The following is a 144179-nucleotide window of genomic DNA, read 5'->3' on the forward strand; positions in this document are numbered from 1 at the left end:
CCGGGGGCGAGGCAGGCAGAACCAAACATGGCAAACATTCTCCCCGCGGATCACCAGAAGCAAGGGATACAAGCAACTCCAGTTCTAACAACACAGGACAACAATATTGTTGTCAATTTGTCGGACTATTCATTAACCCCCTCAGAACTTGATGCCCTTAATAAAGGATTAGGATTCGTGCCCACCCCTATACATGACAGCTTCAGATGTCGAAGCGAAATGTATGAGGTCTTCAGAAAAGTCAAACGTAAAAATTTTTTTGCAGACAAGCCACAGGACCCTCCTTCAATGTTTAACACAAATCTCCATCGTCCCTCCATGTTCTGCCCAGTAATGAGTGCCGTGGGACCAGAAGTAGCTGTCTTTGAAGACAAAGTCCTGACCGACATTGAACAACTAGAGCGGGATGAACCAAAAAGGAAATACTCCAACATGAGCAAAACAGAGTGGTTAGCAGTTAAATCCTTGGAAAGCAACACCTCCATTACCATCAAGCCAGCCGATAAAGGCGGGGCAGTCGTGGTTCTTAATACCACCAACTATGAAATTGAAATCAACCGCCTGCTAGGGGCATGCCACAATTACCAACCATTGATGCGGGACCCCACAACGGAACTGTTATCAACAATTACAGCCTTGGTGACAGAGGCCAAAGAAAAAAGTGGATCACTGCTAAGGAGATGGACTTTCTTATCAATCCAAAGTCGAGGATCCCTGCATTCTACATTGTCCCAAAAATTCATAAGGCCCAAACTCCACCGCCAGGCTGCCCCATAGTATCGGGCATCCAGTCAATACTGGAGCCACTATCTCAATTTGCAGATTTTTTCCTCAGGGAGTGTGTCATTTCGCAAGCTGCATACATACAGGACACTACTGATGTACTGAATATACTGACTGGTATGGAATATGATCAGAACCAGCAATTCCTAGTAACGATTGATATAGAATCACTATATACGAGCATACCCTAGGACGCCACGCTGGTGGCAGCAGCACGGGCCCTGGAGGAGAGAGAGTGGTTCTATGACACACCCCCATGCTTCGTTCTACAGTGCATTGAGATAGCGCTTACCAGAAACTTTTTCCAGTACAAGGATCAATTGTACTTACAAAAATCTGGTACCTCGATGGGGGCTACATTTGCCCCCAGTCTAGCGTGTATCTATGTGGGACAATTTGAGGCTCATAACATCCATCATCAATCGAACCCATACCAGAGGAACATCTGTCTCTGGAAACGATTCATTGATGATGTCCTCTGTGTCTGGACTGGACTTGAGGTGACATTACAAGAGTTCCTCACGTGGCTGAACAACTTAGACCCATGTTTGAAGTTCACGTGGCATTATAACAGGGAAGCAGCAGTATATCTGGATCTGGACATACTAGCCCAGGGGAACCAAATCATCACGCAGGTTCACAAGAAACCAACGTATAAGAATTCACTGCTCCACTACAACTCATACCACCCGCGTGCACTGCGTGATAACTTACCGGTAGGACAGTTCCTCCGATATAGACGGAATTGCAGCACTAGACAAAAATATGTGGAAGAAGCAAGTGAGCTGATGGTGAAGTTGGAGAAACGTGCGTATCCCAAGAAAATAGTGAAATCTGCATGGAAGCGAGCCCTGAATACTCCGCGTGAGAGCCTACTCGAACGAACCTCTAAGGAGACGGGAGATTGCCTTCCAGTAGTTACCACCTTTGACCCCATGTCTTCTAAGATACGCTTGATCTTGAAGAAACATTGGCATCTGTTGAGTACTAGATGCCACCACCAAGATTCGCCTTCCGGAGATCGCAAAACTTGAAGGATAGATTGGTGCATTCTCGACCCAGACAGGAAGGCACAGCACCACCAGCAGTTACGGGGCATCACCCCTGCGGAGGTTGTTCAGTCTGTGGACTCACTGAGAAAACAAAAAGTGTCCAACTAATCAATGGGAGAATATGGCATTTAAATAATTTAATCAACTGCAACACAGCCAATGTCATTTATCGACTCACGTGTCCCTGTGGACTTCACTACATTGGGCTCACAACAAGAAAGGCTAAGGTCCGCATTCAGGAACACCTCAGCACCATGAGAACAGGACGACTTACCACCAAATTGGTGCAGCATTTTAAACTGACACCACATCAACCTAAGGATATACGCTGGGTGATCCTTGAAAAAATCTTGGGAGATCCCAAAACCATCGAAACCAGACTAACGACAAAGGAGGCGCGATGGATCTACCAGGAGAGGGCAGATAAAGATGGACTCAATGATTTTATTGAGTGGAACAAAGTATCTGTAAGATAATACAGCATTGACAGGAGGGTCCATTGGCAGCTGTCTGTAAAACCATGGCCTTTATGGGACTAGGGAACACACTAAATAGAAACTGTCATTTTCGACTGTACCAGTAGGGTCCGAAATCGCAAATAATGATGTATATGCATTTGAGTACTGAATATGTAATGTCTCTGATACACATTGAATATAAAAAGAATATAAAAAGAATGAAATAATTAGCTGCACATTTCTCACTATAATGTGTCAAAATCAGGTTTATAACGAATGGAGGCAGAAATAGAATTAAACACTATGATCCTTATCGACATCGGACAGTAAAAAAAAAACCGTTTTTTTCCCCACTCCAAGATGGCCGCCAAGTAGGTACAGGTCACGTGACGTGGTACGTCACACGGCGACACTGTAAACTTCCCGGCGAGGCTGCAGTGCGAGCCAGCGGGAACGGGAGCCCTGACAAGAAGCAATTCCTACAGAATCAAATGGTAAGGAGCGGGAACGGGACCCCTTACAGACGGAATAACACGCGCAGTTATGAGCATATAACGGGGGTTACCAAGCGCTGCTTCGATCTTGTTACTACATAAAGGAATATGTGGGACAATTTGGAACCGGCAATGGAATGCTGTGTACGTTACATGCAGCACTACCAGCAGATACATCTGTTACATAAAGGAACATGTGGGATAATCTGGAATCGGTAATGCAGTGCTTTGCGTGTCATAGGCAGCATTAACAGCAGGCACGTCTGTTTCTACGATTAACTACCCACTGCCTGATGAAATAATTAGGTGACAATAAGATACTGCAGAGACACTTATTGGGCATTTTTTATGCTTGCAGGTCGACGAATAGCGACCTATGAATCTTCGGCAGGTGGAACAATACCACGCCTTTTTTCAAAAATAAAAATAAGAAAATTATAACCTAAGGTATTTGAGCCACATAAGAGACACAGGTAATGAATGTGGACATATCCATGGGACAGGTGGGCATTATTCCATCAAAATGATGGGGGCATCCAACTAATGTGTGTCACTCTTTGTTGTTTTTCCACATGTCATGTGTTGTTGTGTCTCTCTGGTGATGCCATATATGTCTACAGATTTTGTCGTCGGCGGTGACCGGCGTTATGTGATAGAAACACCCGCAGCCCTGACGAAATTGCCGACGATATGCACACAGGCAATGAAACATGTTGGCTTCATATAATATAAAACGAAGCACAACGGTAGAGTGTTGGTTTTAGTGGGAGTAGAGACTCAGCGCAGAATAAAGGTGTCTAAGAAGCGAGAGATTTCTAACTCCATTTTTACAAGTAGGATCACACTGAATAGCGGTGTTGATGTCTATGGGGGTATAGGCACATGGTTAGGGTAGGGAAATCCACGTTTGAACTAAAAATTTCCTTTTTTCCTACTTTGCATTTTGTTTATTTCTGATGGGAAGGAGCCAGTGATGAGAAGTGGAACATACTGACGAGAACCTGTCAGCAGTTCCCTGGTGGTTGCTCCCGTGAGGTACCTTCCTATCGTCCACACATTTTTTCTGATCTTGTATTATTTTTACTTAACTGGACCTTTCCCTCTCAGCACTCACACACGGGGTTGCACAAGCATAGCTTGAATAGAGGGAGTGTAGACATATGGTGTATGACACGCAGAGATTTTATGAGGACATTTTAAATATAGGCATACCCTGTTGTAGACTCGTTGACTGAATACGAGGCTAAGAATAGCCACACCAGTGAGCCAACTGGAGATACTGTGAATGTAATTGCCGAAAGTATAGTAGGACCAGGTTTGTGTGTTTAAAAACCTTCAACGAAGTGACAGTTCATCACTGCCAGGAAAAACTTGTTGGTGAGAGATAGAAAGAAATGAACCCCCTTACATGGGAAGAAAACTCCCAGTATGTATGGGTCAGTAGTTATTTTTGTTTTTTAATAACAAACTAGATGTTACAGAAATCACAGCTAGGCTTGCAGTGTGCTATACATTTTGCACATTGTAGTCCGTCATGGTGGCAGACATAATGTCATCTTCAACCCTGATAGCTGGAGTACCACAAGAACAAGAGACAACCCACCAAGAGACTCCAGATGGTGTTAAGCATGGAACATTGACAAGGCAGCCCAAAAAAGGATACAAGGGGCATGGTAAACTGGTAACTAAGTGGGAGTGCCCTGATCCTACCCTGCAAGGGCTGACTAACTTTACAGATGAAAGACAAACCCAAGGTGATCCGCTATTGAACACTCTCAAGAGTAGGCTGAGGCTCAGAATTTGAGATCACAGTGACCTGTACAGAGCCTACTGAGTGGATGGTGTCCTCTACTTTGAGCCAGAGACCTCAAACGTGGGTCTCTAGAAGTTTGTGGTGCTCCAATGCTAATAAGGGCTAATTGGCAACCCTTTAGTTGAGCACCATGGTATGACTATGACCACGACAGGGTGGTGAAGTATTTCTACTGGCCCCAAATTGGAACAGAGAATAAATGAGTACTGTCACTCCTGCATGACCTAGCAAGGCAGTGGCACATTTGGAAGAGAGAGTAAAATCCCCTTACTCTACTGCCGGTGGGGGGGCTCTTGTATTATAAAGAACCTATGACTTCCTCAGGGGACAGGTTCATCTTAGCGATAGTGGATCATGCCTATTGGAATCCTAGGATGGTAAAAATTTCAACTTCTGAAAAAGTGACTAAGTTTTTTTATGCAAGTTTTGTAAAAGGGTCAGAAGGTCCCAAGCAACAATAAGACCTCAGTGGCAACAATTTATCAAACCTGCGGCAATGTGAGATTTTGTCATAAAATCTCAGTCTTAGCAGGACTAACCCTGGGTGCAGTATGCAAAGTAGTTCTACGTGTAGCTACTCAAAGTGCAGTTCGCGAGGTGCGCGTAGCACTACGTGAACTGCTTAGTACGCTGTTCGCGATGATTGCACAGTGCCGGATCCTTGTCCGCATTGTGCAATCATTGAAAACGGCATCTTGCCCAGTGTGAGCTGTCATTTTCGGCCACTGGAGTACATTTTTACTCGAGCTTCAGCTTTCTCAACGCGGACTGGTAGTTTCTCATCGCGAGCGGTCTCGAGCCTACGCGACCACTTGCAATGAAAACCGGACCCCACGTTGAGAATCGCGCCTGGAGGTTTATTTTCCACGCTCGCGATCGCCAACTTGATGTTGCTGTTTGCGAACGAGGAAAAAGTCTTGCCAGGATGTCATTTTGCTCGCTCACGGTCGCCAACTTTATGTTGAGGACCGCGAGCAAAAAATGACCGCTACACTACACTATGCTATCCATGTTTGCACTGTGCTACGTGCAATTCGCATAGTGCGTAGTAGCGCAAACTTCGCAAATTATACGGGCGTAGCGTAGTTTTCCACCCAGAGTTAAGCAGGACCAGGAAATCAATAGCCCTGAGCTGAAGCCCTTCTTAGACACTGGGCCGACCCTCTGTTTTTTTAAATTTCATAGTGAAAACTAAGGGCCTAGATTTACAAATTGTGTGGAGCAGAGTTCTCATGTGAACTGATTCTCTGTAGAGTTATTCACGTGGTGGAGCACTGAACCACAGTTTAACAGCTGGGCAATCCAGCCATTAAAATTGCAAATCAGTATCAAAAGGTCTGGCCACTTAGAACCTGGAAACAAAATTCCTAATTACTGGTTTTTATGTCTAAATCAGGAGGTAAGAATGTTTGTTTTGGCTTTATCTGATCTTTGCTCCAGTGTGACTGGGTTGAAAAGATACCTCAGTTACTGTCACCCTGTCCCCATAGGATAACACAACTTTTAGAATTCCTCTTTGATTTGCATGACTCTTCGAACTACTTCTTCAAAAATTAATTTTGCATGATCCTGTTACTAGGAGGGAAATTCCATGTGACCTGAAGGGTGCTGAAAGCACTCCCTCATAGGAGACGGTGGACGTCTGTCATTGTCATGGTTATAGCATGTAAAACTGCAGAGGTAGTGTAATGCATTTTGAGACTATTTAGTGTGACCAGACCTTTTTATCAGTGCCAGTGAGAGTGATCCCTACTGACTCTCTTGTGTAAAGGTCCACTGTGATATGAAACCACAGACCTTGTGCTGACAACCTGTGTGTACATCAAGTGCCTATGCATATGTGGTATAAATATAGCATACATGTTTTTGTAGGACTGTGCGTGAGCGAGTCTGCGTACTGAAGCCAGGAGGATCCATTTTAAATGTCCCTGGTTGTAGCATGGCACAACATGGAATAGAGAATATTTTCATGAAGACTTTGTTAACAAAGGGCAGCTGACTAGCTGTTCCCCATCATCTCCATATTGTAGATGGAAGGTAGGGGCTGCAGGTTTTGTTGCTCAAGTTGAAGGGGTTTCTAGACCAGCCTTACCTGTATGTTTGTCCCTGGGTACTGCTTTAGAAGGTACGACTACAGCCAGCTGCAGAGACATGTATTGTGCCCATATGCAGGTGCTTCTGTTTGGAGACCACTCCAGTGCTACCGGTTGTGAGTAGCATTACTTTACACAAAGGCTGTGTCTGGTTTGGTTCCCATGAAGAACACAATGGGGCCGATTCACAGAACTAATCTGAGATAAAATCCTAAACGTACTACTTTTGGTGTTCACATAAGGCATTTAGTAGTAGTAAAGTTAGAACTCCTAACTTTACTACTACTACATCCGTGTCGGAACCCATTTATCTGACTGACTCGAAATTCTGACCGACCAATTACGATGCAATTTAACCGTTCGATCTTTCCGATTCAGTTCTAATTGGCATTTGGAGAAACTGAGTCGGTCGGAGACTAATCTTACAGGTCTATGGACTGCGTTCCCAACTGATGTATTGTGATGTCGGATTCGGACAGTCTTTCCAACTCAGTCTGTCTGACACAGAACAGCTGTCAGAAACCGATTTAGGGGGCGCGTAGCAGGCCCCCTTTCACCTGGACTAAGCAAACAACACCGGTGCCAGCGCTGAGAACATCAACTTATCCTACTATTTTTTAGGGGAAGAAAATGGTTGTTATGAACATAACATAATAACCTGCTTTTAAATTTGCAAAAATACAATTTTATTACTCTTTTTTACACATCACTGAATTTTTACACATAATTATTTGTGCATGGAAATACCATGGCAGCAGTTTACAGATTGAGGAAAGCGTATCGGGTCACACTGAAGGACTAGAACCGAATTATTACGATTGTCAAGAAATAGACGGAGCGGCCGTAACTAGGATAGCCTGCCCACTGACGGTAGGCGATGTTCCCCGGTGCTTAACATGTTTTAAAATTAACTGCGGCGGCAAACCATCTAATATTGGTCTCGTATTTCAGGATTGGAAGCGGCTCCCTTGAGCAGGAACCCGCACATTAAGCGGCTCCTTCTGGTATGAATTTGGAAATACAATCTTTGTGGCATACAGGTGGTGAACTTGGACCCAAGATTAAAGCAAAACTATTGGTCCTGAGGAGAACCCTTGAGTCACTGGGGTTCGAAACGCATCGACCGATCTGGTTCTGGTTCATATATAATATAAGATTGGACTGTAAATAGCAAAAGGATGTTTTCCTTTATCAGATTATTGGAATAATTTGTAATGTAGTGAAAAACGTTGTCTTTATTCATTACTTTTTGTAGTAGTTTTTGACACTGGGACCTTCATGTGTGTGAGTGTGGATAGTGGTAGTGTGTTATGAATGTTTGGCCAAGAATGTGTGAAATGTATAGCGTGTCGTAAATAATTCTCTTGTTTAGTTACAATTGCATTTTCTGATGTATGTATATATATGTATATAATCTGTTTGTTTCATTGGTATTTCCATGCACAAATAATTATGTGTAAAAATTCAGTGATGTTTAAAAAAGAGTAATAAAATTGGATTTTGGCAAATTTAAAAGCAGGTTATTATGTTATGTTCATAACAACCATTTTCTTCCCCTAAAAAATAGTAGGATAAGTTGATGTTCTCAGCGCTGGCACCGGTGTTGTTTGTTTAATTTAGGCTGACTCAGCCTCGCTGTGTAGAGTCAAGACCCTTAGTGCTGTCTCCCTTTCACTTGGAGGCTTCCGTTTGGGGATCATCAGGGTACCCATGGGACCCCACTTTACAGCTATGCACAGTGTGGTAGGCACCAATGGGAGCCTGTGTTGTCATTCGGAACACAGGCTCCCATTGAAGTCAATGAGAGTCCGACCGAACGATGTTCGGAAACATTGTACTCGGTTGGTCTTTCTCTGCAGAGCCAAGTCTTTCGGAAACTATTCCGATAAGGAGTCGGTCGGAATGCTTTCCAACCGACATCTTAATGGAGCCCATAGTTGTGATTTATTTGTCACCTGACTTCTGGCTTGGATGTATTGTTTGCCCTTTGAAGACAGATTTTTCTTCTGTATACTCCAGTCACACTGTGTAGATTTCCTGGGACTCAATGCTAAGTTTCCAGTCATGCATTCTTGTGGCAGGTCTAACACATTCCACACTATTGCCGCCTTATCCTGCCTGTAGACCCTTTCATCTCTATTTGAATTTGTTTTTGGACAAGTAATGACGGTTTATAAATGGAATTCTTGACCACTTCTATATATATTTGAATGATTCAAGACGTATAATTGTCCATAACTCATCTGACCTATATTTCTTATGAATGTGGAAGATGTATCATTAATTGTCCGCCGAAACATGCTGCAACCTTTTTAAATGTCCACTGTTGCCTAAAAAACCGAACTAAAGATCTGTTGGAATTCCAATTTGCTTCTAGGACTCAGGGTTTCCAACAGAGACCTTGCTTTTAATTATTTTGGAGTGCATTGATTCATTAATGTGGAATTGTGGTGTGGCATTTGGATTTAGGTGCAATTGGTGTATTGAATGAATTTGAGGTTATAGAACATATTAATTATATTGATTAAACTATTTATTTGCAGGATTATCATGCAGTAAGAGTTGGCTAATTAAATATATTTCTCTACGAAAGAAGGGCAGGGAAGATTCTATGTTGTGGGTGACAGTTTGTTTAAATATTCCTTTTCCATTATTTTCCCACATTGTATAAAGTTTTCACTTGAGAGGGTGACTACGTACAATGCTTGCTCAGGACAGCTGAAGTGTGCAGTAAACCACATGATATGGACCTGAGCATAATCCTTACTAATCCAAAACAAAAGTATGAAAGGTAATAGCAAGCACTGTAACACTAGTGAGAGAAAGTCAGTTTCCTCTAAGGCAAAAGGTGAAAATGCTTTATTGATAGAAGGCAGCATTTTGAAACCCTGTTATGACACACATTGAATGGCACAGAACTTGGGGGCTCATTATGATGGTGTAACGATCACCACTGCCGAGCCGGCGGTGGCAACTGTTACGCCATTGTAACGAGAAATACCCCCGCCATATTACGATGGTGTTGGGTATCGTGGCGGACGCAAAGTCCGTCTGCTGCTTTTCTGCCTGTTGGCAATCATTACGATTGCCGTCCGGGCAGAGCTGGGCCATTAGTATGGTGGCGGTGCCGAGCAAGTGCCGCCAGCCATATAATGATGGGGGTGGGGCACAGGCCTTTCCATGGCGGAGGAACGGCCATGCAAAAAAGGCTGGCGGGATTGGCTTAGGGGCCCGTTGTGGGCCTCCGGCAGGGTGGACAGGTGCACTTGGGGTGTACCCATGCTGCCACGTGGTGCCTGCCATGTGGTGCAGGGAAATACTGTCCATACCCTTTTACCATTGCGGACGGTGCTGCAGCCAGCTGCCCCGTCCACAATGGTAAAAGGCCAGGATGCACCCGCCAATATGGCGGGCACATCCTAATTGGGCCAGTGGGACTGCCGCACATCAGGCAGTCGTCCCATCGCCGTTATGATGGCGGGTGGACATCATCATAATGAGCCCCTTAGTTTTGATGTGAGCTTAAAAAGTACCTTATTTTCCATAAAGATAAGCACTTTCTGTTTTATAGTGGAATTCTGAGCCTACCTGAGTGCAACCCTTTCCGCACTCAGGTAGGTAGTGTGAGGTACCTACCTGAGTGCGGAAAGGGTTGCACTTGGTCCAGTTTGCAGATTTGTAGTTGGATTGTCTCCAGGGCACCAGCGATAAACAACTTCAACCACTACGTTTGAGGCCCAGTAGTACCTGTCTACCCCGTGGCCTCTGCAACACGGTCTTTAAATTCTTAAATTATGCTCTTGCTAATTAAATTGGTTTGAGAATTTTATATGGTTTAATTCTTGAATAGTCACGTTCTGGTGCCACTAAATAATGCACACACTTCCTCTAAGTGAAGCCTTTTCTTTGTACCAAACTACCAAGTCCAGGATTCCTCACAGATACTTGCTTGTACAACAAGTTGTGCAGAAAAACTAGTTTTTTGAAATATATGGATTCAGCACGAGTTGCCAACATAGGATTCTTAAATAATCTAATCTAGACTGAAGTAATGACCTGCGCTCTGTGGACTCGCGGTGGCATTTTTGAACTGGTCTTTGCTTCTTGCCTTGCCTTGCCGCTGGTCGTCTGGTCTCCCTCCCGCCGCCGTAACCCCACATCCTCACTGCTTCAGTGCGGAGGGGGACTACATCCCCTAGGCTCCTTTGCAGCGGAAGACGCCACCGCCATTTCCGCGCACAGGGGCGCTTTAAACAGAGGGCAGTCCCGGTGGAGCAGGCGCTCTCTGGACTCGCGGGGGCTCATTAAAGTGAAGGTGCTGGGGTGGACCATGGGGTTCAATCTGTTCAGGTCCATTCAGCCAATAGTGATTCCGTTCACTCATGCTCCACCCAAGGTAACTTGCCGGATGTACGATCTGATTGTACAAAATGCAGCATCTTCCGTAAGGACCGCACCCACCAAACAGGAGGAGGCATCGCTATCGTCCATAAGAATTCCATCCGCATCTCAACCAGCTCAGACGTCAACCTCGCTAGCGCCGAACACCTTCACTTCCAGATCCACACCGACCCCAAAACCACACTCAGAGGCACCCTCCTCTACAGACAACCAGGACCCCGTGCACAATTCAGCGAAGACATCAATGACTTCATCAGCCCACACGCCCTCCCCTCCGAGGACTACATTCTATTGGGAGACCTCAATTTCCACCTGGAAAAGAGTTTCAACAGCAACGCCACCACCCTTCTGGACAATCTCGCCAACCTCGGACTCAAACAACTTGTTAATACCCCCACTCACTACGCAGGTCACACACTCGACCCTATCTTCACCTCCAGCAAACATATCTCCTTCAGTCACACCACAGTTCTCCATTGGACGGACCACAGCTGCGTTCACTTTGTCTACAAAAAGACCAAGAGCCACAACCATCCTCAACCTACTCTGCGAAGAAATTGGAACAAAATGACCATCGACCAGATCTCCTCATCACTTCTTCAAAACCCCCCTGCCCACTCCTCAAACCCCAACCAAGCAGCCATTAACTTCACTCAATGGCTAACCAACAGCGCTGACAACCTAGCACCTCTGAAAAGACGTCAAATCAAACTAGGCAGCAAAAATGCCCCCTGGTTCAACGATGATCGTAAGAAATCCAAGAAACTCTGTCGATCCCTTGAGAAGGCCTGGAAAAAAGACCGAAACACCAGCACCAGGGACGCCTTCAAAAACGCCCCCCGCACACACCACCAACTGATCCGGACTGCCAAGAAAGCCGCATTCAAAGACCGACTAGACAACAACGCCCACAACAGCAAGGAATTATTCAACATCGTCAAAGAGTTCACCAACCCCACTGCCAACTCCAACGACATCACTCCCTCTCAAACCCTTTGCAACTCCCTAGCTTTGTTCTTCCATGACAAAATCGCAGACATCCACAACAGCTTCAGCAACCAACCCGGAGTCCAACCCACCCAACCTTCTGCCGTACCTTCACCCCCCTTGAACATCCTTAATGACTGGAACCCAATCTCCACCGAGGACACCATCCGCCTGATGAACTCCATCCACTCAGGATCCCCCACAGACCCATGTCCCCACCACATCTTCAACAAAGCAGACTCCATCATAGCATCACACCTCCGAGACGTTATCAACTGCTCCCTCAACTCCGCCACCTTCCCGGAAAGCTGGAAACACGCCGAACTCAGCGCCCTTCTGAAAAAACCCACAGCTGACCCCACCGAACTCAAAAACTACCGCCCCATCTCGCTCCTTCCATTCCCGGCCAAAGTCATCGAGAAAGCTGTCAACAACCAGCTCGCCGCCTTCCTCGAAACAAACAAATCCCTCGACTCCTCACAGTCCGGCTTCCGAGCCAAACACAGCACTGAGACCGCACTCATCGCTGCAACAGACGACATTCGAACTCTACTGGACAATGGAGACACAGTCGCCCTCATCCTCCTCGACCTCTCCGCAGCTTCGACACAGTCTGTCATAGCACCCTGTTACAATGCCTCAGAAACATCGGAATCCAAGGAAAAGCACTGGAATGGATCACCTCATTCCTTGCCGGAAGAACTCAGAGAGTCCGCCTCCCACCATTCAAGTCAGAGGCCACTGAAGTCATTTGCGGCGTGCCACAAGGATCTTCACTCAGCCCCACCCTCTTCAACGTATACATGAGCCCCCTCAGGGCCATTGCACGCCAACACAACCTCAACATCATCTCCTACGCTGATGACACTCAACTGATCCTCTCACTCACCAAAGACCCTAACACCGCCAAAACCAACCTACATGAAGGAATAAAAGAAGTAGCCGAATGGATGAAGCACAGCCGTCTGAAACTGAATTCAGACAAAACAGAAGTCCTTATCTTAGGTACCTCCCCCTCTGCCTGGGACGACTCTTGGTGGCCTGAGGCCCTTGGAAAAGCACCCATCCCGACGGACCACGCACAGAACCTAGGCGTCATCCTGGACTCCTCACTCTCGATGACCAGACAAGTCTACGCCGTTTCTTCGTCTTGCTTAAACATTCTTCGCATGCTCAAAAAAACATTTCGCTGGATCCCCACCGAAACTAGAAAAACGATCACCCACGCACTGATTACAAGCCGCCTGGACTACGGAAACACCCTATACGCCGGTACCACTGCAAAACTTCAGAATAAACTCCAACGCATCCAGAACGCATCAGCCAGACTCATTCTAGACATCCCGCGTAAAGACCACATTTCTGGTCACCTGAAAGACCTCCACTGGCTCCCCATCAATAAGAGGATAACATTCCGCCTCCTAACCCACGCACACAAAGCACTTTACGATCTTGGACCCGAATGCCTCAACACACGACTTTCCTTCTACACCCCCCTCCCCGCCAGCTACGCTCTTCCAATCAAGCCCTTGCTGCTGTACCTCGCATCAACAAAACCACCATGGGAGGAAGATCCTTCTCCTACCTGGCGGCTAAAACCTGGAACTCACTTCCCATTCACCTTCGCCTCACTCAGAACCACCTAGCATTCAGAAAGCAACTTAAAACATGGATATTCGACAAGTAATTCCCCACCCTTCTTCAAGCGCCTTGAGACCCTCTGGGTATGTAGCGCGCTACATAAATTCTTTGACTTTGGCTTTTTTTTTTACTTTGACCCACTGGAGAGCACTACAAGGGTCTGTCCCACCCGTGGTGTAAAATCTGGGCAACCAGTATTGGTTACCAAAAGGAAGGGTGGGGGTGCAGCCCATAAGGCAGAAAAGCTAAAATTAAGAAGCTGAATGCTTTCATTGAAACACCAGGGGTTACATCGATATCACCAATTAATAGTGCAGAGGCCCTGACTCCGACGGTGGCTGTGTTAGACCCAGTGATGCCACGTAGGATGGACACCACACTGGAATGGACACAAGAAATGTGGGACAAATTTGAGCAGCTCTTCTATAGGTCCTGTATCCCCCTCTATAACAGATTAGACACTATTGAAAGAAACTCACAATCCTTAAATCTGCAGGGGCCACGGCCAACGACATTAGTAGGCCAAGGTCTGTGGATGGGTCAAGGAGTGGGCATGTGGCTGTGGGTGTCCCCGTGGCCAGTCTAAGTCCTAACCCTCCTACCCGGAAAATACAGGTGGCGGCACCTAATAATAATCCCACCCGATTGTTAGTGATTCCATCCCCCAGAGTAACATGTGTGGTGATAACGGAGTGAGGCCACCGTGTGGTAAGGGAGAAGGGGTGGGTGGGTTTAATCTAGGAACTCCGTACCCAGGTTGTAGAAATAGGGCGCCCAATGATCTACCATCAGACCGTTTACTATGTATAGATCTTCCCCCGGCCTCCGCACCATATGTGTGTATCTTAACGGGAGTTCCTCCATTGAGACCAGGCCAACGAGAGAATTATACAGACTTGAAAAATAAGTGTATTCACTGGCTCAATGTGAATCGGTCTTTACCTCCTAGGGTGTCGGCTGAAATCTTATTCGCAAGAAGCGTGGATTGGGTTGGGTCTAGACACAAAACTACAAAGGGTGATAGTATTATAATCAATTTCAGGGATTCTAGAGCTGTTGAGCACATACGTGGCTGGGAATATCAAGGTACGGATTCTCTGATTAAATCACTACCTCTAACATAATTTTACCCAGCTATTTCCCTAGGTCCTTCGAATGACCAGGTAGGAAGGAGTGGGCTTGTCCACAGGCCTTGGGGAGGTCTTGGTGTCTGCACAGGGAATAAGTATGATGTATTATCAGGCCTTGAGGAGTGCGATTGACATCAAATCACTCCTAGCCATCAGGTTCCCGTATGTGCCCGAAAGCTGAGAACCCCCTGGATGATCTGGTATCTGGTGATCCTAGTTCAAACAATCTCCCGCCCGGCAGGACCATATCCTGTATAGTGAATGCAGATAAAGTCCCTGTTGATGGTAGTTTAATATCTCCTGGTAGAATTGGCGCTAATGAACTGTTACCGATCATGGAGTTGACTTTGAGCCCTGGACTGCCCCCTACCCAGGAAGGCTGTCCTTTGATAGTGGATTTCTATACCCAAAGGTCTAACACAGTGTCACTCTTATCCTGGAATATCGCAGGGCTGGGCTCTAAACTAGTACTTCCTGAATGGCTAAGCTTCATCGAAACTTACGACATATGTCTCTTTCAAGAGACATGGGCGGTGGAGCCCGTGTTTCACCCAGGGTACCTTACCTTCCAGGTTCCAGCGGTAAAACAAGCAAAGGGCCGTGCAATGGGGGGTTTGGGGATTTGGGTACGGCAGGCTCTGCCGTGTAAAGTATCCCAAATTCCCACTACCAATATTGATATTTTGTGATTAGAATTATCCCAGAGCAGGGTCCTAGTTTGTATATCTTTAATGTCTATGCAAGAGGCCTCATTGGCGGGTGACGTTCGAAAGTTGTAGCTGACGTGGAGAGGTTGTTGGATGGTATGCCGAGGAACATTGGTCCGATAGTCGTGGGGGACTTCAACACTACGTTTGAACCACTAGGGCTCGAGGGTCAGTGTTTCATGGAGGATGAAGATGTAAAATGGGGTATACCTATCCTCATGATTGAGCCTATAAAAAAATGGTCAAAGGCGGCCATTCAAATGAAGGGGATGTGTATAGGTCACCAGATGAGGGTCGCAAATGGGCGAACATTGTCCGATAGGATGGGGGCTGACACCTTTAATAACGGCCGCAGGTCTAGCCGTATTGATTATGTGCTAGTGAGTCTATCATTGTGGCAGTTTTTGGGGGATATGGAAGTTAGTGATATGGTTGTTAGTGGAGAAGTGTGGCTCAATGGTTAGAGCGGCAGACCCTGATGCAGAGGTCTGGCCCAGGACCAGGGTTCAATTCCCGCCTCGGCGGGTCTTGGGCTCAGTTTCCTCAGACCTGATAATTCTCGCCTCGGTGCCTGTTCTAATCATGGGTCCCACTCTGCAACTCTGGGTAATAGCTTGCTTAATCTCCATAATGGCCCCAACAGCACTGGGATGCCTGGTTTCCACTTGGGGGTGCCCAGGAGTGGACATTTCACAGGGAAAAGCCAGGAAGGGTTCCACAGTGGTATGCGTTACAGCGCCAGGACACCCCAGTTGGGGTATTAGTGTGATTTACAAGTACAAATTACAATTACATTATCACTCGTGTGGAAAGCGATCACAACCCACGTATTGTTACAATGGTTGGGTTGTTTGGAGAAGCCCCATCTAACAGGGTAGAGGCAGGGGACAGTGATTTGGTACTGTCAAATGACTCTCGCCATCTGAAATGGAGTAATATTTTAGAAAATCCGGAAACTTTGCTAGCTATGAATAATAGGGGAAGACAAGGTAGTAGAAGCATGGGGAAGTAGTGAGGGTAGCCAGGCCCCGTTGTCCTATATAACCAAGATGCATACCACGCTCTTTGACCGATTAAAGTTATTCTTTTGTAATCCTGCTAATTCTAGGAAAGGCAGAAACAAGAAAGCTGAAGGGTGGTTTAACGTGAAATGTCGGCACTCACGGAGGGCATTGGGGGAAGCCTTAGTGCTGGGGATCCAGTAAGTGTAAGGTTGGAGTGGGACTCATATAGAAAAGCAGTCAAGGAAGCCAAAAAACTCTATACCAGTCAAGATGGCAGAAGCTTAAGTACGCATGCAAGTCTTGCAACCCTAAATTTTTCTGGGATATGTATAAGTGGGATAGTGGGGTGCCCAGAACCCCCGCAGAATAATGTTGCTCACCACTTATGGGTTGAATACTTCAAACCCCAGTATGCTTCCCTGGATGATGAGCGGAACACTAATCCGCTCGAACATACATTTTTTACCAGTGGGATATTTTCACTAGTGGATGTGGATAGGGCGCTAGATACCATCACACCAGGACGTGCCCCTGGAACTGATAGCATCCCTGCAGATGTTTTCCGAAACCATAAGCCATCTTGGCGTTTGTATATTAGACATATAGCGAATGCAATTGCTTGTGATGCTCCAATCCCGGCCTCCTGGAAAGGAGCTGAGATAATTCCAGTTTTTAAGAAGGGTGACAAATCTGTAGCAGCAAATTATAGGCCAATTAGCCTTATAGACTCCATTCAAAAGATTATAGGTAAACTGATTTTACAAAAACTTCAGTCATGGATGGAAGATGAGCATATCCTTACCCCACTGCAGGCGGGTTTCCGACACCTCACAAGCACTATCGACCAGGTCTTCTGTTTTATTAATATCTACTGGAAGACAGTCGTACTGGGGAAAGGAGCCCTGTATGCGGTATTTGTGGACCTGAAGGCAGCCTTCGACCTAGTGCCACGATGCAGGCTGTGGCGTGTCCTAAGTGAGATGGGGATGTCTCCCGATTTGTTATCCTTGATCATCCGCCTACATGAGGGTAACCATGCAAGTGTTCGGTGGGGGGCCAGGGGTTAGGTTACCGATTAATTTGCCGTGAACAGGAGAGTGCACCAGGGATGCGTGCTTGCACCTACCCTGTTCTCACTCTTCGTAAATGAGGTGGCCGATTTCCTCTCGGTGGTCCCCTCCTATGCCCCTTTGCTGGCGGAAGAACATATACCGATCCTCATGTTTGCGGACGACACTTTGATAATTGCCAAAACTCCCAGTGGTCTGCAAAAAGCCTTAAGCAGGTTTGAGGAATTTTGTTCCAATAGGGGCCTAGTAATTAACATGGGGAAGACAAAGTTCATGTCTTTTAATGAGCATAGATCATTTCGGGGTAAGGCATACATGAATAATGCTCCTCTCGAAAAAGTTGATGCCTTCACCTACCTGGGAGTTACGTTACAGGCAGACATAAGGTGGTCAAACCAAATTGATGTGGCCACATTAAAGCATAAACAACAGTCTGGGATCCTTGCAGCTAATTTTAAATCCTCCCTCTCCAAACCGATTAGCCCATTGATGGAGATCTATGGCATGAAGGTTTTAAGCTCCACTCTGTACGGAGCCGAGCTATGGGGGTTTACGAACTTATCCACCCTAAGTGCAGCTGAAAACTCTTTTTTGTGGAAGGTTACAAGTGTTCCAAAAAGTACACCAATGGGCCCATTACTGCTAGACCTGGGTAGGAAAGCAGTAAAGGATTTAGCGAAACTTCGCCTCCTTTTATATTGGCGAAGACTGTGGTGTACGGCTGAACTCTCACACTATGCTAAGGGCATCAAAGATGCAATGCATGCAGATAGCTTCCATAAGGTTAAATGGCTGAGAGAGATTAGGTCGTTGTTGGTGAACCTGGGCCTGAGAGAACTATGGAATGAGCCCCTTAATGCTCCTTTTCCCTCAAAGAAGATTTTGAAGGAGATGTACTGGGATTTGATAATGGTTACAGCATGTTCTAGTGGTTCAGTAAAGCATTTGACAGGCCAGTTTCTAGAATTTAAGGCAAGGCTGGCATTAGAACAGTACTGGGATGCCATTGAGAAACCTTTTGACAGGAAGCTGTATTTCCAGTTGAGGGTTGGTACCCTTCCTGTTAGGGCATTCACTAGCAAATGGCCAGGGGCCGCCGAGAATGTATGCCCAAGGTGTCAAGATAGACAAGAAACGATCAGTCACCTGTTGTTTTTTTGCCCATCATACAAGAAATCGTGTGGTATGTGGGTTATACCCATTTGCAAACTGTTAGGTTTTAGGAGGCATGAAGAGGCGCTGAGAGTCCTTACAACGGATCCAACACTACCAATTTCAATCTCAATGGCCAAGTTTTTAGGTTGGGCCTGGTTTATCCGATCTAGGGCGTTTCCCCAGGGCCATCCAAATGATTATCAGTAATGTTACCCTGTATCAAAAGTAATGAACTGGAGTTAAGAAATTCTGGTGGCTCAATGTTGATTTTTATGGAACTGTATATTTTAAACAAAAATATTGTTGTAAGATTCTTTTTATTCGGCAGTTATCAAATGTTTAATACTTTTTTTAAATGTTTTAGGTCTGGAATATTTATGTATTTTAATCTGTATGATTGTAATGTCTATGTTGTGCTTTTATGACACACCTGTCGAATAAAGCTATTGAATTGATGACCTGCAGCCCACAGCGCCATTATTGCTGGTCAAATGCCCATACACAGGGTCAAAAACTGGAATGTGTTGCTGACTTATGCTAACATCTCCCCTATCATCAGTTCAAAACAGCACTAAATAGAGTGGTACATACAGCATCCTTTAGGATGGGCCGGCCTTGCTTAAAGAGAAGGAAGCATGCCTGCCTCATCATTGACAATTATGAGCGACGAGGGCTTCACAGGGTACCTCACGGAAGCATTAACTGTTCATTCCAAAAGGAGATGTTGCCAGATTCTGATGCAATGCTTATCATCAATGGACCTATAGCCATCATGGGTGACCCAACCAGCCTCCAATAAGTGTCACCTATGTTGTTTGCATCAGGAAACATTAGATTGTCTAATCAGCAATCATAGATCATACTTTCAAAGGCCCCTTATTCACCAGGGGGACGGTTGGTTCAGGCGGCCATTGACTTCTTCCAAAAAGAAAACCATCTACAAGCCATAATGCACTGAGGTTTTACAATCAGTGCCATCTGTTAGCACAGACCACTTATTTACTCATTCCATCCCTCTGACCTGACCCAAAACATTTTGAAGCAAACGCACTTTGAAACCTCACATGTTTTCAATCTATAATGACACTGGAGGACTAAGCATTGGAACATATTTTGATTTGTGGCCATCATAATTTAAGTTTTAATCTTTTAACTGTCTCTTCTTTGGAAAAGATAATTGTTTTTTTTAAATGTTTGCTTGTATCCTCTGATTTGCGCTAGACTTAGCACCTTATTGGGCAAAGAGCATAGCACCTTGTAAATTAATGCAGTACTGTAAACAACAGTGTTCCCCTATGTATTGTTGTAGGCATTGATAGACGAAATTAACCTTAAGCCACCAACTAACTCAGCTTTACAAATTCCGGGCCCCTATTGCGGACCTGCTGGGATTTTTTGGTGTTAAATAACTCCTTGATCATTAAGTAACTGTTATTATGCACATTCGTATTTTCAATTGGAAATTGAAACCATTCTTATATGTGCTTTTTGCACTTTGTAATGAGAAAAATGTGCCTGGTTTATATATATATTTTTTACTTGTCTGTCCTTTAGTGGACTTGATTTTCTAAATAAAGTAAAGTCAATTGTAAAAATTGTAGTACATTTTAGGCACTGATTTGTTATCTTTGTGGCCTCTCGGCTACATCTCGTTTGAAGACTTATGCCATTCTACCTCTGTGAATCTAATTCTCTGCCGTCCCTTTCTGTACATATATCTTTCTGTTCTAAATTGAGTAGAGGGGGAACTGCACAGAGGGTTTGGATTGGTTCTAGATATATTGTAGAGGGCAGTGCACATCTATCAACAATGTAGCAGACACAATGGCACCAGGACCCATGGGTGTGTTGGGAAAAGTGCACCAAAATATGGTTGTTTACTACACAAGCAAGAGGCTAGGCGACCGGTTTTACTTGTTTGCATTAGGGCCAATCCTTCCACGTTATATACTATCTAAAGGGCATTAGTAAACGTGCTTATTTTGTTTGGGGATGTGATAGATAAATGGGCAACTAGTGTGTGGACAGAGGCTGGACTGGCCATTCTGCCACTTTGGCAATTTGGGTAACCTGTAGGTTACAAGAGTAATTTCTTTACTGGATGGACTGACATGATCAAGGCAAGAAAACCCACTTACTTCATGGGCCTGGATTGCCCATTTTGCCAGGGCTGATTTAGGGTTCCAGTGCTGTGGACATTGTATATAATACTATCGGCTGAAGGATGGCTGTTCTTTATCAAACAATGCATGGTCTGGTGGTAGCAAGCATGAATTTTATGCTTGTTAGTTGTTATAAATCTTGAGTACATTTAAAATACCTGTGGATTAAAAATGTGCATTTCTCTGTGGATAGCAAATCCAATTTATATCAGTATGCGCGATTTTCTATGCGAAATGTATTAAATACTATTCACTATTTGTATATCTTATTCATTAGAGCTCAAGTGTTATTGATTTTTTCTTTACTTAATTCATTAGTCACTGAAAAATGAAGGCCCGAGTAAGCCCTGTCGGGGTTTGAACTTTTAAATTAACAGCTAATTTACAAGCGGAATAACCACAATAACTGATTGCTGCCGGTTGATTAGCTTATTTCCAGTCAGCCTGCCTTTGCAAAAACAGTGTGTCCATTTTTTACACACCAAATTACTTTGCTTCAGAACTAGAATGGCAATAAATTAAAGCACTGAAACAGTCACATTGAGTACGGTACATCTGAAAAAATGACACTTATCTTGTTTTAATCTTTTAAATGATGTGAGACAGACAGAAAAGGACATGCTGTGTCTGGTGGCTTTTTTTAAATGTGTTTCCGCAGCCCTGCTCGCGCCTTTGGTCACAGGGATTACAGATGAAGAGCAGTGGGCTAGATCTGAAATTCAGCATATCCTTGTGCTTCATTGCCCTGAAGTCTGCTAGCATAGTTCCATAAGAGAACAGAGCATTCACTGAACTATTTAATCGCATGCAATGCACACAGTTATTATCCATTGTACAATAATTGCCCGAGACCAAGGCATTGTTTATCTAGTCTTTGAAATCATTGGCATGGAAATAGTTTCTCCCATAGGGGAAGGGAAAATGAAAAGGTTTTTGATTCCAAATGGCACCACATTTCATATGAGGGGGTATGTGAAACCAAAAGTGAGCTTGTGTTCGCCCACATTAAATAGCACAGGTGGACACATGGCTAAACCTCTAACTGTCCTTAATATGTTGGGTCATCTGAAGTGTATGTGAGACAGAGTATTGTCTGCCGGCTACATAAAGAAGTTCCACCTTGTAGCATCCTACCTAGCCCGGGCACTTGCCAATGACTACGCCACACACAGAGAGTGGTTACACACGTCTTTTTTCTCCAGTGTGCAAGCACGAATTCCCTGTTCTAAACCTGCATTCACTTCATTACCCTACAACGCTGAAGTCAAAGGTCTACAGAGTCCATCAGTATCCAAAAGAGTTCTGTGTATTTTTTCTAGACAACACCACAACTTTTTACAATAAACAAATGAATAAATAAGTGCATAAAATATTGCAAATGTATATGCACTTATAACTCTTCAATGAGCCTTCATGGTGCTTAAATCAAATGTCTTGATCTGGTCATCTGAAACAGGGAGCTGGCAGTCGAAGTGCCAGTTATCTGCATAGGTGAGGAGGGAACAACATCAGTCACACGATCATTTCCTGTCTGTCTCTAGGGTGACATTGATGCTTGGTGAGTGATGAGCCACATGTTTGAATTGAGATAAATCTATAGTAAGGGACCTCCTGGACGTTGGGCATTCAGCATGTGTCCTTTGGTGAATGTGACATTAAGGGGCTCATCCTCAAAAGGAGTATCAGGTTTTCACTCTCTGAATTGTTGAACTAGTACTCAATCTCCTCTCTTGAAAGTGAAATCTTTTACATGACGTCACTTGTCAGCATAGATTTTCATTTTTTGTTTGCCACCAGAATATTCTGTGCAAATGCCTTTCTCAGTCTTTTACCGGAGGTTGGCCAATTGAGGTAACTTGGCCATCATGGCTCTCCAAATCATTAAGATTACACGGCTTTCCCCTGTATTTGGGTGAGGGGTCAACAGGTTAGCTCAAAGAGTTGTATTCAAAACAACCTTTAGGTCAAGGTCCTCTAATACATCATGCTCCACAACTTTCATTGGAGTATTCATGAATCGTTCCACAAGGCCAATGGCCTCAGGTCAACAAAGGATGCTTTTCTGATGCTTTGCATTGAGATGGCTGAGACAGTCTCTGAACTCTCGACTATTGAAGGGTGTGCCGTTGTCAGATTTCAGGATCACAGGGTCACCCCATGTTGCAAAGGCACCATCTAATCTCATCTAATTTCAATAAACTTTTCATAAGTGATGGACGAAAGATCTTCTAGCACTGAAAAATGGGAGTATTCATCAACAATGACCATTAGATGATGTCCATTCTCAAGAGGATTTCAGAAATCAAAAGCATATCTCTCTTAGGCAATTCTGACATGTTTAAATAGTGCTGACTAATATGTGATGAGATACAGTTGCATAAGTGACAGGCCTTTAACTCTCTTTTAACGCTTTTGTTGAGATGAGGAAACCAGACTGTCTCGAAGAGCTCTCTTTGTGGCAACTCTTCCTCTGTGTTCCTCGTGGGCTACTTCAATTACTTGTTGTCATAGACTGTTCGGAATGACAATTTGTGTACCAAGCAAGATGAGGCCTTCTTGAGTTACAGGCAGTTTATCTCTGAGCAATACTGTCTTTCGATTTCAGCATGTCATTATCTTGGCCTGTACCAGGGTCAATTTGTTCTAATAACATGGCAGCTGATGGGCTGTATTTCATGATCAAATCTATGTATGCTTCAACCATCTTAGATGGGGTACGAGGGCATTGTAATGGCAATCTTGAAAAATAATCGTCAGGATTTTTATCTGTCCCTCGATGGTGAACAAGTGTGAAATTGTATTCTTGCAATCTCAGACCCTAACATTCAAAACGAGAAGGCATCTCAGCTTTAGGATTGCCAAGTGTTGTCAATAGTGCTTGATGATCGTGCAGTACTGTGAAAGGCTTTCCATAAAAGAACAGATGGAAATATTCACAAGCCAACACCACTGTCAAGCTTTCTTTCTCAGGTTGTGCCTAAGCATGTTCCGTTTGTGATAAGCTTTTGCTGACATAAGCCACAATATGCCTTCAGGCATTTGGCTGTTCATTGTGCAGTGGAAGGGCTAGAATCAACTACAACCTCGGTATTAAGCTTGGGCTCAAAGTAGGCCATTTCAGTGGCATTTGTGATGGCTTGTTTGTTTCTCTTGAAACTCGCGTGACTACTGAAACACCACACTATTTTGTCAGTGCTCGTGATGGTCTTCTGTGAATCTACAACAGTAACTGGCTATTCCAAGGAATGAGAGAAACATAGAAATGTCCTCTGTGGAAAGCATGGGCGAATTTTGCGAATCTCGCGTTCGCGAATTTTGCGGATTTGCGAACTCGCAATCCGCAAAATCCGCGAATTCTCGCGAATTTGCCGATTTTTTTTTTGTGTTCGCGCGGGTTTCTGCCAGTTCGCGAGGGTTTTGTACAAATCCGCAAAACGCGAACTTACCTGTCGGGTCGCAAGTTTCGCGAACTTGTTGTTTCTACGTGTCCAGCCTGTTTGGGACACTCTTCTTCATCACTGCCACTCTCTGTCACCACTGCCACTCTCTGACTACTCATGCCACCCTCTGGCCCACCCATGCCACCCTCTGTTTCATCACAGCACCCTCTGGTTGTCCAGTCAGTGTACATTATTGTGGCAACGCAAGCACACCTTCCCTGCCTCAAGTGACCTGAATTAATTTGGGGCTGATTAATGTGTCACAGAATATTTTTTTAGCTGGCACCTGCTTCCTTAGTGCTTCCTGATTAGTGATCTTTTGCACTTGCTAAGTGCTTTCATTGTTGCAAAATTAGTTACAACACCTGCCCTGCCCCAACTGACAATAATGAATTAGGGGCTGATTAATGGATTTGAACCTCCAGCCTGGCTCCTGCTTGTCTCCCTTAGCTGTAATTCAGGACCTTTGTGGCATATGTGTAACTATTCTGAGGTTCAGAGCAGGGTCACATAATAGTTGCAACTGGCAACTGAACTCTGGAGGGGCCCCTCAGGAAGCACTACAGGAAATGGCTACTAATGATGAGCCTGAACTTTTGAACCTGGTAAGTAGTTTCAGTTTTGCTAAGATCGTATTTCTGCAATTTTGCGCTTATTCGCGGGGCGCGAAGTTGTACTGGGAAGCCGCGAACTCACGCGAACAGTGCGAGCAAGCCATGAAATCCGCTGCTCGCGGATTTGCGGATTTTGCGGGAGATTCGCGAATCTCGCGGATTGCGAATTTACCGAAAATCCGCAAAATCCGCGAGCGAAACGGATTTTCCGCCCATGCTTACTCTGTGGCATTATAAGTAGGTGGTGTTTGCACTTTAGCTGGATCAGGTGTCATATCCCCATAAGGAAAGATACAGCAAAAACATTTCAATTTTATCTTATGGAATTCACATTTGTCAGCTTTCAAAGTTAGACCAGCATCATTTAGCAAACGACCTATTTACATGAAAGCTTTGTCATGCTCTTTCTGAGTAGCTCAAAAGACTAATATGTTATCACTATTGTTGAAGGCATATACAACAGGCTGTATGATATGTTGAATGACATTTTGGAAAAGGTCTGCAGCAGAGGATACAACAAAACCCAGTCACTTATAGAGAAACTGACCAAGGTGTATAGAAAAGGCTGTAAAGTACTTGCAATTCTCTTCAAGTTCTAATTGGTGATATCCTTTGTTTAAGTTGAGTAACAAGAAAAACTTTGCACGTTCAATTGAGTTATCGTATCAGCAATGTGCGGCCATAGATGTCGTTCTTGCTTGATTGCCTTGTTGGCCGCAGGCATGTCAACGCAAATGCTTAAAGCTCCTTCACTGTATCTTATAGGTACTATCACTGTGGGTAAAACCCATGGCGTTGGATGAGTTTAGCTTTCAATTAAGCATGGGCCAAAAATCAGTTCCGCTCGCGAAATTTATAGATTTTCAGCAATTTCACAATCCGCGAATCTCGTGAAATTGCCGTGAAATTGCCTATAGCTAGGATCGTTTCTTCCATCGTTGCTGGAGTCTTGTCTGCGTTTTGGCTTGCCATATCGGAGCAGAAGAGTCAAAAATAAAATTCCTGCTACGAGTCCCAAAAGTAGTGGTAGGCCGCCAAAGACAGAATGGACAAAATTGGGAAAGATGCCCAGAACTGCTTCGAAGGGTGTTAACAGTCCCGAAAAAAATTGTCTTAAATACATGTGCGATGCGACTGGTATCTGACATATTTAGAATTTGGCTTAGCATTTCTACGAAATGCACGGGGCAATTAGTTGATAAAAGTGTATGTATCTCTGCTGTTGTCCTTGCAACTTGAAGATCATACGTTTCTTTTGCTGACGTTAAAAGCACAGTTGTCTGTAAAAGAACAGACTTCATTCTGCTTAAAGTATCAATTCGTATAGAAGAGATATTCAAGGACGGCCAAATCGTCGCCTCTGTATCAGGAGGGCCGTTTGGATACAATACTTGCATACAGCAAGTGACCATGGAACTAACGCTTACGAGATATGCTTTCCCTGGCACCATGCCACAACAGCTGTGGTCCGTTATTAGAACGTACCTCCCGTTAGAAAGTTGTCTAAAGAATGGCTCTATCTGTGTTGCAGGTGTGCCGGGCTGGTGGCATGAAAGGTTATTTGAAGTCCCCTCACAGGCCCCATGCAAATTAATACCTTGGCACAGAAGTATACCGCTTAGTGATCATTTACAATTGTTACCACTAAGAAATACATTCTGGTTCTTGTCACTAAAACATGTGTGTGTGTAAGGTAATTTCCATGATGGCTTAATGTACCCTTTACCCAACCTTTCATACTGGCCTGCTTGTATATACTCTTGGCAATTTTTAAATTGGAAAATTGTTATCGGAATTGTGATTATCCCATGTATTATCCATTCAATGACAGGTCTTTCTGACATTGTCAATGGTAATCTCTCAAGTTTTTCAATGCTCAGAATCGTATAGTCTGCTCCTTTTTGTGCCAAACTGATTTTTTTATCAGTAAGGTTAAAGATAGAGAATAATGATGTTTTGTTTATCAGACACCATGGCACGTAGCTTGAATGCAGATTTTGCAACGTCCAGCCTAGCTGTACAATAGAATGTAATTGGAACTGACCGTGTTGTAACATTAGCAAGTCCTGATCTATTATATTGATAGCAGATGATACAATACTGTCCAGTGAATATATTCTGGAGGACAGAGTCATTAACCCATTGTCCACAACAGAAAATGGTTTTTCCAAATTATTACGATCAATTTCTCGTATTTTCTCTACTGTCTCAATTTGAGTTACTTTCCAAGCTTCGTTGTACACAGCGTATATACTGGCCACTATGAAACGTTTTTGACGCTGTTTGCGTGGTCCCATTATGAAATTGCACAAGTCAGCACCATCCTTAAGTAAAGTCAAGTGTTGCTTAATTTCTGCCAGTGTGGATGTCTGTATCCATTCAAGGCATAGTTCCCTACACTGTATGTTGTTACTATCCCTGGATGTTGTCTCTGGGAGTATCTAGGGTCTGGTCTGGTCATTTTGAACCCCTGTATTTTGTTCAGGAATCTATCTTGACAGTTATTTGTGTCTTTTGGCCAGATTAACCACTTTTTCCAATCAGGATGTATTCTGTTTTGGTGTAAAATATGAGATACGTCTATCTCAATATCTGTGGTCGTATTATCAGGTATTGGCTTTGGAATAGACGGTTTGTTTAGGTCTTTAATCTTAGCTAGGCCAAGACAAGTAGTCTGTGAATGGTGTCGTTCAAGAACATTATTTGTTCTGGGATCATGCAGGCTCGAAATAATGCTTCTAAACCTTGGACTAACCCTGGGCGGAGTTCGCGGAGTGGGGCTTCGCGGAGCTACGCGAAGTGGGCGAGAAACTACGCCCACCTCCGCACTCCGCGTAGCCCCACTCCGCAAAACCACTGGCCGCCAGCCCCGCCACCCGCCACCCTCCCGCCCTCCCTAAATACTTTAAAATAAAGGAATGCTATATTTAAAAAGCACTTACCTTGCCGCCGCTGGCCGCCGCGTTCCCCGGGGCTCGTTATCTTCCGTCTTCCGTCTTTATCAGTAATGCGCATGCGCGCGCGGCCGCGCATGCGCATTTTCTCGTGAAAATGCGCATGCGCGGCCGCCCGCGCATGCGCATTACTGATAAAGACGGAAGACGGAAGATAACAAGCCCCGGGGAACGCGGCGGCCAGCGGCGGCAAGGTAAGTGCTTTTTAAATATAGCATTCCTTTATTTTAAAGTATTTAGAGAGGGCGGGAGGGAGGCGGGTGGCGGCCAGCTACGCTCCGTCTGCGGAGCGTGCGTAGTGCCGCCTGGCTCCGCCAGCTCCGCAAAATGCGGAGTGGGCGGCACTACGCACACTCCGTGCACGGAGCGTAGCTGGCCGCCCACCCCTACCTTGGACCCGCCATTCTTTTGTACCCCAGATGGTTTTTGTTTCAATGTTGTTTTTCCAGAAATCAAAACCAAATGTAATCATTTTTTCATAAAATGTTTCCGAATGGAACCCTCCGAAATCAGGTTTCGGGGGAAACTCAAAACTTTCCTATTCGCTCGCACTTAATTATTATTTCCTCCCTTGCCCTGTTTGGATCTACCTGTGTTCTTTCCTCTGAGCTCTTATTGCAGTTTTAAGCGCGGGGACACTCTGTTTTTGAGTAACCAGGGGCTTTAAAAATGGCTTCTATTCTATTCTATTCTATTAAATCAATTAAGTATTTGTCAACATAGTTTTTATCCCTGTTTTATCTAACAGTTTATAATAAAATGTTTCTGCATCACTTGTGTTGAACCCTGAGAAGTATGGGAATTTCTCATAAAATGTTTTCAAACTGCTTTTAGGTGGAGTTGCACAATGTTTCCATTGATTATACTTAAAAACATTTCTAGGATGAGCAGATTTATGCAAATAGTGGTGTGCAAAGTGGTTATAGCAGTACACTTGTTCATAGTTCGATGAACCCTGTAAATAATCATGTTCTGTAAATTTTGCTGACATTACTAAATCTGACATCATATTATTTATGCTTTCAAAGTCCCAATCATCAGAGAATGTACTTGGTTTTACAAAGTCACTTAATGAAACTTTGAATTGATGTGGATATTTCAACAGTTCAACCGGGCCATAGATTTTGTAATCCGTTTTGTCCCAAACTACTTGGAATGGCTGTGACATTCACTGATGATAGTTCTCTTTTCTCAATGTGAGATGACTTGTGTGGCTTTAGGACCAAGTTGATGTTCTGACTTGCTGTGTCCATTGTACTGTATTTTCCCTCAATGAATTTTCCCAAACAAAGTACCATGATGAGCCAAAGCAGGAGGAAAAGTACACCTAACACAATCCAAAATTCAATCCATGGAGAAAACAGATAGGTTTCTTTGAGTTGATGACAGAGTTCCGTTACTTTGTCTTTAAAAGTTTTTTGTTGCTGGCGTTTCTTCTTGTTCGCTTGCATCTTCAGAAAAGTTATCGAAATTGATGAAGTAGCCAGATGCAGTTCTGTCAATTGTTGGAAATGCTTCTGAATTTTCTTTTGTTTTTTTCAATTTTTCTTTCATTAGCATAGTCTGAGGCTACATCGTTGTAGACTGGTGTTTCTTGATGAACTGTTTCGATTTGGGTTTCAAGAGGCACAAGTTCCATGGCATTGTTGCATAGTCCTTTTTTATTCACTGCAGGTTTATCAAATGTGATTAGTCTCTCAGTTTGAACCTCTTGGATTGTAGCAAGTTTGGAATTCTGCTAATTCTTGGAAGTCCACTGGGCCTACTACTTATTATTGGCCACATGATTGTGTTTTTACCAGGTCGATGGATACAACTCGGTTCTCCTTTTTACCAGCAAGTGGTGGCAGCACAACTGATCTTGTTCCGCTGACAGCTAAGACAGGTACTGCTTTTCTGTAAGAAGGCCCAAATTCCTTCTTCACCGCGATCTTCTCTCTGGCCAGATCCCCAATCTTTGGAATCCAGACAGGCCTTGCTGGGACAGGTGGTTTATCTTCAGTGGCTGTTGGCTGCTGTTTTAACTTTATGTTGCTCAGGGCTTTTCTTGTTTTGTTTAAGTCCTGTAAAACAGCCAAACGATCTTTGATGTCAAAGCATTTTTTCTTATCTTCTACCACTGAAGTCTGACTATCTAAATCCTGAATATACATTCTAGTTCCGAACAATAGTTCGGTACGGGCTGAAACCTTTTAGAGAATTTCTTGGCAGATTGTTAAGACTACGTTGGACACTTGTTAAATGTTGGACCCACCCATCACCCGAACCTAATACCTTTGCCGTTATAGATTGCTTTATGTCTCGGTTTTTTCTTTCCACAATCCCATTTCCATCAGGATGGAAGGGACAAGAGTACCGCAATGCAATGCCCATGCTGGTCATGGCCTCCTTATAAGCTCGAGAGCTAAAAGCAGGACCCCGGTCAGAATGTAGCATGCCAATTGCGTATGTGCTGATAAAGACTCGCAAATCTTTTATAACAGTTCGGGCGTCAGCCGAGCGCTGGTGTCTGTATTTTTAAGTGAATCTAGTCTTAAAAGGAAATTAATGCGACGCTGGAATTTACGTATAGATAGCCTTATGCTAACTACAGATATGGCCATGGCAATACTCCGGTCGGTTTGCTACTGCGATCTCTGTTGCAGTTTGGACAGCTCTTTGCAAATTTATAATGTTGCAGGCTCATCCCCGGCCACCAGTATTCTGATTGTAATTCTTTCAGAGATTCCTTGATCTGTTTGTGCCTCGGACCTTCACTCATGTGTGCGTCTGCTATAAATAAGACTCTCCTGTTCGTGTTTGGAATTACTCTATCCCCCACTCCAGGGATTCGAGCAAAAGGAACGGAGTTTGCGTCAATTATGTATGTATAATTGAGTGGATAGTTCACGGGAAGTGCTGCACAGTCGCCTTTTGAAGACGTTTTTATCCCCAGCATGGTTTCCCCGTCTATGTGTTTTTCTGAACGCTTTTTTGTGGCTTTTCTATGAATTGGAATATGATTTGAGAAGGCAGGTATAATCATTTCTTCACCATGAGGGCACTCCCTGACAAACTCTGGTGGCCAGTCTTTCTCAGCTAATAGGAAATCATAGCCTTTTGAGAGGTTATCCCAAAACAGACCCCTTACCTTCCTAGTCTTATCTCCCTCTATACACAATGTTATTTCGTATATTTTATGAGGTTCGCTAACTCTGGTATCTGCAGTTTCCACCTGTATGTATTCATTCGTGTCCACTGTCTCCAGATGATTCATCAGGATCTTGCGAGCTATGGTCACTTCTGCTGCGCTGTCTAGCATTGTCTGGGCCCACTCTCCATTTTTCAGCCGTGTCCTCAGTATCCTCGGCATGTTTGATTATTTTAATACTGGCTACCTTCTTTCTTGGAAATTGTAATTTTTTACTTTGAGCAGGTTCCTTGTCTTTGGACTTGAAGTGCTCTTCCCTGTGTTCTGACCGTCCTCTTCTTTCCGATTTCTGCAGGAAGTCTGAAAATATCGAGAGGGACGTGTATCAATATCTTGATATCTATCAGGCTTTTCCAAATTATCCCTATTTCTAAGGTTGTATCTTTTTTCAGAGGGCTCCCTTTGGTGGAGACTTGTGTTCTCGGTTCGGAGATCTTTCTCTCCGCCTAGGCGACCTTCCTCTGGACTGGAATCTTTTTTCTTTGAGGGTGGATTGTTTATTTCCATCCCAGCTCTTTTTTGGAGTGTTTAGATTATGTTTAATAAATATATTTTCAGGATTTTCAAGTAGTTGGGATTTTACAGGTTTCCCACCCAAACTATCTCTACCTACTCCTTCATAGGATTTTTCTATGATTCTGGCAAGTTCAATTGGTTGGTCTGCTATATCTGTTTCTTTCAATTTTTGGAGGTAAGTTATATCCTCCATTGCCAATTGAACTAACTCTCTATATGCCTTTGTTAATTCTTTTATTTTAACTAAGAGTTCTTCGCTTGTCATTTTATCAATGTCTGTATCTGGTGTGTAATCTTTTAAGTAATACAAGGGAACCCAGGACACAGTAACCTAAGGACCATGGGTAGAAACTTATTTTCAAAAGACAACGGTCCTTAGAAAAGGAAGGGAATTAAGACAATAAATATAGACTTAATAGAACTATATTGTTAGGAATGCCCAGCCGGACACTTTAATTTCTTGATGAAAGTAATATAAAACAAGGGAATGAAGCACAAAGTGCGATGGAAGTGGGACACCAGCCGATGTCGAACCAACACACTTGGGGAACAAACAGAAGGGAGGGAATATTCAGGCAACAATAGGTTATCAAACAATTGAAATTGCAAAATGATAATCCACATTATACACATATGCATGTTCAAATAATATGTTAACTCTGCATTTAGTGTACTTATTGTCGACGACTTTTCGAACCACACATATTATTGGTTCATCCTCAGGACAAAAAATAATTGCCTAAAGAATTAATAATTATGCTTGAACCCCATTCCGGATAAGCTAAGGGTCGCTTTGGAGAGAGTATAGATCCTGGCAGCTTTCTAGGTATATAGTCTGCCCAGTTACTAGGGAGTCGGGGGAAAAAAGATGCCCCGGTCCAAGAGTCGGGAAACCGGAGATTGCAGGTCCACAATGGGGGTCCTTGCACAACGTGAGGATATCTTCACGTTGTGCAAGGACCCCCATTGTGGACCTGCAATCTCCGGTTTCCAGACTCTTGGACCAGGGCATCTTTTTTCCCCCGACTCCCTAGTAACTGGGCAGACTATATACCTAGAAAGCTGCCAGGATCTATACTCTCTCCAAAGCGACCCTTAGCTTATCCGGATTGGGGTTCAAGCATAATTATTAATTCTTTAGGCAATTATTTTTTGTCCTGTGGATGAACCAATAATATGTGTGGTTCGAAACGTCGTCGACAATAAGTACACTAAATGCAGAGTTAACATATTATTTGAACATGCATATGTGTATAATGTGGATTATCATTTTGCAATTTTAATTGTTTGATAACCTATTGTTGCCTGAATATTCCCTCCCTTCTGTTTGTTCCCCAAGTGTGTTGGTTCGACATCGGCTGGTGTCCCACTTCCATCGCACTTTGTGCTTCATTCCCTTGTTTTATATTACTTTCATCAAGAAATTAAAGTGTCCGGCTGGGCATTCCTAACAATATAGTTCTATTAAGTCTATATTTATTGTCTTAATTCCCTTCCTTTTCTAAGGACCGTTGTCTTTTGAAAATATGTATCTGGTGTGTAGCTGACTAGAACCGGCCATGTTGCTCCTGGTCTACCTAGTGGACCGAGCCTGGTGATGTGATCATTATGTTTTAGGGCGCCTTTAAACCAGAGCAGGTGCTCTTGGTAATTTAATGGGATCTCAATCTCCTCAAAAGCAGTGTATTCATCCGGAGGTTCCTCTATTTTGTAATAGCGGAATTCGTGTGTTACAGCGTTTGCTGCTGGAAAGTTTATCCATGAATAGAATACCTCTGTCTGCCGATATTCGTGTGCCTCTATCACGAATATGACTGTACCAATTCGTAATGTCAGTCCGTTTTCTATAAGTTTAAAAGTTATAGTTTTCCTTATGTTGACCGGAATGAGTATAGCATTCGGGTCATTCTGTAGCAGACTCATGTTCTCCTCTAGGAGTTGAGCTGCTATTCTAGCTGCCTCCCTATCGTCTTCACTTTCCACCATTTTTACTGGCATAAAGGTTTTTGTTGCAGATCAAGTTTCAAGGAAACAAAGATTAGGTGCACAATATTTTAGAACACTGTATCCTTCAACGTTGACTAAACCAAAACTCTACATAGGAATCTCTTCCTACTAAGTTCTGGCAGATTTTAGCCTTTCACCCACTCCAGACGTCTATTGGAGTATTTACGGGAAAAAGGGTCTGTGTGAAAAAGCACTACTGAGTTACTCTAACGTCTTGCGTTAGTTTTATCGCCTTACCAAATGTTGGGCGCCATGTAGTGTAGTTCCTATATTCCCAATAGGCTCTGCGCATTGGAATGAAATATTCAGCAGTGTAGATGTAGGACTGAGGTCGACTGGGTCTCTACTGACTATATTAGACTTAAGGTTTGCCAGCTAGCTCAGAGGTCACTAGAAACTTTCTCGAATAAACGAGGAGGAGTTTAACCTCCCTGGATAGACAAGAAGGGATTAGCTTCCGACAACCATATAACATGACAACTTTGCTCCCTCAGAAAAGGAGTAAATCTCTAGAGTTGTGTGAAAACAATTGACAGCTATTTCACTCAGTCAATTGTGCGTTCTTAGTTTCCCCAGAGTGCAGAGAAGAGAGAGACGGGTGTTTTCAATAAAAGGTATTATTTATTGAGCAGTATTCCTTCTCATGCAAGAGAAATGAATTGCCATAATTGCAATACTTAATGTAAAGTAAAGTACGTACAGTAAAAGGAGTATTAGGAAATAATACTGTAAAAGCATTGATATGGTTTCTTAGCCATAAGATACTTTAAAATGGATAAAATATATACATACATATATACATTGACTAACGTGCTCAACTGGTGCTTCTAAAATACGCCTACCCCGGTTTACCTAACCTAAGCCTAATACGTGGGAAGGAGTAAGTAAGTAGCAGTTTAAGTTAAGTAGGTTTTGCCAAGAATCTGATTCAAGAATTCTCTTTAAGGGTTTAGTCAGCACCGTACCTTGGGAATAGAATGTAGGAGTTCTGGTATCTCTTTCCTCAGGACTCGATATCCCAGCAACCCACAAGGGTAGGCTGGAAACGCCGGAGCTGGATTTTCTCGGCAGGAGAAAAGACAGCGTCTTTCTCAGCGCGTCAAAGAGGAGGGGCAGCGTCCGTGGGCTCTCGTATCAGCTGGGCTCTTGGGCAAGTGGATAGCTGCTTTGCTCCAAAACCCCCACCGTGTGTTTGCTTAAGGCAACGTTGGTATATTTATACCTGAAAGGTGCCGAGTTTGACGTAAGGTTTGGACATAAGACGTCAATAAAGATGTCACTAAGAACTGGCCGTTCTTACAGTGCTCGCAGGAGTTCTATTACAAATCAAAACAAAGGAAATGGGGATTTCCCAGGTTGCTGGAGGTTTGGTGTGTCGAAAGAACTCGTTGTGCTTTCTAGGAATTCAAGGAAGTAGCTTTTTGCCGTGAATTGGACTGCAAGGGCTATTTACTTAAATATGGAAACACTGTCCTGTGCGGTTGCTCCCCTCGCCCTCTGCCTCCCCCAGACGCTGCATTCACTGCTGGCTGCAATCGCTCCTGCCTACCTGCCTGCCTGCCTGCTGTTTAAGAGCACTCAGCGCTCGGTATCGTTTTTGTGCAGATTTAATTTATTTATTTAATTGTCTTTCTCTGTATTGTACTCGGCGCTCAGTAGTATTTGCCTGCTTATACTATATTGAGGTCCTTCTGCGCACTACTGCTGATTTATCAGAAAAGAGACGATTGTGTAGAGTGCATTTTCAGTGTTTACCTCCATTGTAGCTGTGTTTACCCTCGGCAGCCCGTGGCTCCTCCCAGATCCCGCCTCCCAGCTGCCCCTCCCACCCACAAGCACAGCTAACGCGTCACGGCCTCCCACCATTTGTGACCGAGTGGACACTGTCCTGTGCGGTTGCTCCCCTCGCCCTCTGCCTCCCCCAGACGCTGCATTCACTGCTGGCTGCAATCGCTCCTGCCTACCTGCCTGCCTGCCTGCTGTTTAAGCGCACTCAGCGTTCGGTATCGTTTTTGTGCAGATTTAATTTATTTATTTAATTGTCTTTCTCTGTATTGTACTCGGCGCTCGGTAGTATTTGCCTGCTTATACTATATTGAGGTCCTTCTGCGCACTACTGCTGATTTATCAGAAAAGAGACGATTGTGTAGAGTGCATTTTCAGTGTTTACCTCCATTGTAGCTGTGTTTACCCTCGGCAGCCCGTGGCTCCTCCCAGATCCCGCCTCCCAGCTGCCCCTCCCACGCTCCACCCCCTCCACCATCCATTTATGGCCAATGCCCCCACGCGCAGCGTCCACGCGCTTCGGCCACGCCGAAGGTGCGCCAAAGGTAAGCCCGTCTACGCCCGTCCGCGCCTGGACCGCGCCCAGCGCCAGAGCCCCTGGTCCTCGTAATGTCCACCCCTCCCGCATTACTTACAATGCCGCCACCCTCCTAGCCTTCAACTCCGGCCGCTCCCTCAACTGCGTCCAAGCCGCCCCTGGACACACCCATGGACCCTTTTCCTGCAACACCTGCAAGTTCGACGGCACCAAGAACAACTCCTCATCCACGAACACACAACAGATATCCGACCCCAACCACCTACAATGCATCCTGCTCAACACCCGATCGGTCCACAGGCACGCCATTGACCTCTGGAATCTACTAGACACCATCTCTCCGGACGTCGCCCTCCTAACAGAAACATGGATGAACGCCACATCAGCCCCAGACATCACCATTGCCATCCCGGAAGGCTATAAGATCATCCGCAAGGACCGTACCGGCCACACAGGAGGTGGTATCGCTATCGTCCATAAGAAATCCATCCGCATCTCAACCAGCTCAGACGTCAATCTTGCCAACTCTGAACACCTTCACTTCCAGATCCACATCGACTCCAAAACCACACTCAGAGGCACCCTCCTCTACAGGCCACCAGGACCCCGCGCACAGTTTAGTGAAGACATCACGGACTTCATCACTCCACACGCGCTCCCCTCCAAGGATTACATCCTTTTGGGAGACCTCAACTTTCACCTTGAAAAGAACCACGACCCCAACACCACCACCCTTTTGGACAACCTCGCCAACCTCGGACTTAAACAACTTGTCACCACCTCCACCCACATCGCAGGTCACACACTCGACCCTATCTTCACCTCCAGCAAACATGTCTCCTTCAGCCACACCACAGCTCTCCTTTGGACTGACCACAGCTGCGTTCACTTCACCTACAACAAGCCCACTTCCAACAACCACCCCCAACCCACTCTGCAAAGAAACTGGAACAAAATCACCATCGACCAGATCTCCTCATCGCTTCTTCAAAACCCCCCAGCCCACTCCTCAAACCCAGACCAAGCAGCCACCAACCTCACCCAATGGCTATCCAAGAGCGCCGACATCTTAGCACCACTGAAAAAACGACAAATGAAACTAGGCAGCAAGAAGGCCTCCTGGTTCAACGATGACCTTAAGAAATCCAAGAAACTCTGCCGCTCCCTTGAAAAGGCCTGGAAAAAAGACCCAACCACCAGCACCAAGGACGCCTTCAAAAACACCACCCACATACACCACCAACTGATCCGGAATGCCAAGAAAGCCGCTTTCAAGGACCGACTAGATAACAACGCCCACAACAGCAAGGAATTATTCAACATCGTCAAGGAATTTACCAACCCCTCGGCCAACTCCAACGACATCACCCCCTCTCAAGCCCTCTGCGACTCCCTAGCCTCATTCATCCACAACAAAATTGCAGACATCCACAACAGCTTCGACAACCGACCCGAAGACCAACCCACCCAACCCCCTGCAGGACCCCCACCTCCCCTGAACATCCTCAATGACTGGAAGCCAATCTCCACTGGGGACACCATCCGTCTAATGAACTCTATCCACTCAGGATCCCCCACAGACCCATGCCCTCACCACATCTTAAACAAAGCAAACTCCATCATAGCACCGCACCTCCGAGACGTCATCAACTGCTCCCTCAACTCCGCAACCTTCCCGGAAAGCTGGAAACATGCCGAACTCAGCGCCCTCCTGAAGAAACCCACAGCTGACCCCACCGAACTCAAAAACTACCGCCCTATCTCACTCCTTCCATTCCCGGCCAAAGTCATCGAGAAAGCGGTCAACCACCAGCTCGCCGCATTCCTCGAAACCAACAAATCCCTCGACTCCTCACAATCCGGCTTCCGAGCCAAGCACAGCACTGAAACCGCCCTCATCGCAGCAACAGACGACATTCGAACTCTACTGGACAATGGAGACACAGTCGCCCTCATCCTCCTCGACCTCTCCGCAGCCTTCGACACGGTCTGTCATAGCACCCTATTACAACGCCTCAGAAACATCGGAATCCAAGGAAAAGCACTGGAATGGATCACCTCGTTCCTTGCCGGAAGAACTCAGAGAGTCCGGCTCCCTCCATTCAAGTCAGAGGCCTCTGAAGTCATCTGCGGCGTACCCCAAGGGTCCTCACTCAGCCCCACCCTCTTCAACGTATACATGAGCCCCCTCGCGGCCATCGCACGCCAACACAACCTCAACATCATCTCCTACGCCGACGACACTCAACTGATCCTATCACTCACCAAAGACCCGTACACGGCCAAAACCAACCTGCATGAGGGAATGAAAGAAGTAGCCGAATGGATGAAGCACAGCCGTCTGAAACTGAATTCAGACAAAACAGAAGTCCTCATCCTAGGCACCTCCCCCTCCGCCTGGGATGACTCTTGGTGGCCAGAGGCCCTTGGAAAAGCACCTATCCCGACGGACCACGCACGAAACCTGGGCGTCATCCTGGATTCCTCACTCTCGATGAACAGACAAGTCAACGCCGTTTCTTCATCTTGCTACAACATTCTTCGCATGCTCAAAAAAACATTTCGCTGGATCCCCACCGAAACTAGAAAAACAGTCACTCACGCTCTGGTCACGAGCCGACTGGACTACGGAAACACCCTCTACGCCGGTACCACCGCAAAAAACCAGAAAAAACTCCAACGCATCCAGAACGCTTCAGCCAGGCTCATATTAGACATACCGCGTAAAGAACACATCTCTGGCCACCTGAAAAACCTCCACTGGCTCCCCGTCAATAAGAGGATTACTTTCCGGCTCCTAACCTACGCACACAAAGCACTCTACGAAATCAGACCCGAATGCCTCAACACACGACTGTCCTTCTACACCCCCTCCCGCCAGCTACGATCCTCCAACCAAGCCCTTGCCACTGTACCTCGCATCAACAAAACCACCATGGGAGGTAGATCCTTCTCCTACCTGGCAGCTAAAACCTGGAACTCACTTCCCACTCATCTTCGCCTTACTCAGAACCATCTAGCATTCAGAAAGCAACTTAAAACTTGGATATTTGACAAGTAACTCCCCACCCTTCCTCAAGCGCCTTGAGACCCTCTGGGTATGTAGCGCGCTATACAAATTTATTGACTTGACTTGACTTGACATTCATATGCCATTATAGGGATATTATTGATTATAGCTGTACAAGGGAATAAAATAGCAATATTGATTCAGGTTCCTAGATAAAAACACAATAAGTAGAGGTATCGCACAAAACGATGGTGTCTTCTTGGATAAAGGGCAGGGTTCATTCTGGAACGATGCTCCTGTCACAAAAATTAAACCTCTACTGGAAGCACTTACAGATATAAATGAAGCAGGTGCCCGAGTTGAAGCTCAAATTCAGTAACGCATTCATCAACACAAAAAAACTTTGTCGAGGCTGGCAGGTGTGCTTTCTCCCCACATCTACCGTGTGTGGGCGGGAACAAACGGGGGGGCTTCTATATGAGTTTGCATGCCTCTTGTGTGTATAAAAGGTCAGAGACCGATCAGAGCAGCAGACGAGGAGCAAGAAGCTCCTGGTCACAGGAACTGCACAGGGGTTGCGCTCGTGAAAGTGAAGGATGCAAAGGCACTATACATTTACCCAACGAGGTAGCACTTACTGGATTAGCCAGTAGAAAGTACTCCAGTAATATTTTCTGCAAATCCCAAAAAAATCTGCGAGATTCTTTTGCGATTTTGCACGAATTCGCGGACCGCATATCCACAAAATTCACCCATACTTACTTTCAATGATATCATGTTTGAGCAACCAATTAAGTCCTCTTTAAACAGCAAGTGAAATGCAATTTGTCTGTGTCTTTGGGCAATAGGATGAACATCCTCATTTATATGTAACTGTGCTTTCATAGCCTGGAGCTTTCCTAACCCGCAAAATAATGAAGGAATGTGACTTACTTTTTCATGATGAACATTCATATTGTAGTTCACTGATATCAGTCCCATATCAGCAGCTTCATTCAAATTGAGCAGACAGGCACTTGAAGCTGTACCCTGAAGTATATGAATAGGTGCTTGTACAACTATTTTCTTGTGTTCCATCACAGACTCAAATGAACTTTGGCCTTTTGAAGGTATTGACCCGGCCCATGTATATACTTTAGTTTTCAATTGCATAAGTTGTAGTAATGGAGAAAATTCACTATATTTATCCTCAGACACAATGTCGATTGATGCACCGCTATCAATAAAAAAAGGTATCAAACACCCATTTATCTTCAGGGTAAACTTCAGACAATGGGGCTGATTATGATGGCGGATTTCCCGCATCCACCGGGCCGGCGGAAGCCACCGCCGGCCCAGAGGATGCGGGAAATCCGCCACGGAGGCTACAAAGACCCACCTCCAAATTAGGATGGCTGGTGGGTCTGAGAATCTGTCCTCCGCTTTTCCGCCACGGTCGCCTTCCGACCACGGCGGAAAAGCATTAACATGGCTCGTGGTGTCTATCAGACACCGCCAGCCACATTAGGATGGAGTAAAAAGTATGCTTTACCACGGCGGCTTTTCCGCCGTGGAAAAGCATACGGACCTTCACTTCGGGGGCCCGTTGCGGGCTCCCTGGGTGAAGGAGGGGTGGTGGGTGCACATGGGGGGTACCTATGGTACCCCCCTGCATTTGCGTGGACAAAGCGGCTGGCACCGCGTGGTGCCTGCTGCTTTGTGCACGCAAATGCTGTGCATGCATTTTTAACATTGCGGCGGGTGCAGCTTGAAGCTGCACCCGCCGCAATGTTAAATATTGAGGATGTGACCGCCACCCTGGCGGTCACATCCTAATCTGCACGGAGGGACCGCCGCAGCCCCTGCGGACGGTCCCTCCTACTCTATGGTGGCGGACGGACTCAGGTCCGTCCGCCATCATAATCGGCCCCATAGTTTGTGGATCTCTGGTGCCTTTTCATGTCGATCTTTCTTTCGGCTGTGTTTTTTTTTCGCATTCAACTAGTCCCATGTTGGATTGCCTCTCTGAAGTAAACAGTTATCGTTGTCACTTTTACTTGAAACCACCAATGAGGAACTAGTTGGCAATAATTTTAATGATGATCGACTACATTTGATGTTGATTTGCCTCAGTTGGTGTGACCACTGGGCCATGTGGGAGTGCGTCAAACATCGTTGATGCAATGCTCGGATGGCCATTTTGTCTTCATGCTGTGAAGCACTAACTTTTCCATTTTTTATTGCAAACCATCACAGAATGTTAGGCTCCAATCAGCAAAGCTGAGCCCAATTTAAGCAAGAAACAACAAGATGCCAATGCTGATAAACAAATCACACTTACTTTATCCAGTCGCATTGACTTGAAACAATGTCACCACACACCTCTTTTTCCGAATGATTTAATCACAATTTATTCAAAACCATTCACAAATGAAAATAAGAACTAAACGTTTTTTCATTATAAACCTTTTTATATACCACTAAACTACCTTCTCCCAAAAGCCTACCCAATTCAATAAATCCTAAAAAACTACAGAAATTCTCTTCCACCCAACACAACTTTACACTCTCTACCATTCTTCTCAGGCAAAACTATTATCACTCAACAAGCACTCCAGCAGTCTACCAAGCAATCCAACATCCAATTAGTCAAAGATAAATCTAAACAAAAAACAAAATAATACACAAATGGGCCAAACAAAAGTACATTTCCGAGTTGAAAAGTTTCTACTTTCTAAAACAGTAATTTGTGCACTTGGTTTGGTCACCACATGGTGGACGCGTTTCAAACCCCCCAGATTCCGGGGTTCTCCTCAGGACCAGAAATCTGGAAAACTGAAAAACTAAATCTTAGGTTTTTGCCATACTAGCATGTGTGCCCCCTTGCTCTAGGAAACCTCCTCTCTAGGAGTGAGCTTACCTTAGTTCCTGTGGCGATATCAGCCAAACTCTGCTGCACTATATACAACCAATTTAACCAACCATTCTATGCGTAAGAATAAAACTGCAATCAACAAACACGATCCCAAAATACAAAAAATAGTCACAGTCAAAAAGTCAGAACTGAAAACGTGAGAGTCTCTTAAATGTTTTGTGGCGGTCGGTCCACGGCCGAGACCCAATGTATCTCCGGCCTCTATGTCAGTGGCTCGTCGATTAGCACATTCCTCAGCTCAGGCAGCCATGAGGTCTTGCTCTAAGGTCATAGTTCTCTTCAGCATTCGTCATTGAAAGGAATCTAACAGACATCCACTATGAGGCACTATGAGGCATGTAGCTTCCTCATTACAGTGCTTTATGAGGAGATTCAGTCCTTCAACAAGTTCATTGATGGTTTCGTCAACTCTCTGAGGTTCTTGACTGAAGATGTATGATTCTTAATCTACATTTGACACTGGATCGAATTTAACATTCAGAGCTGCTTTGATGTGATTTTATATCACTTAACCATCCTTTTTTTATGGCCTCTTCAACACATTCACCAGCCATGTTCTTCAGATGCTTGATAATCTTTTTGTAATCTGCTTCATTGATTGCGTCTATGAATTCCTCAAAAGTCTCTATCCAAGCAGTTCATCTAATGTTAATATTGTGTTTTTTGGCAGTATCAAATGATGGTGGTGGTTTTAAGAAAGCAGCAGCAGTATAACCTTTTGTAAACAGCAGTGGTCTCTAACGATTCTTGACGAACGTGCTCATGTGAGCCATCTCTAGAGCCTTCTAACATGCTAGTTTCAGGGTCTACCTTGTCAGCTGGAGGAGCTTTGTCCTTGCCATTGCTCCCCATTGGAGCTCTTTATTTGGAAGGAGATCAGCAGAGCTGTTCTGAGCCCCCACTCAGTAGCTTTTGTTGGTCGGCCACTTCATTTATGGACAGCTCCGAACGCACAAACTCAGCCCTCTCTCTGGGGCTACTCCACAGGAGGCTGTGGTATGATGACTCTCTTTAGTTGTTTCAGTAAGAAGAAAAGTCTTTTTTTATTCTAAGGATTTGATAAGCAGATAACGTTGCGATATTCAATTGGCTTTGTGCTTAATAATGCCTCTTCGCAACCACCTGGTTGATCTCTGTTTCACAGCACATCAGGGGCCAGATTAACGACCATTCCAAATTGTGACACGCAATTTGCACTCAATAGCGAGTCACAATTTGGAACGTACACCAGTGTCAGAGACACAAATTGTGATTCCGAATGGGGTCGCAAGTTCGCAACATGCAAGACTCATGAATATTATTGAGCCACTCGTAATTTGCAACCCCATTGGGAATGGCTGGCCCTCCCAGGGATGGTAGCCTGCTGGGCTCAGCAGACCTCCATTTCTGGGACTGCTTGTCAATAAAGGAGTTTTTTTTTTAAACGGGATGCATTTAAACAAAAAAAAGAAACATTTTCTTTTAATTTTTTTAAGGGCAGGTAGTGGTCCCTGTATTGTCTTTGCTTGCCTCCAACAACTATAAAGATTTCCTATATCAGGCGCAACCCTGCCATTTTTCCCATGTGCATGTGTGATGGCTGCTACCTCTCAAACTTTATGGCAGTTCCTGGACAAAATGGTGGACAAGACAGAGCAGTCCAATGGGGTTTCAATAAAGTATACTCTAAATTATTAGCATAATGTCCCTACAAATTTTGATGATGAAGATGGTTAGCCTCATAAAAAAATCATGCTACTCTTACTTGGTCTCCTATAACTCCTGTGGCATGCTTATTTCAATAGTCACAATGCCACTGCCGAATTTATGGATTACTGATTCTTGCCAGCAAACAGATTGGTGATTATGGATCCCTCCCTGACTCACTGCTGGAAGTCATTGCTTATAGACACATACCAGCTCAAGCAATGTTTTGGACATGTAGCTTTAAAGAAGATCCTGATCTGCAGAGCTCTGTTTACCACACACTACATGCCACCTCCAATTCACTGTACCTTTATGATTTTAGGCGTTCATTTTTGACTGAGTGTCTACCCTAAAAACATGTGCTGCCTGCACAAACATTTTCTTTACCCCTCAACAACCTTTCATGACCACTTCTGGTGATGCTCCCCTAAAATGGCAAGAACGGAAAGAATATTTTATAAACTGCACTAAGAATAATTATGATGAAGAACTCACACATGAAAAAACACGAACATGTTTCTACATTCTTTAGCCCTGCAGGATCTTAAAAAATAACAGCAGAATGGAAACAATCAGACCACCATAAGAGCCTAATATATTTATTATTGCACTTCCAGACTTAGATGAGATGTTTTCTCCAAGTGTATGCATTGTGGTAGATAAATGTAATTTCTTCCCGGGAAAACAAGGAAAATCTAAACTGACTGAAGTCCATTGACACCAGGGGGGGGTCATTAGGATGGTGGGCGGACTTTTGTCCGCCCGCCATCCTATCGTGGATTGGGATTGCCCGCCATTGGTGCGGGGCTCCCGTTGCTGAAATTAGGATGCCCCCACCACACTGGCGGGAGCATCCCGCATTCCTGACATAGCTGAGAGCACCGCCAGCCACAATCCCAGGAAGTCATGTTGTGCACTTCCATTCACAACGTGGCAGGCACCGAGCGGTGCCTGCCATGTTGTGAATGGAACTGCAAGGAAGTACCTTAGGTACCCCCCATGTGCAACCCCTAGCCCCCAAATTCCCTGGGGGCCTGATACGGCCCCAGTGGCGAACACTGCCTGCATCCCGTGGCAGCAACACTCAATCCCGTATTTATACTAATATGGATGGCGATGTCTCCCAGACACTGCCACCATGTTAGCAGCTTTTCCGCCCTGTCGACTCTGCGACCGGGCCGAAAACCAGCAGATGGTCTTTCCATCCACCAGGGTCCCCCGCCATGGTTATGTGACGGAGGAAACCCTAAGTGTGCAGTGGTTTTAAGCGGGTGAATCTCCACCGCCATACGAGCGGTGGCGATCCGCCAGCTATCCAAATGACCCCCCCAGGTGTCTGCTCTTGCAATTACCTGCATATTTGGGAACCTCCATAAAGACTTAAGTCATGACCAAATCATAATGCATTTCAACAATAAAGGAGGGCAAGAGATATTATAGGTTCAGGAATACTCAAAATTATCACATGTAATTCCAGTAGTTCACAAAGAAGAAATTTCATCCAAATTTACAAAGGCTAATAAAAGTAATTTTTCAAGTACAAAAGATGTAGTAACCAGGGTGAAAACCTGTGAGAAATATAAGTAATTTTTCAAGTACAAAAGATGTAGTAACCAGGGTGAAAACCTGTGAGAAAGTCTTTGACTAAAGCTCATCACCTCATCCTAACACTACATCTTCAAAAGAGGAACCACTTAAAGTTAATAAACATCAAAATAAACTCAAACGAAAAGAGGGTGGGAGCACACTCCCTTACATCCCAGCACTCAGCTGCCCATGATGCATCATGCTAAATGCAGTGCATGGTAACACTTCAGTGAGAGTCTTCAGTTTATCACCATTGTTAGTACAGCCAGTCCTCTAGACTTTTTTTTTGCGGGTAGGTCTCTTACTTAAGTACAGAGCAGCACATCGTTTAGGGGGTGCTAGAAATGCTGTTCAAAATCTTCCCAGGTCTCTGTACCAGGATTGTTTTTGTACAGTACCTTCCTGCACAAAAACAATCCTCAAAGGCATTTTCCTCTTTCTAAGTCTGCTGCAGAATACAGCTCACTCAGAAAGATGAAACAAGGAGAAATAAAGATATTTCTCCTCGCTGCGACTCAGGTGAGGAGGCGCACACTTCAGACACATTCTCAGGTCTTGCAATTGTGGCAAATCTGAAAATGTGTCAGAATACATGGGTGGATGAGTGGGAATAGCCACGCTCCACCCATGGCACGCCTCCCTGCCTCAGAATAAAGCAAGGGACAGATTTATGGTGCATTGTGTTACTTTAGATTTATCAAGTCACTCTGGGCCATGGAAAGTGGCCTTGTTTGGATTGATAAACCTCATTTAGGTTTTGTTCAGGTAAGAGCCAATGCCTAATACTAGTTAAAAAAAACGAGTCCAACCAAAGAACGGCAATTTGGTAAAATGTTCCGAATGCAACACCAAAATGGAAGTTCTAAGGCATTTCCTTAGACCTAACCTATAATGACTCATGGAAAACGAGACTCCTGGTATTCTACGAAAAGCAGATAAGAGATGGAAGAGCATGAGGTTGATTGAAGACTACACAGCCTTGGTATCTGGTGCACCGAAGTTAATAGCCGCCGGTTTCTGAGCAGAGCTTTGTTCACTGTCATTGATTCCCTTACAAATTAAGGACTGCACCGAGGCAAGCGTTGCTTGCCCACAAACGAGTATGCGCAAATTCATCTCTGCATTTTATAGAGATTCCTTGTGCAAATGTTCCAGAGGTAAATGTGGCGTATTTGTATAACGCGAACAGTGACCCGGAGGCATCCCGGCGCTTGTACTCCTACCACAAGGGAACCCCTCCTGGCTTTTCCTTGTGGGGTGTCCACTCCTGGGCATCCCATGGTGAAATCAGGCATCCCTTGTGTATCAGGGGGCCTTTGTGGAGACTAAGCAAGCTATTGCCCAGAGTTGCAGCGTGGGACCCATGCTTAGAATCGGCACTGAGGCGAGAACATCCGGTCAGAGGAATTTAAGCCCGAAACCCGCCGAGGCGGGAATCGAACCCTGGTCCCTGGCCAGCGTTCTGCATCAAGGTCTGCCGCTCTAAGCATTGAGCCACACTTCTCCACCAGGTCTAAGTAAAGGGCGTACTTTGCGCTCCACTGTGAATTTAGAAAACTCTACTGCCTTACTTTTTTTTGTGGTCCTCAGACAATACACTTCTGCGCTTTCTTATGCTCCATGACAAGTTGTTTGGTGAAATTTTTGAAGAAATGAACTGAGCACGTTTTTTAATGGATTATAATACCTTCTGTATTGTATAATTACTGTACCCTTTCTTTTTACTTCCTGATACCCATGATTAGTTTAATATGTTTCTTATTGCTCATTTTACTCTGCAATGTATTTTGATTATCATTCTTGTGATTTCCCTTCCTTTCCTTTCCCCCTATTGCTTTCCTCATAACTCTTTATTTATATTTTGTATTCCTACCTTGCACTACAATTAATAAACTTATTCAGAACTTTTAAAAGAATAATACCGTCTGTACTTAAAACAGAAATCTTTATGTGAGTATATGGTGACAGAGGCCGAGCTGAGTCTGGTCTGAGCTCAGCCGAATCAAATAATTCCATTTATAGTGAGGAAGCCTTGTTTCATTGTGTCTTCAAGCACTTTAACACTTAGCATATCCAGTGACATCTGCTGTGCACTGTTTTCCCAATAGAACAATAGTCTTCTAACTTTTGTATGCTTGCGTAGAAAGAAAACAATCACCAGACCATCCCCCTGCCCAAAAATGACAAACGTATTTTCCATCATTATTCTGTAAACATACTTCGCAATTCAAGCATTCTATTTATTTTCAGTTATGGTGTTACAAAGGAAATTAAATATATGATTGGCAAAACGCTAGGGCATGGGTATGAGCAAATATCTTCCATGGAACCATAAAGTTTGGTGTGTGGTTTGACTGAGGGCTGCAGTGATACCAGCAGGTGATGGTTTGGGAAAGAGGGGGAAGATAGTTGGAGGGGAAGCCAAGCGTGTACATCAAGTGGCTGAATTTCAAATGTAAAACCAGAAAACCTGGGATCAATCCCAGCTTCCTAACTTGACCAAACTGTGTGAATCGAGGAAATGGTTTCATTTACCGTGTCCGTCTTTTTCTTCATTATCTCACATAAGAGGACCTCGAAATAAAAGAATTCAAGATGTGTACTGTGCAAACCATTCTCCTGTGTCTGATTTAATAAATTATAATGCAGTTTATGTATGATAGCAACCCAGGCTGCCCAAAGGGTCTACAAAGCAACTGGCTTACCTCTTAGCTAAATTGGTATTGAGTGGGGGGCATGAATATTTCTAAATTCATGTTCGAAAACTCATCTTAAAATGATCCTTCTCAATGCACTGATATAATCTGATGTACTAAAGTGAAACAGGTCTGCATGTTAATGAAATACACTATTGGAATTTTCAAGAGACTATCATATTTTTACAATCATGACTTCAAGTTGTCTTTAGAAATGAAGATCTTTCTAAATGTAAGCAGTGCAGGGCAAGCTAGTTATTTCCTTTTCTGTAACTTCAATTAACCTTGCTTGCCCTTTTATTTAATATCTTTTTAATATTAGTGCTGCAGGGAGCACACCAAGGGGCCACACGTAAAGGTCAGGAGGGCTGCATGCTGCCCCCGGGCTCTACATTGAGTATTACTGCGCAAGTGGCAGCCACGAGTTCCTAAAAGGAAGCATCCACAGTGGGATCCTTTATTAGAAATTGTGGGAAGCCTTTGATGATTATTTGCAGCCCTCCTCTAATTGGACAACAACTTTAGCCCAGACATGTATATAAAAAAAGACAATACCGATTGACCATTACAGTGTGCCTCAGTGCCACTTTCTTTTCTTCCCTTGAAACAATGTAGTTTTTAAGCACAGAATCTCTCTTCCCTAGGGGCATAATGTATGCTCCTCTTGGCCATATGTGCCCCCCACCCCTAAAGATCAGGACCTATGCCTTAGAGAGTGTCTTGGCGTTTGATACAGAGCTTGATGGCTGTTGTTGTGCTGCATAACTAATCTATTCAAAGAGCACAAAAAAAAACCTACAGTGCCGTGGATTAATGCACTCCCAGAAGTGTTCACAAACATTGACATATTGGACATATGATGGAGTGTCCCCTTGATTCATAGATATGCTAGTAGCTGTTGGTTAGTGGGGTCCTCTACATCAAGTAGTTGCTGATAGAAGAGTGAATTGGCAGCAAACGGGTGCGTGAAGTAGAAATGTTTATCTTTTGCTCACTTCCCATAGTTCTTGAGCATACAACGGTTATTACCTGTAGTTCGAAAAAAAAAATTCTTGTAGACTTTCACATTGAAATCATAACTTTCCTGTCTCTTTTAAGTTTTTTAATTTGTTTTGAGAAAATACAGATCACCATTATCCATCCAGTTTTTCTTTTCAAAGAAAATTAGTGGGAGAGCAGTACATTTATTAACATATGTTTATGACTAAATCGTAATTTTTTACACCTGCCGGGAAGCCATATTTGGATCCTTGACAAGTGTACAACCGTTTACTACTGCAGATTTCTTCACCGTGGGAGGGGAGATATGTGCAGTAATAAATCCCAGTCAGTGGGTGTTGTATGGGCTTCCCAAGGTCTTGGACGTTTGGGAACACCCACAAACATGACTTTGATCCAACCACTTCTCTCAGGGGAAATGGTTAGACATTTACTCCCCTTCCAAGATTGGAAGAAGAACAAATCACCTCCAGATTAGTGGGTGCGAAGAGGAAGGGCTTTCTCTACAGATAAACATATTCCCTGCATAGTTAAAAAAATTGATTTGTGCAGAAGGTTCCATCCCCTAGAATGCAGTTCCCCACTCTAGAGAACTCTGCAAAGTGTGACAACGCTGCTTTTCAGGCATACTGCCTGGATTATTGGTGACAGGATGTACTTGTAAATATATACATTCAGACAGAGGAATGCATTTCCATTCATATGTTTATGTTTATTTTCATGAATCCTGACCATCATTTTAAGCACCAACCAGCACTAGATATAGGAAAGTAGCAAACTCACCGAGCAACGGTAGGCCAGTGATCGGGATCTATGTGATTTTGATCACATAATAACCTCTTTGCAGTGTTCCACTAGCTGTGGTTCAATAACAGCTCTCAAATATTGGCAAAGTGAATATATGGCGGTAAATGGCCTTAGTTCATGAGTTTTGTACTCATGCTGGTCATTTCCTTCCTGGCCGTATGTGGTGCTGATGTTGGTAGCTGAGTACAGGTATGTACACAGCAAAGCTCTACTACTCACAGCAACAATTCAGATAGATCATTCATGTGCAGAAAAACTGTACAGGAGGTCAAGATTCAGGCGGCCTAATGTGTTTTAGCCATACTGGTATTCCTCAATTGCTACGCAATTAACGGAGAAAAACAGACGCAATATAAAGAAATTACCAACTTAGACGTGGGCTGCTTTACACCAAGCCTTTCATTACATTAGTGCAGTGACAGTTCACCGGAGAAAGATGTTTTCTAAGAAATACTTTCATTTTTTATTAAAAAAAAGAACTATTCAAAGTGAGGACATTATTTCGCTTTAAAAAAAGCTTTTATCCCAATGCACTAATGGATTTGAATTCCAGTTGCAGCTGGTCGTTTCTTACACTCTGACTACTTGTGCCTCCTACAAAGTAACACATGGCAGTGGCCATACTTCTCTAATTGGCCGCGGGTCAGTGTCCACGTCTTTACTGAGGAAGCAGCTATTACAGGAGAAAGGCTGAAATGGGACTTCTAATGGAGTGTTCATGCTGGGCTAGCAGGCCAAAAGCTGCCCAGGGAGGGAATCCCCTCGATTGTAGTGCTGTGTCGTAGAAGATAGAAAGAGTATAGAAAAGTGTCGTAGTGGAATAAAGTGTTGTCCAATGGAGTGTACAGGCATAGAGTGGAGTATAGAGCTGGGCAGTGGAATGTGTGGGCTTAGATTGGATTGGATAAGAGTGTTGTAGATTGCCATAAAATGCACTAGACTTTCATAGAGTGTAGTTATATAGAGTGGTCGAGAGTGTCATACAGTGGAGCGGCATAGAGTGGAGTTGCATACAATGAAGCGGCATACAGTAGAATAGCGTTGAGTGGAGTGGCGTAGAGTGGAATAGTATATAGTGGAGTAGCATACAGTGGAGTGGGGTACAGTGTAGTAGCATAGAGTGAAGTTTTGTAAAGTGGAGTGACATAGAGGGTAATAGAGTATAGTGTAGCAGGGTACAGTGGAGTAGTGTACACAGGGCCGGACTGGGAACCACAACCGGCCCTGGCAAAGTGCTAGGCCGCCCGCCCCCCCCCCCGCCCCCCTCTCCCCACTCAGGGTGGAGGGGGGGGGGGGTGGAGGAGCCACCAAGCTCTTTGCCGGGCCGGTTTTCGGCCAATTTTGGTACAGGGCCGATTTTGCAGGGATTGCCCGGAGCCCACTATAGCCAGTCCCGCCCTGAGTGTACAGTGGAGCAGTATAGACTGCAGTGGTGTACAGTGGAATGGGGTATAGTGTAATAGCATCCACTGGAATGGAGTGACATGAAATGGAATAGCGTAGAGCGGAGTGGCATACAGTGGAAAAGTGTAGAGGGAATTCAGTGAAGTGGCATAGTAAGGAATAGTGTAGAGTGGAATAGCATAGATTGGAAAGGCATAGGCTGTAGCAGTGACAGTGGAGTGGGGTGGAGCAGAAAAGCATGCAGTGGCATGGCATAGAGTGGAATTGTGTCCAATAGACTGGAGTAGGTGTAGAACGGAGTGGTGTAGAGTGGAGTGGCGTACACAGGAGTGGTGTAGAGTGGAGCAGAGTACAATGGAGTCGCATACAAGGGGATAGCATAGTGTTCAGTGTTGAAGAGTGGAGTGGTATACAGTGGAATAGTTTAGAGTGTATTGCAGGCCCGGACTGGCCATAGCGGGCACCGGGCAATCCCCCCGTGCGCCGCAAGGTTGAGGGCCGGTTTTGAGTCCCTGGGGGCCGATTTTGTTACAGGGCCATTTTTGCAGCATACCAGAAAACCAGCCCTAGCAAAGCGCTCAGCGGCACCTCCAACCCCCCGAATTGGGGGGGGGGGAGGAGGGAGGGGGGGGCGAGCACTTTGCCAGGCCCGGTTTTGGTTCCCAGTCCGGCCCTGTTGTATTGGCTTACAGTGGAATGGAGCCATAAGTGGAATTGAGGATTTCGGAGCAGTGTATAATGGAGTGGCATACAGTAGGGTGGTATACACTGAAGTGACATAGAGTGGAGTTACATACTGTTTAATACTGTAGAGTGGAGGTACCGTAGACTGGGCTTGTGTACAGTTTAATAGCACAGAGTGGAGTGACATGGAATAGAGTGCTGCACATTGAAGTGGTGTATAGTGTAATAGCATATAGTGGAGTAGCATACAGTGGAGGGGCGAACAGTGGAGTGGTGTAGACCAAAGGGGAGTACTGTGGAGTTAGGTAGAGTGTAATTGTATGCAGTGGAGCAGCATAGACTGAAGTGGCACCCAATGGAATATTCATGGAATGAAGTGGTGTAGAGTGGAATGCAGTACATTGGAGTGGCTTAGAGTGGAGTGTTGTACAGTGGAGTGGTATACCATGGATTAGTGTAGAGTGCAATGTGGTAGAGTGGAGTGGCATTCAGCGGAATAGCATAGAGTGAAGTGGAGTACAGTCCAATGGCGTAGAGTGGAATAGCGCAAAGTGGCGTACCGTCCAATCGAGTGTCATACAGTGGAGTGGCCAAGACTGTAGTGGCGTAGAGTGGAGGTGACTACAACATGAGTGTATATTGTAGTGGCGTACAGTTGAGTTGTATACAGTGAAATAGAATAGAGTGGAGTGGTGAAGAGTGGAGTCTTGTACAATGGAGCAGAGTAGAGTTGAGATGTGTAGTGTGGAATAGTATGCAGTGGTGTGGTGTAGAGTGTAGTGGTGTACACTGAAGTAGTGTATAGTGGTACCATAGAGTGGAGTGGAGTGGTGTATAGTGTAGTGGTGCACAGTGGACTGGTGTATGGATATATGTGAAATTTCACAGAAATGTAGATTATGGTGAGGAGAGTAATGCAAAACAGTGAACTGTTCTGCCTTGCGTGTCTACAGGTTTTCCAATCAACGCATGCTATAAATGTGGCCTTGTGTTGCGTTGTTAGTCTGACTTGCTAAACCATGTGTGACTCAAGGGTACCAGTTACAATAATACGGCTAGTCCTCAGCTATATTTTTGGCCATGGTATACTGCAGTAATTTTGCAGTATACTGTGGTACATGGCAATGACAAGCCAATATATACTTTGGTAATGGCTGTTTTTTAGAAAATGAAAAGGCAGCCGTATTGTTTGTACTACAATTTGGCTGTGTTGTGTATTAGGGTCTTAGATATAGGTAAGTAGTAGGTTTGATTGTAGTTCCCTTTCTAATACCACTTTTAAAAAGTGGTAATAGGTAGGGAAATGTATTTATATGTTTTATATATTTTGAAAAATGTTTACGGAGTACTACGTTAGTAATTAAAAAATACCAGTGTGCTTATTTACAAGTCCCTTGCCCCACCTGTGCATCACTTTTACCCGCGTTAAAAGTGACGCACAAGTATCGCAAGGGGTTGGTAAATATGCCCCCATATATTTTAGGACATTTTGGGGTATTTCTGCAGTTCTCCAAATACTTTCTTTACAAATTAAATATGTTACAAATTTGTAAAAACACTTTACTACACTATATTTGTGAAATATAGTGTATTACAGGGTTTTTTCAATTTAGTACGTGTTTTATTTTTAAGTATCAGGTTACTTCCTAAATAGTACCTCAGCACTCCGTAACATTTTTTTAAATTACATAGAAACTTTAAATTATTTTTTTACTACCTATTGCCACTTTCCTAAAGGGGTAATGGTCAGGGGAAAAATATCCAACCTAATACTTACCAATATCTAGGGCTCTAACCCAGAACACTGGCAAAAGGGCCTCATAATAACACTCCCACTGTAGCAGGGATTCTGCTCCTACACAGAACTGTGCAAAGCGACATGGAACCTCAGTGAATTAGAATGCGCCAAAACTCACCTTAGTAGCCAAAATCCCCTACAAGACTAGCAATAAGTGTCTCATTGGTTCTTCCATAGCCCCAATGTTTAGACAACCCAGAACATGGAACTTAGAATACCTCAGGCAATGTGGAACACATGAACACTCTTTCGTTATACTCTCATCCCATTCCAAAACAAGGAGTAAATAGAGACACGTGCAAGTTTTAAATATTTATTTCTAATGCTGTGTTCTCATGCGCAGTATTTTAGCTAATACAAGCAGACACATTATAATCAACAAGATTATCAGCATAGTTACTATTCCATAAAATGCAATGGGAGAAAGCAAAGCATCTTATCAATCAATCAATCAATCAATCAATCAAAGACATTTATAGAGCGCACTACTTACCCAGAGGGTCTCAAGGCGCTTGGGGGGGGGGGGGTGCTGCTACTGCTCGAACAGCCAGGTCTTGAGCTTCTTCCTGAAGGAGAGGTGGTCTTGGGTCAGGCGCAGGTCGGACGGGAGGGAGTTCCAGGTCTTGGCGGCCAGGTAGGAGAAGGACCTTCCTCCTGTTGTCGCTCTTCGGATGCGGGGGACGGTGGCGAGGGCGTGGTTGGTCGATCGGAGGTGGCGTTTGGGAGCGTAGAAGTTGAGGCGGTTGTTGAGGTAGCTCGGGCCTTGGTCGTGTAGGGCTTTGTGTGCGTGGGTGAGGAGACGGAAGGTGATTCTCTTGTTGACGGGGAGCCAGTGCAGGTCTCTTAGATGTGGCTGCGTCGGGGGATGTCGAGGATGAGTCTGGCTGAGGCGTTCTGGATCCGCTGGAGTCTCTTCTGGAGCTTGGTGGTGGTTCCGGCATAGAGGGCGTTGCCGTAGTCCAGTCGGCTGGTGACGAGGGCCTGGGTGACCGTCTTCCTGGTCTCAGTGGGGATCCACCGGAAGATCTTCCATAGCATGCGCAGGATGTTAAAGCAGGACGCGGAGACGGCGTTGACTTGTCTGGTCATGGAGAGGGAGGAGTCCAGGATGAAGCCCAGGTTGCGTGCGTGGTCTGTCGGTTTGGGTGCGGTGCCCAGGGCGGGGGGCCACCAGGAGTCGTCCCAGGCAAAGAGCGAGAGCCCAGGATGAGGACTTCCGTCTTGTCTGAGTTCAGTTTCAGGCGGCTGGTTGTCATCCACTCGGCTACGTCTTTCATCCCTTCGTGAAGGTTGGCTCTGGCAGTGGCGGGGTCGTTGGTGAGGGAGAGAATCAGCTGGGTGTCGTCAGCGTAGGAGATGATGTTGAGGTTGTGTTGGCGTGCGATGGCCGCGAGGGGGCACATGTAGACGTTGAAGAGGGTGGGGCTCAGCGAGGATCCTTGAGGGACGCCGCAGATGACTTCGGTGGCCTCTGACTTGTACGGTGGTAGGCGGACTCTCTGTGTTCTTCCGTCGAGGAAGGAGATGATCCATTCCAGTGCCTTCTCCTGGATTCCGACGTTGCTGAGGCGCTGCACTAGGGTGCGGTGGCAGACAGTGTCGAATGCCGCGGAGAGGTCTTGGAGGATGAGGGCCGCTGTTTCGCCGTTGTCCATCAGGGCTCGGATGTCATCGGTGGCAGCGATGAGGGCGGTCTCGGTGCTGTGGTTGGCTCGGAAGCCAGACTGTGAGGGGTCGAGGGATCCATTCGTCTCGAGGAAGGCGGCCAGCTGTTTGTTGGCGGACTTCTCGATGACTTTGGCTGGAAACGGGAGGAGCGAGATGGGGCGGTAATTCTTGAGTTCGGTGGGGTCCGCTGTAGGTTTCTTGAGTAGGGCGCTGAGTTCGGCGTGCTTCCAGCTCTCCGGGAGGGTGGCGGTGTCGAAGGAGGTGTTGATGATGTCCCGCAGGTGGGGTGCGATGACAGCGTCGGCCTTGTTGAAGACGTGGTGAGGGCAGGGGTCAGTTGGAGATCCGGAGTGGATGGAGTTCATCATGCGGACGGTGTCTTCGGTGCTGATCGGAGTTCAGGCGCGGAGGGTGGTGGTGGGGGGCGGTGGTTCGGTCGTGGCGTGCGTCGGTTGAGTGCTGAAGCTGTTGTGTATGTCCGCGATCTTGTTGTGGAAGTAGGAGGCGAGGGAGTTGCAGAGGTCTTGCGATGGGGTGATGTTGTTGTTTCCGGCGTTGGGGTTGGAGAGCTCTTTCACGATGTTGAAGAGTTCCTTACAATGCTAAATGGAAAAGAGGTTAGAATACACCTATACCTCACCCTCCCTAGCTAGTAGGTTATTTTATATCTACAGAAGGTCTCTTTGGATTACAAGGGCGGCCCCATACCCCTGGTCCTCCTAGCAGAAACGGATCACATCAGTTTCTGCACCAGCTCTCTGCATGCAAATGTTCTCCAAGTGTGTGTGATCATGCCTACGCAGTGCATTATTAAACGCACCAAAATCAGAGGTGGCCACAGCTGCATATATGTTATGTCTAGAACGTGCACTGATCAGTCCGAACAACAACCACTGTGTTGAAATAACCTTGAAGGCCTCGGCACTCACTGTTCAGACAAAGCTTACCAAGCAAGGCTGCTAATATAGAAAAACATATTATTCTTGTTTGAAGCAAAACACTCTGCTAAACTCTTAACATTTATAATAATATGTGCTGTGTGCAAAGGCAGCAGAAAGGAAAAATGGTGTTTAAACTTCTAATAAGCTCATGCCAACTTAATACAGTGTAAATGCAAGGCTCATCCTAATGACACCACTTTAAACTTTTATAAGGGCAGTCATTAACAAATCAGATGATGGCTTGTCATCACTATGTACTGCTGTTGTTTCACGAAATTTCCCAAAATTGAGCGAAAGTGCCGCTGTTACAGATATCCCTAAGTATAAATGCATTTTAACGTACGGAAAATACTTACCCTACTTCGCTGCACCATGAGGTCTAATCCTGCCAAATTTCATGTAAATCAGTTCAGCTATTTTTGCGCTACGCCAAATGCAATGGTCTATGGAGAATGCATTGGTGGAAAAACACGTTTTAGAACCTCTCCTTTTATCTTTGCACTCCTTAAACAAATTCACCACAAAGATTTACATCACCGCAAAATAGAGAAATTGCTATAGGTCTGGAAAGTTTATTGGTGATTTAACAAACATGTAGAAAGTTATTCAGGAGCAAAAATGTGTGCAATTCCTATCTCTGTGGATCCTAACTATAACTACAGAGTGGCAATCAGATTTAATGTTATTCTTTCCTTTTATCTATTATATACGTTTATTGCTTTACATATTTATCTGACCATAAACGTGTCTTTTAGTTGTTCATGTGGTAATTCTAAAACTTACAGATTGAGTCTAGTTTATTTTTGGGATTTCCTTGATACATTTAGTAGGAGTGTGCATATATGAAGCCCAAAGTGAATAAAAGCTAAACATTGCTGTAAAAAAATTTAGAATATTTTTTTTTCCTAGTGGCCAATTATCATGTAATACAGAGTGGTTCCAAGATCTAGAGGGATCCAGGGAATGGGAGGTTTGTAGGAACGCAGTTTCAGCAGTGGTGCCCATCAGAGCTGAGCTGGTATAAAGGGGCACATAGAATGATGCAAATTTGTTGCTTATCTCTTGGGAATTTCTGAGTAGGAATCTGTCTGTGGTTTTGATCACTGGGATTTGTATGGCTAGCAACCTGCCAGACTTTTTACCGTGTTTATAGTGGCTACTTCTTATACAAGATAGGGCTTTTTCTGTCTTTAAGTTCTAAAGTGTATTTCATTAGAACTTTTTCATGATCAATGTCCTGAGTTAGTCCTTTGTAGAGTGAGCTCTAAGGGATTGGGAAGAGCATTGCGATTTCCTTTTCCAGTGTATCCACATATTGTGATTAACTTGATGCCTCACTTTTGCCTCTCTTATCATCAGGCCTCCTATGTAGGATGTCCCACCAGCCAAGAGAAGCTGCTGTGATTCCACTGAATGTTCATTGAGTAGGATGTAGTCTTTGAATTGTTCCAGTACTTTATGTTTTTCCTCCGAGTACTTGTAATTGGACATGTTCATTCTCCATACTTTGTCCTTTGACAAGGTTATCTTCATGTCTAACCTTAGTGAGAGAGGTGCATGATTGGCTCAAGTCCCTGTTAATGTCACAGCAGAGGATTTGTGGCACCATGGAATGAGAGGTTAAAAAGTAATCAATTCTCGTTTAAGTGTCATGAACACTTGAAAAGGAAGTGTATACCCTAGCCGTATAGTATAGGGTGAAGTAGGAGCCAGGATTCCACGTAGCTGTGAACATGTTAGCAGTTCCCTCAGTAGTCTCTGTCAGCTGAGTGTCTCAAGTCTGGTCATCCCGAATGGCCCAAGATAGGATCAAGTGTCATACTTCATTTCCCTCCCGCTATGGGTTGGGAATGCCAAATTCCACCGAAAGCCTGAGGAGCTTAAGTAGAAAGATCATGCTTGGTGTCATTAGGGGCGTATAATGAGCCTACCACTAAAGTGTCATGGCGTACCTTAAGTTTAGCAAACATACCTACCTACAGGGTTCAACCATGATTTGACTACTCTAACAGGTAGATGTTTGAGGATCAAGATAGCTACTCCACATTTCTTGAGAGCAATATGGTGGGACAATAGTTGTCTCTTTGTTCCTGAGGGTCCCTCAGCATTGATCACTTTCTGGACCCACTCCCTTTTAGTTTTTCAGATTCTGATTGGGATAGGTGGGTCTCTAGAAGGAGTGCTCTGACTGTTTCTTTGAGACCAGGAACACCAAATAAAAATTTCTGTTTGAGGTAGCTGGAGGGGCCATTGATGTTAAGCAACTAGTGGGAGAACTCCATTTCCTGTCATCGTGAGAATAGAAATATTGTACATGCGAGAGAGGCTCGGGAAATGCACCAGAGTTGTTAGAGAGAATAAGAACCTGTGGTAAGAGTAATTAGGACTATGGCTGTGTTGCCCCATGTAGGGTAAGTACCACTAGGGACAGCAGGCTATATAGGCGGTGTCTTCATCAAAGTAAAGGGGAAAAACATACTATGACTTGGCGATTCAGGTAGCATGCACCTTCACAGCCAACCCAAAGGAAAGAAAACAGTCAAGCAGGAACAGAGTAAGTAAGTAGTGAGTGCTGGTGTGTGCTTTGGTCATACATCATCGACAACTAGAGTTAGTCTTTGGCTTTGAAGGATTTGTCATGTGCTCTGATGGATGAGTTTTCGTAATGGAGCAATGTGTCTAGGTCTCTGTGTCTGCCCTGGAGCCGAGTTATGAAATTGTTGCATGGGAGCATCAAATCGGTGGATGTCTGAGACTGATGTTGCAGAGTGTCTTACCACACGGGTCCAGTATCCATTCTAGTGACTGAGAGGTTTTCCAGGTAATGTTCTAGGTCATTTAGGGCAAGGAATTCTTTAGTGATACCATCTATGGTTACATAGTTGCCAGGTACATGAGGCCATACCTTATTACTTTTTCTTTAAGCAAGAGACAAAGATGCAGAAACTTTCTCTGAAGGACAATGGTCTCGGGTGAGAAATAAGCAGCAAAGGGGATCTTATGATCCTTGAAGAGGTAGGAGTGTGTTTCTGTGACGCCTTAAAAAGTGACTCATTCTCGATGAAGCAACTTACGTTTTTTATTATTGTTTGCGGTGGAGTATTCCACACTGGCTAGAGAAATTCTAATACTTTAAGTTCAGCCATTAGTGAGTCCAGGATTGCTGCAGAAATGTCCATAAGGAAGGACCACCTCTCAGGGCTTCAGGAAAAGCTAATGGTCTTTCTGGTTCCTGTTTAGACATTTAAGAGCAAATAGGAAGCTCCAGGTGTTGGTCCCAGTAGGGTGATATACTAAAGAAATGCATAGAATATGTGCAGTTATACACTTATGCTCTTAGGTGGTGTTAGACTAACGATGGCAGGTTACTGGAAAGTGTATGAAAATTGGCCACCTCAACAGGGGCCTATGCCATAATCAAGACAAGCCTATCCTTATCCGAAAAGGTGACTCACCAGCAGAGATTCAGGAGTTTAATAAAGCATCCTCCATTGGTCCTGTCACAGTGCGGTGTTAGTGAGGATCCGAGCTGAGCCTGCCCTCCTCCCCAGAAGCTCACAGTGAGAAGACAGGAGTGTAGCCCCACAAACAGGAATTGCAGATGCTTCTATGTCTCAAGCTCCGCATCAAAAGGGAAATCTCTTGCAGTTGGTGGTTAGGATATGGGCCACTGAAGAGCAGGGACATGCCTCAGCACCAGAGACAGAGGGGATCACTAGGCAGTACTGGAAGTTCGCCCAAAAGGTGTGTCAAGGCCGCTAGGTGAGATGCGATGCTATGGCCTGGAGAGGCACTGCTGTACTTCTTGCGTGATCCCAGGACTGTTCCAAACCCCTTGGTCCTAGCAGTCAGGTGCATTTATGTGGTGGAGATGATTGCCCTCCCACGCCAGTTGTGAGTTGGGTATGGAGGATTGTAGGCATGGTTTTACAGCCAAAGGAGGGAGGTTTTGTAGTGAAGCTCGCAGAGTGTCGACCATCTTTATCACAGTCAGGACCTGCCCCCCTTGTGGTCATCTTGAAGGCACTAGTGGCCTCATTTATGTGCCCCTTGTGGCACAGAACATAATTTCTTTTTATGTTACGGTGGCGCATTGTAGCCCGGCATATTTACAAGGCCTCGTAAAGCCACTTTACGCGGCTTTTCATGGCCTTGTAAATATGTGCCCTTTTCATGCAGAACATTACATGAAAGGGGTTCCATGTGTTCCAATGGTGTTGCTGTGGGTGTTCCCACACAAAACCCATGGAATCTGAAGCATTCCCAGATTTGCAAGAAATCGTAAACCTTGGAATGCCCCAGAATCTAATGCCGCCAACTGTGGGATGGCGTTAGGGAGGCACAATTTGGAGAAATGTTTTCATTTCTACTCGTTTTTTCCTTTTTCTACGTGTTAGAAAGAGGAAATCACCTGATTTTTTGCAGGAAGATGTCCCTTCCTGTACAAAATCAATCAGCCCGTAATGCAGGCACCCTTGCACCGTGGTGCAAGGTTTCCATGAATTGGAGCATTGCAGCCCATTGTTCACCAGCGCAGGGGAAAAGGACAAGAATACACCATATCTTATACCTGTCTTTTTTATATAGGGCAGTGCAGCAGGATTCCTTGAAGCACTGCCCTACATCAAAACTTCATAAATGAAGCCCTAGGGCCTTAGATCAGAGGCCTACCTTTGACCATCTCTCAAGCATAAACATCTTCCGGTTCACTGACTACCTGCAACTGCACAAGGAATTCAAATGGTTTTGTTTTTTCATGAGGACTTTCAAAATAGGCACCACCAAGCTCGTTCTATTTGGCAGCACAGCATTAAAGCTAATCTATTATCACTAGCTAACAGATGCAATACTCTGAGAAGGTTTTAATGGATCCATTCTAAATGCTTGTCCTCATACTTTGAGGGCTCGCTGAGTCTAATAAAGATGCAAACACAACCAGAGAGAGTGATAGTATGTACAAGACTTGATATGGGGATCTAACTGTTTATCCAGGGATGGCTCAATCAACTGGTTGAAGTCAAATGACTCCTGTTTAGCAGTTTCGTCCACATAGCTGGTTTTAGTTCAATTAATATTAGTATTGCATTGTTGAAGTTCCAAAGAACATCTCACTATAATTTGAAGGTTTCCAACAATTTTTTTCACACAACCTGTTTTGAGATACCAGCACAAGTATGGCATGCACTCATTTTTTTCACACATTGGTCATTACTCGTAACAAGGGAAGCAGTCCTGACTACCTGAGACTTTTTCAGTTGCCAGATAATAAAACTTTTATATGATTGACTTATGGTATTGCATTGTTGAAGTTCCTTCTCTAGCTATTATTGGCTGCCCATGAGGCAGCATTTTAATTGCATCCCAACTGTGTTTGCATTGAGCTTTGGATTTAGAGGTATTTTTTTAGGTGTTGTTTGCCTAGCGAAAAGGCATACAGGACTACCGCTTTTTTTCTGCCCTCCACAGCATATACTACAGCCTAATTGGCTTCACCTTGGTGTAGGAAGGTGGCTACTTGACTATGGTTACCCCAGATCTTTTGCCTTGTGTTTAGCTGGTTTTCGACTTAGTTGGCCTGGTTCCCTGCTAATCAGGGCCCCAGGCTATCTGCTCTCTCTGTAAAATGGATTCCATGTACCCTAGGTGCATAACTAGATTGGCTTGGATCACCTTATCAGCCCCTGTACAAAGCACTATAGGTGCTCAGGGCATAGGTGAATCCAAGGCCTACCAGGGGCTGCAGCATATCTTTTGCCGCCCCTGGCTGGCTATCTAAAATTGACACAACTGGCTGATTACTCAGCTGGGGCAAGTTGGTGTAATCACCCCTTGCTTAGATATAGTATGCCTATATCTAAACCTATCTGGACACATATATACCTATCAGTCACTCCTATGGCAGGCCTTAACAATCCTGGAGGCAGAGTGCTTGGTTTTATGTGAGATGGTGCTCTAGCCCGAACTGAGCCTGTCTGCAGCTGTCGGGACCAATTCCCTAAGCTGTTCCGGGATAATGCCATACCATATACTATTAAGTGCATTATAATCCTCGCGGTTATATGTTAACTTTGGTTTGGCTTTATCAAAACATGTCGTGTAAGGTGTCATACGATTTGGAATACTACCCCCTCGCCAGTCCTGGCGACGGGGGTAGCATTCCACCCCTCTAAAGGGAGACGACATGTTACTTTGCTAAAACGCGGTTGATTTTTAAAAGAGCCTCAGATCCACAAAATGGATGCTTCTGCCACAGACACAAGTCTGACCTCCTGCTGCTGACCGAAACTCCGCAGAGGAGGCCTGGACAAAGGGTTTCCTGTCACAGGGAGGTGTCACACCACCCCAGACAGGAGATAGTGGATTGTAGCAGGGAGGTTTGAAAGAAACCAGACACTGCCTGGGGCGTACAAGGCTGCCCCTTGCATAATCCGGCCAAACCGGTTCTGGGGCACACCAGCCCCTGTCCCAGCGCGCCCTGGATCAAAGGAAAGGGGTGTATCCACCCCCTTCCTGGGTCCCACCCATAGGAGGGGACCTAGCAGGTATTCCAGCCCCCTAGATTGGTATAAGAATGGGAGCAGTGCCAACGCACTCAGATTATCCTGATGAAACATAAGAAACGAAACTCTGGACCCTTCGACATCCTACTCGTCGTAGAAGACTAAAGAATCTCCCTTCTGGTCAAGGAGTGACCACCCTGTGCAAACAGGCACCATCAAAGTCAGCCATGACTTATCCTTGCATAGTCAGATCAGTTCCGTCGTGTCTTCCTGTTTTCTCTCCCTCTGTTTAATCCGGAAAATTTCACGGTTCTTTTCTACCGACACACTTAAAACCATAGTCATGGCCCTTGTCACCTCCCGCCTTGACTATGGGAACGGCCTGTACGTGAGCATACCTGCCTACGAATCCCGCCGTCTACAGGACATTCAAAACCAAGCTGCCCGCCTTATCCTTTCCCTTCCTAAATCTTCTCACATCACCCCGGCTCTCAAGTCTCTTCATTGGCTTCCTGTCCGTTTCAGATCTTTCTTCAAATTGGCCTGTTTAGCCTTTCGGGCTCATTCCCGCTCTGCTCCCCTGTTCATCACTTCTCTCATCTCCTCTCATGCCCCTAGCCGCACTCTTCGCTCCTCTTCTCTTTCTCTTCTGCATATCCCTCGCTTCCGTAAATCCAGAACGGGGGGTACCCGATTTTCAGTCTTGGCCCCCCAGTTCTGGAACAGTCTTCCACTCTCCATCCGTTCCATCCCCATCTACACTCATTTCCGCAAAGCCCTCAAAACCCTCCTCTTGTCTCAGGCATTACCTTCCTAGTATCCCTGGGTCTCCTCTGTGAGTTCTGATCAGGTCCCCAGCGCCAGGAAGCCGCTTGGCCGCAGTGCGCTCTATTAAATATTTTATTCATTCATTCATTCATCCAGCACCTCGACGTCTGCTTTGTTGCAGTTCCCGCCAGAACTCGAGCGACAGAGATCGACGAGATCAAGCTTGCCTGCCTTCTTACAGCCCGATCCACAGTCCCTGCAGAGCTGAGACCCGTGGAGGCGACCGGAAGCGTGGGGCACGCCATCTTGAAAAGACCACGAGACGCTGACCGTGCAGCCCACGAGTGACCCTCGAAGCTGTACACCGGGGTTTGAAAAACCCCAACCCTGAGCCACTCTTGCAATGAAGCTCACCCCTCTACACTCGACGAGTGCTGCGTGGGGCCCTTCTGCTTTCTTTGGCTCGACGCGTTGGCCCGGTCACTTGCCAACTGGCTTGTGGCCCCTGTGCCAGCGAAAACTTAAAACCGACTTGTGATTCTGGTTGCTCCAGACTTGCACCAGCTCCTCTGAAAAGGAGCCCCCGCTCTGACCCTCCTGGTCCAAGTGAGAAGCAATCTTCCAGTTCTGCGCGGATTGCTCTTGCCAAGTGTTGACTCCGATCTTGAAACCGACAGCGCCGACGGTGAGAGCCTGCGTGGGACAGCTCGTGACCCGCTCCTGGACGTCGCAGATGCCCCAGAGCCCACGTGGCAGCAGAGAGAAGCTCCTCAACAACCACCTGATTGCGCCTGACATTGCCTGGTTCCGTCCTGGTTCCACCCTGGTCACTGCTGAGTGACCCAGACTCTGTCCCCTCTGCTTTCAGGTACTTTTCTACTCTGATCCACCCTTGGATCACACCGGACACTTCTCCTTCACATCGCCTGCAGCATCTTCAGCTTCAAGCACCCAGAACCTGCGTGACGAAACCCGACGCCATTTCAACCCTATGCACCCGCTTCCTGTGGGTGAGGTAACATTGCAACGCCGGGTTTCCCACGCTGGTACACATTTGATATTACAGGATTGTGATTGGTAAAACAGCTCGCTTAACACGACCTCTTGAGTTTAGCCTTTGAGGCTGCTTAGTCTATGCTACCATTAAGATAGCTTGTCTATAAGGTTGACTTACAACCAGACACCATAAGGGATTGTGTGGACTGATACAAGGTGGTTCCAGAATTGGAAACATCATATATCAGGCGAACTTCTCACACTTGGCTACTCCCTCTTCTCATCCTTGCAGATGGCATAGGGATGGGCCCATTGGGAACACCCATTCCGATTTTGGGCCGTCCCACCTACTACTATTCACCTTGTCTACTTAACTTCTCCTCCCCAATGAAATCCTACAACTTGTGGCAACCCCTCTGTGAAAGCCTACGGTTAACATAAATACATTTATAGCCTAAAACAGCTTATTGAAACCCACACACCTGCTACCCTTCAGTAGCAGCCACTCTTGAACATTGCTACACAACGGCTATTGGATGTACTCCGTAGAGTTCCCACAATGTTTCTGGTGAGCCACAGACCTATTGATGTTGTTGTCTTTGGGATGCTCAGTGGTGTAACGAAACTTGAGGAGGCCCCCCTGCAAAGAACACACAGAGGGGGGCACCCTCCCCACAACCTACCACCTTTGCTGAGGGGGCCCCCTGGAGCTCAGCACCCAGCACTGCGGGGACTTATGTTACACCACTGCTGAAGAGAAATAATCACTGAAGTGTTGCCTAATATACATACAAACGTTACTGAAAAAAGAAATAGGGGCATGCACAGTTTACTCTGAATGTGTGGATGCGAAGCACCATTGGGTATTTTCAGCACAATGAAAAATTAACATTGCGGTATTAACAGAACACGGCTCCTCCAGTGGAAGCATGGGATTGAAGACATTAGGGTCATGCCGTTTGTCCTCTTTCATAGTTCGCACCCAGGATGTAAGGGGGAATGGCTGTTGCAAAAGCCATTTGTCAGGTTTTTCATGTGTCACACCCCATCAATACACCGGACCCTCCAATAAGGAAGCATCAATAAATCAAACACCCTCGCAGGGCCGCAGGCTGACATCTGCAACATTTTTCAAAAGTATTTTATGATGGGTGTAAGGTTTGTGGTGTCTAGAGTTGCACAAACAGCATGCAATTGAACCTGGGGCCCTGAATAAAAGTAGCCCCCACTGCAGAGAACTGAAGAGAGAACATAACTGAACTCAACCAGTGGTCGAAGTTGGGGAAAAAAAGTAGGGGAACTGTAGGTGGAGAATCAGAGAGTGGGAAAAACCCGAGGATTGGGTCAGAGGGCGGAGTTAGAGGTGTATTCAGAAAGAGCAAGACATCCCAATTTCTAGTATTGATTAGCATTTCACTGACCAGTTACAGCTTATTACATTTAATTCAACCAATGAATGCACATATTTATTAAAGGTTCAACATGAGCTATTGACATTAAAATATATTCACAAAGTGAGATACATTTCCAACCACAGAAAGTCCCAAAAAAGCTCAAAATAGGAATCAGAAGGTATCTGTCTCCAAGCCATGCAGTATCGGTCATAAGAACTTCTTGCTTTTTTCCACAAGAGCAGTTCAAACATGAATGGCGAAATATCCTAGTTTGCAAATGTATTACACATAATTATGGGTCGGCCATATTTGTCATATATAACATCATCATCTGCTGCATAATTTGATTGTAACTAATAAATTGTTTGTAGCTCAAACGGATCAAAAGTTACTAAAAAATGCGACTTGTGTTGCTGTGAAATGGAGGGCCCTTGCAAAGGTTGACTAGTCACCTTTCTCACTGCTTCTTTAGTATGTTACACTGGTACTACTGAGGCAAAATATTTGCGAAAGCTTCAAGTATGTGTAAAAAGTCAAAATAATAAAGTCTCAGAAGATATACCACATTACGTTGCAGTCAAGTTTTTTACTGCATAATTTAGTCAACACTGCAGCATAATTTTGTCCTCCATTGCTGTATAATTCCATTGACCCCAAAGCAGGCAGCACATGTTAAAAGTGCTTGTGCATGAAGCAGAGAGACTGTGAAGTTTACGAACTTAGTTTGGTGTATGTGCAAATCCTGCATTGCCGATCCTGGTGAGTTTCAGCTACAACTACTGAAACAAGGCCAATGAAGGTACCAATGGGTGAGGCGGACTGATTTCAAGGGTCCTGTGACCTCAGTGGCAGAGTCACTGTTGCTCTAGGGTGTTCTGCTTCGTAGGCCTGCCCGCAAGACTGGAGGTGAATTTCAGTATGGATTGTGGTGGCCAGGCCTCCATGGTTAACGCACACTTATTAGCACTAGGGTTGACCTGCTGGTACCATGACACCAGGCCCTCTAAGGTCTTGCAGTGCCTTATAAGGTCTATCATGGGAATGTGCTCCCTCAAAAGAGTGGTCTGGTGACCTGGTCATGAAGGATGAACCTGCTTCCCCAGTTCCAAATTTGGAAGCTCTGGCCATTGTGCCACATCCTCTCCCCCACAGAACACCATACTGTTCCACTGAGAGAATCTCGCACTGCCTTCAGCTACAATCAAATTGTGCCATGCTATAAACATCTGTATGTGACTCAATTCAAATAATGCAGTAGACAAGAGTAATATGCTGCCTGAAAAAGTAACAATATCCTGGAAAAAGCAAACACTCATAAGGAATGTAAGATTAAGTAAAGCATGTGAAATGTAAGTAGGAACAACATGGTTACCTTAACACTTTTACACTCATTATTCAGAAATTAATGAGTGTTTTTGCTTGAGAAGTTAAGGACATGATTACAGGGCCCAGAAGGGACCCACTTCAATGTCCATTGCTTATATCCTTACAAAACATAAGCAGTGTGGTTTATAGAGACCACATCCCTGGATGCAGATAAACTAAATTAAGGAAAGCAGGTGATAATGATCACATTAAACTTTTCCACTCTACGCATGTCCTACCCTTACGCTGAAGACCACGCAGCTGCACCGTGCTCAGCATGCACCTTTTAATTTATGAACATTGAGCGACGAGTTTAACTTTAAGACTGGGTCCCAGAGCTCAGACTGTCTGTGCGTGTACTGTGCACTTTTGCGGCCCCTGGAGTTTGGCCCACGCACCGCGGGGGCCTTTGTTACGCCCATGCTTCTGGTGATGACCACCTTGGTTTGCACTACCTCCTGGGACCCTCAGCTAGTATGCTGGTCTGCACAAGGCTCAGCACAGCAACACCTACTGCCCAAACTGGTAAGCCTCCCAATGCTTGTACTTTATATGACTTCACTCCGGCTAGTATATCCTACTCACCTGTTGTCCTCTGTTTTTCCTACAGCTGGTTCTATGAGTATCCACCTCTCCAACACTGATGTAGTTCTCAGTAAATCTATTCAGATGAGGAAGCTCAGTGACTGTGTCGTGAGAGACAGGCTGCCAAGACCAACATTCTCAGGGCCCCAGGAGACGGTCCCTGGCTATCGTGCTCACCTCTGTACTTTTAGTGCAATAGCCCTGTCAGCAACGAGGCAGAATGGGAAAAAGGAAAGCTGGTTCTCAAAAAGGCGTCCCTTCAAATGCCCTCCAAGCAATACCATCTATCACATCATACCTTACTACAGAAAGGGTGGGGGAGGGACAATTAACACGAAATTAGATCTGGTTGAAAAACACATAGGCCAAGTTCAATGTCACTCATCAGCCCCATCCCGGGCACGAGTGATAAACAAAGATGACAAAATTAAAACCCAGCGGCTGCTCCTAAAAACGTTAGCAGGGTTTTGACGGCCGTAATGGCAAAGATCGTTCAGAACAAAACCCTTGCAGTACAGTAGCCCTGATCAGCACCTGTAAGTTGTTGATCTGGGTCCAGGGTCTGTAAATCCCCCCCTGACTCACTGGAAAAGAAAGGAGCCCCGAGAGAGTTATTAGCAGTAAGAGGGTGTCCCCCCTTGATCATCGGCCCACTTTAGGCAAAGAAGTCCACCGACCCGATAGGAATACTCATTCGGGCAGGGAAGACACGTGTGTGTCACAGGGAGAGCACCGGGCCTGCGCCAAATTTAATAAACTCTGCACAGCATTTTTTTTTAAACCTGAACATAAAAAATTGTAGGAATTTTGTAACGTGATACATGATCGCCTGAAATGGAAAAGTTGCCCCTTACAAATGCCCAGCCCCAGAGGGCCAGGCGGGTAATTTGTTAGGAGCCCCCGACTCAATGCCACTGAGGAGCGGTCACACATATTCAACAAAGAGTAAATGTAGATCGGTCCCCACAAAAAAACACTGCCAGGGCCCTAGTTATACAGAATTAGGAATCGAGAGACATACCACTTGATTCTAACCCTGATGTACAAAGTTGCATTTGCCTCCCACTTGCACCCCGTTTGTGGTCCAGTATGCTGCCCAGCCCGGAGCCCACCCCACCCTCTGAGACTCGCTTGAGGCCTTGCCTGCAGCTTCAGTGGAAGGCCCCAGCAGCAGAAGACCGGTCAAAGCTAGCCAGGGGCTCAGGGCCGGCGCTAGGCATGGGCAGCGTGGGTGGCCGCACAGGGCCTCGCACTCAGCCCACCAGCATGGGGCCACGCACTGGTGATGTGTCCTTTTGTTTCCCTGGCGATCTATCACAAAGAAAGGTGTCACCTGCAATTAAGGTCCATTGGAGGGGGCCCCCTCCCTGGGCCTCTCATGGATGGTGTCAGGAGGCATAGGGGAAGGAGACGGAGACGCTCCCTTAATTGCAAGGAGACCATTCACAGACTGTGGGGGGCCCATTGTCCAGCATTTTGGCTACCCCACAGTTTTAACTTTTAGACCACAATCAATTCTCACACCTATGAAGGTGTGAGAAATGCTTGTGGAGTAAAAGTTAAAACTGTGGGGGCGCCAAAATGCCGGACAATGGGGCCCCCACAGTGTCTGTGAATGTTCTCCTTGCAAGGGGCCACTTATGTAAATTGGAGGGGGCCTCGCGCACGTTTCCTTTTAGCCCAGGGCCTCGCAAATCCTAGGACCGGCCCTGCAGGGGCTAGCAATAATTAAATCATGGCCACAGTCGCCGCACCCACAGCCGTCTCGGAATGATGCTTTGCCGCCCTTGCGCGCATTTTTAATTGGCAGCCGCAATGCACATGACAATGACGTGCCCCACCCTAAGGGTGAAGACCGGGTAGGGCGGAGGTAGGCGTGCAACACCCATTGAACTCACCGGGCTTCAGCCCCCCCCCCCCCCCCCCCCCCCCCATCGTGTGTGGCAGCCCGGGATGAGACAGATCCTGGGCACACGCAGAGCCGCACCCGAACGTTTCACAGGTCTTTAAAAGACCATTTAAATGTTAATTAGGCCTTGCAATTGTTTCACCCCCTTCTAAGAGCCCCTGCAGCTCCACTCTGCCTACTGATTAAAGGTTCAGCCCCCCCCCCGAAATTTTTTCTTAGCCCCCCCCCCCTGACTTTTGGCTCTAGTTGCGCCTCTGGGCGGAGGCATCTGTGCACCAAGCACCATTTAATTAATGATAAAGCCACGACGAGGTGCAATGACGGCGGCCGTAACGTACGCTACGTAATCTAAACATATCACATCCCAGGCCAGTGATGTGTGCTTGTTTGATTGGCGAGGGGCCCCCCTGGAGCAGAGGGCCCCTGCGGGGGCCTGTTTTACGCCCCTGGGGATGCTGTTTCACCGCCTCTAGGAGTATCCAAAATGCCCAATCCTGTGGTTTCAGCTCACTTGGAACCTTTGCATCTCCCCTTCTGGGTCACCCATGTGTTCCACTGCTGTGGTTATCTGTGGTTAACCTTGGGCTGAAGCATCTTCACTTCTGGAAGGACGCTTTAAACCAATAACACTGTTGGTCATCATTCACTGACCTACTACAGCATTTAACTTTAGCTCCCTAAGGTTAAAGCATCTCCACTTATGGTTATCCTTAGGTAATCTGTCAGGGAGTATCCCTTGGCCTACTACTATGGGTCTCTGTGGTAAATCATCGGTTCATAACTTCTCAATTCTGGGTAGACACACAGGCCTATTACTGTGTTAACGTCTGGTTATATTTCAAGTGCTGGGTGGACCTCACATATGAAATAATGTATTATGACTGGTTGCACAGGCCTATTACTGTGATTGTCTGTAGCTACCACTTGGGTATGGCATTGGCACTTCCAGGAGGAACTCAAAGACCATTAACTTTGGTTGTCTGTGGATAATCACTGATTTCCACCATCTCCAGTGCTTGGTGGTTAATACACCTGCAACTGTGGATGTTTGTGGTAAACCTTAGGATTATACATCTTCATATATTGCACATTCTGGGTGGACCAACAGTTCTCTTGCTATAGGCGTCTGTGGTTAACATCAGTTTACATTTACAGTTGTGGGTGTCCCTCAAAGTCCTACTACTGCAGATGTTGGTGGCTACCTTGGCTACCTTTCACTGGAATCTATTGCCATTGTCTCAATAGTAAAGAATTATTTACCAGTACCTGTGGTTTCTTTCTAGTAGCAGAGTTTCTAGAGTCATCTGATGGCCAAGCGTCTGGATCCCCATACCTTCCCACCAGCACCAACCATCCCATGGGAGTTCTACTCTATAGCAGTGGCGGCTGGTGACATTTGAAATTGGTGAGGCGTAAAATTGGCGGTGGAGAAAAGTCCATACAGGAACAAACACCAGAGGCTATTAGAATGTTAGAGAAAAGTTGGCTGGTGATTTCATAATATGCGCCACACGAGATAACAGTCCTGCAGACTTCCCACACACTCACACATGGACTTCCCAGCAGTTTCTCAGCAGTACAAAAGAAAATCTGCAACTGCCTCAGGTTTCCATGCTCGCCCTTGACAACCATTGTCCATTCCAAAAATGCAGAACTCTCTACCCCTGCAAACCCGTGAAACAGCAAACTCAGATTTCCTTCTATCTATTCATTGTTTTGTAGTTTTATATAACAAAAACTCAACCCGAAGGTATCAGAGCGCTTTACACGAGCACCAGTTGCGTTACACAAGGACACGTCCATTTTGTTAGGCACACAGAGATTAATCGATTTGTCCAGAATCACAGGATGTTGAGGCGACACCGAGACTCGAACCGAGTTCCCCAGCTTCGAGGTTGAATCTTTAGCCATTAGGCCACATCCATTCCATGCGGGTACCCAGAATCTGCCAAGTTTCTGCTATTTATCCATCAGACTTCCTTGTTACTTGCATATTAAGTGCAACTAGAGCTCTGTGTGTGAGTGGGCACTCGTCCAACACCCTCAGATTCCATGGTCCATCCCCTTCCACGTTGTGGCCTGTCTTCCGGTCCAGAGCATCCTGCAGCCCATAATTCCAAGCGCCTAATACCTCCAATAGGTTCATGTCTGGAGACCAAGGAGCTGTCTTGATGGATGAATGTGCTATTGAATTCCGATACTCTCATATCTGAATTTGCGGCTTGCTGCTTAAATATTTTTGTTTAATTATTCAATAATGTACGTTAATATGAGCTTGAGTGCGTTTATATGTTCTTTTAAACAAAGGGAAAAGTCAATAAACTAAAACAGACCTGAGCTCTGGGAATATATATACATTGCCGCCTGTGTCAAAAAGAGAAGCTTGTACTCTATGCAGTGACATTAGACAGCTCTAAAAGTACTTATTTGTAGAAGGGTAACACGAGAACAAACTCAGCAACAGGGAGTTTCACAATTTCTGTCTTCAGTAATGTGGTGATTCTGAATATTTATGTAAGTTTGGAGATATGTTCCTAGGAGCTGAGAACACCTCTGCGCTCGCGGTGTTTCCGAATCCATTAGCCTCATCCCACACACTTACACATGGAAAAGACAGCACATGAAGCAGGGGTACAAGCTTAACAGACTTAGAATAATAAAATAAATATAAAAAACTTACCTCGGCTTCCAGCGCTGACTCCCGACTCGAGTCCTGAGACTGCAGACTCCTGCCGTCTTGGATTTTGAATGCCGCCGCTGCGTCTGACGTGGTGTGGGCTCTCGTCACTGTAGGCTGCAGGCAGCCTCCCTCCCCTCCATGGCAGCCGGCGCTGATTGGTTCGGTTGGCTGCCCTAACCGCGTCATTTCTCCTACTCTGCATCCTGCAGAACGGAGAGTGGGAGATGACTTGGGGGAGCGGCTTTCCCACTGTTGCTAATACTGTCTGTTTGGACAGCCTCTCAGGCTGTCCAAACAGTCAGTATTAACAACAGTGGACAAGCCACTCTCCCAAGCCACTCCCCCCTGCCCTGAGGCTCGAGTAACCAGGAAGTTCTGCTGACTGCTTTCTCGCTGTGTGAGAAGGGCAGGCAGAAACAAATGGTAGTTATAAATAAATAACTACCATTTGTTTCTGCCTTCTTCTCGCACGGCGAGAAAGCAGGGGGAGGCGGCGCCCAAACGCCCCATGGAAGAACCGCCACTGCTCTATAGTAATTCAAGTGTGATCTATTTTCCATTGGCTGAGGTACCACTCATCAAGAATTTCTCATCAATGTCTGTGTTTTGTGTTAACTGAGTTCTTGTTGGCCCCAGCTACTAAACACTAACCATACTAATAAAGGTGTGCTCCGGTTCAGTCAGTCAGTCAAAATCACTTTATTCAGTTATTGAAAACCATAAAAGCATGTTAAAAAACCCATCATATAAAAACCAAATTTCTCACAGAATCAATCATAGATAAAATACAATCCCCAAACCGAAAAACACATAAAAAAATACTTACCTAAAAATTCAAACAGATTCAAAGGTTTCCGCAGCAACGGAATTTCCACCAAACCCAGTTGCACCACAGGTTAGTCAAGCTTCCATTATTTAAAATTTTAAATATCATGCTACTGCTCTACAAATAAGATGTGTTGGCTGGGTTTCACTGTCAGAGAACTATTGTCCAATATAAATGATACCCTTATAGCTTAGCTCCTGCCGTTCTAGATTTAAAACACCACCCTATAGCACAAAAAGTAGGATCAAGTCACTGAGATCCCTGCCACAATATTATCCAACATGTCATGTAGTTCCTGCTGTTCTAAATACAGCAAACTAATACTTAAATCTATACTATAATCACAAACCATTCACCAAAAATGTCACTGCCACTGCCACTGAATGGGATACACAAATGAGTAAGGAAATTCCACCTCATTTCCTCCACTTTCAACAGTACCATTTCCTTCATGTATTCATCTTCCTACTAACATAACCTGCTCTTCACAGTCCCACCCTCCACCCCTCACTTATCCTACCCTCCACACCATCAGCAAAATGGAGAAGTGTGGCGTTAAGCAAACATTGCTAAAGCCACGCTTCTCTATTCTGAAAATGCTGGGATGTGGCGTATTCACAAGAATGTGGTGCACCCTTGTGTTTCCCCTTGCGCTGGCTCTAAGTTCAGCTGCCTAGTGCCAACGCAGGCACCCTTGAACTAGAGTGCAAGGATGTCTGTCTTGGGGGGTAAGATTGTTAATGTGCAGGAAGGTCTCCCTTTCTGCACATAAACAATATTTAAATGCCGTTTTGTAAGTTGTAACTTCAATGTGTGCTGCCTAATGCAGCACACATAGAAGTTGCAAAACTGAATTTTTTTAAAATGATTGTTTATGTGCAGTAAAGGGGGCCTTTCTGCACATAAACAATCTATCCGGGCAGCATAAGGCTGATAGCCAGAAACCGGTCCTTGGATGCTTGATTCCGGTCTAGGAAAGACATGGCTTGGTAGTTCGGGCTGGAATGTTCCCATGAGGCACAGGGTCAAGGCTGATTTGCATATAGCCATTGCCTGACCTAGGGTGGTGTGGAGTGCAAAAAAACGATGGATTTAGGCCCAGATCTTTGTACTGGGGTGAATGTAAGACATTGTTCTGCATTCTGTCCATCAACTGTGTTTTTTGCCTTAAACAATCTTAGGCAATTTGCTGTTTCTATGTGTGCTGAACAAGTCAGCACACATGGATAGTGCAAAAACTAGGAGAAATAAAGCATTTCTCCTCGTTCCGACAGTTTAAGACCAGGGCTTCCCTGGTCTTAATTTTGGCACTGCCTCCTCTTTACGCTGCCCTTGAAAATAGGGGCAAAGTCAAAATGAATGGGTATGCAGTAGAACGTCCACAGCAACACCCATTACCCTCCCCTTTCATGCTAAATACAGCGTTAAAGGGTGCCTTATTTACAAGGCAGCATTAAGCCACATGGCTGAACACTGCCTTGTAAATAAGGCTAGGCCCCTATCGTCACTGAAAGTGACATTGTGGGGGTGATAGGGGCTTGAAAATATGCCCTCATATATATCAAGCTTCCCATTCCACTAGACACTCTCCTACTCTCTGTAATACTTCCTTATCTGTCCCTGTTTCACCAGCCCCCTTTTACCCTGCTATACAAATCCTCCTTTGCTAAGTGTAATAATCACCTTTCTCCCACCCTTATGTTCAACAACATTCATAGACAACTCAGTAGCACTAAATATACCACTGCTGTCCACCCTTCACTCTTTCCAAAACCTTTCTTCTAAGGTACCCCAAACTTTACTGTCTGCTTTCCCATACTCTTCTTTAACTCTCAATAATTCCTCTGTACTTCCCTCTTTCTCTCAAGCTTCAGTTGCTGTACCTACCAATAGGTGTGTTGCAGGGATTCTGCAGAGTCACAAAACTATGCTTGGGATTATGGAACCTTAGTAGTTAGGGTCTGAGTCATCCTACCACCTGAGTACCTACCCATGAGCCCGGGACCAACTAGCTGTAGTGTCTCACTTGCCCTCCTATTCACTCACAGAAGAAAAAGTGATTAGACACCCCAGAACACAACACTCCCGACCCTCTCAGGAATCGCGGTTGCATGACACACCCTTTCGCTCCCACACTCGTACTAGCCCACAATAAGTTCTAACAGAGACCAGAGACGCGAGAAGAGTTTAAAATGTTTATTTTAGCTAGCCTTCCCAGCGGTGGTATTTCCCCCGCTGTAGTGGGGGATGGGGGGGGGGCACGCACAGCACCCCGGTGCTGATGACGAGTGCTCGTGTGCTGATGACAATCTGAGCTCGTCACGGCCACGCCCGTTCCTTTAGCACGCTTGCACAGCAGTGGAATTATCCCCACGTGTGAGCGTTCTAACAGCCATGACGAGCTCAGCTCGTCATCAGCACACGAGCACCGTAGCTGATGATGAGCTGAACTCGTCATCAGCATGGGAGGGGTTAATAATGTAACTAATTTCCAAGATGACACTCTTGTTCATGGAAAGAATTTGGAAGAGCATGATAGCATTCTTGAGAAGGTTGTGAAGGAAAGTGGATTGACTATTAAGGGAAAAAGTGTAATTTCAGGAGGCAAGGATTAATTATTCAGACCACCTTATTAGCAGTGACAAGATAAAACAATAAATAACATCTGAAGAGTTCAATTAAAGATATTCTCAGCTAGGGAGTTGGGTCCAGATGTGTTCTTTCATTAAACTAGCAAAATAGTATGAATGTATTTGATACAAAGACAGAACCATTTGTCTGGAATGAAAAATGTGAACTCCATTTTAGGAACATAATAATTTACAAATGACAGGGGTTGGCTAGTGCTTACCCTTAAAGAATGTGAAGGGTGCTAAAGCTAATTTAACAGGGTGAGAAAGAATGGACTAGCTTTCTGGTGGGGAATTGGGGTTTCAATCATGACTCCTATGCCGATGACACTAAGCTGATGCTGTACTTTCAGCAAATGGATACCTCTATGTTGGAAAACACCCATAGCTGTCTGACTACTGTTTAGTGAAGTGGATAAAACACAGCTAGCTAAAGCTGAAATTGGCCAAATCTGAAATCCTGCTTTGAGGATCAACTGACTCTCCTGCTGCCACATTGCTGTGGCCAGATGATAGGAGTCCTCCTTCAATTCCTAAAGGCAAGGTGAGAAACCTGGGTGTAAAATGGGATGCCCTTCTGTCATTTAAACCACAGATGAGAGCCATCCTAACTGTTTGTATTGCTCTGTTAAAAATCTTTCAAAAAGGCCTTGATTTTTCTACCTGTTCACACACCAAAAATAGTGGTTCTTACTAGTGTCACTCCAAAGTTGAATTATGCGAAAACGCTGTGTCTTGGGCTACAGGCTGAGCTCCTTAACAGATCACAATTTGTCAAAAATGCTGATGAGTGACCAATTCTGAATTGTTCCAGAAGACAATCTTCTAAGAAAAATCTGAAGACTCTTCATCGGCTCTTGATCAAACAGAGGATAATGTTTAAAGACTTTACAATTACAAAAAGAGCTTTGCATTAATCTTGACCTCTCTATTTCCAAAGGATATTCGAGAATTATGACCCCAGCAGGGCTTTACCCTCACCCAACCAGAAACTGGTTTTAATCCCTAGGATACATGGGGAAAGGCGAGGAGGACGGTCTTTTACCTATTTTGCCACTAAAAACTCAAACACGCTCCCTAAAGCTTTGAGAGATCTAGATGTGGGGTCTGCTTTTAAGGCATCTTTAAAAACATACTTTTTCAGGGAAAGCTAAGTTTTACTGCACAGCTCTACAGGCTTATTCAGACCTTGGGCACTTCTTGGGAAGCAGCTGTACGCTTTACAAATGGCATTCATTCATTAATTCATTCAGAAGTAACAGGGCAAACTTTAGAGTAAATGGTTGAAACACTTGGAGGAGGATGTGGTGCTGAAAGATTGTTGCAGTATTTTAATCTGGATAACCTAACAACAGCACATTGAATGACAAGAAGTCTTTTGAACAAAAATGGCATGATGGGGTGGTGTGTCACAAACCATTACTAGTTGTAGCAATAGTTTTGCATAGAAGGATTCTCGACATGGCGTATGCTTGGTATTTGGTATGACTGCAGGGAAAAAACGTCAATTTAGGTGGTTAGGGCTGCATAAAAGAGTTAAGGGAATATTCATCAGTGCCTGGCATGCATCTGGACTGACAAATCACAAAGATCTGATATGCAACCAGTTAAGGGCAGAAACAGCTTTGAAGAAAAATACTTTGACATTTCTGGCCAATACCAGACACTTATGGGCAAATTAAAACTATGAGGCATATAGCAAGGGCCACATCGTCTCTTTAGCAGCACTTTTTGCCGCTAAAGCGGGATATTTTTATCACCCTATCAGCAATCTGATGCTAACACCAGTTAGCGACAGCTTTTAGGCGAGAGCGACCGGTTAGAGGCACGCTTAGCATGTCAGCGATATTTATCACTAATGACATGCAAAGTGTGCGTACCCAAACTGTTAGCGACTGAAAGCAGTCGCTAACACAGCTATCGCCTATTAGCAAGGCAGGCTTAGCGATAAAAAAATTCCGCTAAGCGTGATTATCGCTATAATCTAATGCCTACTAAAAACATGCCTTAGCTGTTTATCCAATGGGAGGTGGGTTGTCAGGTTAAGTTCCCATTGGCGTTAATGCGAGAATATCACTGGATTTCCAGCGATATTCATGCATTTCACCGCTATCGCTGGATATTTTAGCACAATGGAGAAAAACGTTGCTAATAGCATGTTTTCTCCGTATCCAGCGATAGGCAGCGATAAAAAAAATTGCTAAGCGCATTTAGCAATAAATATCGCTATTCCTTGCTAATACGCCCCTATGTTTGTTGTTGTATTAGATACGTATTTGCTAAGGTCTGAGGTAAAGTCTGTTGGCCATGTAGTTATTGCGCTTATAATTGTGTTCCATTGGAGAGATTTTTGTGCAGAAATGACCCTGCTGAAATTGTAAATGATAATGGTGTGCAGCTAGATTCCAGAGATTTTCAGGGACATTAGAACATCTGTTTGATATCCCCTGGACCGCGAATTAGCAGGAAGGTGAAAGCACAGTATTAAAAGAGGGACTGCAATAAGCAATCTTTGAAAAGCCTAAATGGAAAGCATCATTGAGGAAACACATTTTGAGCTTTCACTATTATGACCAATCTGGCCACCTGAGAACCCAGAAAAAATTTAGGTTGTGAAAAGGAGTTTTTTTCTAAGCTGAAACAAAGATGGGTGTTAATAGACCTGGAGAGAGGCGAAGGGTCAGGCAGGGTGATTGGTTAAAGGTCAGGTTCAACTACAAGGTTGAGAAATGACGGTCAAATTCTCTAAACCACTACAAGTGCTAACAGCTGGAAGGGATGTGGTAAAACTGTCCAACTGAAATGAATCGAATTTGGTGAAAGTGGTTCAGGGCCTAACTGCATTCTCGAAAGCAGAAAAACAGGTGCCTGGATGTGGTGAAAAAGAGGGAACCCCCATGGAACAGAAACAAATTATTGAAAAGACCCAAGAGTGGTCCAATGTGGATGAGGGACGACAGAGCGTGTTCATCTTACTGTGAGTGTATACATGTCCTATGTAATTGTTTGTGTGTGGTTGTGATAGGTTGTGATGTGTGTGTTAGTGCTGTGTTCTTGTGTTGTTGTGGTCATTGTGTTGGTAAAAAGGATTGCTTTGTTTTATGTTCTAAATCAATGGCTCCATAATATGTAATTGTAACATGTATGTGTCAGGTATTCTGTGTAGCATTATAACTAAGGAATGTGGAAGTATTCCAGACAGCTGAAAGTTTCCAAAGTACACCCTCTCCTTACAGTGGTACTTTTCTCATACTAATAAACCAGTTACATTAATACCAGGGTACCTCAATTCAGAAGTCTCTTGACCCTCTCTCATCGTAATGAGGGGACAATGTGGGAATCTGGCTCGCTCAAACTTTTAAATTGCAATTGCATGAAGCTGAAGAGGAGTCATTCAGTGGGAGAGTCCTAAAATGCTTCATTCTTAGCTTTCCATATGTCAAAGGCGATGGATGTGCTGCCACTGCCGGTTGTCAGTCACTGCCCTTGATGATGCGATCACTGCTGGCGCGCACCTCCCATTGGTCACAGGCTGTCTCAGATAGGTCCTGGAGGGGACTCTACCTTTATCTCCATGTCCGCTCCCTTTGAAGGGGTGACACAGATAGTAGCACTCAGTGTTTGGCGCTCTCTTCATTTCCCTTTCGGTGTTAGCTGGGCTCCATACACCCATCTGTCATACCTTCCAGAGACTGGAGAGATCGCCGTTCCGCCGTGGGTAGCAGCATGCTAAGTCTGTGTCCTCGCGGTCAGACCGCCTCACTCCTGGTCCAAAAGCCTCCTGGTTGACCTTGAAAGAAGAACAAAAGACCACAGAGGAGTGTTGGTAGCCAAATGTTCATTCTGATGCTTCAAACGTTGGCTTGTAAATACATGGGGCATTCTGAACTCCATCCATCACTTTTTTGTCTTCTGCTTTGCCTGTAGTGCCTCTGCTGTGTGTAGGAGATTAGAAAAAAATCAATTAGTATTTCAACGCAGTTGCATAATTGAATCCCAGTCATAGCTATACTTTTTAAAGTAATGGGACTTCAAATAAATCATCCCTGAGTGTTGGCGAAAGCTTCAATCTTTCCATGCAAGACTTTATCGACTATCAATTTCAATTCAATTAGGTAGGTGGCTATTCAAGAAAAACTGAAAACCACACAGCGACTCTGATTTCGCTATTTTGACGTCCGCCGACTCAATAATTGCACCTCTGGAGCTGTGCTAACTTTTTACTCACTAAAGCAGTAAATGATGAAATGAGAAATTATATAGTAATTACCTGCTAGCATGGCTCAGTGGGTTAAGCTTCTCTTGCTGAGTTAATGTGCAAACTACATTTCAGTTTCAGACTTCTGGTGCTCATAGGCTGCGGCAATATGGACTTTAAAAATATACAGCTAATATGTATCGATGTACATTCAACGGACAATAGTACCCAGGTAAGATGGAGACTCGCACTACAGGTACATATTTCGTATTCTGATTGGTCAGTAATCAATGAAAGCCGTCCTTTGAAAACATTCAGATCTTCCTACAATGTATGACCTTTCACATGATGATTGGAAGTAGCAGGTCAAATCAATGCTACAGAGTGCACCGGGCTGACTAAGTCCTGCTCACATATGATGTTTCCAGGCTGTCAGTTCGTTTCATCTTTTCTCATAAGTACCTTTAAATCTAGTGGAAAAATGTAGCCACAGCCTCCTCAGTGACATCACACAAAATGATTGGATCATAAAGCAAAAGTTCGGAAGCTGCCTTGAAAAATTCAGTGTCCATATGTTAAAATTGTCTCTTTAATATTGCTGCCTTACGGATAACCAGACAGTTTGTGCAATAATACTGCACCCCCTGCATAGCAAGAGCTTCTGGACCACACCCGTCTCAAGGTATTTTGACGCTGTGGGAGGGGTACCCTTTTTGAGCACTCCAGCATTTTCCTCCACACTCGTTTAACATGCACAAGTCATCTACAAAGCGCCTGATATAAAATCATTAAAACATGATGTGAATCAATACACCCACAAGTGACCTTGCCTTCTGTGATCCTACGGACAATTCAGTATCGGATGTGTGTGTGTATGTGTATATATATATATATATATATATATATATATATATATATATATATATATATATATATATATATATATTACCTACTGGCGATAGCCAGTAGGTATATATAGTTAGGATTATTTGTCTATGGAACTTTTGAAAATTCTATGTCTAATAACTTTGGCGTTTGTGGACGGAATCGGCTGAAATTTTCAGGAAAATGGCACATTTTGTTTCTGAGCAGCCCCTGAAAATTTGGGGGGGTTTCGTCAGGGGGGGGCCGAGAAAAAAGGGGGGTCCCAAAACACGTTTTTCCCATGTTAATTTCCATAGGGCCTTTGGCCTCACTTTTAGCTCGAACGGCTGAATGGATTTGCACGAAACTTGGCAAAATTGTAGGGACTGTTAGCCCGATGTGCCTTTGCTAGGTCTCAATATATGTGCTCCAGTGGATTTTGAGAAATTAACGTTCAAAACAAGATATATATCTGTAACAGCGCTCCGGGCTGCGCTCCGGTCCGCTTACTTTTCGCGAAACGGAACTTTGCGATGCGAAGCTGATTGGCTCCCCGGTGTCTGTCAACATTCTAAACAGTCCGGAGCGGCCGCCATCTTATCTCTCGGTAGGATCGAGAGAGAAGAAGAGGTGAAAAACGAAGGGGGAATTTAATGAAAGGGGGCAAGGTATACCCCTCTTGACCCCCTAGGAATGTTGTTGGGGTTATTAAAGGGTCCCGTGGGGAAAATAAAAAAAAATTATTTTTCACGGTAGAAGCGCTTCACGGGCCGCGAACTGGGCCGCAAACTGGTAGCGAAACGGGAATTCGCCATTTTGTGCTTCGTTTTAATTAAATTACTAGGTATAAGGGGGTGCGGGAGACGTATCCTAATCCCCTATGTTTTCTGAGGGTGGCTGAGGAGGCTCATATATGTTGATACATCTCTTGCTGCGTGACGTCTGTTAACGTTCGATTCGATGGAAATCAGGAAGTGTTGACCGCCAATTTGTCAGTGCGATAAAATATTTTGTTATAAATGAATCCTTATTGATAAACATTGTCTGCGCCATCTTGCCTTTTTTCCAATGCCACAATTTTGTCGTGCACGGCAGCCATTTTAGATGCCAGGCCGGTCCCAGGCTATCACCTAGCCCTGCGGATGTAGTTTATGGCCCCAGCTGTAGAGAATCCAGACATGCCAACCCTCCCGATTCAGGCGTGAGACTACTGATTTCAGTGCTAGTCTCCCGCCTCTCGATTTCTGCAAGCAAAAACCCGGGGGCATATTACCAACAACTAGCGATAATTTTTGTCTCTAACTTGTTTAGAGACAAAAATTATCGCCGCACATCGGCGATTTTTATCGCAGATAAACCTTGCTATTAGCAAGGTTTATCGCAAATGCGATAAAAAACGGCCGCAATGCATGAATATCGCAGAAAAGTCAGCGATATTCATGCATTATCGAGCAAATGCTCTTAGCCATGTTATCCACCTCCCATTGGATAACATGGCTAAGAACTGCTCAGGTCAGGTGTTAGCTTTTGGAGATATTCGCGCTTAGCGCGAATATCTCCAAAAGTTGGTAATAGGAGATAGCGATGTTAGGGACTGTTTCCAGTCGCTAACATCTTGGCACGCCCACTTTGCATGTCATTAGTGATAAATATCACTGACATGCAAAGCGGGGCCCAAGATGGTCGCTATCTCCTTTTAGCTGTCACTAACTGGTGTTAGCGACAGCTTGGTAATAGGGAGATAATTTTATCTCCGTTTTCTTGGCTTTTAAAGCCAAAAAAGCGGAGATAAACCCCCTTGATAATATGCCCCACGATTACTCGGGGGTTTCAGCTGACAGGGCTTGGTATTGTGTTACGTGGTAATTTTTCCAGGAAACGTCAGAGGGTCGATGCAGGGGTTCTAGAAGGGGTGATAAACCATTTAAGCCTCATGAACAAGCGCATGGTCTTTTAAAGATCTGTGAAGTACTCGGGGCGGCGGTGTGTGTGTGTCCTCTTTCAGGAGTGGGCGGGGGGGGGCACTGCCAGCAACTTCCAGGCCAGGCAGTGTTCAACAGTTGCATCACCCTTTCTCTGCCTGCTATTGCGCTCCATGCTTCGGAAAGGTAAGAAAAAGAATGTGCATTTGAGTTTGAAATGTCCGATCCTGTAGCAGTACACTTGCAAAGCCCACACATGACAATAACCCGATTCAAGGCCCCATTCACCCGTTTTAAAAAAAATATATAACACTCCAACAAAGTAGGATTATAAAACTTTATTAACTTTTAAATATAACGAACGGAACAAAAACTGTAAAAACATTTAAACATTTTTCACAAAAAAAAGCAACAAAGGTCAGAAGCTGTCTTTTGTGCGAATAGTCCCAAGGCAGCACAACGTGCTGAGTTCTGGACGGCACCCAGGTGATGTCACCTGGGTGCCGCACTGGTTTTTGGGATCCTACAATGCAGCAAAGAAAAACAGCGTGGGGCGTCCAGGGTGTTGCGGAGGGAGGCCTCGTCAGTAGCGGTCTGTTGTGCGAATAGTCCCAAGGCAGCAGAACGCGCTGAGATGTTGATGGCACCCAGGTGATGTCCAGTAAACTGCCGCACTGGTTTTGGTATCCTACAATGCTGCTCCGAAAATTGGCGTGGGGCGGCACGGGGGGGGGCGTGGGGGAGGCGGCGTGAACGGGCCTCCCCAGGTGGCGGCCATCCAGCTGAGTTGCGCCCGCTCTTGCGGCTACAGCGTCTCGCTCACCATGTTGTTGAGTTGCTCCCACTCTTGCAGTGCAGCGATAGGTGGCTGCCACATGACTCTTAAAATGGCAGACGGCTCTTCGGTTTTGGGCCTGGTCCACTAAAATGGCCCTGGGACACCTTGGAACTCGGACGCTTGCCTGCTAGGGCTTGGGCTCCATTCTCGAAAGCGTCCCCTCAGCCGTGAAGATTCTACAAAAGTCTTGGGGGCCCTCGACTCCTGCAGGCTTCCGGTGGGGAGCGGCTGCCATGATTGCTCGCGGAATGACCACGACGGAGCCACGAGATGGTGGTGCTCTCATGCTGACGCCAGCTTCAGTCTGAATCATCCAGAAACAAGGTGGGGCTTTCATCGTTTGGGAAAAAAAAATGTTCTAAACCAATGAAAAGTGTTATTTTTAGGTCATATGACCAAGCCTTCCATCTTTAGGAAACCAAAAGTAAAATGAACCAATGAAAAGTTTTATAAACAAGTCACATGACCTGTTATGCGGCATAGGGCTACAAAAAGCGTAGAAAATCCGTTGGCACGTGAGGCGGCGTCAGTAGCGGACCGATGTGCGAATAGGCCGAAGGCAGCACAACGCGCCAAGATCCGGATGGCACCGAGGTGGTGTCCAGCAAATTGCCGCACTGGTGTGGCCATCCTACAATGCTGCGCTGAAAGACGGCGTGTCCAGCTGAGTTCCGGTCACTCTTGCGGTACAGTGACTCGAACGCGCCGAGATCCGGATGGCACCGAGGTGGTGTCCAGCAAGTTGCCGCACTGGTGTGGCCATCCTACAATGCTGCGCCGAAAGATGGCGTGACCAGCTGAGTTCCGGTCACTCTTGCGGTACAGTGACTCGAACGCGCCGAGATCCGGATGGCACCGAGGTGGTGTCCAGCAAGTTGCTGCACTGGTGTGGCCATCCTACAATGCTGCGCCGAAAGTTGGCGTGGGGTGCCCCGTTGGCTTATGAGGTGATGTCAGTAGTGGACCGATGTGTGAATAGGTCGGAACCAGCACAAGGCGCCAAGATCCGGATGGCAAGTCCTGGATGTTGAGTGCCATAGTTGAGAGTTCTGAGCAGTGCTTGTAAGACTGTCTGAAGCTTATTTGCACCTGCTGCAGCTTCACTATTGCCCAAGGTGGTGTCCAGCAAATTGCCGCACTGGTGTGGCCATCCTACAATGCTGCGCCGAAAGACGGCGTGTCCAGCTGAGTTCCGGTCACTTTTGTGGTACAGTGACTGGAACGCGCCGAGATCCGGATGGCACCGAGGTGGTGTCCAGCAAGTTGCCGCACTGGTGTGGCCATCCTACAATGCTGCGCCGAAAGTCAGTTTGGGGTGCCCCGTTGGCTTATGAGGTGATGTCAGTAGTGGACCGATGTGTGAATAGGTCGGAACCAGCACAAGGCGCCCTGCACTGTTGAGCTTTTTTCAATGCCTGTTTTTTGTTGTTTTCCCTCCATCAAAAACAAAAAAAATATATAAAACTGTGCAAAAATACAAAAAAATGTTTAGAAAAGCAGTGCTTGTAAGACTGTCTGAAGCTCTTTTGCACCTGCTGCAGCTTCACTATTGCCCTGGTGTGGCCAAAGATCGCCCATGACATAGGCGGCCGGCTCCCGAGGTCCGGCGGAACTTTTTTCCTTTTCCTTTCTGCTTCTTGTCCCACAATCCGTTTCACCTGAAGACACGACCAGGTTCCTGAATGTGTGCAGGGGGACGCTATTGATTGAATGAAAATGGCGGCTTGACACAAAGCTGACTCAAGCGTTGCTGTTGATGCTATACAGACTAAAATTGGTTTTCAGTTTGTACATTCTTCAGGATTTTTTTTTCCATCCAAGGCTGATTGAGAGTTTGTAGAAAAATGGCTTCAGATTTTCCTCATATTACTCTTCAACATTCTTCCTAAATGTAACAATGTGAGACTCACTAGGAAAACGGCTGTTTATCTTTCCTTTCAAAATGCTGCCAACAATATTTTCTGAATGGAAGACACCATCTTGTAGCATAAAGGGCCGAAAGGGGTTCTGGTCTGGCCGATTGTTGGTGGAGACATTTTGACTATATCTTGGACCTGCCCGGCCTCGCCCAAAATGGCGCCGGTATAAATGGGACTCGTAACTCCTTGTTGTGTACTGGTTGAACAACCTTGATATCACGAGATATGAATGCAGTTTTGATGCTCATGGCGGGCGGGGACGAGAATTGATTGAATATTTCTACATCCCTATTGATATTAAGTTCTGATGTGTTATTTATTACTGTACTATTGAAAGTTCGAATTAACGTCACCCATGGTACTTGCACGCAAATGTATATCTAGATAACTTTTTTGTAAGTGGCCCTGTCGTATTTTAATTACAAAATGTACGTCCAGCGATTCCGCAACTGTTAGACATCTTAGTTCTTGCAACCTAATGGCTCGCTCGTTACGTTCCTCTATAATGTAAATGTCTCCTCATCATATACGATTTCAGTTTGCTCCGTGGCCGGCCCACGTGGTTATAGGCCCATATTTGTATACTGACATTTTCACAATAAAGGTTTTTAAAACAAAACACGGTAGTAGTATTTACATTGGTAAAGTTTTTACTTTTAGTCACTGTTTTCGAATCAGTAAAAGGCAAGTGAAATAAAGCAGTCCAATTACATGACGGATAAAAGGTATAATATGTAGGAACGCAGTAAAGATAAATGGTCAAGGGCAGTTGTGTTTTCCACTCCTGCAACATAAAGTGATCGATAAGAATCTGATAATCAGGCGTATCGGCGACTAAGACAGCAGGCCGAGTCTCTTTTACTCAACGGCTCCGTCATGGAACGAAGAAACGCCCTTTTTCTCGAAAAAGGAATATATTTTACTTGCAGGACAGTTGTAAATTTTCCGGGAAAGTACACTAGCCTGGAATATTATAACATATATGTTTAAAAAAAAAATAATGTTCGAAAACAATAAAAAGCGTAATTTTTAGGTCATATGACCAAGCTTTTCATCATTAAAATAACAAAAGTAAAATGAACCAATGAAAAGTTTTATTAACAAGTCACATGACCTGTTATGCTTACGTTACGCGCTGCGCGCCGCGCCCCGGATCACTTCCGGGTGCGCTAACGCGGCGTGTCATATAACGCATTACGCGACAACGTAGGTCAAGAATATAGTCAAAATGTCTCCACCAACCAGCGTTCGGAACACAACCCCTTTCAGCAGTCCAAAAAGTTCTGTTAAATGACAACAGAGGGGACAGGCAACAAGAACCATCAGTCAAAGAGGGGAGGGCAAGTTCTTCTCTACCGGGTCATGTTGGGGCGCTACCGGAACTGATCGAATTGGTAGTCTACAGTGTTTCTGGATGTTTCAGACTAAAGCTGGCGTCAGCATGAGAGCACTACCATCTCGTAGCTCCGTCGTGGCCATTCCACGAGCAGACATGGCAGCCGCTCCCCACCAGAAGCCTGCGGGAGTCGGGGGCCCCCAAGACTTTTGTAGAATCTTCACGGCTGAGGGGACGCTTTCGAGAATGGGACCCAAGCCCTATCAGGGAAGCGTCCAAGTTCCAAGGTGTCCCAGGGCCATTTTAGTGGACCAGGCCCAAAACCGAAGAGCCGGCCGCCATTTTGAGAGTCCTGTGGCAGCCGCCTATCGCTGCACCGCAAGAGCGGGAGCAACTTAACTACATGGTGAGCGAGACGCTGTAGTCGCAAGAGCGGGCGGTAAACAGCTGAATGGCGGAAGAGGCACAGTGTAGCAAAAGCGGGCGGAATGGCAACTAAAACGGTAAAGGGGCGCCCCACTACAGCGTGTCTTCAGGTCAAACGGATTGTGGGACAAAGTCCAGAATAGAAGAGTCATCAAAAGGCAAAAAGTTCCGCCGGACCCCGGGAGCCGGCCGCCTATGTCGGGGGCGATCTCAGGCTGCACCAGTGCTATAAGACTTGGGGAGGGGGTCGGAGCCAAGCGTCTTCTCCGAGTCCGTGCCATCACACCGCCCCTCGGGGGCCTCCGTCAAGCGGTTTAGGGAGGTACCATATAACATTGTTTTCAAATGCAGTCAGGTCCACAAACGACCCTCACTTACTTTGAGAATAGTGAAGCTGCAGTAGGTGGAAATAAGCTTCAGACAGTCTTACAAGCACTGCTTTTGTAAACATTTTTTGATTTTTTTGTATTTTTGCACAGTTTTATATTTTCTTTTTGTTTTTGATGGAGGGGAAACAACAAAGCACAGGCATTGAAAAAGGCTCAAACTCAGAACTCTGAACTATGGCACCCAACATCCAGGACTTGCCATCCGGATCTTGGCGCCTTGTGCTGCTTCCGACCTATTCACACATCGGTCCACTACTGACATCATCTTATAAACCAACGTAATGTAAATAGTTATTTAATAAAATGTTTTACCCTGTTACTTTGCTGGTGTGTTGTCTATATTTTTAATATTTGCATAGGGTTTGTCGTTATTTTGGGCGGGGTGGGTGACGGAGCTGAGCTGTCTTGCAGCCCTCATGGTGTGGCGCTCAGTTCATCTCACTATTTTCGTATTTCTCATGAAGGGTTGTTCCTAATGTTTCTATTTTAGCGAGGTCAAAAAGAGATCCAATTAGTGGCCTACTGATTTTGCTCGATTACTTTTATTTTTTTACACGATTTTTTACGATCTGCAAAGACTAAACAGAGTATTGCGACTTTGTGCTTGTTTGTAAATAGAGAATGAACCAAAGAGAATCAATTGTAAAACAGTAAATGCTTGGATAACAATCAATCAAATGGAGAGACAAGCAGGCACGACGGATTACAACGGGGGTAAAGGCCTGCGTTAACTACTCTTCACTATCTGCAAAGAGAGAGTACTACTAAGAGAAAAGAGGGGAGGGGGGCAGCGTTCAAAGCACATCAGCGTGCATAAACACGAAAAAGTTTTTACCTATCACGTACTTGACATTTTACAGCTTTTGATATTTGCTATTAAAAAACCAATGAAATTCACTGAAAAAACCATAGGTTATAGGCCATATATAGTTAGGAATTTGCATTTACAAAACCTTGAAAATTCACTGAAAAAACCATTGGTTATAGACCATATATAGTTAGGAATTAGCCTTGTCAAAACCTTATTTTACTCACACAAAACCATTGAAATTTCATATATAGTTAGTTCCACTAACTATATATCGCGCACCCGCAATCCACTGCTGATGATGTCACATATTACATCATTCATGACATGGTTAGTGACATCACTGATGACATCACTGATGACATCTCAAATGACATCACTGATGAAAATAAGGTTTTGAAAAGGCTAATTCCTAACTATATATGGTCTATAACCAATGGTTTTTTCAGTGAATATATATATATATATATATATATATATATATATATATATATATATATATATATATATATATATATATATATATATATATATATATATTCATTGAAAAAAACATAGGTTTTTATACATGGTATAGTTAGCTGGTCATTTCACTCATACAAAACCATTGAAATTCCCCCATTATAGTTAGTTCAGCTACCTATGACGTCACATATTACATCACTCATGACATGGTCAGTGACATCTTATGACATTACTGATGACATCTCAAGTGACATCACTGATGACATCACTGATGACATTATCCAGTGAATGTGTGTCTTTCTGAAAAATATATTTTTTTTATGGTAGACAGTCAAAATATCGAGTTGGAAATATCGACTTACCATAATATCGAGTCTGTAATATCGAAGGAGCATAATATCGAAGGCAAGAATATCGTAGGACAGAATATCGACCCAAGGTAAGTAATATCGAAATACTTAATATCGATGTAAGTAATATCGAAGTTAGTAATATCGATAGCATATATATCGATGTTAATAATTTCGATGACACTAATATCGATATTTGTATTATTTTATAGTTTTTTATTATGTATGTGTTATATGTTTAATTTAAGTATTTAAAATAATTACTATTATATGTGTATACATTTTCTATAATAATATAGAAATTTATAAGGACATTTGATGTTTTAGTACCGGAGCGGGTTGTGGGTTTATAGGGGAATAGGGTGGGAAGTAATTTAATTATGGTAAGTTGATTAATAATTAGTAGGATTAATTAATTAATTATAATTATTTGCTAATTAATATTGATAATTGGGAAATAATTAATTGATTAATTGATATATATTTTCTGTAGCGGGATGTGGGTTTATAGGGGAATAGGGTGGGGAGTAATTTAATAATAATTAATTAATTAATATATGTTTTTAAATATTTATAACTAATTAATTGGCAAATAATTAATATTAATTAGTTAATTAATTAATATAATTTGGTACATATTTTAAATTAGTAATTAATTGGTAATTAAATAATATTAGTTAGTTAATTACATTATTAGAGTAATTTATTTATATATATAATTTTTAGTTACTGTTAATTAATTAATTGGGGAAAATGATATTAATTATTAAATTATATTAATTACAGCTTATGTGCTAATATATTTATTTTATTGTTATTGTTAATTAATTATTAATTGCTAATTAAATAATATTATTTACCTTTGGGTTAAGGAGTATTTTTAGGGTTCAGGGTCATTTTTGGGTTTTTGGGTAAAGGGGTATTTTTAGGGTTCAGGGTCAGTTTTCTGTTTTTGGGTAAAGGGGTATTTTTAGGGTTCAGGGTCAGTTTTTAGTTCATGGGTAAATGGGTATTTTTAGTGTTCAGGGTCAGTTTTCAGTTCATGGGTAAAGGGGTATTTTTAGGGTTCAGGGTCAGTTTTCAGTTCATGGGTAAAGGGGTATTTTTAGGGTTCAGGGTCAGTTTTCAGTTTTTGGGTAAAGGGGTATTTTTAGGGTTCAGGGTCAGTTTTCAGTTCTTGGGTAAAGGGGTATTTTTAGGGTTCAGGGTCAGTTTTCAGTTCTTGGGTAAGGGGGTATTTTTAGGGTTCAGGGTCAGTTTTCAGTTTTTGGGTAAAGGGGTATTTTTAGGGTTCAGGGTCAGTTTTCAGTTCATGGGTAAAGGGGTATTTTTTAGGGTTCAGGGTCAGTTTTCAGTTCATGGGGAAAGGGGTATTTTTAGGGTTCAGGGTCAGTTTTCAGTTCATGGGTAAAGGGGTATTTTTAGGGTTCAGGGTCAGTTTTCAGTTCATGGGGAAAGGGGTATTTTTAGGGTTCAGGGTCAATTTTCAGTTCATGGGTAAAGGGGTATTTTTAGGGTTCAGGGTCAGTTTTCAGTTTTTGGGTAAAGGGGTATTTTTAGGGTTCAGGGTCAGTTTTCAGTTCTTGGGTAAAGGGGTATTTTTAGGGTTCAGGGTCAGTTTTCAGTTCTTGGGTAATGGGGTATTTTTAGTAAATTAATTATTAATACTTATTGTTCAGTACATATATATTATATCTTTACTGTATATATTTTTATTTATTAATTTTAAACATTATTAGATACTTTTAAATATGTATATTTTATTTATTAGTGTTATATACTTACTTTTACATTTATATATATTAAAAAAAAAATCGATATTTTTAACATCGATATTTTTTACAACGATATTATTTTTTCGATATTTTTGTACTTACCATGTTGTAGATAGGATGTCGATATTTTTGCCCTCGATATTGTTGACTCGATATTCTTGTAGGTCGATATTTTTGTAGTCGATATTCTGTCATAGATCCTTTTTTTATATATGTATACCTAAACGTCAGTGGAAGAATAAACGGTTAAATAAGTGTCTAAATGGATAGGTTTTTTTGTAAAATCAATTGTATAACTGACTTATTAAGTGTATCTTACTGAATACATGTATTAACGAGTAATGCTTAAATATTTAAATATCTGTATCAGTGTCTCACTTTGTGTATAAATGGCTGCATGTGTTGGTGAGTAGCTACATGAGTGTGTATATTGGTTAGTACTTGTTTTTTTGAGTATCAGAATGAGTGTCTGTATGGTTTGGTGGGGGGTATTACTTAGCGCACAGATGCATGAATGAGTGACTCACTGTTTGTATGTGTTTTGAAGACAGCATGTGTGCAGGACTGTATGGATGGATGAGTGTGTGTATGATTTGATTTGATTTGATTTGATTTGATTTGGACTTGTAGAGCGCATGGCTGCCCTGGAGCGTCCCAGCGCTAATCCTGATCTGAACCTGGTGAACTCAAGCGAGAAGCAAGGTTAGGGGATGGGAGGGAACAACAAGGTTTTAAGTGCTCTTCTAAATTTCAGGTGATCCGGTTCCATTCGAAGTTCTCTAGGGAGGGCATTCCATTTGTTTGACACGTTCAGTGAGAACCGTCGGCCTCCTGTTCGTGCTTTCCTCACTCGTGGGACAATAACCAGATTTTCTCCATCCGAGCGTAGGGCCCTGGTCGACTTATAAGGTCGGATCAGTCCTCTCAAGGCCGGAGGGCCTTTACCCTGCAAAGTCTTATGTGCAATGCAGAGAGACTTAAAAGAGATCCGCTCTTGGATGGGGAGCCAGTGCAGGGCTTTCAGCAATGGCTTGGCTGAGGCCCGTCTCGGCGCCCCCATCAGCTGCCTGGCTGCGGCACTCTGAGCTCGCTGAAGAGTGTTGATGGTGGCAAGAGGGGCTGCGAGAAAAAGGGAGTTACCATAATCCAGTTTGGACAAAATCAAACCCTGGATTAGCAGCTTTCTAGATTGAAACGGAAGGAGAGGGAGGACCTTCCGGGCTGCCCGCAGCAGGCCGAAGCAGCCTCCAACCACTTTCTGCGCATGGGTCTTGAAGGTCAGTTGGGGTTCGAACCAGATCCCTAGGCTTTTAATTTGCTGCTTGGGGGATGGAAGATCTCCCATACAGGCAGGCCACATCTCAGGGGGCAGAGAGGTGAATTGATTGCCTAAGAGCATGATCTCCGTCTTAGATCCATTTAGTTTGAGTTTCGAACTGGACATCCAGGAGGAAATGGCTGTAAGACAGTTTGGGAGATCGACCGGGTTGCCCTCATGTTGCGACAACGAGACGACGAGTTGGGTGTCGTCGGCATAGCTAATGGATTTGACCCCAAATGGGGCTATCACCTTCTCCAACGGGGCCATGTAGACATTGAACAGTGTGGGGCTGAGGGAGGAGCCCTGCGGCACCCCACACTGCAGAGGGAAGGCCTCTGACATGGACCCATTTTCCCAGATCCTGAAGGATCTCTCCTCCAGGTAGGACTGCAACCATTTGAGGGCTGATCCTGTAATGCCCAACAGGGCCAGGCGTTGGGCCAGGACTGCATGATCCACAGTATCGAATGCAGCACTCAGATCCAGGAGGATCAGAGCTACTGATCCCCCTGAATCCAAGATGCATCTTACCTCTTCAGTCACCGCCAAAAGGGCGGTGTCTGTGCCCTGACCCGGGCGAAAACCAGTCTGGGAGTCACTGAGGAGATGGTTAACCTCTAGGTACTCTGAGATCTGCTTATTCACCACTTTTTCGGCCACTTTGCTCAGTCCAGGTAGGAGCGAGTTCGGGCGAAAATTGGCCAGATCGGAGATGTCTAGTCCTGATTTCTTTAAAAGCGTTTTGACTCTGGCCTGTTTCCAGCTCGGGGGCACTATGCCCGAGGATAGTGACAAATTAAGTGGCTCAGTGGCTACAGGGGCAGTGATGTTTAAAGTTTGCTTTAGAATGTGCATCGGGACTGGGTCTGAGGGAGAGCCGCTTTTAATAGTGGAAAAGGTATTACAAAAGTCTTCTTTGGATATAAGACTGAAAGTCTCAAATTGAGGACAAGTAGGGTCAGGAGAGGGGGTCTCAATGAGTTCAGTGGTAGAGGATAGAGGAAGGCTATCTAGAATTTTCCGAATTTTAGTATCGAAAAATTCTGCTAACTGGTTGCATCTCAGTACTGGATCATTCTGGACCAGGGAGGGAGCTGGGACTTTCAGAAGCATATTCACAATTTTGAATGTTTCTCTGGAAGAATTAGAAGAGAGACGAATTTTTTCTTCAAAAAAGGCAGCTTTGGATTTTTGCCGTCCTAGTTTGTAAAGTTTTAAAGCTGCTTTGTATGCAGTTTTGTGAATAGGTGCCCAGTCTTTGCGCCAAGCGCGCTCTGCTCTTTTACACTCTTTCCTGAGTTCTCTTAATTCAGGCGAGAACCAGGGGGATTTGAAAGAATTGCTCTTTTTAGTGCAGAGTTTAAGAGGCAGAACCGAATCCAGGGATTTAGTGAGCCAGTCTCGAAAATTTGTATCCGCCTGTAGAACATCAGATTCTATAGGGGGTGCAGATTGTTCGAGAGCAGTTGACAGCTTCTCTACTGACAGCCTTGGCCATGGCCTTTGAAGCGTACGGGAACAGGGGACCTTGGTTCCTCCATGGTAAAATTCCCATGAAAAGGGAACTAGGAAGTGGTCTGACCATAATAGGGGCAGGGGGGGTTTGGCTGCGAGCTGAGGAATGTTGGAAAAGATCGGGTCCAACAAATGACCTTTATTGTGGGTGGCTTCCTTATTTGCCAGTTTCAGGTCAAAGGAGCTAAGGTTGGTGATCAGCTCAGCCCCAGGATTGTCCTTGGGGTCGTCGAAATGTATATTCAAGTCGCCCAGGATCAGAAAATTCGGGGCCTGAGAGGCATCTGATAAGGAGATTTCTAAGAGGGAGTCAGGGAAGTGTTTTAGACTCCCCGGGGGTCTGTAAATGAGAAGACCTGACAGGGAGAGGGTAGGTGAAAGCTGAATGTTAAAGCTAGCACTTTCTGCATCTAAAATTCCACCCTCCTTCAATCTGCAGGTCAGAGACTCCCGATGAATTATGGCGAGTCCCCCCCCCCATACCTTTATCTCTGTTCAAACATTGGATATTGAAACCACTGGGGAGCGCCGAGACAATATCGAAGTCTGAGTGAGGGGATAACCATGTCTCCGTCAAGAAGAGCAGGTCGAACTTGCTATCTTCTAACAGCAAGTGGATCTCGATCGCATGCTTCGGCAGCGATCTGCAGTTCAAGAGAGCCATCTGCAGGGTTCTGCCCACCTTCTTACCAACCGACTCCCCACTGCAGGGGGCCGGACAGGCAGGGCATCGGCAGAATGGAGGGCTAGAACCAACCCAATGCGGGCATCCAGGGTTGCCCGTGAGTCGAAGTGACAATAGTTCCTCCTTAGAGAACCTTATGGGTCCAGGGGGGAAAACGGGCATAGTGGCTGGCCCTAGGCCCGGTCTGGCCCGGACGGGCCCAGACGGGCTTGCCTCAGGCGCGCCTCCGGCGCGCCATCGGCGCGCCTGCTGCGCCCGCCCGCTGCGCGGACGGAAGACGGACTTCATAAGTAACGCCCGGGCTGTAATTCGCCCGACCGCTAGAGCGCTGACCGCGTTATTTCCGTTGCAATGGCGGCCAAAGTCGTCGCCCTTTGCAAGACGGTAAATTCAACCGAAAAGGCCCTAAAATCGGCCCCCGGTATGTAGGAATGAGGTGGGAGGAAGCGCCCTGCTGTAACAGACAGCGGGAAAGCGGGGAACAATTACACAATAAATTTCGAAGCTAACACAATTTTAGTTAAAATGTTTTAATATTTTCCTTAAAAGAATAAAACAGAATAGAGTGCCTAACTCCCGGCTTCCGCCTCAGGAGCGCTTAATATTCACAGGTGCAAATAGCAAGACGAGTTACTAACTGCCTGCTGCTCTTATACGCCCGGGCTGTAATTCGCCCGACCGCTAGAGCGCTGACCGCGTTATTTCCGTTGCAATGGCGGCCAAAGTCGGCGCCCTTTGCAAGACGGTAAATTCAACCGAAAAGGCCCTAAAATCGGCCCCCGGTATGCAGGAATGAGGTGGGAGGAAGCGCCCTGCTGTAACAGACAGCGGGAAAGCGGGGAACAATTACACAATAAATTTCGAAGCTAACACAATTTTAGTTAAAATGTTTTAATATTTTCCTTAAAAGAATAAAACAGAATAGAGTGCCTAACTCCCGGCTTCCGCCTCAGGAGCGCTTAATATTCACAGGTGCAAATAGCAAGACGAGTTACTAACTGCCTGCTGCTCTTATACGCCCGGGCTGTAATTCGCCCGACCGCTAGAGCGCTGACCGCGTTATTTCCGTTGCAATGGCGGCCAAAGTCGTCGCCCTTTGCAAGACGGTAAATTCAACCGAAAAGGCCCTAAAATCGGCCCCCGGTATGTAGGAATGAGGTGGGAGGAAGCGCCCTGCTGTAACAGACAGCGGGAAAGCGGGGAACAATTACACAATAAATTTCGAAGCTAACACAATTTTAGTTAAAATGTTTTAATATTTTCCTTAAAAGAATAAAACAGAATAGAGTGCCTAACTCCCGGCTTCCGCCTCAGGAGCGCTTAATATTCACAGGTGCAAATAGCAAGACGAGTTACTAACTGCCTGCTGCTCTTATACGCCCGGGCTGTAATTCGCCCGACCGCTAGAGCGCTGACCGCGTTATTTCCGTTGCAATGGCGGCCAAAGTCGTCGCCCTTTGCAAGACGGTAAATTCAACCGAAAAGGCCCTAAAATCGGCCCCCGGTATGTAGGAATGAGGTGGGAGAAAGCGCCCTGCTGTAACAGACAGCAGGAAAGCGGGGAACAATTACACAATAAATTTCGAAGCTAACACAATTTTAGTTAAAATGTTTTAATATTTTCCTTAAAAGAATAAAACAGAATAGAGTGCCTAACTCCCGGCTTCCGCCTCAGGAGCGCTTAATATTCACAGGTGCAAATAGCAAGGTATGGGTGTGTTAGTGAGTAAATGACTGTCTCAATAGTATCTATATGAGTAACTACATATGTTTTAAACTTGTATATGTGAGTATTGATGTATATAAGTGAGTATATGTGAGAGTAAGAGATTGGAAGAGTTCCTGTATAAATAAGTATGTGTTTCTGTACGTGATTGTTTAAGCGAGTAAGTATATGTACGTTTCTGTAGAAGTAAGTGTAGTGGTGTGTGTATAGCTGTATATGCAAGTAAATGGATGTTTGATAGTTTATTTGCATGTGTGAGTATGTGTGTGAGTAAGTCTATGGATGAGTGTCGGTGTGTAACAGGATGTATAGGTGTATGAGTACATATGATGAGTGAGTACATGTATGAGTGATTATATAGAACTGTTGGTGAAGGAGTGGAAGTGTATGTAGATATTGGAATTACTGAGTAGGTTGTTGTAACTGGTATTGGTAGCTCAATTTTTAAAAAAATGTTAGTTTCTCTTTTTGAAAGTGTGTATCAAAGGTTATATTAGGGTGAGAGGAGGTCTGCCACTCTTTCACAAGAATGATGTCATCAGTGATGTAATTTGAGATGTCATCAGTGATGTCATGAGTGATGTCACTGACCATGTCATGAGTGATGTAATATGTGACGTCATCAGCAGTGCATTGCAGGCGCGCGAGTTATAGTTAGCTGAACTAACTATAACGGGGGAATTTCAATGGTTTTGTATGGGTGAAATGTCCAGCTAACTATACCATGTATGAAACCTATGTTTTTTCAATGAATTTCTAAGGTTTTTTAAATGCTAATACCTAACTATAACATGTGTGAAACCTATGTTTTTCTCAATTAACGTCTAAGGTTTTTTAAATGTTAATTCCTAACTATAACGTGTGAAACCTATGAATTTTTCATTGAATTTCTAAGGTTTTGTAAATGCTAATTCCTAACTATAATGTGTCTGAAGCCTATGGCTTTTTTCAGTGAATTTCAAAGGTTTTCTAAATGATAATTTTTAAATGTATTAACTGTTATATTTTTTTATACTGTTTTACTACATTGTTTTAAACTATTTGTTTTTAGATATTTTTTTAATTACATTACATATTTTTAATACAAATTGAAAAAAAATGTGTTTAAAAATATTAAAATTGTAATATTTTTTTATTTTATTTTATATTTTGTTTAATGTATATATATTTTATATAGCAGGCAATGATATCCTATGAAAGGAAATTCAAGTTACTGGTAAGTACGGTTAAAATTACTTGTCAGGATCAGTACAGGGCCAAAAGATGCAGCACTGAGGTCTCTCCTGATAACAGGTGAGAAAATCTGAATTCGTAGTTTGGCTAATTTTTGAGGAATTTTTTAAAGTTCCAAAACTCCACACTTAAAAGAATTTCCAAGTGAAACCAGTCAATGTTAACCTATGGAAGGAAATTCAAGTTACTGTAAGTATGGTTAGAATTACTTTTCAGGATCAGTAGTGGGCTGAAAGATGCAGCACTGAGGTCTCTCCTGATAACAGGTGAGTAAATTGGAATTCGTATTTCGCCTGATTTTAGACAAATATTTTGCTCAACAGTGAAGGAAGGGGGTGGGGCCTGAGGTGACATGTGTGCAAACACGCCCTGTGGCGCGTTTTAAGTTGGGGAATTCATTTGTCTTCAATCCTTAGGTCCCCTGTGGGCCAACTAGCCCACCAGGTACCTCCAGTATGCGCCAGGGAGCTGCCTTGCAGAGAGGTGTTCAGAGGCAACACCCCGTTTTTACAACACTCTGCAACGCTGCTCCGTGGCGCTTACTGGAGGTACCTGGTGGGCTAGTTGGCCCTTAGGGGACCTCTGGATTGAAGAGGAATTAATTCCGCAACTTAAAACATGCCACGGGGCATGTATGCACACATATCACCTCAAGCCCCGCCCCCTACCTTCACCACTGTGCAAACGCGCCCCGCAGCGCGTTCTTAGTTGGGGGATTAAGTGCCCAGAATACTGGGGGTCCCTGGGGGTCAACTAGCCCACCTGTATGAGCCAGGGGGCTGCATTGCAGAGGTGTACAAATGGATGTGGCCTCTTTACACGTCTTTGCAAGGCAGCCCCCTGGCGCATACAGGAGGTTCCTGGTGGGCTACTTGGTCCCCAGGTACCCACAGTATTCAAGGGGAATTATTTCCCCCTGCGAATGTGCCAGGGGGCGCGTTTGCAGAGTGGTGGCTTAATTTTTTAAGGGGGATGGGCAGGGTACGCGTACCCTACGCGTATCCTGCAATTCTATTTAAAAAAAAAAATTGGGGGTCCTTGGGGGTCCTTGTGGGACCCCCTGAGCAGGCCTAGGGGGTCAGTGTCTTTCTACCCTGCCTCCTTTGCGTCTTTTGCGCACTTGTTTATCACTTTTCTTGTGCCTCGGTTCTACTGAGACACAAGATGGCTGCCAACACTTCCTGGTTTGGAGTGTTGGCAGACAGATTTCAGCCAATTAGCATGCAGCTCGGTGCTCGTAATGGTACGCGTACTGTCCTCGGACGGTACGCGTACGGTACAACTTCGCAAATATATCTATGAATTTACTTCTGATTTTCTAAGGAACTACAAAACGGATTTACACCATTTAACAGAAAGCGTAATCTGCGTAACAAACTCTACCTTTTGCCAAATTTGGTGTAATTCCATTCAGCAGTTTGGGCTGTAGCTTCACTTAAATGTCCCTATGGCAAATTGCATGGGGAAAACACTTTTTGGGACCCCCCTTTTTCTCGGCCCCCACTTGACGAATCACCCTGAAACTTTCAGGGAAGGAGCGGAGAGCCCCATCTTCTTTGAGAATTTCCTGAAGATTCGTCGACCAGTGGCAAAGTTATTCCTTTTTTTTAAAATGTATTTTCATTTTCTCCCACAGGGCACATTAAGTGAAAAACATATGCAAGTCAGTATACAATACAATGAAGACAAAAATCAAAAGCAACCATAAGCATGAATTTCCACTGTTTAAACATATAGGTATTAAATAGATCTGCTTATACAATCTTAACTAAAAGTGAAAAATCGTGTATACATGATTCAAAATGACACATATCTATCTATAGCCCTAATAACTCACAGAGAGCCGAAAAGATGAGGAAAGAAAAGACAGTGATAAGTACTAGGCTTAAAAAAAAGAAAAAAGCTAAATAAAAAAGACATGATGCGATCAATAAAATTAATAGTAATCTGATCATAAGGGGGTTACTTTCCCTTCCATTTAATAATGGGGTCCCAGATTTTAATCCTGAGTGCTCTTCCCCTCCAGCCCTTCCTTGCATAGATCCCCTTCTCTAAATTGTAGGTATTTAACAGCTTAGCCACCCAGTGATGCAAAGTGGGTGGTATTCGATCAAGCCATAGCCACAAATAAGAAATAATCGTAATGGGGCCCGGGCGAATCCTTGGCCACCCCCAAGAAGATCCTATTTGGGGTTAACTTGACCTCTATTCTCCAAAACAAAATCATAAATAATTCAATGGTGTTGATTCGAGGCTATAAGTGAGGGCAGGTAGCAAATATATGTATTATGTCTGCCTCCGAACTATCACACCATGGGCAATTAATCCCCTGCGATCCTCCCCATTGTGCAATCCTGGCTGGTGTATAATATAATGAGTAGATAGTCTTAGAATGCTGTGCTTGTAGGGCGGCTGAACATAAAATTTCCTGACCAAGCTGCAGCGACAGCTGGGAAGCCTCCAGCTCTACTCCTAGCTTATCTGCCCTTTTGGATTCATATTTTGCAAGATCATCTTCTTTACTTTCAATAAGCTCAGCATAAAGTTTTTTGATTGAGCATCCATTTCCACCTTGGATGGCTTCCAAGATTGTATTTTTCTCGAACCCCCTTGGTCCACCTTTTTTACTGATTAGGAAACTCCTTACCTGAAAATACTTGAAGAAATTCCTTGAATTAAGGCCAAATGTCACCGGAATATGTTATGTTATGTTATCTTAAAATAATTTATACCGCGCACGGTCACCAAATGGTTTTATGGTGCTCAAAAACCTATGCGGAGGGACAGGGCAACAGAGAAACTCAATAAGCTAACTGAAAAAGGTGTGTCTTAAGTAGTTTGCGGAAACAATCATACCAAGGGTAAAGCCTGAGGGATGTTGGGAGGGAATTCCACATGGTGAGGGCCAAGAAGGAGAAGTACAAGCCACCATGCTTTTTATGTTTAACTCTTGGGGTCAGCAATAAATTGTGAGAGGCCGACCGAAGGTCTCTAGAAGGAACGTAGCGCTGAAGACTGGAGGTGATAAAAGCAGGAGCGCGATTGGCGAGGGCCTTAAAGACAGTACAGCCCAGTTTGAACTGGCAGCGATAGACCACAGGGAGCCAGTGCAGTCTTCTCATCAGGGGCGAGACATGTTGGAATTTGGGCTGATGGAAGATCATTCTGGCCGCCTGATTTTGCACAAGCTGCAACCGATGGAGATGGTAGGCTGGAATACCAACGTAAAGAGAGTTGGCGTAGTCTATACGCGAGATGATCAGAGCCATGATAACAAGGGTGAGTGCCTCAGTACTGAGAAATCTGCAAATTTTGATGATCCTGCGAAGGTGGAAGAAACAGGAAGATGTTACTGCGTTGATTTGAGGCCTCATGGAAAGGTCGGTGGATATAATAACGCCTAAACTCTTTACCGAGTTGACGGGGCAAGGCGAAGGCCCAAAAGAGGGCGGCCAGTAACTAGAGGTCCAGGGATTGGCAGGACTGCCCGTCAGCACCAACTCAGTCTTGTTAGGATTCAACTTAAGCTGAGTATAGTGCATCCACTCGGAGATCGCAAGCATGGTAGATTGAAAATTAGAAGAGGAAGAGGGGGAGGGATGAAGTGGGAAAATCAATTGTAAATCATCCGCATAATTAAAAATGGTAACAGGGGTGTGATGAAGGGAGGCCAGGAGGGGCTGCATATAAAGATTGAACAAAAGTGGCGCCAACGCAGAGCCCTGGGGAACTCCGCAGGATAGAGGGGAATAAGACGCAGAATAGGTGGATAGATGAACAGCTTGAGAGCGCTGGTGCAGAAAAGATGTAATCCAGGAGAGAGCCACGCCTTGAATGCCCACATTGTTGACACGGTCGATCAGGATGGCATGATCAACTGTGTCAAACGCCGCCGACAGGTCCAGCAACACCAGGGCTTGGGCGATATTATTGTCAGCGCCTTGTCTTAGTGCATCCATCACAGCCACGATGACAGCTTCGGTGGAATGCGCTGGCCGAAAGCCCGCTTGCTGATTATCCAAAAAGGCGGAGCTCTCGATGAATGCACCAAGGCAGCGGGTGACGTAGGTCTCCAAGATAGGGCAAAAGGGAGATTGGTCGAAAGTTGCTCATGACCGAGGGGTCAGTACCAGGCTTTTTTAATATAGGCAGTACGACCGCCTATTTAAAAGAGGCTGGGACAATGCCAGAGGTTAGGGATTTATTGAGAAGTGACAGAGGGGGGTCAGGACAGGCCAAAAAAATATCTTTAAGAATTTGCGGGGGACAACAGTTGTTAGGGGAACCAGAGCTCACCAGATGTAACAAAGACGTGAACTCTGCCAGAGAAATTGGAGGGAAACCATCAAATCGAAAGGGGTTCATAGGGGGCAGGGGAGGTGGAACGGAAGAGGACGGGGTAGGAATGTTGTTTTTGATGGTGACAATTTTTTCGGTGAAATACAGATTCAAGGAGTCGCAAAGAGCCTGGGAAGGTAAGGGTTGGACCGTGACACGGTCAGGTAAGGTGAGTTCCTCGACAATGGCAAAAATAGCCTTTGCTTTGGAGGCAGAATCCATAATTTTTTGGGAAAAATAGGAAATTTTGGCCAAAATAATAGATTTTTTATATTGTTTTAATAAGTCATATACTTCATTTTGGAAGTCGGATCATAGTTGCGCCTCCAGCGGCGCTCTGCTTGGCGAAGGACCAGCTTGTCCGATTTTAACTGGTCGGTGAACCAACGCTGAGCGTCATGGGGATGTTTGGATTTTATAGTTTTTAGGGGGGCCACTTTGTCACTAGGAGATATCAGCCATTGCTCAAGGAGACAGGCCTGTTCGGACAGCGAAGCCTGGTCCCCAGGGGCAGTGGAAGCTAGAATGGCATGGAATTCTGCAGAATTTACATATTTCCAGTTGCGGGCAGTGAAGTTATGTTATGTTATGTTATGTTATAGGGGGGTTTTGTATAGCGCTCAGCTACTCCAAAGGAGTGTCCCGGCGCTTTCAGACCAACAGGTCAGCAGCTAACACACAACACAACAGGAAATAGGACCGGCAAAAAAGAAAACAGAAAACTAAAGACAGAACAACCAGGTTTTAAGTCCCTTTCTAAAAGCAAGCAAATTGGCAGTGCTGCGGAGTGAAAAGGTTAGAGTGTTCCAGAGCTGAGGAGCAAGCCGTTTGAAGGAGCGTCCACCAGTCCGGGCTTTCTTCACCGCTGGCACCACCGCAAGAGAGAGAGTTTCTGATCTCAGGGCCCTAGTAGGTTTGTAAAAGGCTAGCCTTTTCCGAATATAGGTTGCTCCCGTAGAATAGAGCGCCTTGTGGGCTAAAGTAAGGGTCTTAAAGGCAATGCGCTTTCTGACAGGGAGCCAGTGCAAGGTGGATAAAAGGTCAGAGGCACTGGCACGGCGGGGAAGACCATAAATTGCGCGGGCCGCCGAGTTCTGGACTACCTGAAGACGCTGCAGCAGGTAGTCGGGCAAACCCAGGTAGAGAACATTGAAGTAGTCCAGCCTCGAGCCAATGAGGGCATGGACGGTAATTTTGCGATGGTCAATTGAGAGCAGAGGGAGAAACCTTCGAAGCATCCCAAGCAGGCCAAAGCAAACGCCCACAAGGCCAAGAACTTGGGCTTTCATCGTCAGGCCGTTATCAATTTTGACCCCCAGATTTTTCGCCACGGTGGAGGAAGATACCGGTGGAAACATGTCATGCGGCCACCATTCCTGCCAACTCGGGTCAGATTGGCACCCAAAAAAGAGCACCTCAGATTTTTCATGGTTACACTTAAGACTATTACCCTGAAACCATTCAAATACCGCTCCCAGGCAACCATGAATACTCTCACCATCGAACTCAGCCCCCTTTGCACACGTGAAAAGGAGCTGGGTGTCGTCGGCGTATGATATTATCTGGGCCCCAAAGTACTCAGCCAGCACCGCCAAAGGGGTCAGAAAGATATTAAAGAGTGTGGGGCTCAACACGGAGCCCTGCGGTACTCCAACCTCCAGCGGCGGCACTTCGGCTGAGTAAGGGGGGCCCAGACCACCTGCCGGCGACCAGACAGGTAAGATTGAAACCACCTCAACACCGTCCCACGCAGACCAATCTCATACAGTTAGTGACAAGGGTGGGGAGGGTAGGCAGAATAAGGTTAATAGAAAATTAGATAAAAGAATGATCAGACCAGGAGCAAGGAAACACTGAAGGAGGAGAGATGTCAAGGTTAGTCGTCCACACTTGGTCGAGAATGTGACCTTTGTTATGGGTAGCTACAGTGATATGTTGGCAGCAATTCATACCAAGTAGGAGATCAGTTAATTCCTCAGAGATGGTGCTCTCTTGGGGGTCGGTTGGCCAGTAATTAAAATCGCCGACAATAAGAATTTTGGCGGAGTTAATAACTAGCCTAGAGATCAGTTCACCAAACTGTTGGGAGAAAAGAGGCGTGCTATGAGGGGGTGGCGAGGGGGTCCGTGAATTGGCGCATTCCTTCCAGCCCGATCATATCCTCGACTTTTGTCAGCCCCGGCTCCCCCACTCTGAAAAAAACGTATCTGAAAAAATCTCTTGTGGTAGTGTAGGATTCTGAATTAACCTAGTATATGCATTAAATCTTCCCAGACCAAACCTTTTCATAAACGCCTTCCAAACCTTGTGTTCTGCGATAACAGTTTTGAATTTGGTTCTTTTCAAATAACTGGGATCGGTATACATCAGAAAAGCATTCTCCACCTCTTCTCCAAGGACTAGCACATATATAGCGACAGACCCCATTGCTTCCTTCAATTTGGACTCCGCCTCCCCCATCAGCCCTGTCATTTGCTGGAGGGTCGCTGCCCAGTAATACAATTTAAAATCAGGCAGTGCCCATCCCCCCCTGTCAATAGGGAGCGACATGTATCTTCTTGTTTTCCCATGCGCCCAGACAAATCTATTTATCATCCGTTCTAGGATGCTAAACCACTTTGTTTCAAACATAAGCGCGATTGCCCTGAACAGGTAGAGAAACTTTGGGAGAAAGATCATTTTAACGATATTAACCCGCCCAACTATAGACATATGTAAGTTATGCAACCTGTCCAGACCTTTCTTAGCTTTGTTGACTATTGGCCCTATATTTATCTCTACCAGCCTGTCCAAATCCGCGGTTATGTTTACCCCTAGGTAGACTCCTGTCTGAACCACACGTGGATCTGTACAATTTGCCTGTGCATTTTTAATGATTTAGGTTTTAGATTTGTTCAGGGCATATTCTGCGACCTGGCCAAACCGTTCTGCTTCCTCCTCTACCTCTCTGATAGACTCTGTAGGTAGTGGTGTAATGATCATCGGCATAGGCCAAAACCTTACATGGACCCCTTTTAGTCTCCAGTGGGTGAATTCGGGCGTCTGCTCCAGCTTTCGAATCAATGGGTCTATATACGGGGAGCACGGACACCTGTCGTGTGCCTCGATTAATTTGAAAGGTGGAGGTACGTCCTGCATTCACCCGGATACATGCTCTGGGAGCAATGTATAGCGCTTGTATTGCCTTAATAAAACCGTCCCCACAACCGGATCTCCTCAGAACTGCCCAGAGAAACTTCCAAGAGACCCGATCGAATGCTTTTTCAGCATCCAGAAGCATAACTGCCATCGGGTCTCATGGTGTGTCTGCGGCATCAAACAGTGTAATGACCTTACGAATGTGGTGAGTAGTTCCTCTTCCTGGTATGAAGCCATGTTGGTTTGTGCTAACAAGTGTACCTATAACCCTTGAAAATCTTACTGCAAGTGCCTTTGAGAAAATCTTTACATCTGAATTCATAAGCATGATTGGCCGATAGGAGGCTGGCTCGATAGATGGTTTCCCTTGCTTTAAAATGATTACTATGTCCGCTCCCGCCCAACTGTCCGGTATGGACAGGCCTACCTGCGCCTCCTGTATTGTAGTAACTAGATCGTGAATAATTACATCAAAAAAGACTTTGTAAAATTCCCCCGGTATCTGATCTGGACCAGCTGCCTTACCTGAGCCATGGCAGCAGCAATCTCATTTCCCTAGTGTGTGCCTCCAGCGGTTCCCTATCCTCCTCTGATAATGTATAAGTGTGGGTGTCATACAGGTATCTTTGAATTTCTTCAGGATCTTTAGGTTGTTCTTCCTTATATAGTTGACTATAAAACTGTCGAAAAACCTCCCGAATTTTGTCAGCATCTGAGACAAGATTCCCACTGGAGTCCCTTATTTCTGTCTGGCCCGGATCACTAAGGTCTGACCCACCCATTCACTAAATTCATGGCACTTCTCCCTTTGAGCTAAAAAGATATCTGCAGCTTTGGTTGCTATTCTCTCTTCTGTCTCCGCTTTTGCCCTGGCAACCTTAAATAATGTTTGATCAAGTAATTCCCCAGTTGTCGTGCACTGTGTCAGGTTCTGTTCAGCGCCTAGTAATGCTGTAGCTAGCTGTTCCAACTTTAAACGCTCTTTCTTCTGCTTAGAGAGGCTAAAACTAAGTGTCTCTCCGCGGACCCCTGCTTTAAAAGCATCCCAAGCATTCCCTGAGGCAGCACTTCCTCTAGTTAGGAATTAGCATTTAAAAAACCTTAGAAATTCACTGAAAAAAACAGGTTTTTGTGGCGGTTCCCAGGGATGGGGGCCCTGAGAGCCCCCCACCCATTTAAAAAGAGCCCAGGGGGTGGCGGTCCCCGGGGCTGCAGGGGGGCCCCCTGAGCCCACGTATAAGTTAACCAATAACCCCAGGGTGGCAGTCCCTGGGGCTGGGGGTGCCTCAGAGCCCCCCAGCTAAAGTTTTAATGCCCCGGGGGTGGTGGTGCCTGAGAGCCCCCCATCTATTTTGTACAAGCCCAGGGGGGTGGCGGTCCCTGGGGCTGCAGGGGGGGGCGTGATCCCCCCACATACATTAACTAAGTGGAAAAGCAATGCCAGCTCCCGCAGGAGGCGGGGAGCCAGTTGGGACCGTGGAGGGATTGCGGACCCCATCACGGTCCCCAACGAAGAGGTCCAGCCACAGGGGATGGGGTCCGTGGGGATACAAGTGGCCGGGGAGGGGGGACACACGGTACCCTTCCCCTTAAAATAAAAAAAATGAAGGCAGGCCGGCCCTGGGGGATGGGGTCCCCGGGGCCATAATAGGCCTGAGGAGGGCCCCCTCCCAAATTAAACAGAATTTTTTTTCTTAAATGAGAAAGGCCAGCCCCGGGGGATGGGGTCCCCGGGGTCATGAATGGCCAGAGGAAAGGGACCACGCAGCCCTTCTCAAAAAATTGACATAAAAAGCCATGCCCAGAGGGATGGGGTCTGCGGGCCTATTAAGGCCTCGGGAGGGGGGGCCACACGGCCCCCTTCACAATTTTTGATTTAAAAAGAATATAAAATGGATGCAGGCCCTGGGGGTGTGGTCCCCCAGGGCCAAAATATTAGGAAAAGAAGGAGGGTCACACAGCCCCCCTTCTTAAAACAAAAAAAAGAGAAAAAGACCAGCATCGCGCCGACTGCCACGCCCCCTTCCTGCAGCACTCTGCAAATGCACCCCCTGGCGCGTTTGAAGAGGGGAAACAAATTCCCCTTGAATTCTGGGGGTCCCTGGGGGCCAACTATCCCACCAGGAACCTCCAGTATGCGCCAGGGGGCTGCGTTGCAGAGATGTGTTCTTAGGCCACGCCCCTTTTAAACACCTCTCTGCAATGCAGCTCTGTGGCGCTTACTGGAGGTAGCTGGTGGGCTAGTTGCACCCCAGGGACCCTCAGTATTCAAGGGGAGTTAATTCCCCAACCTAAAACGTGCCAGGGGACGCGTTTGCACAGTGGTGAAGGGAGGGGGCGGGGCCTGAGTTCACATGTCAAAAGTCAAAGTACTTTATTCGGTTAAAGATGTAACCATAAAAGCATAAAACACAATAGTACATTTGCATAAAAATTTAATTTCCAAAAGTTTCCATAAAAGGCGGGATTCCCTGGACACAAGCTGTGCAAAACGTTCGAGCTGATTGATTAACATAATATAAAAACGAAAGAGGTGATATATAGTTGTTATTACAGATGGAATTATGTCAGATTTCTCTGGATCTAAGAGGCCTGGGTGGAAGAAAATATAATTCATTTCAAGATAAAATTTCCATTGGATAATATCTATGTCTTTACATTTTAGTCCATCAAAGTTAAACCCGAGAGTAAATCAAATCGTTTGGAAGTGGGGATGGTTTAACCACTCGATGCGAGGCTACTTCTGCCCATCAGGTGATTGCTCTCTACGTTTTGTCTTGGTGAGGGGACGTATGATGTTCTAGGGTAAAAATCACTTAGGCGCCAGATGGATATAGGGCCATCTCCTGTTAATGGCTGCCGTGTTTGGAGATGTGGGATGACGTGTTTGTTCCTGAATTTTACTAGTACCAAATCGCCAGCTATATCTTTTGGTAGAGGTCCTAGCCAGCCCACCCTTCTAACACTTAGTATTCTTCCGTCGATGTTAGGTGGCAGAGGTCTATTTTTAGTTAACCAAAACACAAACTTGTTTCTTAGGTCCTGTTGTCTTTCATTTTTCCCCTTTGTGAGTTCTGGTACTCCTGAGAGGATGCATACAAAAGGAGCGGCCTCCGGTGGCAAATGTATATGATTGGTTCTATATGACATAATGCCATCTTTAGCAGCTGTCCCCTTATGTAATATAGATTCTTTCTTCGGCACTACTCTGGGGTAAGAACTCCGTACTGTTGTGGCTGCTTTTGAGATGTTTAAAGATGTCATATGTGAGGTTATTAGTTGATTATGAGCAGTGTTACTTTGTGTGGTAGTTTTAGGGACTTCTGTGGGGGCTGGAAACTGTGATTGAATGGGTCCTGCCAAACTTTTTATGAGTAGCGAGTTGGTCTTGATCGCTTCCTCAACACCCATGAGCCTATCCCCTAAGCTATTCATTTTTTCTATCAGCGGGGATACTATTAGTTTGATCATGTTTTCGATCCGGGCCAGTAGAGTATCCTGAGTAGGTGCTTTAGAGGTGGGAATGTTGGGCAATGGGGGACTTGGGTTCAGTTTTTGTTGCTTTGCCTGATTCCCCATTTGTTTAGCCCCATCTCGCTTCCTTTTGGCAGCAGAAACCTGAGGGGACACTGTAGATTGCAAATTTACTTTTGCTCGTGAAAGAAGGGGAGTGCCCTGCAAACTTCCATTTAGTTGGGGTGGTCTACTGGACTGGGGGCTTGTGGTTGCTGTAGGGCAGATACAAGCACTAGTTTGCACACTTCCTGATTCCACAGGAGTGTACATAGATTTACATAGTCTGTTTATCTCCCCCAGCAGTGATAATGCAGGAGCTACATCAGCTATCTGTGAGGGGGAACACCTACTGGATGAACTATCCATGGACCGGCGTCGTTCTGTTCTCTCTAGTTCACTGGCAGTGGGGGAAGTTGCCCTCTTTATGTAGTAGTCCATCGATCCCTTAAGCAAGTCATTCTGGGAGGAAAAGTTTTTGGGGACCCCTTTGCAGGTCATGGCGTAACTAGCTATATGGACTAACACGGGAACAGCATCAACCACCAGGATTGTTCGAGTGTCACGATATGGTGACACTTAGGGAGGCCCTGTATGACACTGGGGATTATCGTTGGTTCTCTTTACCATTTGAGTGCCAAGGGGGTGGCCCGTACCGTCCTCCTCCATCCCCGGACGGCCACAGATGGCCCGCCCTTTGTCCGGGCTTCGTCCGGCTCCGACCTGCGCTGCGTTCCGCGCTGCGTCACCCGTGGAATGTTCATAAAGGCCGGAGGGAAGGGGGGGCGGAGCTCGCCGCTGGTGTGCTGGTGCACGGACTCCTGGTCCTGGGAGTCCCGTGCAAGTGACCCCGTTTGCCCCGGCAGTGTTTGCAGGCTCTCTGGGTGCTTTTAGCAGTTTTCCTCTGTTGGATGGCGGCACCTCCGCACACAAGACTTCCCAAACGAAGCCGGACCCGCGCCAGCGGGTCCGGCAAGAGGTTTTGATGGCCGGAGGGAAGGGGGGGGTGGAGCTCGCCGCAGGTGTGCTGGTGCACGGACTCCTGGTCCTGGGAGTCCCGTGCAAGTGACCCCGTGTGCCCCGCGGTGTTTGCAGGCTCTCTGGGTGCTTTTAGCAGTTTTCCTCTGCTGGTGAAGGACTGGGTTCTTTAAGACCCAGCGGTGCCAGGGCACAACACCTGAAACCTTCGTGGGTAACCTGCTCCGGCGTACGAATGACAGAGACACGGGACACTTCCTTCGGCGTCAAAGATTCAAGGTTTATTTACTGCAGGGAACACAGATATCACGACAAGTACAACTCGTGCAACTTGGGGAGACTGCTTCAAATTGGTTCTGTGGATCGCTCCTTTTATACAGTTTTTACCCATAGGACAACATGATACACAAAGGTTTACAACCCGGTTCCCACCATTATCCCCCAGAGGGGTCGCTTTGGTCACTTTGATACACATAAGGTCCGGAACATAAGTGCGGAAACATTTGGCGGTTCCCAACTGTAAAAACCCATCTTCCCAACATTAGTGCATTCCAATCGGTAGTAAAACAGATCGAAATAGGAACAAGGACAGGTGCAGAGGAAGACGGAGACAGTGGGGAGATCGGAAAGGGTGTAAAAGGGGAGGTATCGGGAAACACGAGATACAGGCATCAAAGGGACGTGCCTAATGAGATGCACGGCTGAGACAATAAACCGGCACGGCGAGATGAGCCTCGAGCGGGGCCACCTGCCTTACAGTATCATCCCCCTCGTCATAAAGACACTTACAAAGGACATGTGTCTTCCGCAAATATCTTAGGAGTCCCAGGGTCGCGAAGCGGACAGCGTCCGTTCGCTGGCTACTTGAGGGCAAGAGACAAAATGGATGCCGTATCTAAGATGGAACCCGTGGGTACAGACGAAAAACCCACATAACAAAACAAACGGTTTAAGTTAGCACAGCGAAACTGCGCACACTTACTAAACTCGTCATTTGCGGTTCATAGATACCAGACTCGACCATATTCGTGCGAGTCGAAAACACCACTTACAATTGTCACGGAACCTCAGACGCTCCTTTTGCCCTCATGTAGGCAAGCACTAGTCGGAATCATATTCGATATTCATCAGACCATCGAGATGTTGCTGTAGCATAGCTCTGTCCAACCGAGTCCCCTTGGTAACAGGTGGCTGTCTCATACACGTTGTAGCACAGAGGCCACATAAGGCAGGACCGCACTGCACACAAAGGCAACACGTGAACAGGAACACCACAACGACTCCGATGATCATCAGAATCTTCCAACCCCAAGTCGACATCAGGCCCCAAAACCACCCAAGTAGCGTCCAATCCCCTACATCCACGTGTATGGATTCGGAGATCTTATGCAACTTCGAGATGGCTTGATAGACAGTCGGAGCGTTATCAGGAATGAAAATGCAGCAGCTCGAATGGATCACCTTACATACCCCACCTCGATCTGCCAAGATGACATCTAAAACCATACGGTTTTGTAACGTCATAAGCCTATCCGCCTGAAGTTCAGTGGTGATATTACCAAGGGCACTGGCAGTAATATTAGCTGTCGATTCTACCACTCGAGTCAACTGTCTCAGGTTCCTACTATTAACCATAGGTCCCCAAAACGGGAGGAAACCCTTGAAAAAGTCTCCTGCCTCTTGACCGGCAGTATCCTCTTCGCTAATTACGCCTCTCACAACTCTAGTCTTGTGATAATCGGCATCTACTGTGAACGTCGGAGGCAACAGATTTGCAATGAAGCATGAGCCCATGAAGTCAGCGGGCAACCATGCGTATGCACGATCATGGCAGATAAAGTATGTACCCTTGGCAGCCAGAAACACAGGGGACGAGACCATCGGCAGAATGTAATTTTCAGTGCAAGCACTCGCTCCAAGTCGGGCTTGCGATCTTCGGCCACGACCTATAAGACAAAAATTACCAATGTGGGGTACGACCCATATCGGAGGCGAGCTTTTAAGCTGCTTTTCACTGGTGAACACACTATATTCGCCTCTACTTAGGACCCTATAGGCTTGTACCTCTTCTTCGGGAATAAGCGAGGGATCATAGATATCGCTATCTAGGTCCTCTATTGCTATCGACAAAGGTTTTTGATACGAGGTAGGACCAGAGTAGGGGGAACGTGGTTCTCGAATGGGGTGGAAACCCAGTGCGCTTCGAAACATTGTCTGAAATGCTCGAGCAGACCCTTGGGAACTATACGGTAACACCAGATATGGAATTCCCTTACCCGTAGTATGTGGCATCAACCCACACACCCAACAATTAGTAGTGTTAACCACTAACTGATGCTGATGAAGGAGCTGAATAAAGGAATTATTGCGGAATTCTGCACGTCTAGCCTGTTCGTGTTCAGGTAAGATATGAAAGGAGTGAGGAGAAACAGTGGAGGTAGGTTTAGGGTCAGGAGTAGGAGTAGGTGTAGCAGAAGGTAAGAAGTAAAACATTGTGTAATACACCCCACCCGCCAATAATGCAGAAGCAGTCAAAAACAATACGAATATTTGGAATATAAAACATTTGGTACGACTAAGTTGCTGCAGCTTGAATCTATGAGCCTGAGCTCCTTCCAAATCCATCAACTTCGAGAATGCCATTCCCTATGACCGTCCGCAACGTTTCTTGACGCACTTCGTTCTGTGTAGTAATAGTCAATCCCTAGGAGTTCCCAGGAACCGACGGTCTTTAACCTAGCGTCAAGACCTACTATCCAGAAGGAAGTACGCGCGCGGCCCTACGGCCTTTAATGCACAATATATATGTATGCAAAACAATGTCTCTCGGCTGTGGAAGCAAAAAGTGTAAGGAATGAAGCTCAATGTATATATACAGGAATAATTACAATGGTACGAACGTTCAAAACTGATCACGGAAAACGGGATAATGCAGTTGTCTATACAGCAAAGCAGGATCTTTTATTAGTCTTTAGTGCTAGATCGCAGAAAGTATCGGGTTTTCCCAGGACGTGTCTGTTCGTCGAACAAAGGATCCGTTGAAGGGACAGCGTCCTGTTGATCAGTTGAATGTTCTGGTCTTGAGTCTTTTGCTGACAATTGTTCAACAGTGTCTCTCTGCTGCGCTGAGGATTCTCCAACAAGCTGTGCGTCGCTAAAAGGTACAAACGCCGGCAATCCTTCGGTTTCAGTTGATGCAATGCCTTTCCTCACCCACGAGTCTGCTGGCAACGGGATGGGGACTTTCTTTGTGTGGGTGGCATGCACCCAATTCTTCCGCCCCTCAAGACGAACTGCAGTTCTCAAGGCAAGGAGGACCTGGTAGGGTCCGGTGAACCTCGGGTCCAAGTTGTTCTTGCGCGAAAAGTTCCGCGTCACCACCCAATCTCCGGGCTGGAGCTGGTGGCCTGGACCCTCCGTCCGCGTCGGCAATGCTTCGTGAACCTGTTGGTGTATTAACCTCAGTTTAGCAGTCAAGTCATGAAGATAATCGATCAACATTGGGTACTCAAGATCACAGAAAATACCTGGCCTAGGAACCCCCCAAACATTCGCAGGACGACCGAACACTATTTCATAGGGACTAAGCCCTACTCGGGAGTGTACAGTCGCCCTAGTTGACAGTAATGCTAAAGGTAAAGCGTCAGGCCACGAAAGACCAGTCGTAGCCTGAATCTTCGCTAACTTTAGTTTAAGGGTGCCGTTATACCCTTCAACCAAACCAGCTGACTGGGGATGATTGGCGCTGTGGAATTTCTGATTAATTCCAAGGCCCTTACACACACTCTTCATCACACTACCCACAAACTCACTTCCGTTATCTGACCACATGACTCTAGGCATTCCATACCGAGGAAAATATTCCTTCAGTAGGATTTTCGCAGTAGACAAAGCAGTATTGTCTTTGAGAGGATAAGCCTCAATCCATCGGGAGAATGCGCAAACCACGACTAAAACGTATTTCAGGTTATTGCATCGCTCCATATGGATGAAGTCCAATTGGATCACCTCAAAGGGACATGAAGGGGGAGCAAAACTGCCAGGAGGAGTTGGGGTTCCCTTGCCAGGATTGTACATCATGCACACCATACAATTCTTCACCAGGCGTTCAGCACATTTCGTGATACCATCATTCTTCCACACAGGGGACAGCAACTTGCAAATACCTTTTGCACTAATATGTGCTAACCCATGCGCCATTGTCACAACGGCCAGCACATACGCATCCGGTAACATCCATCTTTTCTGATCAGACGAATCAATCCAACAACCATTCACATCCAACTTCCCCGTACATTCTTTCCACTTCGTCTTTTCAGTCTCGGTGGCCTCATTCTGAATTGCCTTTACACTCTCGATAGTGTCCTCACACATGCTCGATTCTGTAGGCCACCTAACCGAACTCGTCACATACATTCGAGTGCTAAGGTTCCGGGCAGTCTCCTTAGCAGTCTCATCCGCAAACGCATTACCACGACCAACATCATCCGTCACCTTACGATGCGCACTACATTTAACAATCGCTACTTGTTTAGGCAACGTCAGTGCATCCAAAAGATCATTCACAAGCTGGCCATGCTGAATCTTCGTACCATGCGACGTCAAGAAACCTCTCTCTCTCCACAATCGTCCAAAACTATGTGCGACGCCAAATGCATATTGGCTGTCGGTAAACACATTCACACGTTTCCCTTTCGCTAACACACACGCTCTAGCGAGAGCGATCACCTCTGCAGCTTGGGCAGAATTCTGATTTAATCTTGCAGTCTCAACCACAGTATTCAACGTTACAACAGCATACGCAGTAGTCGCATCGCCATTCGGCAACTTAAAACATGACCCATCCACATATAATGTACCATCCGGATCTTCCAATGGGGTGTTTTTAAGGTCCACTCGACCTTTTGTTTCTTCTTCCGTCCTCAAGTAACAATCATGTTCTGCTACTACATCTGGCTCTGTGCTAATTGGTAACAAAGTTGCCGGGTTCAGAACGTTACAACGTTTTATTTGAATGTGGCTTGCCAGCAGCGTCAACTCGTATCCAGACAACCTCGCACTCGTCAAGTGCTGAGTTTTCGTCCGATTCAAAAGAGTATCGACTGCATGCGGAACCATCACCGTAAGCATATTATCCATGACCAATCCTGCTGATTGTCGGATGGAGACCGCAGCTGCCGCTGTTGCTCTCAAACAACTCGGCAACGCTCTAGCTACTGGGTCCAAGGTCGAGGAAAAATATGCACATGGACGTTGCTTACCACCAAAAGGTTGCGTTAAGACACTCAAAGCACAACCTTCTCTCTCGTGAACATATAATGTAAACGGCTTGCTATAGTCAGGAGTACCTAACACAGGAGCCGAACACAATGAATCACGTAATTCAGAAAAACTTTTCTGACATTCTTCCGTCCATGGTAAAGGAGTCGAAACATCCTTGCACGTAAGAGCCACTAATGGTTTCGCTAGCAATGAAAAATTTGGGATCCATTGCCTGCAGTACGACATGATACCTAGAAAGGCACGCACATCTCTTTGTGTTTTTGACACAGCCATGCGCGCAATTGCTGCAATTCTTTCTGGGGTCAACCTCCTTCCCTCCTTTGACAATAAGTGACCTAGATAGGTTACTTCTTGACAACAATATTGGAGTTTAGAAGGGGACACCTTATGATTCAACTCACAGAGATGTTGCAGCAACGACACCGTAGCAATTTTGCAAATGTCCTGAGTATCAGCAGCCACCAATAGGTCATCGACGTATTGGATTAAGGCCGCACCGACCGGCAACCTAAACGCATCCAGTTGACCCTTCAAGGCTTGACTGTAAATCGATGGACTTTCACAGTAGCCCTGAGGAGCGCGTTTGAACCGGAAGCTGCGTCCACCAAGAGAGAAACCGAAAAGGTCTCTGCTCTCCTCGGCAATCGGGATGCTGAAAAACGCATTTTTCAAGTCAATCACCGAAAACCACGATGCAGAAGCTGGAATCAGAGTCAGTAGCGCCGTGATGTCAGGCACAACGGGGAATTGAGGAACCACAATTTTATTCACCTCCCGTAAATCGATAACAAAGCGATAAACAGGTGGTTTCGAAGGATCAGTACGTTTAAGAATGGGCAGTACAGGGCTGTTGCACACGTTTCCCCGAGTCTCTTCAATAACGTCTTTCTCGATCAGATCATAAATGATCGCTAACAGTGCTCGTTCACCATCAAGGGAGATACGATATTGGGGAATACGTGGCAACCGCACATTAGATTTCAACTGAACAACATAAGGGGAGATGTCAAGTAGGCCCACGTCATTTGAACCCGTTGCCCACAAAGACGCAGGAAGAGAACGCAATTCCGGTGGGAGCTTGTCGAGAGACAAGTACATGGGAGAGACAACCCTCTCTCCCAACGTAAGCTTTACACCCGCAGGAGAACAATACAAAGTTGCATACAAACGTTTAAGCAAATCCAGGCCCAAAAGATTTTCACCACAACCTGTGGTTAGAATCAACGGAGCTTGTAGCTCACGAGGCCCAATTGTAAGGGGCAAAGGGCGCGAAACTGGATTGCTAACAGGGGCGCCAGAGAATCCAACGGAAACATTTGTTAAGCCAGACAAAGGTGCGCCAGGGAGTTTCGAATGCTTCATGGAACTTTTCGCTGCACCAGTGTCCAACAGAAAAGGCTCAACGACGCCCGATGTAGCAACTGCGACGTAAGGCCCTCTCTGATCAACCGGAACTGATACCACTCCCTCTCCTTGTCTTCGGCTGTCCTAGTAATTACTGTCGTCAGTTCCCTGATCGACGTAATAATCGTCTACATTGTACTGCGCCGATCGTCCTTGCGATGATCCACGTTGATCGAAACAATTATCGGAATTTGATGAGTTATCTGAACGATCGTTCTGAGCACCACGACCTCTACCACGTGGTGCCTGCTGCGAACCACCACGACCACCTCTCGATGAGTTACCACTATTACGTTCGTTTAGAACAGGACAATTGAATTTAATGTGACCCTCTTGTCTACAATAAGCACATTGATTGTACCCTAACGAGGATCTTTGGGAAGAGGAGTCATTACGAGTTTGGGATCGATTCGATTGCGGCTGCAATCTATTTTGTTGCGAATTATTCTGATTCGAACGTGGAGGATACGCTTGCTGGAGCAGCACTTTAGTTTTTAGCTCTTTCGTCTTTTTATCAGCACGGTCGCTCTCCTCTTTCTCTCTATTCTCATAATATTGTGCCGTAGCCAATATCTGAGCTGAGGTAGAAACGGCCCATGCACTTTCTGAATTCTTTAATTTATTGCTCAAATCGGGCAATAAGTTCGAAACAAATTTATCCACGAACAACCTTTGACCACCCTCAGTGCTCATATCCTGACCACTATGGTCAATGAATGCCTCCTCGAACCTCGTAAAGAAGTCGGAAACACTCTCGTCCTTCTTTTGCTTACAAGCTGACAATTTATCCCAGTTCACCCTCATAGCTGGCATAAGAGTTTTCATTAATGTGATTATTCTTTGAGGAAGATCAACAATCAACTGGTCGGGTTTAGCAGCAGCCGTTTGTCCGGCATCCGCCGCTACAATGGCAGCCCAGGCACCACCTAATTCATTCGGATGGTTTTCATGACGAATCTTAGCCCATACCGGTTGCGGTACGACATTGCCAAACAACATATCGATATCGGCAAGATTCATTACCGTAGCATCTACGAGCTGCGATAATTCTTTGTAATACCCTGTAGGATTTTTGCGTGGGTCAGGCAAAGATTGTTTTACCTGTAACACTTCTGAGCGTTTCCATGGGAGATGTATCCACACTCTCTGGAAAAACGGCAGAATCGGGGGGTTAGCTGCAGGATTACCTGGCATCCAAACTGGCGGAACTTCACGCATAGGGAACTGACCAGACTCTTCTGGCTGTCTTTCGACATCCTCAACAAACAAGGCTTGAGGTATAGGAGTGGGACGAAAAGATAGCAACCGTTCAACAGCACGTCGAACGTTGGTATCCACTATCAGTCCAGCCGAGAACTGGAGCTGTAGATCAGACAAAGCGGTCAGCACCTCGTCAGGTGCATCGGCCGATATCTGATCACGAAGGACCTTACACATTTCCTCGAACACATATCTCTGGGTTGGTATATTGAACTGACAAAACGTGTCGAGTACAACACGCGGTGGATTTCTAAGGGGGTGCGTCATCCAACCCATCGCCATATTATATAGCGAAGCACGTTCCCTATTACCTGGAAGCTGACTACGTCTCTGAGGACCATCGGAACCAGCGGACCCAAGAACAGGTCCGAGCGAATGAAAGAAGCTAGCCGCAAGAGGAGAATTACGACTACGAGTAGAGGGAGAAGTATAGGACACAGGACTAACAAGTGAAGGAGTAGAAACAGAAACAACAGCAGGGGTTAACAGAGCAGGAGCGGTAGCGTGAGCAGGAGTATGTGGAAGCGGAGGAGCAGTAGGAATAGCAACAGATGAAGGAGCAGGAACAGTCGGAAGAACGGGTGCAGGTTGAGGAACAGGCGGAGGAAGAATAGGTGCAGGAACAGGTACAGGGGGAATCACAGGAGCTGTGATACCCTGTACGTACGGAGGTGGCGATTTCATAAGATAGGACATTAAAGGATCCTCAACTGCCTCATCCTTCTTTTCCGACTCCGTAGGCAAAGCAGGATAGCACTTATCTATAGTCATGCGCTGTAATCTATCAAACACTTCCTTTTCCCTAACCTCCTTATCATGCTGGAACTGCTCTGCTTTCTTTACAATGGTACCAGCACTATCTCTCTGATTTCGCTTAGTCTGTCTGATTTCTCTCTGTCGGGCTTCTTTTCGCCACAACCGAAAGGCATCAAACATGGCCGGCCTTGACTTTTTCGCAAACAATTTAACCTCTAGATTATCTAAGATCGGGGCCTCGAAGCTACCATGTGGTGGCCAGCGAAGGTCACCATCTTTCTTCGTGTATTTGATCCAGTATTCATTAAAAGTAATCGGGCCTAGCCCATGTTTACTGTACAGTTCATAAGTGGGAGTTCCAACCGGAGGTATCGGACACGAGTCCTCCAGTCGGGAATCCGTACCACAAGGTCTGAAACAACTAAACAAAGTACTGCGACCAGGCATCTTGCACACTAGCCGAGTTTCACAAACTTCAAGGGTTACGGGATTTACCAAGTCCCAGCAAAGAACAAAACCCTCAGTTTTTGGCGGCTGCAGTCGTCAAATAACACAACAAAGCACCAAGAACTACAAATGCAATGGAACCATGCAACCACTAAGTAACCACAACCAAGAACTCTGGGAGCGACCCACAAATACTTAACTCAAAGATCGATGGCGTCACCAGGAAGGCCCGTCAATCGTCTCGCTATACCAAGGTCTACGCCAGGCGCCAAAACAGGTCTACAGTCAGGGCAGCAGTCCGTCGCAGCCGTCAGGAGGCGGGAATCTTCGCGGGAAAAGTCTTCGGGCCACTTGTTTCGACAACAGGATCGATGAAGCGGAGTGCACCTTCCCTTGGAGATTTCACACGAAGTTCCTCACGATCGTCGGGCTTGGACCGGTACCACTGATGCAGCCCCACGTTGGGCGCCAACTGAAGGACTGGGTTCTTTAAGACCCAGCGGTGCCAGGGCACAACACCTGAAACCTTCGTGGGTAACCTGCTCCGGCGTACGAATGACAGAGACACGGGACACTTCCTTCGGCGTCAAAGATTCAAGGTTTATTTACTGCAGGGAACACAGATATCACGACAAGTACAATTCGTGCAACTTGGGGAGACTGCTTCAAATTGGTTCTGTGGATCGCTCCTTTTATACAGTTTTTACCCATAGGACAACATGATACACAAAGGTTTACAACCCGGTTCCCACCATTATCCCCCAGAGGGGTCGCTTTGGTCACTTTGATACACATAAGGTCCGGAACATAAGTGCGGAAACATTTGGCGGTTCCCAACTGTAAAAACCCATCTTCCCAACATTAGTGCATTCCAATCGGTAGTAAAACAGATCGAAATAGGAACAAGGACAGGTGCAGAGGAAGACGGAGACAGTGGGGAGATCGGAAAGGGTGTAAAAGGGGAGGTATCGGGAAACACGAGATACAGGCATCAAAGGGACGTGCCTAATGAGATGCACGGCTGAGACAATAAACCGGCACGGCGAGATGAGCCTCGAGCGGGGCCACCTGCCTTACAGTATCATCCCCCTCGTCATAAAGACACTTACAAAGGACATGTGTCTTCCGCAAATATCTTGGGAGTCCCAGGGTCGCGAAGCGGACAGCGTCCGTTCGCTGGCTACTTGAGGGCAAGAGACAAAATGGAGGCCGTATCTAAGATGGAACCCGTGGGTACAGACGAAAAACCCACATAACAAACGAACGGTTTAAGTTAGCACAGCGAAACTGCGCACACTTACTAAACTCGTCATTTGCGGTTCATAGATACCAGACTCGACCATATTCGTGCGAGTCGAAAACACCACTTACAATTGTCACGGAACCTCACTGGATGGTGGCACCTTCGCACAAAAGACTTTCCAAACGAAGCGGGACCCGCGCTAGCGGGTCCTGGCAAGATATTTTGATGGCCGGAGGGAAGGGGGGGCGGAGCCCGCCGCAGGTGTGCTGGTGCATTCCATCCTTGATGGAATGGAACCTGCACCCCCCCACCCCCACCACCCCTAGCGCCTTGAGACCCTTACGGGTGAGTAGTCGCGCTTTAACAAACTCCTGATTGATTGAGTGCACGGACTCCTGGTCCTGGGAGTCCCGCGCAAGTGACCCTGTGTGCCCCGGAGGTGTTTGCAGGCTCTCTGGGTGCTTTTAGCAGTTTTCCTCTGCTGGATGGCAGCACCTCCGCACACAAGACTTCCCAAACGAAGCGGGACCAAGGTCACATGTCTGCAAACACACCCTGTGGCGCCGTTTAAGTTGGGGAATTAATTCCTTGTTAATCCTGAGGGTCCCTGGGGGCCAACTAGCCCAGCAAGTACCTCCAGTAAGCACCACAGAGCTGCTTGCAGAGTGTTGTAAAAAGGGGCTTGGCCTCTGAAAACCTCATTGCAACGAAGACCCCTGGCGCATACTGGACGTACCTGGAGGGCTAGTTGGCCCCCAGGGAACCACAGGATTGAGGAGGAATTAATTCTCTAACTTAAAATGCACCACAGGGCATGTTTCCAGACATGTCACCTCCGCGCCCCCTTCCTTCACCACTGTGCAAACGCGCCCTTGGCGCGTTTTAAGTTAGGGAATTAATTTTCTTTCAATACTGAGGGTCTCTGAGAGCCAAAAAGCCCAACAGGTATCTCCAGTATGCGCTAGTGAGCTGCGTTGCAGACAGGTGTTCAGAGGCCACGCCCCTTTTTACACCTCTCTGCAATACAGCCCTGTGGTGCTTATTGGAGGTACCTAGTGGACTAATTTCACCCTAGGGACCCTCAAGATTCGAGGGGACTTAATCTCCCAAGTTAGAATGGCCACAGGGCGCGTTTACACAATGGTGAAGGGAAGGGACAGGACCTGAGGTGAAGTGTGCAAACACACCCTGTGGCACTTTTTAAGTTGGGGAAATAATTCCCCTTCAATCCTGAGGGACCCTGGGGGCCAACTAGCCCACCAGGTGCTTCCAGTATGCGCCACTGTGCTGCGTTGCAGAGAGGTGGTCTAGGCCGTGCCCCTTTTTACATCTCTCTGCTACCCAGCTCTCTGGTGCTTACTGGATGTACCTAGTGTGCTAGTTGGACCCTGGGGACCCTCAGGATTGAAGGGGAATTATTTCCCCAACCTAAAATGCGCCACAGGGTGTGTTTGCACAGTGCCGAAGGGAGGGGATGGTGTAGGAAAGTGGCTCTATATATACTGGACCGAAGTAAAATCACCCAAACTACGGATTCCGATTTACTCACCTGTTATCATGAGATACCTCAGTGCTGCATTTTTGTCATCAGTCATCAGTGATGTCATTTGAGATGCCATCAGTGATGTCACCAGTGATGTCACTGACCATGTCATGAATGGTGTAATATGTGACATCATCAGCAGTGGATTACGGGCGCACGAGTTATAGTTAGTACAACTAACTATAACAGAGAAATTGCAATGGTTTTGTACAAGTAAAATGTCCAGGCTAACTATAACACCCCTAAAACGTATGTTTTTTTCAGTGAATATATATATATATATATATATATATATATATATATATATATATATATATATATATATATATATATACACACACATATTTATATATATATACACCCACACACACATATACATTTGCATATGTATATGCATGTATATACATAATAGATGAGTGTGTGCATATATAATATTTATATGGTATGTGTGTGTGTGTGAGAGAGAGACTTGCATTTGTGTAGAGCGTCATTATAGTCTTTTCAACCTAACGACAGCGAGTCTTTAATTTGCTTACTTATTTATTTATTTTGTGTACTAGTGCCCATGCAGCGCTTTCACATTCATAGAGGCCCCGCCCCTTTCTTTACACAAGCCACATCTAAAGAAAAGGTATGCGGTCGTCATTAAAGTGAAAGCGCTGAATGGGCGCTTTTACCCCAAAAAACCCATCTGTTTGTCAACTTGACAAACAGATGCTTTTTTTTTGTCAGAGCACCCATGCCGCGGTTTCACTTTAATTTCGGGCACGCCCATTTCTTTAGACATGGCTTGTCTAAAGAAAGGGGCGTGGCCTTCATGAATGTGAAAGCGCTGCATTGGCACTAGTAAAAAAACAAATATTTGCAATGCAAAACGTTTCGCATTTGCAAGAGTTTAAGCTATTGCATTGCCAATAACTGAAACCTTTATTAATGCGAGACCTATTGTATTGCAAATGCTTGTTAATAAAGGTTGCCTAAACGTAAATAATTTGAGTCGTCCATCCAGTAAGGTTAGGCAAGATTTTGTAAAACTAGTATCCCAAAATAGTGGGTGATTTTTATTTAAAGTTTCCAAGTTCAGCAGGAACATAAGATTCTTCATGGCACCCATTTTTTTCGAATTTAGGTAATTTTGGTTGACAAATAAAAAAGTGACAAAATAGCAAAAAACCATAAAAGTTCAAGAAAAATCACCCAACTGTAGAGATGCAATTTTGGGAACTGGACAGCAACAGAAAGAGGAGTATCGGTTGTCAAATTTTGCAATGGGTTTTCAGGGTTCTATACTTTGCATCATTGCACTTATCAGACAGCCTTCACTTACAGTAAAGCTGGTGGAAATAATTAAACACAAGGCCAAAAAGGGAGGCTTATGCGGTACCGGGGATGTTCCTACTGCGATCCATGAGTAAACCTCTTATAATTGTTGTCAGTATGACTGTGAGATACTCATTTCTCCATTGCCAGAACGCTTGGGTAGGTATTGCGTTTCCTCTTTGGCACATGGCTAGAACAACCATGGATGTGAGCAGAGTGGGGAAACACACATCCCTGCCGAATGACATATGGGAGCTTAAATTAAACCTGGAAAATGTGGTCATACCACCCTCGCCCCTACTTCACTGAGGCTAGAAAGTGAGAATGACTGTCTCCAGAAGGATGCGTGGAGGCAAACTATATGTATGTCTACAAAATTACATCTTAGCCAATGCTGTTTGCCAGGCAAGATTCATCCATAGATCCCTTAAAGAGCCCCATAAGTTTCAGCCTACAGGGAATTTTGTCTGATCCCCATATGGCCAATTATGCCCTGCATCTGGTTGATGTTGGGCGATATAGCCACAAGCAAGAAATGAGTTAGGGAAAGTGAAACTATTCCAAGCATTAAGGAAAGGAACGTTGAACTGTTTTCCAGAGCAATAACTTCCACTACTTACACTTCATGGGCATAGGTATTCACTTTTCCCATCCCTCTCTTTGCACTGAGCAGAGGCACTTTGGTCCAAATGTATCTGTTTTCCTTAATTTCCCAGATGGCGACAAATGGAAAAGAGGCCACCTTGAAATGTATTGTTTTTACTTAAGTAAAAGGTCGGAGGACCATAGAGGACGCACTTTTCCACTTTCCTTTGCTACCTTGGAATGTACTGTTGCTCATGTAGTCAAATCAAATCAAATCAAATCATCTTTATTCAGTTTCCATTTTTTGAAAGCCATAAAAGTACATAAAAAACACAATAAATATTAAAAAATCACATTCATTCTGTATCAAACAGTACTTTAAAAGCATATTTTTAGAAGTCCATCTTATATCAAAAAGGATACTCAATCAGAGTTCATAAGTTCATTCGATGCCTAATACATGATTTAAGATACTGTGCAACAGATTTTGTCATCAAGTTATTTTCCAGAAATTGTAGTGCCAGGTAGGCAGGGCGACATCTGCGAATTTTTAAAACTTTTAATACTGGTATTATCCACCGCCTGCGTAATGGTGTGTAAAATTTGCAAAAAAAGAGGACATGGATTGTGGACTGTGAAGACATTAAATTGCAGGGACACACTGAGATATTATGTGTCCAATCGTTCTGTTTAGGAAACAAAACCAAATAGTGAAATAAATTAAACCTAAAACGAGTAAGAAGGAATTTTTCGTATTGTGTTAGATCATACTGCAGGTACGGTTGGATGGTAGGGACCAGCTGAATTAGTAGGCAATGCTGGACTGATGGCTTCCCTATTTCACTCAACATCCGTAATTGAGATAAATGCGACATACAGATTGTTTTTAGTTCTTTTTTCGATATGTCTGTTACTGACATGGGGTCGTCAAAAAATCTCGGAAAACCAATGTCTGTAAGAAATGATTTCACGTAGGCCAACCATTTTATCTTTATCATGTTATCTAATTTCAGACAGTCCTGAATTATTAATTTTGTGAGCTGACACTCGTCCGTTGCCCATATTCTGCGCCACAACATGATCGGTTGGATTTTGATGATGTCAGAGATATAGTCCACCCCGAGTTTGAGGTGACGTCCGTATGTAGTTGTACTTCTTGGGACAGCCAGTAGGAATCTAAAAAAAGAGTTTTCAACTTTTTGTAATTGTTCTACGTTTGTCGTTCCCCAAACCCCTGCTCCGAAGGTGGCTGTACTTATGCATTTGGCATTATAAATCTTGATCATCTCGGTCGGGGGTCTTTTGCTAAGGCGAAGAGAAAAGGCCTTTAGTGCACCAATTGTTCTTATAAGGGACAGTTTTCGGGAGTTGACTGCTTCCTTCCAGTTGAATGCCTCGTCAATAGTGACGCCTAGGTAGGGGTACGTGTTTGTTCTTTCAAGGGGTAGGTTATCCACGTAAATTTTCTTTGCTTTTTTCCCCTTGGTACCCGCATGCATCACGTATGTTTTCTTTATATTGACTTTTAAGTTCAAACTGGTCATAAAAGAGCAATAGTTATTTACAGCCCGTTGAAGTTGGACTGGAGTTCGGGCAAGAATTACCGCGTCGTCGGCGTATAGTAGTGCTGGAATCTGCCGACGACCGGCTTCTGGGAGATCTTTTACATCCTTTAACATTGCTATCTCAAGACCGTTAGTGTAGAGCGTAAATAAGAAAGGGGCCAGCACGCACCCTTGTCTGACCCCCTTCTGTATTGGAAAACTGTCTGTCAATTGTCCACCTGTCCCAAATCTGACCTTTCCTGTGGCTCCTGTATATAGTTCGTGGAGAAAGTCGACTATTGGTGATTCAATCCCCATTTGCAGCATTATTGTCCAGAGTTTTGAATGTTCCACACAGTCAAACGCTGCTGTGAGGTCGACGTAAACCATATGTAGACAAGATCTTTTTGCGTTTACGTATTTTCCGGCCAGTAATGTTAAGTTTAGGACTTGATCCATTGTACTCAGTCCTGCCCTAAACCCATATTGTAGGTCTGAGAGTACACCATGTTCTTTCGACCACTCCTGGAGTCGATCAAGAAGTATGCGCCCTGCCATTTTTCCGATCGAGTCCAGGAGGGAGATGGGACGATAACAGGAGGAGCTTTCTCTGTTACCCTTCTTAAAGATGGGGACGAGTATCGAGGTGGACCAAGAATCGGGGAGATTAGTGTCCTTTGCCGCGTTTAATACTTTAGTAAGGAGAGGGGACCAGAGATCAGGTAAGAGTTTGTAGAGGTCCATTGGGACCGAGTCTGGTCCTGTTGCTTTGCCTGTTTTGGCAGTCTTTATAGCTTTTGTCGTTTCATTGATTGTAAAATGAATGGCTATTGGATATTTCACCAGCAAAAGGGAATCCTGGGAGGTTGAGTCTGTAGATTTGACCTCACCGAATACCCCTGAAAAATGTTGCACCCAATCCTGTGCGTTTATGGCTACATCCAGGGAAGGGTCGTCATTATTTTCTGTTAAAAAGGGGTTTTCAACTATCTCCCAGAAGGCTGTGCTATCTTTTAAAGTGCTGCTTTTTAGTAGTTGGATCCAGAGGTTTGCTTTTAGGTCCTTTTTTCTTTTCCTGATTGCTAGCGTATAAATCTTTCTTAAGTTGATTACCTCTTGTCTATTTCTTTCTTTTTTGGTTAAGGCCCTCTTTAAATCGGAGTAAGCTTTTGTGCATTCTGTGTCGAACCATCCCTTTCTTATTGTCTTTTTGTGTTTATAGGGCTTGGTAATTCATTTCTTATGTTTTTCACGATCTCTTTATAGTTAGTCATGATCTCTGTTGAAGATGTCGAAGGATCTAGGCACTTGTCTATTTCATTTCTACATGTTTTAATTATTCTTGTATTGATGGCTTCCTGGTCTATTTTGCTCCATTTGAGGGTATAGCCATTTAATCTATCCAGTGTTAATGCTTCCTGATTGAGCATTCCGAAATTGGCCTATTTTCTTTCGGTGGGTCGGTTCTTGATAGGTCAGTCTTAGTGGGAAATGATCGCTGAGTGCGTTATTGTGCACCTCAAAGGTCTCAATGCGTGTGGCTTTATTAGTAGATATTAGTATATAATCGATTAAAGTTTCGAGACCTCTTCCGTGAAAGGTTGGAGTAAATTGGGTTATGGGGGGTTTTATCATGTTGGCAAACCCTATGTCTAGTTCGGACATAATGGCCTGCATGTTATTGCCTTCAATAGTGTGGGAAAAATGAGTTAGACTGTTTCCTTGTTCGTTTGTGATCCCACAGATGGAGGTGTCACTTTTATTGCATATGTGAAGATTGAAGTCTCCTCCCCAGATTATTGTGTGGGAGACCTTGGCGTACTTTGCTTTGAGATCGTTGGTCTGGTTAGAAATTTCGTTTAAGGCCTTAATCAGCTCCATCGGGCTCATGTTGTTGTAGAAATTTATGATGGTATAGACCTCTCGATTGGTTCCTTGGAGATTGATGATCTGAAAGTTCTGAAGTAGTATTGTAGGAGTTATTTCGTGACATGGCCAGAGGTTGGAAATATATACTGTTAGGCCTCCTTTGCTTCTCCCTGAATTCGATCTTATTGCTTGGGAGAAGAATGTTTTGTATCCCAGTAGATGGATTGGGTTGTTAAGCCACGTTTCCTGGAGACAAATTACATCGCTCGATTCGATCAGTTCAAGGAAACTTTTTTCAGAGTGTTTGGTTGCTAGTCCCGCAACGTTCCAGAATAGCACCCTCTTATCGAGATTTTCTAGAGTTGCAACGGATGGCGTATTCTGAACGCTGATTTCTTCGAGTTGGATGGGTTGTAATTCAGATGTCGTATTTGGGGCATTTGCCTGCGCCTTTTGGGCTATTTGTGACAGTGTCGAGGGTCTCTTATGAGCCTTGAGAGGACGTTGTGACTCTTGTGTCATGTTTACCTTAATTTGAGTTTTTGTCGTCACTGTTGATTCGTATGTCCTGGTTTTTGACACAAGGTGATCATTATTAGGTGTCTTGTTTGTGGGCTGGCTAGCTAAGTTGTTTGGTGAGACTCTGTTTTTAGACAAAGGAATCTTGTTATAGATCTGTGGTGATGGTCAGTCGACCATCTCTAGACAACTATAGCTATTGAAAGTTGGTATTCCACCCCATGGTTCCCTATGTGGTGGTTGCTGTGCCCTCCTGCCATAGGTGTTCCAGTCATCCCGGTCTTTTTGGTCATACCCCCATTCTCCCTGAAACCTACTCCTTTGGTTATTTCCGTAACCCCAGTCACCCTGGTTCCAACTTCTCTGCCCGTAATCAGACTGATTCCAAGACCAATTTGACGGCCAGTTAGGGTCCTCAGCACGATGACCTTGTCGGGGGTAGAAAAAAGATAAGCGTTTTACGTTTATTCCTCCACTACTTTCCAATGAGTCCCAACAGCATATATAGTCCACAGCACGGGGATTTTCAAGGTTGACTATTATACAGTCGCCAGGGATGGTTTTTGGTTGATGGCCTATCCATGCAACCCTTCTGACCGTAGTGATTCTAGTGATGTTATTGGGGCGATTAGGTCTATTAATGTTGAGCCAATAACGGGTTTTATTTAGCAGGGACCAGGTTGGTTCATCTGTGTCGTTGCTTAGTTCTGGGACCCCTGTTAAAATAATTACGAAAGGAGCTGCCTCCAGTGGAAGGTTTGCTGGTTTAGACCATCTTTTTTTTGGTCGTTCTGGTTTGTTATTGTGCCTTTGTGTCTGATCGGGCTGGGGGGCTGTAGATGCAGATGGTCTGGGTGAAACATTTGCTGGGGGAACTTTTACTGAGGGAGCACTTGCTGGGGGTTGGTTTTGTGTACTTGAAGCTGTTTTAGGGGGTTCTTGAGGGGGCTTAGTTTTTGTTAAAGGAGTTGGATTATTTGAATTTTTCGCTGGATGACCTGTTTTTACGATTGGGGTATTTGTTGTAGCCGTGTTATTAACTAAATGTTTTGGATTGTTAGTAGGCTTTGCATTACCGACTAAGGCTTTAGGACCGGCCAAGATTGAGAGGTCTTGAGGTCTTGAATTTGTGGATTTTTTTGAGGTAGCAATTAATATCGCTACTTGCTTCTCTATGAGCTCTAGACTTTTTTGGATGGGTCGTAACTGGTATTTAACTATTTCCGCTATTTCTTTTAATAGGGAGGATTGCGTCTTATCATTGTTCAGATTTCTTACTAGAGGTGGTGCTGATTTTTCTTGGTGGGTTTGGTTAGAATCAACTCCGTCGTTATGATCTTCGATTGTAAGTACGTCAGTGTTGATATTGCTGTTAGATTCTGTGACTGCTGTAGGTTTGATATTGTTCTGACTTTGGTTTTTATTTGACTCGCAGAGATTAGGATGTAAGTTAGGTTCGGAAGTCACTGCGTCCATTTTTGCATGATTTCCTGAATGTGTTTCTTTGAGTGTTGGATGTTTTGGGATTGCTCCTTCCCTTATCCCTCTTATTTCGCTCTGTGTGGGGTCATTTTGAGGTAACTGAGGACTTGCAAAAATATCGGGGGTTTGCTCTAGGTCCTGAGTCAATTGTGAATCGGACAATTGTGAAGATACTGAAAGGTCAACTGTATTCTGGATTACGCAAATGTCGGCGTGTGTTTCCAACGTTGTGACATTATGTGATTGTACGTTTGGTGTTCGTGCCTGTGCCAACAGACCCATTGATGAGCGTCTTGCTTGCTCTAGTTCGTAAGAGCCACGTCGATCAATCAACATTACAGTTTGGTCTATAGTTTGATTCATTTTGGTAATGAATTGATCTATGGGGCCTGCGGAGGTCGCCATGTTTTTGAGTGTTTTACTTCTGGAACCCCTTGTAGACATTATGTGGGGTTTAACCAGGTGAATGACTGATGACGGTTTACTCGTGGTAATAAGAGGTAAATACTATACAATCCCTCCCCGAACAGCGTGTTAAGTCTTTGTTTGGAATTTACCTTATGACAGATGTTAGAGGGGTGGGCCCAGCCCAGTCTTCTCCGGTCTGTGACGGGCTAGGACGGGTCCACCCTTGGCCCAGGCTTCGCCCAGCGTCCCACTCGCGTCCCGCGAGAGGGAACAATGAGCACCTTTATGCGCCTCCTGGCGCGGAGTTGTGATGGTGGGGCTGGAGACCTCGAGGGCTGCCGGGAGTTATAGGCAGCCCCTCGCCTCACTCCACTCGGCGGCCCCGCTGTCAGAAGGTAGGAAACAGCAGGGCGGCGGGAGGCTGGCGGTAAGGGGTCTCAACAGCCCGGGAAAGGTTGCTTTTAGATTCTCCTCTGGGCGCAGTGCAGATACTAGTTCAGGAAAAGCGGGGAAATAACAGCGTGACACCGCTCGCTGCAAGAATGAGCACCTTTAAGCGCCTCCTGGCGCGGAGTTGTGACGGTGGGGCTGGAGACCTCGAGGGCTGCCGGGAGTTGTAGGCAGCCCCTCGCCTCACTCCACTCTGCGGCCCCGCTGTCAGAAGGAGGCTGGCGGTAAGGGGTCTCAACAGCCCGGGAAAGGTTGCTTTTAGATTCTCCTCTGGGCGCAGTGCAGATACTAGTTCAGGAAAAGCGGGGAAATAACAGCATGACACCGCTCGCTGCAACAATGAGCACCTTTATGCGCCTCCTGGCGCGGAGTTGTGACGGTGGGGCTGGAGACCTCGAGGGCTGCCGGGAGTTGTAGGCAGCCCCTCGCCTCACTCCACTTGCCGGCCCCGCTGTCAGAAGGTAGGAAACAGCAGGGCGGCAGGAGGCTGGCGGTAAGGAGTCTCAACAGCCCGGGAAAGGTTGCTTTTAGATTCTCCTCTGGGCGCAGTGCAGATAGGGTAGTGCGATGTCCCGAGCGCAGCAGCAGCTCCTTCTCCTCCCTTTATTTTCTCGCCAAACTCGCTCATATAGTCAAAGGTAACGAGGGTTATAGAGGGACAACAATATTCTCCTTCTCGTGTCATGACAGCAAGACATTTCCATATATAACAAGACAGGTACAATATCACCATGTCAGAGCAGTTGCTAAGCTTTCTCACCAAGTCTAAAAATTGAGAGTATTAAAAATTGGGACACACATTCGTGCTTTTATTCAGTAATTTAGAAAGCTATGAGCCAATGAACAAAGCCAAGATGAAGGAACTCTAGATGCAACCAAATTCATGTATTGCTAATTATTTCAGATTTATGAATTAATCAATAATACCCATATAGCCCTTTATCGTTTCCCGATGCCGTGACAAGTGTGTGATTATTTTCATTTGCCATATTTACGGACTTTAAAGCATTGACCAGACCATAAGCATTGCATTACTGTGCAAAGTCAAAAGATAACAGCCAAGCATACATTAGGATTCACGGAATACAATGAGCATTTAGTAGGCATTGCGGGGTAAAGTGGACAAATAAGCATTCAGTTGTTATCAACAGATGAGGAATTTCTTTACTAAGCAAAGTTTACAGGAAAAAAATTCCAAAAACTGTGTTCACCCCACAGAAGGACTGCACCGTAGTCTTCTTCTCATGGATATATGGCGTGTGCTGCAAAATAATAGACCAGCTGTGGGGCTCGACACCCTGCTTCTATCAGAGAGCACAAGATTCTAATGGACAAGTTGGCCAAGGCGGAGCACACAGAGAGCCTAAGCTAAACTGCAACGTTAAAAAGCCTTAAGGTAGGTAATAGGAAGATGGTAAAAGGACTTTTTGCCTCGCGATTTACCAAAGCCCTGTGGCAGAGGGCAGAGGTTTAGCGCGCTGAGCGCTGTGTAGCCTTGTATTTTTAACTTTGTTCTGCTTGCCTCTCTGCTGCTGAGTGCTAGCAGCTTTAAAACTTCATTTCCCCCGCTGACTACTAGCGGTGAGTGGCACACCTTGTGTTTTAAATTTCCTCCCCCACCCCGCCCTCCTGACTCCTCCCCCTCGGCGTCATCGCCTATTTAGGCTCCGCCCACTTTTTGCCTCGCGATTTACCAAAGCCCTGTGGCAGAGGGCAGAGGTTTAGCGCGCTGAGCGCTGTGTAGCCTTGTATTTTTAACTTTGTTCTGCTTGCCTCTCTGCTGCTGAGTGCTAGCAGCTTTAAAACTTCATTTCCCCCGGTGACTACCAGCGGTGAGTGGCACACCTTGTGTTTTAAATTACCTCCCCCACCCCGCCCTCCTGACTCCTCCCCCTCGGCGTCATCGCCTATTTAGGCTCCGCCCACTTTTTGCCTCGCGATTTACCAAAGCCCTGTGGCAGAGGGCAGAGGTTTAGCGCGCTGAGCGCTGTGTAGCCTTGTATTTTTAACTTTGTTCTGCTTGCCTCTCTGCTGCTGAGTGCTAGCAGCTTTAAAACTTCATTTCCCCCGCTGACTACTAGCGGTGAGTGGCACACCTTGTGTTTTAAATTTCCTCCCCCACCCCGCCCTCCTGACTCCTCCCCCTCGGCGTCATCGCCTATTTAGACGGGCCCCATGCGTCAGCGCAGCGGACGAGCGCAGCGGGTGCGACGTAGGCGCGCCGGAGTCGCACCAGAGTCAAGCCCGTCTGCGCCCGTCCGCGCCAGGACGGGCCTAGGGCCTAGGGATGTGGATACTACCATCTCCTACTCATCCTCCGCCCTGACGCGCCTTCGAGCTGCTGACTGCCCCCTATCGTTTGACACCTGGACGCGGATCACTACTTTAGGAATCACTGGTAATCTACCCCCCCACCTTGGCCCACTCACTCCTCCCACTTCCCTCATTATTCCTGAGTCGCAGATCCGCCTACTATATTTGAACACCCGTTCTTTAGTCAGGCACCAAACTGATATTTTCCATCTACTTACGACTGAAAGACCTGATGTTCTTCTACTTTCTGAGACCTGGCTTACGGACGACTCCCTCCCGGACATACTGGCAGCATTACCTCCTGACTACTGCCTGCTTAACACCAACCGCCATGGGGGTCGCCCTGGAGGAGGGGTCGCGGCGGTAATACGTAAGGATATTCAGGTTATCACCCCCACTTCCATGATTTTTCCCGATGTAGATAACCTTGTCTTCAGTCTTGGAACTGAGGTGGGCGCTGTTACCTTTATGGTACTTTACCGCCCCCCACAATCCATGCCCTCTTTCCCCGCACTGTTTATTGAGCAGCTTGCTAGCATTGCTACCTCTTCTCCTCGCATAGTTATTGCTGGGGACTTTCATTATTGGTTTCAGCACAGGGACGCTGGCCCCCACGCCCTCGAATTGTTTGAAGGTCTCTCGAGCCTGAACTTCAGCCAGTTAGTCACCTCCCCCACCCATAGTGGTGGCCATATACTTGATCATATCTGGGTCTATGGGGTGAAGCCCTCCCACCCGCTTATTACACCTTGCGTGTGGTCGGACCACCGCCTTATCGATACCACCATCTCGATGGCTGGTCAGGTCAGGATCCCTTCGCGGGAGGGTGGCATGGCTCGTAAGTGGAAGGCCGTCGACTCTTCCAAACTGCTAACTCATCTGTCTCACACACGTCCGCCTCCCCCCAATGACTCTTACATTAATGAGCTAGATGGGCAAGTCTCTAACTGGCTCATATCAGCCAGCGATATCTTTGCCCCACTAATCAAGTTCCCTCGCTCTCGTCATAACCATTCTCATAAATGGTTTACTCCACTCCTCAAAACTGTACAGTTAGAACTTCGTCAATTCGAACGCAGATGGAGAAGAGACTACTGCCCGTCAAGTAGAGATATCTATGTGGCAGCTCGTAATAGTTATAAATCTGCTATCTCTGCAGCCAAGAAAACCTATGTCTCCGAGCGTATCCTGTCAGCTCCCTGTAAGTCGAAGGAGATTTTTAGAGTTCTGGACGAGTTCACGTCTGACGCCAGAACGCTTTTGTCCCAGGCCCCTACCCAGGAATCTTGCAATGCACTTAGCACCTTTTTTTTACAGAAGATTGTTTTGATTAAGGGCACTATCCCGGTCACCTCATTGGATGCTGTTCCCATCACACCCCCTCATAATGCTTTCTCTATCACCCAGCTTCCCCCACTAGACGCTATATCTTTAGCCAACCTGGCGGCCCGGATCAAGTCTGGCTCCCCTGACGACCACTGTCCACCTTCCATACTTTGCGACATCTGCCATTCTCTACCCGACTGTATCCTTCCTCTGCTCAATTCTTCTCTTCTTTCCGGGACGGTACCCAGCTCCTTCAAGGAGGCCGTTCTAGTGCCTCTGTTGAAGAAGCCTGGAGCCGACCCTGCCGTCCCGGCAAACTATCGTCCTGTCTCTCTCTTACCTTTTTTCTCAAAAATCTTGGAGGCCCATGTCACTGCCTGTCTCTCGGGGTTCATCGAGAGTTCCATCTTTCTCGAGGCCAACCAGGCCGGCTTCCGCCCTGGTCATTCTACGGAGGCTGTGATCCTGGCTGTCCTAGATACCTTGAGAGACGGAGCTGACAAGGGTACCTCCCAGGCCCTGGTTTTACTAGATCTGTCGGCCGCTTTCAACACGGTGGACCATAACATCCTCCTCCACCGTGTCGAACAGGCCGGCATCCAGGGCCTGGCGCTGGCCTGGGTGAAATCTTTCCTTATGGGGAGATCCCAGTCCCTCAGCCTAGGTACATTTAGGGCCCCTAGGGAACATCTGTCTTGTGGGGTCCCTCAGGGCTCCTCTCTATCCCCTCTTCTTTTCAATCTCTATCTTCGCCCTCTTCTCTCTTCTCTGAGGCAGTGGGACGTCCGCGTCTTCAATTACGCGGATGACCTACAACTCATTTTCTCTCTAAACTCTCCTTCTTCTATTCCTACTTTTCAGGCAGTCATGTCCCATATCTTTCAGTGGATGTGTCAGAACCAGCTGAAATTGAACCCCGGTAAGACGGAGCTCCTCCTGCCGGGTAGGAGCGCCGTCCACTGGGGTCCATATTTCTGGCCGACAGAGCTTGGCTCTCCTCCCACCCCGGTAACCTCGGTGAAAAGCCTCGGGGTCACTATTGACGCTGGGCTCTCTCTGGGGCCGCAGGTGGGGACAGTGGTTTCCTCCTGCATGTTTCAACTGCGCAGGATCAGGAAGGTGGCCTACCTTCTTACTCCCGATGCCTTGCTTCAAGTCATCATGGCCCTTGTTCTCTCCCGCCTGGATTTTTCAAATTCCATCTATTACGGCTTGCCCAAATGCTCCATCAATAGGTTGCAAGTCATCCAAAACCAGGCGGCGAGACTGGCCCTCGGGATTCCGAAGTGGCAGTCCGCCAAACCCCTCCTTATCAAGCTACACTGGCTCCCGGTTAGCCTAAGGGCTGCCTTCAAGGTTGGCTGTCTTATTTTCAAATCTCTCTCTGGTTCCTGTCCCGCCTTTCTGAAATCCCTGATCTGCCCCTACTGTCCCTCACGTAACCTTAGATCACTTCACTTACATCTTCTGGTGGTCCCTCCCTTCAAACTCTGTAGATCTGGGGGTCGAAGATTTGCCTTTCTCGGCCCCAAACTTTGGAACTCTCTTCCCCTCTCAGTTAGGACTTCCGGTACTCTGATTCAATTTCGCAAATCATTAAAAACCTGGCTTTTCCCACAATCCCGCTAAAATCCCTCTGTTTCCTCAGCACCCTTTCAGCGCCATGATACCTCCGGTGACAGTGCGCTATACAAAATTCCCTTAACATAACATAACAAGATTAGGGCACAGCACCACAGAAGGTCTCAAAAGTCCCCAACAACAAATGACAGGCAATAGAATCCTCACAGGTTAGAATGCAGGGATGTACCAAATGGAAAAAGTTTGGAAGGTTCAGGAAAGAGAAGAGAGCAAGGAGGAAGATATTTGGAAACAACTGACATAACATTATAACACATCAGCCTTTGTTTGGAACAGATATAAATAAACAGAGTGCTTGCAAAACAAGATATAGCATGTAGTATCACTCTAGTCTTCGCATCAATATGACATGCAGCATTCTCTCCCAGATTGGCTCTTTTAAGAGGACTAACATCCTAAATGAACCTGGGAGAATCTACAGGCTTGCACAGTCTCTCGATATGCAAAAGCTGGCTGTTCTCCAACTTTACATTATCCATTTTTATCCATTCAATGTTCATGTGTTCAGGGATCTTAAAATGTCCTTGCCGAGACACAGATTTAGTACACATACAAGATCATTAGCCCTCCATTTAATGACTTAAAAACTTCAGGTGATTCTATGGTGCTTCCTACTTTTTCTGATTCTTCTTTACCCTATGACAGATGTGTTCCTAATCTGTCACTTACTTACATTTAACCAGCTCGACGGAGATTAAGAGAGATACTTTGGTGAGAGTGTTAGGCTTAGACCTATATAGCCATAGCATTAGCTGGAGGACTTTCTTTATGAGGAACTGCAAGTACTTTTTGATCTTTCTATACATTTGTTCGCCAATCCTTTTGCTCTTTGGCAATACAGGGCTCTCATGAGATATTTTATTGACATTTCATCTAGAAACCCTTTCATACACTCTCATGTTAGCTGCACACGATTGTCATTGATAACTATCTTAGAAATATCTTCATTCATAAACATATCCTTCAAATTACTTATTAACAGATTTGTCAAAGAACTGTTTACCAGTGGCAGGTCCTCCGCTATGGGGGAGGAGCGTCGCCCCACTTCTTTCTTGCAATGTGAGAAGCCAAAACATAAAGTGGTAATAACTTTTAGTTATTACCATTTAATGTTTATTTTTGCGTCAGTACTGGTCTGCTTACAGAGCAGGGTAGGAGTGGTTTTCCCACTTCTGAGTGTGCAATGACTATTTGGTCGGCCCTCTCAGGCTGTCCCAATCAGGCATGCCCACCCCTCCAGCCCCTGGCTGAGCGCCGGCACTCAGATCAATCACAATGCTGCATTACAGCATTGTCATTGGCTTAGGGGTGGGAGTCTGGCTGCCTGCTTCCTGTTCCGACCTGGAGTCGGCTACAGGCTAGCAGGAGAGAAGAAGCGGGACCCGGTGGTGGCAAGGTGTTATTTATTTTTATGTATTATAATGGTTTTAATGCAGCCTGGCCTGACCCGCCCCCTCTGTGCACCCGCCCCCACCCGCAAGCTGGTCCTCGCCCCCTCTGTTGTTTACTGCCATAGGAACCTTCCATATTGTGTGGTAATATATCAATACAATATAAGGGCAGCATTACCATGTATTCCAAGCCACTTACAGGCCCCATTGCATTAATATTTACCAGCTTGCTCCACTAACTGGTGAAAGGGGATTTTACACACCATTTCGACTTTATCACTGGCTGCACAACTTATATACAATACGATTTTCTGTTCAATGAGAGAATACATTTATAGCCACCAATATTGTGACCTGACTCTCTTCTGCATTAGACTCCTCTACAGGTGTTCCTCAGGCACAGGAACAACAATTGTGTGCGCAACTGATTAAGGAAATGCTGACTTCTTTTCTCTGAGGAGTCTGCCATTATTTAGGCTCAGAACACTCATCACATGAATATGGCTGGATGCTCACATTGCATCCACGTTTTCAGGGCTACCACTCACCATCCTCAAATTAATGTTTGCATTCAAGCTAGCTTTCCAATCATCATCACCAATTCCATCAACGACCATAGTTGTTCCTCTCTATAACTGGTACCAACAGGCATCACCCAAGGGCAATTAGCTGAAGGATTCTTAGGTTTCTTAGAACTGGAGCTACACACTACCAATAGGCCTCACAAAGGGTGAAACCAGTCTAGGGATACTTTTGGTCCCCTCTGGAGGGGGCTTCACCTGGCAGTTTAGGCTAGACTGTCCCAGTCGCGGTCTGCCCATGCAGGTGAAGGGGTCACGTCCCCTCACCTTTTTCAGAGAAGAAGAGTGTCTGTCAGGCTGGTCAAAGGTCAGCCTGACATGCACTCTTCTTGTTCAGATCAGGGAGCCAGGTGTTAGATATGTTCTAGATGCACAAGATCCTGGCTGCCAGAGCTGAACTTTGCCAGGCAGAGGAATTCCCAGCCCGGTGAGCGTGACCTCCTCAGCATGGCAAAAATGCCTCGAGGCCCTCTCCCTTGTGATGAGGGAGAGCGTCACTGATTGTCTTGGACCTGGGCGCTTCAGTTTTAAACCCTTAACTGCCCAGAGCCGATTGTCAATCTGTGATACCTCATCGCAGAGTAGGATGGGGTCAGCAGTCTCACTGATCCCATCCCACTCTGTGACGCAGTGAGGAACTGCTGCCTTTTCTCAATGGCTGACCTAAGAACCATCAGTAAGGGAAGGCAGCAGTTCTAACCCTCCTTGAAGGCCGCCACTGGACTGTTCCCATAAGGACCAGGGTTGGTTCTTATCTGCATATGGGGAGGTCTTTGTCTAAACCAGTAGCGGCTGGTGCTGTGGAAGAGTGGCGAGGCATTGGTAACTGGTCAGGGCGACAAAATGAAAAAGTAGATAAAAAAAACATACCTGCAGCCGGTCGCGTTATATTCTTTTGCTTCTCCTCTTGCAGGCACCGGCTCCCAGACTCCACTGTAGCCGATCCTGATGCTGCTCTCATGCCATGAGAGCAGCATCAGGATTCACCTGAGTGCCGAGGATTTGTGCTTTGAGGGAGACTGGGCGCCTGTGCCTGCTGTCTCCAACCCAAAAATGCACCTGGGTTGGGGAGAGCATCAGTATGCATGACAGTTTGGCCAACCTCTCATGCCTACTGATCACAGTGCATTACCACTCCTCCTGTGCCTGTCATCCTCCATGGCCCCACCCCCAAAGACTCAGCAGGAAAGGAAAAAGAAAATGACAATAAAACGTGTTTATTATTATTTTATTTTTCCTTTCCTACTGTTTTGAGGGAGCTGGCTATCTTCGCTCTTCACATCCGCTTCATAAATTCTGTATTTCTATATTATTGTCAACCTCCATGGCGTGGTATCTTTTTCGACATTTCAGTATGGCGGCCATTTGCGTTCACTTAATGGGATGATCATGGACCGGGAATCCGTTTTTTCTTTTTACACTTTGTTTGATTAGCTCCCACATTCGGCATTCGGCACAGACGCAGTGCTACGGAAGTTGGTTAACGAGGCGACGAATCATACACAATGGTAATACCACGGTGCAATCTACGTTGTTAGTGCAGCGTCTTTGAAGCACGGCCAGATAGTGTTTTTGTTTAGCTATCGCTTTGAGACAGGCTTTTTGTTTTAGGTTTATATTATGTTTTTTGATCTGTTTCAGGAGGTAAGAAATTCTAGCCACTTTTTTGTAGCGAGATGAAACTGTGGTAGGAGAGGTCTTGTCTCTTTTAACATGCTGCATTGGTTGATTACAGTATTATATCAGGAACTGTTAATGAATGAGGCAGACATTTGAGGATACAGGTATGACCTTATGGCACATATAAAATACACACATTAAACACAGGGTGTTAGACATGAATACCTACATAGGGTACATCAGGAATGCTATCAACGGTCACAGGTCAGCATGTGACCTTTTGTTAAAATATTGTATTGAGCCATTGGGCTCATATGGACATCCAACAAATGTAATCATTTCATTTTATATTTACAGATTTTCCTCTGAGGAAGGGACTTTCAATGTCCCGAAATGCATTGGGCATAATATTGAACGTTGCATGATTTTGTAAAAACAATGTTCTTTTCAAGTATTTGTATTTAATGTACAAGACCCGTACTCATGCAAAAATTTCACCTGCAGAGTGAATTGTATAATTGTGTTAATTTATGAGTTTAAAAAATCCTTTTGAAACAATTTGAATAAATATATGAGTTTGAAAACAAAGGGCCAGATGTAGGTGGCCAGATACCGGTCGGTAACGGCTGATTTCTGCCGTTACCGACCCGTATTTGTAGTTTCAGATGTAGGGGACCTAAATATTACAGATTCTGTAAATTTACCGAATCAGTAAATTTACCGATTCGGTAAATTACAGAATCTGTAAATTTACAGAATCGGTAATGTGGGATGTAGGTGGCACTATAAACAGTGCCACAGGCCCTTGAAAATTCGTTATTTACCATCAAATACTATTTGATGGTAAATAACTAATTCCTGTGTACATGCACATCTGTGCATGTACACCTGTGCCATGTGGCACACATACATGCCCTAAGGGCATGTATATGTGTCACATGGCACACAAGCCTGAATCAGGGGTGCAACTGGGTGTCAAAGTGACACCCTGTCCCCCATGTCAATTCGGTCATTTTACCGAATCGGTATTTACCAATTCGGTAATTGCCATTGGTTCCTATGGGCCTCAAGGCCCATAGGAATCAATGGCAATTACCGAATCAGTTAATACCGATTCGGTAATTACCTACCGAATGTTACCGATTCAGTCATTAATTCGGTAAAAATACCTACATAGCATTTACCGATTTGTAAATGCCCAATCGGTAAAATTAGGTATTTACGAATCAGTAAATACTAATTACCTATATCGGGCCCTAAGTGTTTATATTGATGGTGCAAGTCACCAAGTGAACAGTGCACAGCATATTCAAGTCTCAGCACTTGTTATAAACCAATTATTTCAGTCAGTAACCCCTAACACAATAAATGCTTCAAACTTTCTGTCGAACCCAGGAGGTAGCGCCCTCTCATAATGTCATTCGAATCAATCACTAACATAACGGACAACAGAGCTACGACAATGGTCTATACATCGGATCAGGCCACAGAAATATATGCATTGATTCAGGAAGTAAGATCTATGGATGCCCATGGAGGCTCAATATCACAGCAGTTGAAACAACTGGAATACCTAGCCCGACGTCACCTAAACCAGAAATTACAAGCCTCTACGTTAGTTCAATACAACAAAGCTAAGCCCATACCAAGAGAATTACGATTGTCAATCAAACTCATGTTATTCAGTTTCCACTTGAATTCCGCATTTATGAATAAATGGTATTCCATTTTGAATAAATGCTCATTGGACCCTATTTTACTGAACATTGAGGAACTATCAAAAATGATTCGGGAGTTAGAAGAAGAAATTCAAATGCTCAAAGGAGAACTTGAACTTCGGATGGAGCAGAACACCTGACAGATTAATTTGGAGGGATTAAATCAGAAATTGGAAAATTATAGCAAGGAGTTACAGGATAGGAAACAGAGAAAATATAAGCGAGATACTATAGACGATAAACTCAATGAAGTTTATACATGGGCAGAAATCTATGCCCGCAGAAGATTTGATCAATGAAGACCACAACAACCTGATTGGTGGAGAGTTTAGTAACAGACAAGGATACTTCTACAAACAGGACACCAGTGCAACCAGGAACATCAGGACTAAGTACAACAAGACCATCCACTGAATCTGGCGAAACTATCCATACTTCGACTAGTGTGTCTTTTTTGTCACAGGCACCAGACCAAGGGTTACCACCAGAACACCGAAAGGAAGCAACAGGAACATCCGCCTGACATGGAGAGGAAAAGTAGGGCAAATCTCTTCACAGCAGGAAGAACATAGTCTAATAATCAACATTTCATCAATACAATTGACTTCACAACAGATTCAAGTTTTAAACAAGGGGTTATTGTTTGTACCTACCAGAACCACCAATTCATTGGAAGTTGAAGCATCCCTGTTTAGGTTCATGCGAACCTTACGTTTACGTCATTTCTTCACCAATGTGGCTAACACCGGACAAATAGAACAGGCAACGGAGAGTGTGAAATTTAAACCTAAGAGCACATTTCAAGCGCCGATTTCACATAAGATGTTAGACACATTTAAAATAATGGTTAAAAAAGATGTTAAGGCGTTGAATTGTAAAAAATTCAGAAAACAGAATCTGACAAAACAGGACAGAATAACAATTATAGCAAATAATCTACACATAACAGTGCAGCCATCTGATAAGGGAGATGCGATAGTGCTGCTGGACACTACTTTTTATCAACAATAAGTCAATCAACATGTTATGGATACAAACACTTATTTGCTACTGAATACAGATCCTACAACTGAACTTTTGGGGATTTTAGATAGAATCTTACAACATGCTTTGGATTGGATTGACGAGTCAACAGGAGCATACCTTACAACATCTAATCCACGAGACCACAACTATACATGATACCCAAAATTCATAAAGATATGGTTAACTCTCCCTTTAGGCCCATCGTGTCTGGTTGTAGGTCACTTTTTGACCCCCTTGGAAGATATTTGGACCATTTTCTTCAGAAATTCGTACAGGGTTGGAAATCTTACATCAGAGACACAACTGACTTTTTGTCTAAACTTCAAAATATACAACCAGAGATGCAAGCAACTTCGCTGCTATGTACCATTGATGTATTAACACTCTACACATCAAAACCTCACGCAGCAGAATTAGAAGCAGTTGAGTGGGCTTTACTCCAACTTGAAGACATCAATACTGAAAAGATATTATTGCTACAGCTACTCAATTACTGTTTACATCACAGTCATTTTGAGTGAAATGACAAATACTATGCACAGCTTACAGGAACCTCTGTGGGTTTTTCAGGGGCTCCTGCACATGCTAATATTTTTATGGCTCTATTTGAACATCAAAACACATGAGTAACCATTCATGGCGGTCTAAATCATCCTCTATTGTAGATTCATAGATGACATCTTTATGGTCTGGATGGACACTCAGGAGACATTGGAAGAAATGGTACAAACAATAATCACATTTGATCCCAGAATCCAGTTCACTTACAAGCTTCATGATAAACAAATTGAATATTTGGATGTAACAGTGATAAAAGAACAAGATGGCAAAGGAGAAGACACTCAAATCTACACTAAAGCAACAGACCGAAACAATGCGTTAGCACATTCAAGTTTCCATCCCAGGAGTCTTATAAGAAATTTACCATACTCACAGTTCATCAGGATAAGGAGAATATGTTCTGATCCAGATGTGTGTTTGATGAAAACAGAGGAATTTAAACAAAGGTACAAACAGATGGGATATCCAGAAAGTATTTTACAACATTGCATGAATAGAGCCGCAAGCAAAGAGCATAAAGATCTATTCATCTCTAATACTCTGAAGAAAACTAATGAGATAATATTTGTTTCCAAATGCATGACTAGTTCACCAGCAATCAAAAAGATTACTAACAAAAGATGGGAACTCTTAGCAAACAAATCTGATTTTAATAAGATATTTGAGAAAAACTTTACATGCATACACTAGAGGAAAAATTGTGCACAAATTATTGACCACCACAATCATCAATGAGTAGCCAAAGGATCCTAAAAAACCTATGAGATGTTTTAATTGCACACACTGTAATAATGTAATTACAGGCAATACATTAACACACCCAATCTCAGGAGTAAGAATTCGATTGAGATATACCAGTGATTGCAATACAAACAATGTGATATGCTGTATCAAATGTCCTTGCGGTAAAGCTTATGTTGTCAAGACAGAACGCAAGATTAAAATAAGGCTAACAGAACATAAAAGTAGAATCAGGACAAGAAACATCACTTCAGTATTGGCAACTCATTGGATTGAAGTGAATCCTTCTTTTTCGCAAATTAGATTTCACATTATAGAAAAAGTAATGACACATCCAGGAGTAGATGATAATACAAAATTACTCCAAAGTGAGATATTCTGGATAAACACTTTGGAAACCATAATTCCGGAAGGGCTCAATGACTGGTTAGATATGTTGTGTTTCCTTTAGGTCGCAACCCATGTTTAAATATCCTAAAACATCTTTATAATATGAGGGTACACAACACACATACTATAGAACATAGGTCAAATAGGTGATGTTATGGATCAGAGTTTTAGTATGCTTGCCACTAGATATTGTCGCACAGTATTGTACGGAGTTAAGTCTTAGGGAGTAGTAATATTGGCAGACAGTGAGCATATTTGAAACTCTAGCCATACTGATACTGGTTGCCATTGACAGTAACTGTTAGTTTCGGACAGGCAATGTTTTTGCCTTCAGCTACTTATAGCCAGCATCATTCAGTTCATATTTGAAGACTGAGGTTTAATTTTTTGCTATATTGTATTGTTATTGTTTTTGCAATTTCGATTGTTAATAGCTGTGTAGTGGGTTATCTTTGCTCCTCACATCCACTTCATAAATTCTGTAGTTCAATATTATTGTTAACCGCCATGGCGTGGTATCTTTTTTGACATTTCAGTACGGCAGGCGTTTGCGTTCACCTAATGGGATGATCATAGACCGGGAGTCCGTCTTTTCTTTTTACACACTTTGTTTGATTAGCCCGCACATTTGGCATTCGGCACACATGCAGTACTACGGAAGTTGGTTAGTGAGGAGGCGAATCATGCACAACGGTAAGACCATGGTGCAATCGACGTTGTTAGTTCAGTGTCTTTGAAGCACGGGCAGATAGTGTTTTTGTTGAGCTATTGCGTTGAGACAGGCTTTTTGTTTTAGGTTTACATCACATTTTTTGATCTGTTTCAGACCTTCGACTCTGAAGACATATAGGAAGTAACAAATTCCAGCCGCTTTTTTGTAGCAAGATGAAACTGTGGTAGGAGAGGTCATGTCTCTTTTAACATGTTGCATTGGTTGATAGCAGTATTATATCAGGAACTGTTGATGAATGAGGCAGACATTTGAGGATACAGGTATGACCTTATTGCACATATAAAATACACACATTAAACACTGGGTGTTAGACATGAATACCAACATAAGGCACATCAGGAATGATATCGACGGTCACAGGTCAGCATGTAACCTTTTTGAAATATTGTATTGAGCATGATTGGGGCATTGGGCTTATTTGGACATCCAATGAATGTAATCATTTCA

This window comes from Lissotriton vulgaris, chromosome 1_1 (assembly GCF_964263255.1).
Source record: "Lissotriton vulgaris chromosome 1_1, aLisVul1.2, whole genome shotgun sequence".
Lineage (NCBI taxonomy): Eukaryota > Metazoa > Chordata > Amphibia > Caudata > Salamandridae > Lissotriton > Lissotriton vulgaris.